At 48.1% G+C, this 141,128-nt stretch overlaps 6 protein-coding genes, 1 long non-coding RNA gene and 2 pseudogenes across 15 annotated transcripts; 4 read left to right on the top strand and 5 right to left on the bottom strand.

Annotated features, from left to right (window-relative positions):
• Window positions 1-28,662: 28,662 nt before the first annotated feature.
• LOC110261553 (myeloid-associated differentiation marker-like) lies at window positions 28,663-30,910 on the top strand. The gene is given in 4 exon segments (XM_084970555.1): window positions 28,663-28,799; window positions 28,880-29,216; window positions 30,061-30,641; window positions 30,643-30,910. Coding segments are annotated over 4 exon segments (1,239 nt in total). The 3' UTR covers window positions 30,827-30,910.
• A 4,153-nt stretch (window positions 30,911-35,063) lies between these two features.
• Window positions 35,064-41,111, bottom strand: LOC146401624 (uncharacterized). The gene is made up of 2 exons (XR_014809219.1): window positions 41,005-41,111; window positions 35,064-39,301 (listed from the first exon to the last, which is right to left on the bottom strand). It is a non-coding gene; the product is annotated as an uncharacterized LOC146401624 (long non-coding RNA).
• On the top strand, window positions 36,371-56,236 carry LOC100156674 (myeloid-associated differentiation marker-like). 2 transcript variants are annotated; one of them, XM_084966973.1, is made up of 3 exons: window positions 36,371-40,170; window positions 45,702-45,924; window positions 55,742-56,236. In XM_084966973.1, exon 1 carries the CDS (start codon window positions 36,576-36,578, stop codon window positions 37,509-37,511), a length of 936 nt encoding a protein of 311 aa, XP_084823099.1. In that variant the 5' UTR covers window positions 36,371-36,575; the 3' UTR covers window positions 37,512-40,170; window positions 45,702-45,924; window positions 55,742-56,236. The 2 variants fall into 2 exon arrangements, with proteins under 2 accessions (XP_084823099.1, XP_003356709.1); XM_003356661.3 differs by lacking the exon at window positions 55,742-56,236 and having other exon boundaries at window positions 45,668-45,906.
• Window positions 56,237-59,730: 3,494 nt separating this feature from the next.
• On the bottom strand, window positions 59,731-119,887 carry LOC100737631 (myeloid-associated differentiation marker-like). Of its 3 annotated transcripts, none has more exons than XM_084966967.1 (2): window positions 119,603-119,887; window positions 59,731-62,135 (listed from the first exon to the last, which is right to left on the bottom strand). In XM_084966967.1, the coding sequence occupies exon 2, from the start codon at window positions 62,131-62,133 to the stop codon at window positions 61,657-61,659; it is 477 nt and encodes a 158-aa protein (XP_084823093.1). In that variant the 5' UTR covers window positions 62,134-62,135; window positions 119,603-119,887; the 3' UTR covers window positions 59,731-61,656. The 3 variants fall into 3 exon arrangements, with proteins under 3 accessions (XP_084823093.1, XP_084823092.1, XP_020954615.2); XM_084966966.1 differs by lacking the exon at window positions 119,603-119,887 and adding an exon at window positions 62,456-62,778; XM_021098956.2 differs by lacking the exon at window positions 119,603-119,887 and having other exon boundaries at window positions 59,731-62,778.
• LOC100736822 (myeloid-associated differentiation marker-like) lies at window positions 63,750-66,864 on the top strand (annotated as a pseudogene).
• On the bottom strand, window positions 90,863-124,553 carry LOC146401622 (uncharacterized). 5 transcript variants are annotated; one of them, XM_084966972.1, is made up of 6 exons: window positions 124,318-124,553; window positions 124,005-124,156; window positions 123,333-123,452; window positions 95,883-97,289; window positions 95,190-95,384; window positions 92,314-94,971 (listed from the first exon to the last, which is right to left on the bottom strand). In XM_084966972.1, the coding sequence occupies exons 4-6, from the start codon at window positions 95,971-95,973 to the stop codon at window positions 94,943-94,945; spliced, it is 315 nt and encodes a 104-aa protein (XP_084823098.1). In that variant the 5' UTR covers window positions 95,974-97,289; window positions 123,333-123,452; window positions 124,005-124,156; window positions 124,318-124,553; the 3' UTR covers window positions 92,314-94,942. The 5 variants fall into 5 exon arrangements, 4 of the variants coding, with proteins under 4 accessions (XP_084823098.1, XP_084823095.1, XP_084823097.1 ...); XR_014809218.1 differs by lacking the exons at window positions 123,333-123,452; window positions 124,005-124,156; window positions 124,318-124,553 and adding exons at window positions 90,863-92,142; window positions 100,644-100,726 and having other exon boundaries at window positions 92,635-95,384; window positions 95,883-96,020; window positions 96,830-97,289; XM_084966969.1 differs by lacking the exon at window positions 124,005-124,156 and having other exon boundaries at window positions 92,314-95,384; window positions 95,883-96,020; window positions 96,830-97,289.
• Window positions 103,149-107,248, bottom strand: LOC100736871 (myeloid-associated differentiation marker-like). The gene has a single exon (XM_021098955.2). It carries the CDS (start codon window positions 107,001-107,003, stop codon window positions 106,026-106,028), a length of 978 nt encoding a protein of 325 aa, XP_020954614.1. The 5' UTR covers window positions 107,004-107,248; the 3' UTR covers window positions 103,149-106,025.
• LOC146401623 (myeloid-associated differentiation marker-like) lies at window positions 118,361-119,952 on the bottom strand (annotated as a pseudogene).
• A 170-nt stretch (window positions 124,554-124,723) lies between the features above and the next one.
• LOC106504436 (myeloid-associated differentiation marker) lies at window positions 124,724-128,159 on the top strand. 2 transcript variants are annotated; one of them, XM_084966968.1, is made up of 2 exons: window positions 124,724-124,948; window positions 125,790-128,159. In XM_084966968.1, the coding sequence occupies exons 1-2, from the start codon at window positions 124,885-124,887 to the stop codon at window positions 126,263-126,265; spliced, it is 540 nt and encodes a 179-aa protein (XP_084823094.1). In that variant the 5' UTR covers window positions 124,724-124,884; the 3' UTR covers window positions 126,266-128,159. The 2 variants fall into 2 exon arrangements, with proteins under 2 accessions (XP_084823094.1, XP_020954613.2); XM_021098954.2 differs by having other exon boundaries at window positions 124,724-128,159.
• Window positions 128,160-141,128: the final 12,969 nt, after the last annotated feature.

The following is a 141,128-nucleotide window of genomic DNA, read 5'->3' as shown; positions in this document are numbered from 1 at the left end:
TTCCCCAGGACCCTTGCTTGACAGTTGATGTATGTCTCTTTCACAACACGTGTTTTCTCAGTCACTTTACAATGGTCCAACTCCCCAGCGATTCTTCTCAAAAACACAAGGTGCTTCCAGTGCCTCCAGAGTCTGAGGTCTCCCAGCCTCCCTTGTTCATGCACATCCTCGACTTTCCACTTCTTCAGAGTCCAGCTCAGCAGCCCCAGGGCTCTGGTCCTGTGTGGGGAGCTCACATTTCCTTTACAGAACCCAAAGTCCTTTCTGCTGAGGGTGCAGAGGGGCTGATCCAAGAGAAGAGGAAATAGAAGCCCAGAGTGTGAGAGAAACAGACCAAGGATTCACCCCTGGGTCCAAGTCACATCTGCTCCTGACTCCAGTTAAGTGGCCCCACAGCCCTGGTTGGGTCCCCCCTCGGGATGCAACGTGAGGAGCATTGTGAGCAGAGCCCAAGAGATCAGGTGTCTCGTTCCAGTTCTGCCATAAAACAACTTATGATCACAGATGGGTCTTGTCCCTGTTCTGAGCCTCATCTTCCCATTTATAAAATGAGCAGATTGGGCTAAAATCATCATTTTTGAGCTGTGTTCTCTGGACCCCTATGGTTCTGGTAAGGTGGTGGGGGTTGTAAGTAGGATGTTGACTTCACCACCACTTTCTCTAACCAGAGAAGCCTGGCAGGAATAAAGTTCCCACTCAAAATCTCATTTGAAAATGAGATGGGAAAGACAGGAAACAACTGAACAACCAACATTTTAATCCTTAGGATGCTGGCAGCCACAAGAGGGAATATTATACAGCTGTAAAAAAATGAGGGTGCTCTCAAAATAATGATAAGGGAGTATCTACAGGATATATAAGTAAAAATAGTAATATGCAGAACCACATATGCATATCATTTTTAATGTAAGAAAAGGGCGAGAAATAAAAATAAATTTATCTATAAATAATTGACTTGCATTGGAGTCAAGCCCATTGTGGCTCAGTGGAAATGAATCTGACTAGTATCCATGAAGATGCAGGTTCCATTCCTGGCCTTGCTCAGTGGGTTAAGGATCCAGCATTGCTGTGAGCTGTGGTGTAGTTTGCAGACTCTGCTTGGATCCTGTGTTGCTGTGGCTGTGGTATAGGCCAGTAGCTACAGCTCCAATTCAACTCCTAGCCTGGGAACCACCATATGCCATGGGTGTGGCTAAAAAACAGGCAAAAAAAAAATAATAATATTTGACATGCATTAAGAAACACTGGAAGTTCTCCCATGAGTCCAGTGGAGTGGTTCCCTGGTGTTGGTGGGGGAGGAAAGCTGAGGGCAGTATGGTTGGAGACTTAGCTTCAAGTGAGGTTTCTCAGTCTCTGGCTTATCAGAGCATGTAGATTTGGAACCGTGTAAGTACATTACCTTTCTGAGGAGACAAAATTTCAGTGTGAAAAATACACCCAGTGGAGAAGCAGGTCAGGAGGAAGCTAGTTGGCTAGATGGTCTCCATAGTCCCTGCCTCCGTGATGGGCAGGCTGGGGGAGGGGATAAGAGATGCCCACACAGGCCTGTCTCCAAAGGCAGGGGAAGGGAGGGGCCTGGGGTCCAGGGCCCTGGGGAGGGGGAGCTGTGGCCCCCAAGCCCACCTGCTGGGTGGCCAGGCCCTCCCCCAGCCCTTTAGCACCACAGTTGATGGAGAAGCCCTGGCTCCAGGCCTCAGGCCCTTCCCTTGCTCCTGCCTGGCCTGGGCTCCCTGTCTCCCAGGGCCGTGGCCAGAGGTTCCCTCATCAGCAGGAAGCCAGAGCTGCCCCACCCACAGTCCAGCGGGTCAGAGCCTCCTCCAGGCAGCAGTGGCTCCAGCTGCCGCCAGCCCCAGACTGTGGCCTGAGCCATGTCCAGGACAGAGCCCCAGGGCACAGATGTTCTTATTCTCTGGCTCTGGACGAGCTTCTTGGAAAAAATCATCGAGCCGGTCTTCCTGAATCCACCTTTGAGTGGAGAGAAGAGGCGCTCTTCTCTGCTGTGGTCTTGGGCACCTGGCTGTCCGCCCTGCTTGGGGGTGGCAGCACTGGCTGCCCATCCATACAGCCCTTGTCTTTGTCTGGCTCCTGTCCAAAGTTACAGAGGTGAGTGGGTGGAAAGAGGGTGGCACGGCTCCAGTCAGCCCCTGCCTGAGCTCCCCACACTCCTTCTGGTATTTTCTGGCTGCCTTGCCCACAGGAAGTGGTCTGGCTGAGATGGGGGTGCTGCTGCAGGCCCCATCAGGACACACAGGAGTCCAGGGATTGACTCCTCCCCCAGAGAAGGGGCAGGGGCTCAGCATTCGCTGAGGGTCTATCATGTGCTGAGCTTTGCAGGAGACAGACTTGTATTCAAATCCAGGCTCTGGCAGGAGGAACTGTATGACCTTGAGCAAAGGACAGAATGTCCTCTCTGAGCCTCAGTTTCTTCACCTATTAAATACATACGAAATAATAATATCCATGGTGATAAAATGAAATAGAGTTAGTTTAGTCACCTAGACAGACAGCTGCTTCTAAAAAATACTGACTTCTCTATCTTTCTCGGGTTTAATATACAAATTCAATGCCAAACAGGGTTTAAGATCCTGAGCCCAAGAGCTTGAATTCAAATCTCAGCTTCTCTACTTACAACCTGTGTGATCTTGGGCCAGTGATGCTCCCTGTGCCTGGGAAGATGGGGACAGTGAGGACATGGCTCATGGGGCTGCTGGGAGGAACAAGGGGGTCTGGAGCAGACCTGCCCTGCAGTGAGCACTGTGTGTGTCACCTCTCAGAGCTGTCGTGTCAACACCACCCCACTGCAGCCCCAGGGCTCAGGGACCCTTTCTGAGCTGACAGAACGTGTGAGCTGAAATCTGAGGCTTCTTCCAGAGCCAGACTGGGCTGGTGGGGGTTGATCCCAGTTGGTCTTCTCTGGGTCTGCTCCTGAGCAGGGGTGGGAGGTGGGGGAAGCTCAGTGCAAGCCCATCCCCCACCCCCACTCCAACAGCATCTGTTTCCACAGATCTGTCCAGTGCTTTGCCTGGAAGGGGAGTGAGCTTCCTCAGGGAGCAAAGTTCTCCTAAATGACCCATCTGGTCCACCAGGCTGCTCATGGGTGGATAGGTCCCCGTGGCCTCCTTCCCTCCCTGCCTTGACCCTGACCAACCATCACCCTCTTAGCACCACTGCCAAGGGAAGTCACTTCTGGATCCCAGCGGCAGCCTGTCTGCCTCTTGGGCTCTCAGCTGCCCACTGTTGCCATCAGCACCATCTCTCGGGACACCTGATCCTCTCAGTGGTCCAAGTCCATGCTGAGCCGGCCAGTTGCCCATTAGCCCAGACCACTGCTCCCCAGTAACACTCTTGTTGCTGGTCTAGGACCACACTTTCTGCAAATCCTTTTTTTTTTTTTTTTTAAAGCATATGGTTCTTCCTGGTGCTTCCGATAGGAGGAGAGATTTCTAGAATATTTTGTTCCTGGACCTTGCAGAGGCTGGCAGGGCCCCAGATCCCGTCATCATCTCTCTCACCCTCTGTCCCCTCCCACAGGGCCTTGGCGCCCCAGCTTCTCTATGCATCTCCTACAAATTTCGTTTAAGTCTTGTTCCTGGTGCCAACCAGAACTTGCTCCAGTATAGGCATATAAAGTCACAGTTTTCTGTATCTTCAAGCAAACAGGGCAGCTGAGCCACCAGCCCATTAGTAGGAAGCCATTACTTTTATATTTAAATAAGCCTAGCAAGTTCTATCTTACAGTAGACTATTTTACAGTCTATGGTAAAATAGAATGCGAACTTTTGCATTCACTTTCAAATAAATATGAGCCTTTGAAGATAAACACTAGAATATCTATCCACTAAGATGGGGTATTGTCTCCTTTATTCATGGATGTATTCCCAGGCTGAGAAGAGGGGCTAGCACAAGGAAGATGTTTGTTGAATGAATATAACACAAGCTTACAGATGCCAGCTGTGGCCTGGACCTCCTGACACATTTATTCTGCCTTTAGGGGAAATATCTGAGAATCGCTTCATCGTGTTTTATCTCATTTAATCCTCCTAACAACCCCATGGCCTTGTCGCCTCCTTGGAGAGGAGCCCCTGAGAACCTGAACTCCCTTGCAGATTTGAGGATGTTTCTATCCTGTGATTCATGGTGGGAGAAGGGGCCTCACCCTCAACAAGAAATGTAAGAGGCCAGATAAATATTTGACCTGCCCCCCACGTGGGACCTAGACACATACCTCAGGAGCAGGTGACACACAAATGCAAGGTCACATCAGAACCCCTTTTTCTGGGGCCTGTGGTAATATCTAGGTATGTGCTTCTAGACCAGCTGCCCTGGGCTGTGCCCTGGCTGTTCAGCATCCCTCTGTCCTGGTCTGAGCTTGTTCTCAGGCTAGTCCCTCACTAATAATTCTCTACGTGACCCAGCATCCTTCTCTGGTTAAACTGCCAAAGGAGTTCCTCTTGACTAGTATCCATGAGGATGCTGGTTCTGTCCCTGGGCTCAGTGGGTTGAGGATCTGGCATTGCCATGAGCTGTGGTGTAGGTTGCAGATGCAGCTTGGATCCCATGTTGCTGAGGCTGTGGTATAGGCCGGCAGCTGCAGCTCTGATTCGACCCCTAGCCTGGGAACCTCCATATGCCATGGGTGCAGCCCTAAAAAGAAAAATAAATTAAAAAAAATTGCTGGAGCTGTTTTTTTGCAGGGTGTATTCAAGAATCTTGAAGTCAAACAGCCAAAGCTATTATATCCATTTTCTGGATGAGGAAATTGAGGCTTAGAGTGACACTGACTGAGCACAGGGTACGTGCGCCAGGCTGAGCTCTGATCTCAGTTCAGGGTTGGGGGCAGGTGAGATGTAAGGGGAAAGGCCCTGAGATGACCAGAAGGAACTGAAGGAGTTCTCAGTGTCTGGAGGGAGGGAGGAGATGGTGGGGAGGGGTCTGAGCTTGTAGGGCTTTGGAGGTGAACTGTGGAGTTTGTACTTCCTCCTAAGGAGGCAAAGAGAAGCCTTCAAAGTATCTCAGTTTGAGCTCAGTCCAAATCAGATATTGAGGTAAAGAGCAGAGATGGATGGATCAGGTAGAAGCTTCTGACAGGTGTCCAGGTGAGGGGATAGATGGATCTGGACCAGGCGGTGGCTCTAGAGACGAAGAAGAGTGGGTGGATTCATGAGGGTTTTGTGAGGAGCATCTGTGAAGGTGGTACCTTGGCTTAGATTGGAAAATGGGGATGGGGCAGTGTATGTTGGGGGTGGGGTTTCAAGAGACAGAACTGGACATGATGAGTGAGAGGTGCCCTGAGCGATGCAGAGGGAGAGATTGGGAGAGAGATGGACATGACCTTTGATGTCAATAGAGATCAGCTCCAGATACATGAATGGGAAGTTGTCACCACAGGGCCCATTCACTTCATTCAGCATTCCTTAAATGTCCCATCAATAGAGCAGGTTCCCCTGTCCCCCTAACCCCTATACACCAATAATCGTCTTTTTACCTGGTTTCCATTTGTCATGGCATTTATCACCCACTGACCTAGCATTACATATTGGTTCACTTATTATCCATCTCCTGAACTAGAGTGTCAGCTCTATGAGGGCAGAAACTATCAGATCTGTTCTCTGCTCTCTGTCCAGTGCCTAGAATAGTGCCTGACACACACTTGGAGCACAATAATATGCACTGACTTTGTACAATCTTAAAGCCACTGGCCTGGAGGAAAAAGAGCAGATGCACAGAGCAGAGGTGGTCTCAGCCCAAGTACTGAGGATGTGAAACACTCAGATGATGGGAGAGAAAGACGGATGAGAGGCTGAGCAGCTGGAGGAACATCCCCCCAAGGAAGGTTTCCTGACTCAGGTGAATTGTGCTGAAAGATCTAGTGATGAGAACATGAATATACCTTGAGTTGCCCAGTGGGGCTCCCTGGTGACCTGGTGAGCAGGGCTTCCTTAGCGAGGAGGGAAGAGAAGGCAGAGAGGGGCTTGGAGCAAATGAGAGGAGGGAGAATGGAGAGGGGGTGTCGGTCATGTTCAAGGTGCTTGTGGAGAAAGGGTGCAAAGCCTATAGCCTGGAGGGTGTAGGATGGAGGGTTTGCTTTTGTTTGGTTTTCAACTGGGAGATGCTGCCTCATGCCTTGTGCTTGATAGGTGCCTGGTGCATAGCAACCCCTTGATAAATGTCACCAGTGTGTCCCTTGGTCCTCCTGCTGTGCTGGGTGTGACGAGCCCTCAGGGAAGGAGAGGAGCTCTGTCAGGTGGGGAAGAACAGGGAGGGAAGGATGTTCAGGTCATGCACAGACCTCTTGTTCCCGGGTCAGGTAAGGATGGACTCATCCCTCCTCTGCCCTTCCTTCCATCACTCGCCTGTCTCCCCGCTCGGTCAGAGCAGCGGGTCTGAGGACAGTTCTGGGAGTAATGAGGTGAGCAGTGGAGCAGCCCTGCCCTCAGGGATGTCACAAGAGAGCATGGGAGGGGGAGGGGAACCCTGGAAGCTCTGGTGTGAGGATTAAGCAAGGAGATCGGCAGGGGCATCCTGGGCAACATCCAGCTCATCCTCCTCCCTGGTCCCCAGGGCCTGGGACAGCCCTCAGCACACAGGAGATGCCAGATGCATATGGACTGAGTGCAGAACAGCTTCATCATCACACTTTGCTATTGTCTTTCAAGCACTTGCTGTGATCCAGGTCCTGGTCATCATTTCATCACTGCAACCACTCTCTGGGTGGCCACTGCGAGTTCCGTGCTGGAGGGATATAAGGCTGGTGTGGTTCTGATATTCTGCTTGGGTGAGACGGGCTCAGAGAGGGGAGCTGACTTGTCTAGCCTCAAAGAACTTTTTATTGGCAGAATCTGACCATAAACTCTGATCCTTTTCGGTTCATGACCTGGCCCTTGGACTTGAAGGAAAAGGGCAAGGCAATCCTGAGTGCAAAAGATTTTCCACCAACATTTAAAACGCACTGGTGTCGTTTTTTTTTTTTTTAACGAATACTGTGGGCAGAATATTTGTTTCACAATTCATAGTTGGAAGCATAAATCCCTAATGTGAGGGTATTTGGAGGAGGGGCTTTTAGGAGGTAACTAGGTCATGAGGTTGGAGCCCTCGTGTATAGGATTAGTGCCCTTATAGACAAGACCAGAGGGATGGTCTGCAAACCAGCAAGAGAGCCTTCCCCAGATGTCCACGCTGCTGGAGCTTCAATCTTTTTTTTTTTTTTTTTGCTTTTTAGGGCTGCACTTGCAGCACATGGAAGTTCCCAGGCTTGGGGTTGAATCAGAGCTACAGCTGCCAGCCTATACCACAGCCACCAGCAACACCAGATGCCGACCCACTGAGCAAGGCCAAGGATCAAAACCATGTCCTCATGGGTACTAGTTGGGTTTGTTGCTTCTGCGCACAGTAGGAAGTCCCAGGTGCTTCAAGCTTGAATGTCCTGCCTTCAGAACTATGAGGAGAGGATGTGGAAAAAAGGGAACTCTCTTTCACTATTGGTGGGCATATGAATTGGTACAACTACTATGGAAAACTGTATGGAAGTTCCTCAGAAAGCTAAATATAGAACTACCATATGATCCAGCAATCCCACTCCTGGGAAACATCTGGAAAAAATTTTTGATTGAAAAAGATACATGCACCCCTATGTTCATTGCAGCACTATTCACAATAGCCAAGACGTGGAAACAACCTAGATGCCCATCATCAAATGAATGGATTAAGAAGATGTGGTATATATACACAATGGAATATTACTCAGCCATAAAGAGGACAAAAAAATGCCATTTTCAGCAACATGGATGGAATTAGAGACTCTCATACTGAGTGAAGTAAGTTAGAAAGAGAAAGACAGACACCATATGATAGCACTTGTATGTGGAGTCTAAAATATGGCACAAATGATCTAGCTATAAAACAGAAAAGATCACGGACATGTAGGACAGACTCCTGTTTGGCCAGGGGGAGGGGGAGGGAGTGGGATGGACTGGGAGTTTGTGGTTAGTGGATGCAAACTATTGTATTTGGAGTGGATAAGCAATGAGATCCTGCTGCATAGCACAGGGAGCTATATCCAGTCACTCGTGATAGAACATAATGGAGGAAATGTGAGCAAAAGGATGCAATATAGATGTATAACTAGGTCAATTTGCTGTACATTGTAAATCAACTATAATAAAAGTAAATTAAAAAATAAAAGTACAAAAAAAAAAAAACTATACACAGCAGATGTCTGTTGTATAAACCGCCCACTCTATGTTATTCTGTTTAGCAGCCCAAACTGCTAAAACACTGGGTCCTGGCAACACACACAAGTTGTGTAGTTGGAATCTTTCAATCACCATCTAAGGGGCAGGCATGACAGAGCTGGGGTGAAAGTGTCGCCTTCCTGGAGGACCCAGAAATAGCTAGTCTACTATTTCCAGACCTGGTGCTATCCCCCATTCTTGAGGCAGCTGGTTCCTGCTCCCTGCTCCAAAGCAAAGCCGTGGTGTATCTGTATTCAAGGCTACCTGTCACTGGATGCCCCTCTGTGTGTGCTTCGTTGTCTCCGACCCCCTGCGGTAACCCTGGGAGGGTTATTATCATCCTCAATAAACAGGTCATGAGCTGGACCTCGAAGGGCACTGCTCAGGCCCTCCCAGCCTGGAAACCACTGAGCAGGGCTGGCCTCTAGCCCCCTGCCTTCAGGGTCCTGCCCTTTCTACAGCTACCCTTTGGGTCAGGCTCCTGGGGCTTTCGAATTGCAGGAAGAGGCTTCAGCTGTGGGTGCTGTTTTCCAGCTGTTTCCCCTCCCCTAGAGGAAAGACGCTAGCTCACAAAGAGAGAGTTTGTATTAAAAGTCCACCCCGCCTTTCTGTAGACAGTGAGGCCCAGGTGCATTTAGATCTGAGCCCACCGGCCCTACCAGCTCCCCCTTAGCCCAAGCTCTTCCTCCAGACGGAGGGTTGTGGGTGGGTGGGTTGCGGTGTCCATCAAGCAGAGCTGCTCCAGCCTCCCCTGGAGGACACAGCCGGGGGCAGAGCTGGGACTGGCTGGCAGAGACAGAGCCTCTCCCTCTGTCCGAGCCCTAAACGCTGGGGATGGAACAGGACCATGAAGACACAAGGACATCCCGTCTTGAACAAGGGACCAGCCCAGCATTCCCTGGGCCTCCCCTAGCACCTGGGAACAGAGGCCAGTGGGCTCCACCAGGAACCACAGCACACGGCTTGAAATCAGGGGGAAGCGGCCAGGCCAACATGTGCCTTTTCCCCTACGTCTCAGCAAAGCTACTCAGACACTGGTGCCCCAGCAGGAAAAGCCTATGTTCTTTCCACACAGAGGAGAAGTTGTTCCACCAGTGAGTAAGCTTCTTGGCCCTGGAGCCTGGCCTGGATTGCAGAGAGTGCACTGGGCAGGAAGCAGGCATGGCTGGCTACCACTCTTGGAACCAGACCAGGCTTTGGGATGGGGCTGGGCCCCTGGGGAGAGGGCCGGGGCGTGTGCCTGAAGACAGTGAGCAGGTCCTAGAGATTCCTTTCCTGAATAGATGCACGTTTCCTCACCCAGGCTGGGGGGAGGGCAGGGGCAGGGGGAGGGCTATGGGGTCTGAGCGGGGTAGGCACCCTTTCTAAACCCCTCAGCAGCAAACAGGTCTGCATTAGAGGTGACTCAGGTGTGCTCAGCGAAGCGGGGCCATTTTTGATTCATTTTATTTTGCTTTATTTTATTATTTATTTATTTTAAGGCCACACCTGAGGCATATGGAAATTCACTGATAGGGGTCAAATCAGAGCTGCACCTATGACCCACAGCAAAGTCACAGCAATGCCAGATCCTTAACCCACTGAGTGAGGCCAGGGATCAGACTCACATCCTCACAGACACTAGTCGGGTTCTTAACTCACTGAGCTGCAATGGGAACTCAGTCAGGGGCATTTTAGAGTGTCCCTCTTCAGACACTCCAGATTCTCCTTGATGCCTTCAGGGTTAGGTGGCAGGAGGTGATCCTGTCCCTGTGTCTTAGTTCATTCTGTCACAGTAGCAAGAAAGTGCAGGTCTTTCCAAAGCCAGCCCTGGCCTGAGGGCTGTGCTGTTTCCCTGGGTTCAGCTGAATCCTGGTTCCCTTCCCACTTTTCTTCACTTGATAAGAATCCACTGAGGGCAGTTCCCATCGTGGCTCAGTGGTTAACATACCCAACTAGTATCCATGAGGACGTGGGTTCAATCCCTGGCCTCGCTCAGTAGGTTAAGGATGCAGTGTTGCCAGGAGCAGTGGTGTAGGTCGCAGATGAGGATTGGATCCCGTGTTGCTGTGGCTGTGGTGTAGGCTGGCAGCTACAGCTCCGATTAGACCCCTAGCCTAGGAACCTCCATATGCCGCAGGTGTGGCCCTAAAAAAACAAAGACAGGAAAAAACAAAAAACAAAAGAAGAACCCACTGAGAATGGGGTTTGGGGGAAGTGGGCAGTGAAGGGACCAGAAGGTCGTTGTTGGGATGTATGGTGAGGCAGAGTGGACGTGGGATTTACATAAAGGGACAACAATGGAGAAGCTGGGGACCTTTAACCTGAAAGTCAAAGACTCAGGGTCGAGATGGGGACATGACTGCGGTGCGAAGATGGGGACAGGTCACCATGTAGCGGTGAGGTGGCCTTTATCCCGGAGGAAGCCTCGATGGGGTAGACCTGGCCGCCTAAACCCGGGTCCCCGGCCCTCTGAGGGGGGGCCTTCCAGACAGGGAGTCCTCTGTCCTTGGACACATCCAGGCCAAGGGCACTTGGCCCCCGGGGGCAGGTGGGAGGTGGACGAGGGCTCAGGCCTCAGACTGGTCCAGACACAGCCCTGAAGATGCTCCCACAGGCCAGCCTTTCTGCCCGGTCACCACCAGCCAGGCTGAGTGGCGCCTGCCCAGGGCAGCCGGGCCAGCACTCCCAGTTCTGACAAACCTCGGGGCTGGGTGGCTCATGTGTTTCCTGGACGGGCCCTTTAGGGAGCCTGGGAGCAGAGGCCCTGACCAAGCTCATCGCTTCTCTTTCTCTAGGTTCACCCGCCGGCACACCTGGGGCAGGACAGGTGGTGGCAGTGGTTTCCCATGGGCCCAGGTGACAGCACACGACATGGTGTCCTGCCATGGCTGGGATGCTAGGTTGACCCCACCCTACTGGACACCCTCCCCCAGGGCACGATCCTCCTCCCCCCCTTACATGGCTGACCTGCCGGGTCTGTCATTGTCCCAGGACAGCGGTCACTCATCGGCCATCACTGCCCTCGACAGAGACAGGCCCCAGGGTGTTGAGGACCTGGGATGGGCACCCAGGGCAGGTGCTCTGTGAGTGGAGACGATGACGACAGCTGTCCAGGAGCACAGCCCAGGGCAGGACGCTGGCAGTGGTGGGTCAGAGGGAAGGTGGGGTGGGTTGGACACTAACCTGAGGAGGCAAAGGGGGGTGGCTAAAGGGCTTGGGAAGCAGAGACCAGCAGGCCAGGTGGTGCTGAGAGGCCCACAGTCCCTTCTTCCTGTTGCCCAGGCTGGACCCTGACCTGCCCTTTTCGGACTTGAGGGCAGAGGCCAGGAGGGAGAAGGAGATGCCAGCTGATGCCCGAACAGGCTGGGGTAGGTTTCCCTGTGGCCCCACCTGTTTCCATGACAGCCCTGGGAGTTGGGACGAGCATCCCTATTTCACAGAGGAGGATGCTGAGGGGGACTTGCCACGAGGGGCCAGCGGGGCTCTGGATGTTTCCCTGGTCTGCTTGCTGAGGAGCTGCTCAGGCCGCGGGGAGCAGGTCAGGGGAGATGAGGGAGCTGGGGCTCAGGAGCCAGGCTTGGTTTCCTAAAGGTAAGAGTAGAAGAAAGCCGCCCAGGCAGGGTCACTGCAGGACCCGGAAAGAGAAAATGTGTGAGGCACAGAGCACAGAGCTACTCACAAGCAGCCACTCAACAAACATCACATTCTCTGCCTCCATCCTTTACACCCTTGGCGAGTAAATCCAGCGATTGCGGAGTTCCCGTTGTGACTCAGCAGAAATGAATCTCACTAGCATCCATGGGACGTCCATCCTAGCATCCATTCAATCCCTGGCCTCGTTCAGTGAGTTAAGGATCTGGCATTGCCGTGAGCTGTGTCACAAACGTGGCTGGAATCCCTCATTGCTGTGGTTGTGGCGCAGGTTGCAGCTGCAGCTCCGATTGGACTTCTAGCCTGGGCACCTCTCTATGTCATGGGCATATCCCTAAAAAGACAAACAAAACAAACCCAACATTTTCAGCATCACCTCCAGGTGTGTCAGGACCAAGGAAGGTTAGGAGTCTAGAGGGACAGCAGGACCAGCTCTTCCTTTTTATTAGGCTCAGGTCTGAAGGGTCTGTTCATGGGTCCGGAGCTTGACACCTGCCTCTGAGCTCCTCTCCCCTTCTCAGCCCTTTGATGGTGGGGACCCTGAGCTCCCAGAGGGGAGACACTCAAGCCAGGTCGGCTGACCTAAGCTGGTGGTGTCTCTACAACATTCCGCCTCTGCGCTTCCCACTGACTCTGCTTTATCCATGGAGAAGCTGGCTGCACAAAAGGCAGGGATCCCAAGAGAGGGGCTGGGGCCACAGCACATGCTGCCCTCTGGGTCCTCACCCTCACCTCAGTGCCAACCTGGGAGATGGGGGCCCCTCCCTTGGTTTTCTCTCTGCTGGGGGCATCCAATTCCCAGATGCAGATGCAGGAAGTGGGGTTAGAGATCCTTTGGGAAAGCTATTTCTCTGGGAATCCTGCTTCCTCTCCTTTCCAGGAATCCTGAAACCCTGGAAAGAACCTTGGGTGGGGAGTCCGGGAGCCTGGGGTCACTTTCCAGGCCAGGCTGCACCACTGCCCAGCCCCCTCTGAGCCTCAGCTCAGTGGCTGAGTGAGGGCAGCTTAGAGGGTCCCTGAAGCAGCCCCCTAACCATGTCAATGGTGCAACCTTCACACTTCTTGCCAAAGTGTCCGTCAGGCTGGCTCCACCTGCAAGGCAGCCTTAGGGAGAGACGGCCCAAGGGCTCCCCCTGGTGGCCGGTCGCAGCCAGACCCACAGCCCCGCCCAGCAGCTTCCACAGTTCAGAAAACCCATCACAGCAGAGGTCAGGACACTTACACTGGAAAAACAGGGCAGAGAGAACCCAAAGAGGTCAGGCGGTAGCTCCCCACCCTCCCAGATCAGGGTCCCAGAAATCAGTGGTGCAAATGGAAGTGGCACCATTGCAAAGCAATCTGAGTGAGAAGCAGGGAAATTGGAGGTGGATTTGAATCTCTTGGGTTCTTCCCCTCCCCTGGGGTCCCTCATCCATGCTGGGTGCTGTTTAAGGCTCTGCATGAACCTGTGCCCTCTCTCTGCATGAACCTGCGGCCAAGACAGATGGCAGGGGCGGGGCTGCACTGGCTACAGGAGTCCACCTGGTGGTGCCCAGCCCTTAGTTCCTGAAACCCACTTGGGCAGAGGGGATACAGGCGGCCCTTCTCTGGTTGCTGACCCTGAGTGCTGGAACTGCTCCACCCTACCCTCCTTGGGGACTTGCCCCAGGGCTCAGCAACCTTTCCCTTCTGACTCTTGAGACACGGAGTTTTTGGGGAGTAGGGCTCTTGAGCCCCTGTCCCGACCTTGAGTAACTGGACTGTTTTCAGGGGACCCTACTCACCCCCCATATACGTGCATCACAGATGATTTCTCAAGGCAGCCCAGGTAACTTCCTCTGTTGCGAGAACAGAACACACACACACACACACACACACACATCCAAGTCCCCTACCTCAGTCTTAGTGGAGTAAAGTGGGGAACTCCTTCTTCTCTGGTTGTACATATAAGACCTGTCACAGTGGACACAGTTTGAACTCAGGGTTCCTCTCTCACTTTTTGGAACACCCCCATTGGACATCTGCCACTTTCCTACTCGGGGAATCCCAGAGGCTTCTCTGTAAGTGAACGTCACCCCCGTGATTACAACATAACCGTGGCTTCCTGCTGAGTCCCAAATGCTTAATGTGGTAGCAGAGCTGTGAATGGCCTGACCTTGCCAGAAGCCACATCTTGAACCCACCTGTCTCCTCTCCCTCAAATAAACAGTCCTCCGTCCTTCCTGCCCTGGCTTCTCCTGGTACTGAAGCAAGTGACAGCCCCCCCGCCGCCCCGGTCCCCTTGCAAGCAGAGCCCTGGTTCAGGAACCCTCATTTCCTCAGTGCACACACCAGACCACCATCAACTCTCAGCAAAGGGTTTTAATCCAAATATTGGAGATCACAACAGCAATCCACCTTCTTCAAAGGTTTCATAGTCACCCTCTCTCTCTAGGGTCATACGATGGGGTTCCCAGAATCCCTGAGTCAGAGAAAGAAAAGGGGACCATGGTGATGAGTGTGGGACATCATTATTAGGGTCCAGACTCCTTGTCATGCCTCCAGAGGGCTCTCTGGTTGATTTGGGGACCTCTGACAATTGGGTTATCTTCTTAATCCAATTGTCTGTTGATGGGCACTTGAGTTGCTCAAGGGCGAGCCCTGAGTATGGGTCCAGGATTCTGACCACCCCGACACCTGAGGGAAAGGTAGTGCAGGAGTCACCTGACTTCCTCCTTCAAGGCCAGCTTCCTGCCCTGAGACCCAGGGATCCATGGAATGTCCGAGGGTGGGTGGATTACAGAAGGCAATATTTGAGTATAGGTGCATGTGTGTTTCTGGGATAGTCACCTTCTCAAAGGGATTTGTGTGCAGAAAAGGTGAAGCGTTTCCATGGGCTCTGTCATAGCTCCTGAAGAAGTAGGGTTTCCTAATACTGCTGATCCACACAGAGTAAGTGAGGGAGCATGGATCTGAGCTTCTGTCTGGCTTGGCCCCTGAGCAGTGACCCCTCCCTCCCTTGACATCAGGGGAAACGTGTTGAGAAAGATGGGGTAGGCTCTCTGAGCATTAGACTGTCTCCTTCCCAAGCCACAGAATCAGAGCATCCTTGGGTGGAGGGACTTGAGAACTTTTGTTCAGCCCTGTCCCTTGTACCCCAACCCTGGGCCCACCCAACATCTCCCAGGGAGAGCTTGGTATGGACGGGGCTCCTCCTCTGTGCTGTGTGGGTTAGTACCAGTCACAAGTTGTTCCTGGTCCACCATGAGATTAGGTACAGAGAGAGAGAGAGGGAGCAGCTAGAAACTTGTATAGCAACTTGACTTTGTCCAAGGATCCAAGAGTATGAGGAGAGTCAGTCAGTGTGGCTTGGACGTTAAGTTTGGTGTTAGGAGTGTGTTCTGACGGCACAGCTGCAGAGGCAGGAAAAATAACTATCCGGATTAAGGAGGCTGGGCAAGTGCATCAATGCACGGCTTCCTTCAGCAAGAATGTCTTGCCAAAAAAAAAAAAAAAAAAAAAAAAAAAACCAAACAAACCCCAAATAGTAAGCAAAACCAAACAGTGGGGTTAGTTAAATGTTTTTTGAAAAAATGAATTAGGGAAAGAGTGACACAATCAATTGAAAATTACTCTCTTCTTATGTGACAATACGGGAGCTAATCATCAATGACCTGTTGCAAAGTAAAATGTTACTGAGGTGGCAGTCCCATAAAATTACAAAAACTACGGAACAAACTCTTTGAGCTTCTGCAAGATAAGTTTGGTCCCAGCATTTCAGTCCAAACATGTCAACTTGCTTGTTTATTCTATATCTTCAGTACTTTTAATAACTTTAATACTTCCATGTGAATGTCATCATGCTTTTTATTAAAATTTTATATCATGTTTTAGCCATTCTATGCACATCAGACTATTTTTCCTGAACCTTTATTATTTTTAAATTGTATCATTACCCTTCCTGGGAATCTCAAACATTTTCTTAAAGGTAAAATTCCAACTTTTCCACACGACAGTTATGATCCTCTCCAACCTGTCACTGACTCGTGTCTCCTGCCTTGGTTCTCACTGGTTTTTATTAAATAAAGATTGCATACAATTGTAGTGCTATCTCATTGGGGTTATAATCTGCATTTCTTGGATTACTAATGATTTTGAGTACCTTTTCATGTGTTTTATCTGCATTCATATATCACAGGTGTCTTTGCAAAATATTTCATCATGTTGTTTTCAATTAAACTATGCTATTAAAGTAAATCATTTATTTCTTCTATTCACTCCGATTTTTCTATATAGCCCAAGTATCGACTGGCACAATTTATACATTTTCCCTAAACAACATAATTACTGAGAAGCCGAATGTAATACACCTAAATGATTTGTCATAGAGCCTAAGTTTCCTCACCTATAAAACGAGGCTGGCAGTATAATCCACAATCCCTTTCCTCAAGTCCTTGAGTCAGATGTGCTCCAGAATTGAGACTCATTCAGCTTCAATCAGGTGACACGGTGCATCTACTCTAGAGGACATAACAGCCCCCTGGACACTGAATGTACCTTGTGATCAAGCACAGAAGTACTTCTGCAGCTGCCCCTTTGGATGTTCACACTAAGGGAAACCAAGACCATTAAGTTGTCTCATGGCTTTTCATTTCAAAGCTTAGAATCAAAGACGTTTTTAGAAAATTACTTTTCTATTTTCATTGCCTTGAAAGTTTGGGGTAACAGATAGGGACCATCCTACCACATGTCTCTGTAGATAAAGGCACACAGCTCATAGAGATCCAAACTGTTCATGGTTGGAGATCAGACCCAACCCGGCTGTGAGGTTTTGGATAAGACCAGTCTCCTGACAAGGCCAAGGGTGATGGCAGGGGAAGCATCATTCTGGAGCAGCCGTGCTGTTAGCCAAGCATATGGGCCATCGGTTCAAACTCCACAGATCCTGAGCCTTTTCCAGACATCTGGTTTAATCCATCTTCAGAGCCAGATTTATTTCTGGCGAGTCCTCAGCAGAGGCCACTGCCATGTTGGTGGCGGGGTCCATTACCCCTGTCATGGTTTTTCTGTGGTCGTCCTCAACCCTTGTGGGCTTCGTCTACCGCCTGCTGCAGCTGTTCCTTATCTGCACTGCCTGTTGCTGGTGCTCAGGGTGCATACTCAGAGGGGGGGCATAGGTGATCGGTCCATATTCAACTGGTGCCTCTGCTTCATCATGAACCCCATCATCCTCATAGCTGAGTGATGGGAGCTCAAGGATCGCTTACCTTTCTCTGGGGAAGCCTTTTGCGTCACCTCCTCCTGCTACGCAGCTGTCTCCTGCCTCTCGGTCTCCATCACCTACCCCAGCACCATCCAGCTCTCGGCTCACGGCCCCTGCCAGGCCCAAATCATCTCCACAACTGTACTCTCCTTCACGGCTTCCGTGGTTTATGCCACTGAAGTGGCCTGTACTGGGACTGGCACTGGCACTTGGTATTAAAAACAGCTTGTCCTGCCTTTGCAGGGAGAAGAAAATGGGCACTGCCAGCCTCAAAGCTGATGTGAGCCTGGAGTTTCTGTTTCTTTTTTTCTGTCTGGAGAGCAAAAATTACTGTGTGGCCCAATTCTTAAAGGAGAAGTTTCTTTTTTTTCAATTTTGTTGGGGTGGGTAGTGTGTTGTTGGGTAAGGATTGTTGCTGCCATAGTCAAGGGAAACACATTGCTTGAGTGTGTGGTGCACCTGTTTCTGCGTGCAAGTTGCTTTCTGTTGTTGCTTCCTGCTTCTCTGGAACCAAAGTGTAATGTGATCTATGTGCATGTGTGTGAATGAAAACATACACATGTATTTAATTTTTACTTAAATGATTTTTATTTTTTCCATTACAGTTGGTTACAGATGTATTTTTTAATTCCATGCAGCTTTTGGTTCCCATCAGTCCCTGTTGTCACTAATAGAGAGGAGTCTTGTCTCCCACATCCATAATATTCTTTATTTAACTTCAAAAGAAAGATAACATAAAACAACCCCCTAATCCACATTCCTAATTGCCCCACATTTGGCTAGAGTGCAGAAGCAGCCCAGCAGGTTGCCCTCCTCACCCAAACCAAGGTCTCTTCTGGACCCTCCCCCCACCCCCCACCCTGACCTCAGCCTGATCCTGGGGAGTGGCCCTGCCTTGGGAAGCAAGAGGTTGGGCTCTTAAAGGGGCCCTGCCTGCCCCTGGATGCCTTTCTTTGAAGGTATGTGCCTGTGAGAGAGAGTATATATGTACCCTTGGACATATGAGCATCGAGACCAGCAGCCCTTTCCAGTAACTGGTGGCTGTGGAGGCACCACAAGCCTCTTCCTATTTCACTCTTGGCACAAAGCCCCAGAGCCCAGCATCCCAGTGTCAGCAGGGCAGAGGGGCCAGGCAGCAAGGCTGTGGTGGAGAGGAGGGGAAGGACCCTCAGGGCTGCCTCTCACTCTTGTCCAGGAGGAAACAGGAGCTCCTCACCCAGGGGCAGGCTGGGTGGATGGGGAGGGCTCACGGAGGTGGTCCCCTTGGCAGGAAAATCTTAAGAAATAATATAATAATTTCCATATTTTAAGTCAAGACAGGGGACATTTAAACAGAAAATTGTTCTTTGCCCATTTGGGCCTTCTCGCTCCCCTCTAGGGTGCATGGTGTCTCTGCATTATCTTTAACCAGACCTCCCCAAGGGCAGAAATACCTACTCACCCAGAAAGGTAAGTTTTTTCTTCTTTTGGCCTCAGTCATGAATGGCCCTAGAAGATGACACTACTTAATTAGGACTTTATTAATGTCACTAGCTGTATTATTTGTATTCCTCCTATTTTACAAGATTATCATTTCTTGCACTAATGAATGTGTGTGGGAGCCTCCAATAAATATAATGACGATTAGGTGATTTGAAACAATTGACCCGATATGTGTTTCCGTAAGACCCATGACTTTAAGAATGTGACCGAAAATAGGAAGAGGCAAAAAGCGGAGACCCTTGCCTCGAGCCTGACAGACTGTTAGGACAGGTGGTCCAGCGGCTTCTGCTCCTGTTCTCAGGACTAGATGAGTAATGGCACCTTGAGTGGCCTGGCAACGAGATTCTAGATGGATCTCGGGATGAGTGTTCACGGAACTCTGGGACATATAGGTCAACAACGCCTCCTAAGTTTTGCTTGAAAATAAAACCAAAGGGAGGGGATTTGGGTATAAAGAGTGTTGCTCACTGCTCAGTTCTCTGAGAAGCAAATCATGAGCCATTGCAGTTGCTGACCTCCCATCCACCCTAAAGGAAGTCAGGGTGAAGATCAGGACGAGACACTTGGTGCTCTGGGAAAACTGGCAGAACCAGCCCTCAGATATATTCAGGAGATATTTTCATGAAGTAAGTTTCTTGCATCTTTCCATACTAAGAAAAGTTCTAAAGCCATCAACTGGGATAGTTGCTCCTTGGGAAGAGTATTACACTCTACTCGATGTGTGCTTGGTTGCAGGTACCCCTTTGCCAACATCACATACATCCTCCCTTACCTTTTGGCGACAGGTCTCAGCCTTTCAGAAGGACTGTTGCCCTGTTATAATCCTCCAATTGGCTCCAATAGATTTTCCATTTCTTTTTTGATTAACTATTGATTAATTTTTTTCATTGAGAAAAAGAAGTATGCATTGACCTCAAGAACTCTGGGTGCAGAATCCCATATTGATATTTTCCTGAATTAAATTGAACCCAACCTAGGACCACCCTTCCCAGGAGGATGGCGATGCCTCTATGCTTTAGTAAAAGACTTGCCCAGGAGTGGGCTCACCTGAGGCTCATTGTCTAAGCCTCATGGCTCAGGAGGGCAGCTGCTCCATTCTTTGTCTTTGGTGGGGGTTGAGGGTCATTTGTCCCAATTCCAAGACAAGGTCCAGTCTCCTCACTTAAGAGCTCAAAAGAAAGCTGTGATTAGTCTCACCTTTCTTTCGGAGAGAAGGTGTAGCTGGACCCCAGGGAGGTGGCAGGACTTTTCCATAGTCCCCCTGTGTGTGGCAAAGTGAGGCAGGACCAGGTACTGTGGTTCCCAGGCTGAGGTCTCCCTCAGCCCCTTAGCACACAATTGATGCCAGGTCTCCCCAGTGCCCAAGCCCAGCAGGCAACGAGCCAGAGCTGCTTAAGCCCCAGTCTAGTGGGTCAGAGCTTCCTCCAGGGGATGACTCCAGTTACCACATGCCCCAGACTGTAGTCTGAGCCATGTCCAGGACAGAGTCCAGGGTACAGGTATTCTTATTCTCTGGCTCTGGACCAGCCTGTTGGAGAAATCATGGAGCCAGCCTTCTCTATCCATCTTTGAATGGAGAAGAGGGCCTTCTTCTGAGAACTTGGGCACCTAGATACCTACCCCACAACAGGCTGGCTCCTGTCTGAAGATCCCTTGTGGGGATGCAGGTGGTCAGAGGGGGTTGGCAAGGCTCCAGTCAGCCCCCACCTTGGGTTTCCACTCTTTCTCTGGCATTGTCTGGTTGGGTTGCCAACAGGAAATAGTCTGGCTGAGATGACAGTGCTGCAGCAAGACCAAAACACGCAGGGGTCCAGGAGACGACTCCCAGATCCAAGAGCACAGGGTCACAGCATTCACTGAAGGTCTATTATGCACTGAGCTTTGCGGGAGACAGACTTGTATTCAAATCCAGGCTCTGTCAGGAGGAACTGTGTGACCTTGAGGAAATGACAGAACGTCCTCTCTGAGCCTCAGTTTCATCACCTATGAAATGGGGATGACAATAATAATATCCCTGAAGATGAATGAAATAGTGGTAACAAGTCACCTAGTCACAGAGCTGAAGCTGAGGAAACATTGGCTTCTTTCCCTCTTGGGTAAAAGGTACAAAGCCAATGCCAGGCAGAGTTTAAGATCCTGAACACAAGAACTTGGGTTCTAATCCCAGCTCCTCCACTTACTAGTTATATGATCTTGGGCCAGTGACACTCCCTGTGCCTGGGAAGATGGGGACAGTGAGGACATGGCTCACGGGGCTGCTGGGAGGAACCAGGGGGTCTGGAGCAGACCTGCCCTGCAGTGAGCACTGTGTGTGTCACCTCTTACAGCTGTCGTGTCAACACCACCCAACTGCAGCCCCAGGGCTCAGGGACCCTTTCTGAGCTGACAGAACGTGTGAGCTGTAATCTGGGGCCTCTTCCAGAGCCAGGCTGGGCTGGTGAGGGTTGATTCCAGTTGGTCTTCTCTGGGTGTGCTCCTGAGCAGGGGTGGGAGGTGGGGGAAGCTCAGTTCAAGCCCATCCCCCACCCTTACTCCAACAGCATCTGTTTCCACAAGTCCCTCCAGTGCTTTGCCTGGAAGGAGAGTGAGCTTCTTCAGGGAACGAAGTTCTCTTAAATGACCCATCTGGTCAAACAGGCTGATCATGGGTGGATGGCTCCCTGTGGCCTCTTTCCATCCCTGCCTCGGCTCTGACCAGCCTTTGGGCCACCATCACCCTCTTAGCACTACTGCCAAGGGAAGTGACTCCCCTTCTCCTGGCTGCAGGCTGCCTGCCCCTGGGGCTCCCGACTGCCCACTGCTGGAGGAAGAAGCCATCCCACAGGACACTTGATGACCACAGTGGTGCAAGTCCATTATGAGCAGAGGCCAGCTGCTCATCAACCCAGACCACTGCCCCCCAGGAACACTCTTGTTCCAAGTCTGGGACAACTCCTTATGAAAATCCATGAAAAGAAAGAAGTCTGGCTATTTCTGGTACTTCAGAAAGAGGAGATGCATTCAGAATATTCTTTCTATTTATTTATTTTTTATTTGTATTTATCTATTTATTTTTTTTGCTTTTTAGGGCTGCATCTGAGGCATATGGAGGTTCCCAGGCTAGGGGTCCAAGTGGAGCCACAGCCATAGCTACTTGGGATCTGAGCCTCATGGCACACCACAGCTCACAGCAAGCCAGATCCTTAACCCTGAGCGAGGCCAGGGATCAAACCTGCATCCTTAGGGACTCTAGTCAGGTTTGTTAACTGCTGAGCCTTGACAGGAACTCCCAGAATATTCTGATCCTAGACCCTGGCAGAGGCTGGCAAGACTCCAGACCCCTCCATTATTTCTCTTACCCTCTGCCCCCTCCCCAAGACTTTGGCACCCCAGCTTTCTCTATTCCTTTCCCACAAATTCGATTTAAGCTTTGTTCTTGGTGTCAACTAGAACTTGTTCTAACATAGGCACATGAAGACACAGATTTCTGTATCTTTTAGCCAATAGGCCAGGACAGACACGAGCCCGTTAGTAGGAAAGCATTCCTCTGGACTGAAACAAGCCTCGTATGTTATGGCTGTATTATTACAACGCTATTATAAAACAGAGTGCAAAACTCTGCATTCACTTCCCAGTAAAACATACAGCTTTAAAGATAAATGCTACAACACAGATCCTTTAAGTAGGAAATTCTTCTCCTTTGTTCACTGATACATTCCCCATGCTGAGAAGTGGGCCCGGCCCATGGAGGTGTTTGCAGAGTGAGTATTACAGGAGTTTTCAGCCCCATGTTCCAGGCTGAAACTCCTGACCAGTGTACATTCCATCCCTTCTGTCTTAAGGGAAATGTTTGAGAATCACTGAATCCTGTTTCATCCCATTTAATCCTCCTAACAACCCATGGATGTCACCATGGAAAGGAACCACTGAGAACCAGAACTCCCACCGTATTTGAGGATGTCCCCATCACAGGAGTCTTGGGGAGTGGCTGTGCCTTACCCTCAATAAGACACTAAAAAGGCCAGATAAATATTTGACCTGGCCAGTAAGTGGGGCCTGGACACACACCTTAAATGCAGGCAATACACAGACACAAGGTCTTATCAGAATTCCCAATCCCGGGGCCTGCAGTAGAATCCAGTGTGTGTCTCCAAGGCCCCCAGTGCCTGGACCAGTGGCCCTTGGCTGTGCCCTGGCTGCCCAGCACCCCTTCTTCCTGGTCTAGGCTAGTTCTGAAGCTGGTCCCTCCCTGATAATTCTCCAAATGACTCAGCATCCTCCTAGTAGAGTTGTTCTCTGCTTAAGTTGCCAGAGAAGTTTTCTGCAGGGTGGAATCAAGATTTTTCATGTCTAAGAGCAGATGCTATTAACTCCATTTTCTGGATGAGGAAACCGAGGCTTAGACTGGCACTGACTGAGCACAGGGTACATGCGCCAGGCTGAGCTCTGGTCCCAGTTTAGGTTGAGGGCAGGTGAGATGTAAGGGGAAAGGCCCTGAGATGACCAGAAGGGACTGAAGGAGTTCTCAGGGTCTGGAGAGAGGGAGGAGATGAGGGTGGAGTGGTGGGGAGGGGTCTGAAGTTGCAGGGCTTTGGAGATGACCTTTGGAATTTGTTTTTCCTCCTAATGAAGGAAAGAGCAGCCTTCAAAGTGTCTCAGTTTGAGTTCCATTCAAATCAGATATTGAGGTAAAGAGCGGAGATGGATGGATCAGGGAGAAGCTTCTGGCAGGTGTCCAGGTGAGGGGATGGATGGATCTGGACTAGGCGGTGGCTCTAGAGACGAAGAAGAGTGGGTGGATTCATGAGTGTTTTGTGAGGAGCATCTGTGAAGGTGGTGCCATGGCTGAGACGGGAAAGATGGGGAAGGGGCAGTGTGAGTTGGGGGTGGGGGTTCAAGAGATGGGACTGGATGCAATGAGTGTGAGGTGCCCTGAGCTATGCAGAGGGAGAGATTGGGAGAGAGATGGACATGACCTTCTCTGTCAATAGAGATGAGCTCTGGAGGCTCAAATTGGGGAGTTGTCATCACAGAGCCTATTCACTACATCCAGTAATTCTTAAATGTCACATTAATAGAGCAGGCCCCCCCCCCATTTCCTCCACACCTAATACAGCAGCCTTGCTCACCTCCTCACACTCCAACAATTCTTGCTCCCTGTTTTCCCTTTGTTGTTACATTTATCACCACGTCATGGTATTACGTATTGATTTGGACATTGTCCATCTCCTGTGCTAGAACTTATGCTCCATGAGGGCAGAAACTATTGGTTCTGTTCTCTGTTCTCCACCCCATTCATCAAATAGTGCCTGGCACACACTTGGTGCACAACAATATTTGCTGACTGTGTGGACTCTACAGCCACGGTCTAGAGGGAGAAAAGCAGATACACAGAGCAGAGGTGGTCTCAGCCCAAGTCCTGAGGACCGGAAATGCTCAGACAATGGGAGAGAAGGACGGAGAGCAAGACGGAGGAGAGGCTGAGCATCAGAAGGAACATCACCCCAGGGAAGGTTTCCTGACTCAGGTGAATTGTAAGAGATACATTTCTGGAAAAGCTTTACCAGCCTCCACCCAGATTCTTGGGTCTCCATTTCATTTTCCTCCTAACAGCCAGATGTCCACTCCAAAGTGGGCATCTGATTGAGCAACCCCTCCTTAGAGGCGGTAAGGGCAGCCTCACTTACAGCTAAAACCCAGCGTACTTCCCTCATCCACGCCCATCCGTGCTGAGCCTTATCTGCTGCTCCTGCACCATCCCTCTTCCTCCTCATCTCACTTGTCGTGTCCAGGTAAGCTTGTGGTGTCCCGCTCAAGCATGCTGCTTCACAGAGGGCAAAGGCTTAGAAGTGTCACTGTGAAACAATGGGAGATAGAGCCAGTGAAATGCAGGAAGACTTCCTGGAAGAGGTGATATCTTAAAGAAAAAAATGGGAGTTCCCGTCGTGGCGCAGTGGTTAACGAATCCGACTAGGAACCATGAGGTTGCGGGTTCGATCCCTGCCCTTGCTCAGTGGGTTAATGATCCAGCATTGCCGTGAGCTGTGGTGTAGGTTGCAGACGCGGCTCGGATCCCGCGTTGCTGTGGCCCTGGCGTAGGCCGGTGGCTACAGCTCCGATTGGACCCTAGCCTGGGAACCTCCATATGCCGTGGGAGCGGCCCCAAAGAAATAGCAAAAAGACAAAAAAAAAAAAAAAAAAAAAAAAAAAAGAAAGAAAGAAAGAAAAAAATGGAGTTAAGAAGGCAAAGAAAAGAGGAAGGAGTTTTCAGATTAAATGATTGCTAAAGGATCTCAAATCTCAAGGGGCAGAGTTGCTGTGACTTCTGCTTGCATGTGGCAGGGAGGAGGGAGAAGGGAGAATTGGGCCTGGCCAATGGAAGGCCAGTCTTTATGCCCACTTGGGTCAGGAAGGAGGCTTTGGGATGACACCAGGTAAGGAGCTGGAGCTGAGACAATTCCTTAAAGCCAGGACCATGTGGCCTGCAGCCTCAGAGCAAAGGAGAGACCAGGAAAACCACGCCCTTCAGCAAGAGCAAAGGGCAAGGCTGATCTCTGCCTCCATGGGAGTTTTGGATTTATTTTTAAAGTCTCCACCAGAGAAATCAAAGTCCCAGGTCTTCTCTTCTTTTGGGTTTGGGGCAAATGTGCATGACCTCTAAGGCCCTTTCCAGATTCTTGGACAACAACACTGTAGAAATGGATATCATTTCCATAAGATGCTTAGGCAAGCAAAGCTTTTTTTTTTTTTTTTTTTTTAGGGCCAGACCTGCAGCATATGGAAGTTCCCATCCCAGGCTAGGCATGGAATTGGAGCTGCAGCCACCGGCCTACACCACAGCCACAGCAATATGGGATCCAAGCCACGTCTGCGACTTGCACCACACATCAAAGCAATACCAGATCCTTAACCCACTGAGCGAGGGCAGGGATCGAACCCTTATCCTCATGGACACTAGCTGGATTTGTTTCTGCTGCGCCACAATGGGAACTCCTAGCAAAGCTTTTTATTAAAAGAAATCTCTTGTGTACAAGGGAGAAGGTGAGGAGGAAATGCCAGTTCCCCAAGTAGAAGTTGCTTTTCTCACAAAAGGGAGGGTTCATCTCATGATCACTCATAATTCCCAGAAATCATCAAACTTCCTTGATCAGCAGCAGGTGGCTCCACAGGTGCTATGAAGCATAGGGAGTGCTGCTGTGGGAGGGAGAAGGAGAATGCTCTGAAGAAACACCGGAGCAGATAGGGTTAATTTTATAGTTGTGGCTTCTTTTTTTTTTTCTTTTTTTTTTTTTTAATAGCTTCCATCCATTTTTTTTTTTCTTTTGTCTTTTTGTCTTTTGTTGTTGTTGTTGTTGTTGTTGCTATTTCTTGGGCTGCTCCCGAGGCATATGGAGGTTCCCAGGCTAGGAGTTGAATCGGAGCTGCAGCCACCAGCCTACACCAGAGCCACAGCAACGCGGGATCCGAGCCGCGTCTGCAACCTACACCACAGCTCACGGCAACGCCGGATCGTTAACCCACTGAGAAAGGGCAGGGACCGAACCCGCAACCTCATGGTTCCTAGTCGGATTCGTTAACCACTGCGCCACGACGGGAACTCCCAGCTTCCATCCATTTTAAAAAAAATTTTATTGCAGTAGGAGTTCCCATTGTGGCACAGCATAAATTAATCTGACTAGTAACCCTGAGGTTGCGGGTTTGATCCCTGGCTTTGCTCAATGGGTTAAGTAAGGATCCAGCGTTGCCATGAGCTGTGGTGTAGGTCACACATGTGGCTCAGATCCTGTGTGCTGTGGCTGTGGTGTAGCCCAGCAGCTGCAGCTCCTATTCCACCCCTAGCCTGGGAACCTCCATATGCCTTGGGTGTGCCCCTAAAAAGCCAAAAAAAAAAAAAAAAGAAAAAAATTTGTTGGAATATAATTGACTTAGAATGTTGTGTTAGTTTCAGGTGTACAGCAAAGTGAATCAGTTATATCCATTCTTTTTTTCCTATACAGGTTATTACAAACTATTGAGTATATTTTCCTGTGCTACACAAATTTCAAAACCCATCTTATGGTCACCACAGCTATAGCTATACCTTCTTATATTGTGGCAATTAGGTATAGCGCTGGTATAACAGAGATAAAGTTAATATTTTACTTCTGCAGGCCAGGCTGTTGCCTCTGGGGCTCAGGCCCTCAGGGACTTCGTTCTTTAGCTTGCAAGGCCTGTTTGGCACAAGGCTGGTCCCCACTCCTTTCCAAAAAATGGCTGTACTATTGTCTACTTGTCTCAAAACAACTCCAGCCTGGGAAGTTAACAAAACTGGTACCCAACAGGGCCTTTGCAGAAATAATTAGTATATTGACATGGAAATCATCATGGATTGAGGGTGACTGGTGTCTTTACAAAAGACAAGACAGAGAGATTTGCACACACAGAGCTGAGAGAGGATGACCAAGTGAAGGTGGAGACAGAGATGGAGTTGAGCAGCCTCCAGAAGATAAAAGAGGAAAGGAAGGACCTTCCCCTGGAGCATCGACTACACGGCCCTGCTGACACCTTAATTTTAGACTTTGGGGGTCCAGAAAAGTGACAGAATAAATTTCTGTTGCTTTAAGCCTACAAGCTTGTGATAATTTGTTGCAGTAGCTATGAAAGCCAAGATGAATTTCCAGATATAGAAAAAATAAGGCCTTGGAGTTCCCGTCGTGGTGCAGTGGAAATGAATCCAACTAGGAACCATGAGGTTGTGGGTTCAATCCCTGGCCTCGCTCAGTGGGTTAAGGATCTGGCATTGCTGTGAGCTGTGGTATAGACTGGCAGCTATAGCTCCAATTCCACCCCTAGCCTGGGAACCTCCATATGCCTTGGGTGTGGCCCTAAAAGGCAAAATGAAATAAAGCTTTTGTTATAATTAAAAAATTTTTAAAAGATTCCAGAAAAGCTTGCACACCTCCTGCTCTAGAGCACGGTGGTCACGTGGATTCTGGTCGTAATCCTGTGTCCCCCACTGTCTGAGACTCACAGGGGAGGAAGCACTGATCTAGAGAAGGGTGTTCTGTCCAAATGCCTACAGGATGGAGAAAGGAAAGAAAGAAGCAACAGGGATGGAGAGGACTCAGACCACTGGAGAGGACCAGCCGCACCTGGGGGCAGGGGTAGAAAAGCAGGATGCAGTGTGCGTGACACGGGCTCATGTTGATAAAACAAGAAAAACATCGGCAGACATCCTTACACACCTGTGTGCACATATGAAATGAGTGTTGGGGTTTCCTTCCCAAATGGGGGAGAGCACACATTAGGCAAACCTGGGGGGAGGGGTGCAAACCGGTTCCCACTTCCCATGTCATCTTGTCCCCACTGCCTTGCTCTCCCCCAGGGCCTCTCCCTGCTCACCTCTGCACCTGCCCTCCTCTTGGTGGGGCTGTGTCCCCTCAGATGGCAGCTCCTTCTAGTGGTGGCTACAGGAAGGACAGGCCAGACTCCTGTCCCTTCAGGATGCTGTGAAGGAGGCTGGGCCCTGAGGGGTGTCCTGGGTTCTTAGAGCCCCGAGCTTTGGTCGTGGGCTCGCACCCACGGGCCCTGCTGCAATGCTGGGCTGGAGAGCACAGGGCTTAAACCCACAGCTTTGGCACTGTTATGTGGGTGCCCACTTCCTAGTCATGGGATCTTAGGGAGGCACTCGATTCCCTGAACCTGAGTTTCTGTTGTAAAATGGGTTAGCAGTACAATGTACACTCCCTGTCCTGAGAACTTTGGGGCCAGGTATGCTCCAGACTGAATTTTTAGCTTCAGACGGGTAACATGGTACATCTACTCTGTAAGGTAACACCCTACGGGAGTCTGAAAGTACCTTGTAATCTAACACAGCAGCATTTCCACAACTGATCTTTTAAACTTTCACCATAAATTGTCTCATGTCCATTCAGGTCAAATGATCTTACCAAACAAAATTTTTTAAAACTCTTCTTCAATGTTCAGAGCTCTGCAGTTTGGGATAAGGACCATCCTACCCCGAGTCTCCATAGATAATGGCAAAAAGATCAAAGAGGTTTTAAAAAATGTTCACGGTCAGACACACCCTGCTGTGAGGTTTGGGATAAGACCAGTCTTCTGATAAGGCCAAGGGGGATGGTGGGGAGCATCATTCTGGAGCAGCCATGCTGTTACCCAAGTATCTGGGCCAATGGTTCAAACTCCGCAGATCCTGAGCCTCAGCCTCCACAGGTGTCTGACTTCATCCACCTCCAGAGGCAGATCTTTCTCTGGTGGGTCGTTAGTGAAGACTGCGGCCATTCTGCTGACAGTGGCTCACCTGAGCATCACGACCGCATGTGATCCCCCTCAGGCCTGGGCTCTGTGACCTCATGGGCTACTTCCTCCACCTCCTGCAGCTGCTCTCCACCTGCGTGGCCTTCTCCCTGGTGGTCATTGTCGGCGCTTGGAATGAGGACTTAAATAACTCGTCCGTGCTCATCTGGTACTTCTGCTTCACAGTGACCCTCATCATCCTCATAGTCGAGTTATTGGAGTTGGACTCTGATTTCTCCTCCTGGGACAGCTTTCTCATCATCTATGCCAGCTACTTCACTCTCTTCTGCCTCTCAGCTTCCATCACCTACCCCATTGCCGAGGTCCAGCCCCAACAGCCAGGGAGTGCCGAAGGAGAGGATGAGCTACAAACGGCGTGGAAAGAATTGGAGCCAACTCCTCAGCTGCATGCTGCAGATGACCCAATTTATTAAATGAAAAGCATCAGTTTTTATACCATATCACAATCAGGTTTCGTGTAAGATTTGACATTAACATTTGATTTAAAGCCCTTTCTGTTCCCTCCACCTGAGATCAAAAAAAAGGTTAGTTAAAACATGTTCCTTTCAACTTTAGATTTTCCTTCAAGATTACAAACTTAAAGTTTCACACTGTATTTTTCTTAAAAGGTCAACAATAGTAGCTATTCTATTTTATATTAAGAACAAAGCTTTAATAAGTCATAAACTATGATACCTAACATTCTTTAACTACAGGCGTATGTAGTTAACAAAAAGGCATGAAAGCCTTGGGCTCATGACATTGTTGAGACTACGATTTATTTGGCGCCAGCAAGCTAAGCATTTAACCTATTGTGCTGATTTACGTAAGTTCCAAACCACCAATTTCAATAGAAAGGAGTATTATACCCAAAAATTAACAAATGCCCCCACAAGGGATGAAAGTTACAGGTGACACTGTTATTTGATAAAAGATATATCTGTTATAGAAAATAGCAATTTATAGGCCAAACAACATTTTTCCCAGCCCCAAACTTCTTTTTAAGTAAAGGAACTGAAATCATAAGTTTCCCCTGTATACTCTCACAAAATAGGTGCCATAAATTGTTACTCCAAAACAAAGGCTTTTTCCATTACATTGTTTAAATAACTTCACTCTGTTTTGGTTCAAGTGTTTTACGTACCCGGGGCAAATCCTTAACTGTAAGAAAGCTGTGAATCAAAGATAGAAAAAGAAGGATAAACACAGAAAAAATAGATTAACATATTTTTTAGGGGATATCATTTTTATTTTCCTGGAGCCGATGTTTTTCAAGGGATTGCTCTGCAATCCTTCTTCTTTCTTCAGCTTGTCTGTAGCTCTGCTAACCAGACAAGTCTCACACAGTTGCCAACTGTGGCTTTGCTTTCTTTACTGGAGCAGCCTTATGGCTCCCGACACCCCATCATCTACCTTCAGTTCATTCCTGATGGCCCTCCCAGGAACTACGCCATTGCCACCACTGCATTTTCCTGCATCGCTTCTGTGGCTTATGCCATAGAAGTGGTCTGGACCTGTGTCCACGCTGAGGCCGCCTCCTGCTCCTTTCCAGGCCTGCTCAAAAGGCTGGAGATTTTTGTGGCTTGTGTCATCTTCGCCTTCATCAGCAACCCCTCCCTGTACCAGCACCATCTGGCCCTGAGGTGGTGTGTGGCCGTGTACTCCATCTGCTCCATCCTGGTGACCGTGGCCATCCTGGAACACAAGTGTGAATGTGACATAAGGCCGCCCTTCACCTGTTTCATGTTGTGTCAGACAGTGGTCTCCACCCTCTTCTACCTCACTGCTGTGGTCCTCTGGCCTCTGTCAGTTCAACGAGGAGTTTGGAGGTCAGCCCCAGTGGTCCAGCGATGCCACCTGCAGCAGTGGGATCTTCATGTGTGTCTGGGACCAACGACTGGCTGTGGCCATCCTGACAGCCATCAACCTGCTGATTTACGTGGTTGACCTCGTGTACTCCATCGACCTGTTTTGTGTTAGTTAACTGAGGATCAGACCAGGGGCTCCCATTTCCCTCTTCTTACCAAGTCTTATGTCCCACATGCCCTGACGCCCTCTTCCTGGCTCCCTCTCTCCCTTCTCACCTCCTTCCCCACTCATCTCATTCTCTTTTCTGTTCCTTCCTTCTGCTCTGTCTCCCTTCCTATTCTTTTTGGTTGCCCACATCCTGTTTGCCTCTTTTTCTGCCTCATATTTTCTGACTTTTGGCCCTTTTCTGGTCATCCTTAGTTTTCTCATCTCGTGTCCTGACTGCCTCTTGCTCCCATTTGCCTTCTCTTTGTCAATAGGGATGCTGAAATCTCTGATCCAGTTGCCATGGTGTGGTGTAGACCAAAGCTGCAGTTCCAATTCAATCCCTAGGCCAGGAAGTCCTATAGGCAATAGTGCAGCTATAAAAAGAAGAAGAAGAAAAAAAAGAATGTCTTGTTAAAGACAAATACCAAAGTTAGCAAAACTAAACAGTGGGCTTAGTAAAGAGGTAAAAATGTGAATTACATAAAAATACATTAAAACATTGTCTTTTAGGAAAATTAAATTTTTAAATTATGTCTATTTATAGATATACAAACATACATACAAACAGATATACAAACACACGCTTTTTTTTTTTTTTTGTCTTTTCTAGGGCCACACCTGCAGCATATGGAGTTTCCCAGGCTAGGGGTCTAATATGAGCTATAGCCACTGGCCTACACCACAGCTCACAGCAATGGCGGATCCTTAACCCACTGAGCGAGGCCAGGGATTGAACCCACAGCCTCATGGTTCCTAGTTGGATTCGTTAACCACTGCGCCAAGACGGGAACTCCCACACATTCTTTTTTAATATTATTTTTCCATTATGGTTTATCCCAGGATATTGAATTTAAGTGACTGTGCTATAGAGTAGGACCTTGTTGATGTTTATATGTAATAGTTTGCATCTATTCACCCCTAATTCCCAGTCCATCCTTTCCCCACACCCCTTCCTCCTTGGCACCCATTATGTTCTCAATGTCTATGAGTTTGTTTCCCTTTTGTAGTAGGCTTGTTTGTGCCATAGTTTAGATTCCACATATAAGTGACATCATATGGTATTTGTCTTTCTATTTCTGACTTAACCTTGCTTAGTATGATAATCTCTAATTGCATCCATATTGCTTACAAATGGCATTATTTCATTCTTTTTTTATGGCTGAGCAGTATTCCACTGCATATATGTATCACTTCTTTATCCGTTCATCTGCAAATGGACATTTCAGTTGTTTCTATGCCTTGCCTGTTGTAATGTTGCTATGAACATAGGGGTACATGAATTGTTTTGAATTATAGTTTCGTCCAAATGTATGCCCAGGAGTAGGATTGCTGGATCATATGGTAATTCTGTTTTTAGTTCTCGGATGAGCTTCTATATTGCTTTCCATAGTGGCTGCACCAGCTCATATTTCCACCAACAGTGTAGGAGGATTCCCTTTCCTCCACACGCTCTTCAGCATTTGTTATCTGTAGACTTTGTAATGATGGCCATTCTGACCACTGTGAGGGTGGTATCTCATTGTAGTTTTGATTTGCCTGTCTCTAATTATTAGAGCATCTTTTCATAAATTGTTGTCTTTTACAGTATGATAATAAGGGAGTTAACTGTTAAGAACTGTTGCAAACAAAGTAAAAATGTTATTAATGAGACGGTCCTATAAAAATATTTAAACTGTGGAACAGACTCCTGATGATTTGGCAAGATAATTTTGGTCCCAAATTTTTAAACACATCATCTGGACAATCAGATTACTTTATCTTATATCTTCCATATTTTTAAGGACTTTAATACTTCCTTTCTAGTAAAGGAAGTACTATGGTTTTTATTTTTTATGTTATATTATTTTTATTAAATTAGCCATTCTGTGAATATATGTCAGATTAATCTTCCTGAAACTTTATTTTAAAAATCATGTTTTATTTTTTTTAATTTTGAGAAATTACCTTTCTTAAAAATTTCAAACATTTTTAAAGAATAAAATTCAAGCTTCTTCAGGTGAAAACTAAGACAACTTGGTACTGACTCATGTTTCTTGTCTTTTTTTTTTTTTTTTTTTTTTTTTTGTCTTTTTGTTGTTGTTGTTGTTGTTGCTATTTCTTGGGCCGCTCCCGAGGCATATGGAGGTTCCCAGGCTAGGGGTTGAATCGGAGCTGTAGCCACCGGCCTACGCCAGAGCCACAGCAACGCGGGATCCGAGCCGCGTCTGCAACCTACACCACAGCTCACGGCAACGCCGGATCGTTAACCCACCGAGCAAGGGCAGGGACCGAACCCGCAACCTCATGGTTCCTAGTCGGATTCGTTAACCACTGCGCCACAACGGGAACTCCATGTTTCTTGTCTTTTGTTCTCTGTTTTTAGAAACAATAATTGTATATGTTTAAGGGGTGAACTAATATCTTACTGGGGTTATACTTTGCATTTTTCTCACTATTAATGCTTTTGAGCACTTTTTTTGTGTTTACCTACCATTCACATATCTGTATTTGCAAAATATTTCAGCCTATATTTTCAAACTATGCACAACTGATAAATTTTTCCAAAGTACCACAATGACTGATTAGGTGAATTTAGTGCATCTAAATCACTTCTTTCTTGCATTAATTTTCATTTTTGGAATACTGTAACCATTCCCATAGGCCAGAACCCTGGAGCAAGACTTAAATTTGTACAGAGGGTAAAATAAGAAATTAAAAATTTTAAATTACAATTCTATGATATCTAAAGAAGTATAAAAATATTGCATCCTTTATTTTTATATATGATTTTTATTTTTCCATTATAGTTGTTATATTGCATCATTTAAATCAGTAAGCTATATTAAAATATTTAGGAAGATTGGCTTTGTCTTTGTCTTTAAAGAGTTGTGGAATTTCTTTCTGTATTCTAGATACCAAAAATGAAAAACACACTCTTTGTCTTATTTTTTAAAAGTTTACCGAAAAGCTTGTACAGCTGCACTAGGGCCTGGTGGTGACATGGCTCCAAGGCCCCCGGGTCATAATCCTGGGTCCCTCAGTGTCTGAGACTCACAAGGGTAGGGGGAGCACTGACCTAGAGAAGGGCATTTGGTCCAAATGCTCTCCTCCTTTTCTGCCCTTTGTCACCTCCTCCTCTCTCTTCCTTTGCCCAGGTCATTATCTTCCCAGCCATTTGTGCTACTAAAGACAAGTGGGAGTTGTGTCCCCTTGCCAACCTCCTGACACCAGGTGGTGGTGAAGGAAAGTACAGAGTTTAACGGGAGGCGCCAGATAAGGGATCTAGGGCAGTTTTTGCTCTAAAAAAACAAACTCCTAGATGGGTTTCAGGAAAGCCTTTTTTTTTTTTTTTTTTTTTGTCTTTTTTGCCTTTTCTAGAACTGGCATATGGAGGTTCCCAGGCTAGGGGTGGAATCAGAGCTGTAGCCACCGGTCTACGCCAGAGCTGCAGCAACATGGGATCCAAGCCGCGTCTCTAACCTACACCACAGCTCACAGCAACGGCGGATCCTTAACCCACTGAGCGAGGCCAGGGACCGAACCCGAAATCTCATGGTTCCTAGTCGGATTCATTAACCACTGAGCCATGACGGGAACTCCAGGAAAGCTTTTTTAAAGGCAAATTGAAAGAGGATTTGTATGATCAGCTTGATCACAGTTCTCTGACTGGTTGACCTTGAAGTCACAGGGTGGGGAAACAGGGGTTAACAGCATTAACCTTCAGGCACCAGTCAGTCTGAGGACTTCATGGTCACCATGTAGTTAACTTCTGTTTCATGGGGACTTTAGTATCTGTAACAGAACTCTGGAATATGCATCACATACTGTTACCTGTGTACTTCAGGGAGGAACCAAGGATTCTGTGACTGCCAAATGACAGATTTCCTGTTTAAATTGTTGCCAGTCCTCCTGGCCCAACTGATATTTTTTGTCATTACATGTTCACCTCCTATCAATAATTAGTTCTTGAACCAGGCTTTTGTGACTTAAGGGAGAGCTGGGAGACTAAATACTTTCTGCAAACAAGAGGCATGCAGTGGACGTGGTGGGAGAGGTCTGTCCCAGGAAGACCCCATAGGGTCCTGCTTAGTCACACTGCCACCCCAACTCACTATATTTCAAGTCTAACACGGGGGGGCTACTTAGCAGGCAGGTCTCGGCCAAGTCTAGAATATGCTTCGATGGGGACACCATCCATTGTTGATGAAAGTAATCAATGAGCAATGTCTAATAAGAATAGAAAAGAGTTTTAATTGAGCCAAACTGAGTATTACAGCCCAGAAGACAGCCTCTCCTAAGGCTGGGAAAAGGCTCCAGAGAAGCGTGGTTTTCATCACAGTCAGAACAGAGAACATCAACAAGTCAGGGATCCCCTGCTTGCAGGTTTCAGGAAACCAGATCAGCACTTAAAAGGTGAGTCAGTATGGCCTTGGCTCCTGTTGAAGGAGTCTTGTCCCTGAAGGAGAACCAGCACTGGTGTCCCAGGAAGGAGGGCATTTGGTCTCTATTTGTAGTGTCCAGAGTCTTTATTTCTGGTCAACGAGTCCTTTGCTTTAATGATTAAAGCAGGTGTACAATGTGCATTTGATAGGTCACAAACAGGCTGGTAGCCTAAAGTTTGAGTTCCATTATGTGCAAGCCAGAAATGGAAACATTTCTTTTCTCACCATGTTCACAGATTAGAATGGAAAAGGGATGGTGGGGAAACTCAGGCAAACCTCTGGCTTTAGATAAACATGACCTCTCCATGTTCACCTCTGAACCTGCCCTCCTCTGGGTGGGGCTGTGTCACCTGAGATGGCAGCTCCTTCTCGTGGTGGCTGCAGGGAGGAGAGGCCAGACTCCTGTCCCTTCAGGTTTCTGCGAAGGAGGCTGTGGCCCTGAGGGGGGTCTTGGGTTCCCAGAGCCCCAAGCTTTGGTCATGGGCTCCCACCCACAGGCCCTGGTGCAACGCTGGGCTGGAGAGCACAGGGCTCAAATACACAGCTTTGGCATTGTTATCTGGGTGCCCACTCCTCACCTTTGGAGCTTAAGAAAGCACCTGATTCCCTGAACCTTAGATTTCTCATCAAAAAATGGAGTTATCCCTAGAACCCACTACTCCAGATATGCTCCCGAACTGAGAATTCTTCAGCTTCAGTCAGGTGACATCGTGCCTCTACTCTGTAGGACATAACACCTCACTGGGGTCTGAAAGTGCCTTGTAGTAAAACACATTGGTATTTCCACAACGGCACTTTTGCAAATGCCCACTAAGTCAATTAAACAAAGACCATTAATTTTCTCACATCTGTTTAGATCAAAATTTGTTACAAAACAATTTTTTTAAAAAAAAAATTCATTTTCAGTTTTGAGAGACTTGAAGTTCTGAGATTGTAGATAAGGACCCTCCTATGCTGTTTCTCCATAGATAATGGCAAAAAGCTCAAAAAGGTAAAAAATGTTTATGGTTTGAGGCCAGACCCAACCCAGCTGTGAGGTTTGAGATCAGACCAGCCCCCTGATAAGGCCAAGGGGGATGAGTGGGACCATCATTCTGGAGCAGCTGTGCCATTAGCCAAGCATCTGGGCCAGTGGTTCAAACTCTGCAGATCCTGAGCCTCAGCCACCACAGGCCCCTGAGCCTCTTCCAAGCGTCTGACTGAATCCATCTCCAGGGTGGGTCTTTCCCTGACAGGTCCTGAGCAAAAACCACTGGCATTCCTGTGACCTCAACCTGCCTGAACATCACAACTACCATGTCCACCTTGTCGATAGGTGGAGCTGACTGTTTATCGGACTGCTGCCTCCAAGTGTGTCAGCTCTTCTCCACTTGTGTGGCTTTCTCCCTGGTGGCTGACATGGGCATTGGGCGGGGGGCTCTAGGTAACTGGACCCTGTCCATCTGGTGCTTCTGTTTTGCTGTGACTCTCATCATCCTCATGCTCCAGATTTGGAAACTCATGTCTGATTTTCCTTCCATCAGGTACAAATATTCTGTCACCTATGCCTGTTATGCTGCTCTCCTCTGTCTCTCTGTCTCCGTCATCTACTCCACCACCTACGTCCAATTCCTGCCTTATGGGCCTTACCGGGACCGGGCCATCGCTGCCATTGTATTCTCTTGCATCGCATTTCTGCTTTATGCCGTGGAAGTGGGAGTGATCTGGAGAGTTTTTTGGTTCAGTGATGTCACCTGCTATGTGCTCACTGTGCCAGGCCTGCTGAAGGTGCTGGAGACCTTCACGGCCTGTGTCATCTTCGCCTTCATCAGCAACACCTCCCTGTACCACGACCAGCCGGCCCTGAGGTGGTGCGTGGCCGTGTACACCATCTGTTTCCTCCAGGCCGCCGTGGTCCTTGTACTGAACCTGGGGGACTGTGAATACAGGCTGCCCATCCCCTTCCCCATTTTCCAGCTGGGGCTCACCCTGCTCTCCGTCCTCCTCTATGCCAGTGCGGTGGTCCTCTGGCCTCTCTACCAGTTTGATGAGAAGGTGGGGGGCCAGCCCCAGCGGTCCAGTGATGTGAACTGCTCAATTATGGGTGACCCCAACTACTACGTGTGCCCCTGGGACCAGCGACTGGCTGTGACTGTCCTGACTGCCATCAACTTGCTCCTTTACGTGGCTGACCTGGTGTTCTGGTCCTGTCGGGTTTCTGTGGGGACTGAAGATCCTCCCAGGGGCTCCTGAGTCACTCTTCTCACCAGAGGTATCTTTCTGGAGTCTGATGCCCCCTGAGATCCTCTTCCTGGCTCTCCTCGCTGCCTTCTCGCATCCTTCCCCACTCGTCTCACTCCCTTTTCTGTCCCCTTCCCTCCTCTGCTCTGTCTCCCTTCCTCTTTTCTTTGGTGGCCCACATCCTGTTCTCCCTCGTCCTCTTGCTGCTCTTACCTTTTCTACATGTTCTGCTCTGGCTCCTTCTGGTCGTCTGTTCTTTTCTAATCTCCTGTGCGCTGACACTTCTTTCTTCTTCGCATCAATAGGGGCCCTGAGACATCTTCCTTCTCTGCCCCCCTCATCCCCTAAGGTGCTGAACTCACATCACACAGGCCTCTGTGCAGCTCTTCCTACCCTGGGCCTTGGGAGGGGCCTCATGGCCAAAGCCGCCTGTCCCCTGCTGTGCATTAGTTGGTGTGTGTGTTTGGTGGGGGTGGGTCGCTAGGAATTCAGCCCCCTTTCTCCCAGTGGAGGCTGGTGTGCAGTGTACCTCCCCTTTAAACATTAACAAAAACAACTGTGGGGGTCAATAATTTCCAGTGAGCAAGAGGCTTAAAGCAGAAACCCTGGGGCGGAGGCCCTGCCCGCCTGGTAGCACACCAGTCCCACCTGAAACTGGCTCCAGAGTCGTTGCAGGCTTATTCAAAATGCTCTGACTAGAGCCCATTTACAAGGTAGCAAGGAGCAGGTGCCTTCCATTCCCGCTGCTCTCTGGGGAGTCAAAAACAGAACTGGCCAAGGACTGAGTGCGTTGTCTTCAAGACAACTGTGTGAAGTGTTTGTGAGGGACAAGCCTGTGACCCACCAGCCTCAGTGCCAAGACAGCTGGCCCTGCCTCTGCAAGGAGAAAATGGCCACTGCCAGGCTTAAGGTGGCACAGCCTGGGTAGCTTTTCCGTTCTTTTTTCTCATCACAAGGGCCAAAAGTACTGTGTGCTCAAACTAGCATACTCTTAAAGGGGAAGTATGTTTCAGATCTCTTGGGGGGAGCGGGAGGATGGGAAGAGTCAAAGTACTTGTACTGCTTGACAGTGCTATGCCCACATGCGTTTCTTGTTGGCCAGTTGTTTTCTGCTGCTGCTTCCTGCTTCTCTGGGACTCCCAAATAATGCAATAATATGAATGTGTATCATTGTTAAAAGGTTTCCTGGAGCTTCTGGCTCCCATCAGCCTCTGCTGTCCATCAGAGAGAGAATTGTCCCTTCTCCCACACTCATGATGTCCTTTTTAAACCTCAATCCGAAAATAAAAGACAAAGCCACAAAATCAACCTTCCCTCATTGACCCACATTTGCCTGGAGTTCAGAAGAAACTGAGTAGATTTCCATTCTCATACAAACCAGCATCTCTGCAAGCCTGCCCCACTGCCTCCCAATTCCCATCTTAGGCAGAGTCTTAGGGGCTTGGCCCAGCCCTGGGACACTGGCAGTTTGGCCTCACCCCAGTGCCCAACATCCTGCCCCCTAGGTCTGAAAGGGGCTCTGCCAGCACCTGGAGGCCTCTGTGCAAATGTTTGTGCATGCTCAGGGTGTGGAAAGCAGCTCCTTACAGGAACTGGTGGCTGCGAGGCACCACAATCCTTCTTCCTTGCCTGCTCTCGGTGCAAAGCCTCAGAGTCCAGCATCCCAGTGTCAGCAGGGCAGAGGGGCCAGGCCAGCGGAGCTGTGGGGGAGTGGAGGAGAAGGCCCCTCACAGCTGCCTCTCACTCCTGTCCTGGGAGGAAGCAGGGGTTCCTCACCCAGGGGCCTCACATGGCAGGAACATCTTAAGAAGGAAAGAAATAAAATGCACATTTTAAGGCACGAAAAGTTTAAAGCTAAAAATGTTTCTTTGCTCTTTGGTCCTCCTGCCTCCTAAGGAGGGTGTATTGTGCACCTGCCTTGTGTGTTAACCAGAACCCCAAGGGCAGAAGTGTCTGCTCTAGGACATCCTCCAATGGTGGAGTTCCCATCATGGTGCTGAAATGCAGTTTTAACTAAAGAACAACCCCCCCCCCCCCCGCCGCCCTTGGCTAAGAAGGAAGCTGCAAGCCTTTCCAGCTATGCTCGTCACTATACCACCCTTCTTGTAATAATGCAGCAACTGTGTGCCCTCTGTCCAAGCCAGCAGCCCTGCTAATCACGTACCTATCATTGCTTATCAGTTCCACTTCTGTAACCTTGCTTGCTCAGTTTCTTAGTGAGGATCACTGTCTGCTTGGGGATGCGGGGAGGTCCTAATGCTTACATGGGAAAATCAAGACCTTGTAGTGTATAAAATTTACTGAGAACAAAGACCTGGTGCTCAGACTCTGGAGGTGACTCCTCTGAGCTCGCACCAGTGCTGAATAAGCCTTGCTTTTCCATATCTCCAAGTGCTGTTTGTCTCCTTCCATTGCCACGGTTTTTGCGGTTTCTGCAACCTTTTTGGTGCGTTGGCCGGGAAGCCGACAACCGAGCTGGCCTCTTGTGCCACTGTTGTCGGGGAACTGGGGGAGGCCACAGTCGCCAGCCCGTTGACAGGTGGATAGCACACACTGGCCATTTTGCCGGATCCAGACCCTCACTCGGGCCGTGCTGGCCTTGGCTCACACCGCTTCCCGAATGGACTCAGAAGGAGAGTGGAAGCAGGTTCCAGGACAGGACATCAAACTGGTGAGTGCCCTGGGGACATCTGCCTGAGTCAGGACCCATCATGTGGCAGAAGGAGAGACTGATCACCTCTCAGTGACCAAAAGGGTCATTCAGGTCAGGGTTTGCTCCCTTGGGATCAGAAGGCTTGTCAATTCTGGTGTGTGTGTGTGTGTGAGTGACTGGAGAGAGCGAGAGCCCGTGCTCCACCGTCTTTGGACTACGGAGCCAGAGTGAGTCCTAACCTGCAGTTCCGCGGCGACCCTCACATGGCTTATGGTGGCCCTCTTCGGGGGGATCCTGACGTTGGGGTTTATACAGTCCCACCTATGCTAAGAGGTGCCTGAAATATCTCCTCTGGGGGAGCAGTCAGGAGGACGAAGTGATTGTTACCTGAGGCTTGTCCTCGCTGTTTGTCCTGCGTCCTCGGCACAGGGTGGGACTTCACACAATGGGTAAATCAGCTTCCAAGCCCACTGTCTTAGAGTGTATGGTTAAGAATTTTAAGAAAGGATTTTCTAGAGATTATGGTGTTAAACTGAGTCCTGGAAAACTGTGTACCCTCTGTACTCTGGAGTGGCCCCCCTTTGGTGCTGGCTGGCCTCCGGAAGGGACCTTAGATGTGTTCACAGTTGCAGCAGTATTTAATGTTATAACAGGAGACCCTGGACACCCAGACCAATTTCCGTATGTTGATCAATGGCTGGAAATTGCCTATTTGAGGCCCCCATGGGTTCGGTTCTGCACCACAGACCAGGGACAGTGTAGGGTGCTAGTAGCCCAGTCCAAGAAGAAAAGCTTGTCTCAAAAAAAAAAAAAAGGTGCCACCTATTTTTCAAGGGGAACCTGAGGACTCACCCCCTATGCCACCACGTTATGCGCTGCCAGCCCCACCTCTGGGAGCCGAAGGTCCCCAGATGCCAGATAGCCCACGGCCTTCTGTTTCTCCTCCTCCTTCTGCTTCTGAAGTTCCTGAGGCAATATCACCCCTGCCACCAGATTCTCCAGAACCAATGAGCAGGCGTCTCCAGTCAGCTCAGGGAGCAGCCACTCCAGCGTTGCAAATGCCCTTACGGGAGACACGGGGACCACAGCAAGTCACCCCCGATGGGACCATACAAGAGGGGGGACATTTTTATTATTACCAGCCCTTTTCCACTGCCGATCTCCTCAGCTGGAAACACCATACTCCCTCATATTCTGAAAAGCCTCAGGCACTAATTGATCTCTTAGAATTCATTTTCCAGACACACTGTCCCACCTGGATAGACTGCCGGCAACTCCTTTTTACTCTGTTTGACACTAAAGAGCGCTGGCGAATTGTAACAGAAGCCCAAAAATGGATTCAGGCCAATGTGGGGGGTCGAGCAGACTTGGCAAACTGGGTGAGGGAAGCCTTCCCAGAAGAAAACCCCCACTGGGACTGTGACACCGAAGAAGGGAAACGTAACCTAGAGAGGTACCGGCAGGTCTTCCTACAGGGGGCAAAAGCTGGGGCTAAAAGGCCTGCTAATATAGCTAAGATCAGTGAGATACTACAAGAGCCAAATGAAAGCCCAGCCAAATTCTATGAGAGACTATGTGAGGCTTTCCAAATCTCCACCCCTTTTGATCCCGAGGCCCCTGAAAACCAATGGATAATAAATGCTGCCTTTGTGGGACAAGCCCAATCAGATATCTGTAAAAAGCTAAAGAAATTAGAAGGCTTTGCAGGAGAGAATGCCACTAAACTGTTGGAAATAGCCAACAAGTTTTTTATTAACCGAGACCAGGTGGCTCGCCGTGATGCAGAAAAGAGAATGAAACAAAAAGTGACTCTTCTGGCGGCCGCCCTGTCAAAACCGGTGCCCCCAGTGGGACCACCCCATAGGGGACAAGGCCCAAAGCCAGGAGAAAGGAGTCCCCTGGAACATGACCAATGCGCTTACTGCAAAGAAAAGGGACATTGGAGAAATGAATGCCCCAACCATCCTGAGGAAAAGACCAAGGCCCCACCTAGCCGGTACCGATCTGAGCCATTCAGCCCCAATCTGATTGGCCTAGCTGAGTCTGATTAGGGGGGACCAGGCTCTCTCCAACTGGGCCCCTGAGAGCCTATGGTCAGAATTCAAGTAGGGGGCCACCCCATAGACTTTATGGTTGACACAAGTGCCGAACTTTCTATGGTTACACAACCTGTGGCTCCCCTCTCGGGGAAAGAAACCACCATTGTTGGGGCCACAGGTAACCAAACCCACAGGCCCTTCTGTGGTCCTCGATGATGTCGATTAGGAGGCCATGAAGTAATACATGAATTTCTTTACCTGCCTGACTGCCCAGTCCCCCTGATGGGAAGAGACCTGCTGGCTAAAATGGGGGCACAAATTTCCTTTTCTACTGATGGATCAGCCCAACTTAAATTGACAGAACCCCCCTCTCCTTTAATCATGGCTCTTGCTATAAAAAGGAAAGAGGAATGGCATTTGTACTCTTCCCCTTCAGAAATGGGGACCATTCCCCCAGAACTGGAGACTAAATACCCATTGGTTTGGGCTGAAGAAAATCCACCAGGACTGGCAAAACGCCATACTCCTGTCTTGATTGATCTAAAACCCGGATCTCAACTGGTAAAGCTACGACAATACTCAATTCCCAGAGAAGCTCGACTGGGAATCCAGGTTCACCTGGATAGGCTGCTTCAGCACCGACTGTTAATAAAATGTCAGTCCCCTTGGAACACCCCTTTACTGCCCATGAAAAAACCGGGAACACAGGACTACTGCCCAGTTCAGGACTTGAGAGCCATAAATGAAGCAACAGTCACTTTACACCCATCCGTCCCTAACCCATATCCCCTGCTAGGGCTGATCCCCTGCACTGCTGAGTGGTTTACTTGCCTGGACTTAAAAGATGCCTTTTTCTGCCTCCGGGTGGCACCTGCCAGTCAGCCCTTGTTTGCTTTTGAATGGGAAAATCCACATACAGGGACAAAGGAACAGCTCACCTGGACTAGACTCCCACAAGGATTCAAAAACACTCCCACTCTTTTTAGCGGCGCCTTAGCTGCTGTCCTGGCTGAATTTCCTGGGCAAAAACTGGGCTGTGTTTTGCTACAGTACATTGATGACCTCTTACTAGCTGGCACCATGGAGGCTCAGTGCCTAGAGGGAACAAGAGCTCTCCTTTCCCTACTGACGGAGGCAGGGTATCAGGTATCAAAGAAAAAGGCACAAATCTGTAAAAAAACAAGTCAAGTATCTGGGCTTTAACATCATGCAGGGCCCACAAATGCTGGGGACTGAAAGAAAGCAGGCAGTTCGTGCCATTCCTGTCCCTACGACCCGCTGGAAGGGTCGTGAGTTCCTAGGGGCAGCAGGATTCTGCTGGATATGGATCCCTGGGTTTTCAGACTTGGCCAGGCCTCTGTAGGAGGCTCTAAAAGGGGGAAAAAGTCTCCCCTTAAATGGGGACCAAGCCAGGAGGCAACATTTCAGACAATCAAAACCAAACTCACTGAGGCTCCAGCCTTGGGACTTCCTGATGTAATCAGAGGATTTAACCTTTTTGTTCATGAGGAAAGTGGGATGGCTTTGGGAGTCTTAACTCAAGAATTTGGGCTTTGGCAGAGGCCGGTGGCCTATATGTCCAAACAAATTGACTCAGTTGCAGCCAGATGGCCTCCCTGTCTCAGGGCTGGCAGCTACCACCTTGTTGGTGAGAGAGACTGACAAGTTGACTCTGGGACAAAACCTCAGTGTTAAAATCCCACACTTGGTTGTAACCCTAATGGATACCAGGGGCCACCATTGGCTCACACATGCACAAATGACTCAATATCAAGGGTTACTATGCAAAAATCCACGGGTAAAACTGGAGGTTGTACAAACTTTGAACCCAGCCACTTTTCTGCCAGATGAAGCAGGGCCCCCAGACCATAACTGCTTGGAGGTACTAGATGAGGTGTTTTCCAGCAGGCCTGACTTGACTGATAAACCACTCCAAAATCCTGACCTGGTTTTATATACTGATGGCAGCAGCTCTGTGGAGGATGGAAAAAGGATGGCAGGATATGCTGTGGTATCTGACTTAAAAGTGATGGAAGCAGAGATGCTTCCTCAAAGATGGTCAGCACAGAGAGCAGAATTATGGGCCTTAGTCAGAACACTGGAGCTCAGCTGAGACCAGCAAGTTAATATTTATACCGTCTCACAGTATGCCTTTACAACTTTGCATGTTCATAGAGCCTTATATAAAGAAAGAGGACTCCTCACTGCTAAAAAAAAAAAAAAAAAAAAAAAAAGGGATTAAAAACTAGGCTGAAATCGTAAAGCTTCTAGAGGCAGTATGGGAACCTAAAGAAGTTGCAGTTATCCACTGTAAAGGCCACCAAAAGGGAGACGACCCAGTGACAAAAGGAAACTGTAGTGCTGATGCAGCTGCCAGACAGGCAGCCCGGGGACAACAGCCAGACAAACCTAAGGTCTTTCTGGCTCCAGAAGTGCCAGCTGTCCCCAGATATTCTCCAGAGGAAGACAAATGGATAAGGGAGGAAGGAGGAACTAAAACTAGAATGGGATGGTGAGTCACATGGGACCACCGGGTTGGTGTTCCAGAACAGCTGGCCTACAAACTAGTCCACCAACAACACGAGATAACCCACATGGGCAAAACTGCCTTAGAGACCCTACTGGGCCAGTAATATCTCATTGCTCATCTTCCTGCACTCTGCTCCTCTGTCTCCCAAAGATGCATAACCTGTTTGCAGAATAATGCCCACCAGGGGCCCAACAGACCAGCTGGGGCACAGCACTGCGGACTGTCCCCATTTGAGGATATGGAAGTGGATTTCACTGAGGTCACCCCTAGTAAGGGGTACAAATGTTTACTAGTTTTTATCTGTACTTTTTCAGGATGGGTAGAAGCCTTCCCTACCTGAACTGAAAAGGCAAGGGAAGTAACCGAGGCACTCCTGAGAGACATTATTCCCAGATATGGAATGCCTCTGACCATTGGGTCAGATAATGGACTGGCATTTGTGGCCAAAACAGTAAAACAGGTGGCAAAATCTTTACAGATCCGATGGAAACTACACTCTGCTTATCACCCTCAAAGTTCAGGGAAAGTAGAACGCATGAACCGGACCCTTAAACAGACATTGGCAAAGTTATGTCAGGAAACCGGCTTGCCCTGGGTAGACATGTTGCCGGTGGCCCTCCTAAAAGTGAGATGCTCCCCCTGAGCGGGAATAGGATTCTCGCCGTTTGAAATTTTATATGGGAGGCCACCTCCACTAATCAATCTAAACGGAAACACCAGGGAGTTGGGAGACTTGGAATTAAACAAACAATTACAAGGACTGGGGCTCACATTTCTCGGATGCATCAATGGGTCACAGACAGAATACCTGTGTCCCTAGGTATAACAGTACACCCTCACAAGCCAGGGGACCAGGTGTGGATAAAGGACTGGAAAAAGGAGTCTTTGAGGCCAGTATGGAAGGGCCTCTATACTGTAATTCTAACCACCCCCACTGCTCTTAAAGTAACAGGAATAGATGCTTGGATCCATCATTCCAGAGTTAAACTGGCTGGCCCAGCTGACGACCATGGAGAATGGGAGACTGCCCTCGATCCGGAGAGACCTCTTTGCCTGATAATACGGAGGAGGAGACGACGATCTCAAAGCCCTGCTCTGACCACACCGGAAGCTGGTCAGTCAACGCACGACTGAAGCTTGAGGAATCAGCTGCCTGATAAAATAAACTGCCTTACCTACCTTCCACAAGAGACTTTCTTACTGGTATGTACTGTTGTCTTATTACCAACATGAATGTTTGCTGCCTGTTGCTGTTAATCTGGTCCCCTTTGGTTCTGCCAGGATCTATTTCCTCATGTGACCCATGCACTCAAGTAACCCGATCAGATTAAGAGGTTACATGGACTTTGCTTTACTTCACTCATTTCTCCTGTTCCGGAGAAATTCATGGAAGTTGTACTCACAACAGGACCACTTATTCTATCTGTCAACAGAGGGACCAATATACTTGCTTTGATCCACGATACTCACCAACTGAGGAATGGTTAGAAGTCCAGCGCCCTCATAAATCAGGGCAGCTAATTAATCGGACCCAAATTACCAACCCCAAGTTGCCAGCATCAATACTTTTTGATGCCTGTGAAGCTATAAATGGGTCATGGACTTCTACTAGACCATGTGGAAGCCCGTCATGGAAAAGAGAATATAGGCTCTGGCATAAATATATGTGCTGGGGCACCACCTGGAGCAGTTGCCAGAAATGCACTTATTGGAGGTGCGTGGCCTGGGCAACCTAAAATAAGGGAAACAAAACAGCTGCCCTTCAAAAGGGTACAGCCCCTCCAGACTGTCAGACTAAAGCTTGTAACCCAGTTAATTTCACTATTTTCAATTCCAGTGAGCCCAAATAAAGGGAGGGATTTGTGGAAAATTTAACTCAAGTAATTCCTGTCTACAAATAGATGACACCAGAAAGGTGATAGAAGAAATTGCTGACCGCATGACTAAACTTGCCCATGTGCCTGTACAAACTTGGAAAGGATGGGATGCAGACAGTCTCTTTGGTAAATGGTTCTCTTGGTTGGGAGGAATTAAGACAACAGAATAATCATAGTTATACTTGCAGGGTGCCTACTTGTTCCCTGCCTTGTACCTCTCCTGATAAATATTATAAAAGGTTTTATAAAAAACATGGTTGAAAGAAAAACAACCTCCCACCTGCTACTTATCAGAGGCTACCAAAGGGTTATGACTGATGATGATCTCTAAAGGGTGCAGATGCACGCTGAACATCAAGAGGGGGGAATGAAATGGAGTTTTAACTAAAGAACAACCCCCCTTGGCTAAGAAGGCAGCTGCAGGCCTCTCCAGCTATGCTCGTCACTATACCACCCTTCTTGTAATAATGCAACAACTGTGTGCTCTCTGTCCAAGCCAGCAGCCCTGCTAATCAGGTACCCAGCATTGCTTATCAGTTCCACTTCTGTAACCTTGCTTGCTCAGTTTCTTAGGGAGGAACACTGTCTGCTTGGGGATGGGGGGAGGTCCCGATGCTTACCTGGGAAAATCAAGACCTTGTAGTGTATAAAATTTACTGAGAACAAAGACCTGGTGCTCAGACTCTGGCAGTGACTCCTCTGATCCCGCACCAGTGCTGAATAAGCCTTGCTTTTCCATATCTCCAAGTGCTGTTTGTCTCCTTCCATTGCCACGGTTTTTGTGGTTTCCACAACAGTGCAGCGGAAACAAATCCCACTAGGAATCATGATGTTGCGGGTTGATCTCTGGCCTTGCTCAGTGGGTTAATAATCCAGTGTTGCCATGAACTGTGGTGTAGGTCTCAGATGCAGCTCAGATCTGGTGTTGTTGCGGCTGTGGTGTAGGCTGGCATCTGTAGCTCTGATTAGACCCCTAGCCTGGGAGTTTCCCTATGCCTACACACAGGCACAAGGTTAGATCAGAATTCTTTCTGCTGGGGCCTTCAAGAGCATCCAGTATGCACCACCAAGCCACACGGGGCCTGGACCAGTTGCCCTGGGCTGTGCCCTGGATGCCCAGCACCCCTCCATCCTGGTTCCACCTCGCAAACCCCATAGACTTATCTCCTGTCACTGTCCCAACCCAGGCCGGAACCCAGACTATCCCTTCAGCATGGCCACCTCAGAGGGTGATTGCAGTGATGAAATGATGTACCAGGACCTGGATCACAGCAAGTGCTTGAAAGACAATAGCAAAGTGTGATGATGAAACTATTCTGCACTCAGTCCATATGGATCTGGCATCTCCTGTGTGCCGAGAGCTGTCCAGGCCCTGGGGACCAGGGAGGAGGATGAGCTGGCTGCTGCCCAGGATGCCCCCGACCATCTCCCTCCTTCATCCTCACACCTGTGCTGTCGGGGTTCCCCTCCCCCAACCCTGCTGTCTCCTGTGACATCCCTGAGGGCAGGGCTCCTCCACTGCTCACCTCATTACTCCCAGAACTGTCCTCAGACCCGCTGCTCTGCCAGTGACTGAGGAGATGGGCGAGTGATGGAAGGAAGGAGGAGGAATGATGAGTCCATCCTTACCTGACCCGGGAACCAGAGGTCTGTGTGTGACCTGAACATCCTTCCCTCCCTGTTCTTCCCCACCTGACAGAGCTCCTCTCCTTCCCTGCGGGCACGTCACACCCAGCACAGCAGGAGGACCAAGGGACACACTGGTGACATTTATCGAGGGGTTGCTATGCACCAGGCACCTATCAAGCACAAGGCATGAGGCAGCATCTCCCAGTTGAAAACCAAACAAAAGCAAACCCTCCATCCTACACCCTCCAGGCTATAGGCTTTGCACCCTTTCTCCACAAGCACCTTGAACATGACCGACACCCCTCTCCGTTCTCCCTCCTCTCATTTGTTCCAAGCCCCTCTCTGCCTTCTCTTCCTGCCTCTCCAAGGAAGCCCTGCTCACCAGGTCACCAGGGAGCCCCACTGGGCAACTCAAGGTATATTCATGTTCTCATCACTAGATCTCTCAGTACAATTCAGAAAACCATTCCCTGGGGGGATGTTCCTCCAGTCCCTCAGCCTCTCCTCCATCTTTCTCTCCCTCCTTCTCTCCCACTGTCTGAGTGTTTCAGGTCTTTAGGACTTGGACCGAGACCACCTCTGTTCTGTGCACCTGCTCTTCTCCCCAGCAGCTTTAATTCCACTCACTCAGTACATGTTGTTGTGTGCTGAGTGTGTGCCAGGCACTGTTCTAGGCACTGGACAAAGAGCAGAAAACAGAACTGAGAGTTTCTGCCCTCATAGAGCTGACACTTTATTATTATTTTTTAATTTTTTATTGCTCAGTGAATTCATTACATTCATAGTTGTACAATGATCATCACAATCCAATTTTATACGATTTCCATCTCACAACCCGAGAGCATCCCCCCACCCCCTGAACTGTCTCTTTTGGATTCCATAAGTTTTTCAAAGTCTGTGAGTCAGCATCTGTTCTGCAAAGAAGTTCATTGTGTCCTTTTTTCAGATTCCACATGTCAGTGAAAGCATGTGATGTTGGTGTCTCATTGTATGGCTGACTTCACTTAGCATGATAATTTCTAGGTCCATCCATGCTGCTAAAAATGCCTGTATATTTTATTCCTTTTAATGGCCGAGTAATAGTCCATTGTGTATATGTACCACCTCTTCTTGATCCACTCCTCTGTCGATGGACATTTAGGTTGTCTCTATGTCTTGGCTATTGAAAAGAGTGCATTAGTGAACATCGGAGTACATGTGTCTTTGCAAGCTGTGGTTTTCTCTGGAGAGATGCCCAGGGGTGGGATTGCTGGATTAAATGGTAGTTCTATGTTTAGTTTTCTGAGGCATCTCTATACTGCTTTCCACAGTGGTTGCACCAATTGACAATCCCACCAGCAGTGTACTACGGTTCCCTTTTCTCCTCATTCTCTCTAGCACTTATTGTTTGTAGACTTTTTGATGACAACTATTCTGGCTGGTGGAAGGTGGTACCTCATAGTGACTTTGATTTGCATTTCTCTAATAATGAGTGATGTTGAACATCTTTTCAAGTGTTTCTTGGCCATGTGTATGTCTTCTTTGGAGAACTGTCTGTTTAGATCTTCTGCCCATTTTTGGATGGGGTTGTTTGTTTTTTTGGTATGGAGCTGCAGATGGTGAGTATAAATCTTGGAGATTAATCCCTTGTCAGTTGATTCATTTACAAAGTTTCTCTCCCATTCTGTGGGTTGTCTTTTTTGTTTTGTTCAGGGTTTCCTTTGCTGTGCAGAAACTTCAAAGTTTGATTAGGTCCCATTTGTTTATTTTTGTTTTTATTGTCAATACTCTAAGAGGTGGATCTGAGAAGATGTTGCTGTCATTTATGTCAGAGAGTATTTGGCCTATGTTTTCCTCTAAGAGTTTTATAGTGTCTGGTCTTATATCTAGGTCTTTAATGCATTTGGAGTTTGTTTTTGTGTATGGTGTTAGGGAGTGTTCTAATTTCATTCTTTTCCATGTGGCTGTCCAGTTTTCTCAGCACCACTTATTGAACAAGCTGTCCTTTCTCCATTGTATATCCTTGGATCCTTTGTCATAGATGAGATGGCTGTAGGTGCATGGGTTGAATTCTGGGCTTTCTATTCTGTTCCACGATGCCTATTTCTGTCTTTGTGCCAGTACCATACGGTTTTGATGACTGTATAGTCTGAAGCCAGGGAGTCTGATTCCTCCAGCTCCATTTTTCTTTTTCAAGATGGCTTTGGCTATTCTGGGTCTTTTGTGCTTCCAAACAAACTTGAAAATGTTTTGTTTGAGTTCTGTGAAAAATGTCCTTGGTGCTTTGATAGGGATTGCATTGAATCTGTAGATTGCCTTGGGTAGTATGGTCATTTTGATAATACTGATTCTTCCAATCCAAGAGCATGGTATGTCTTTCCACCTATTTGTGTCCTCTTTGATTTCTTTCATCAGTGTCTTCTAGTTTTCAGAGTACAGGTCTTTTGTTTCTTTAGGTAGGTTTACTCCTAGGTATTTTATTCTTTTGGATGTGATGGTAAACGGGATTGCTTCCCTAATTTATCTTTCTGCTCTTTCATTGTTAGTATATAGCAATGCCATTGATTTCTGTGCATTGATTTTGTATCCTGCGACTTTGCCACATTCATGCATGAGCTCTAACAATTTTCTGGTAGCGTCTTTAGGATTCTCTAGGTATAGTATCATGTCACCTGAAAACAGTGATACTATTACTTCTTCCTTTCCAATTTGGATTCCTTTTATCTTTTTTTCTTTTCTGATGGCTGTGGCTAGGACTTCGAAAACTATGTTGAATAGTGGTGGTGAGAGTGGTCATCCTTGTTTTGTTCCTGATCTCAGCGGGAATTCTTTCAGCTTTTTACCATTGAGAATGATGTTTGCTGTGGGTTTTTCATATATGGCCTTCATGATGTTGAGGTAGGTTCCCTTTCTGAAGGGTTTTTATCAGAAATGGGTGTTGGATTTTGTCAAAGGCTTTTTCCGTGTCTATTGAGAGGATCATATGGCTTTTAATCTTCAGTTTGTTAATGTGGCGTATCACACTGATGGATTTGTGAATGTTGAAGAATCCTTGCATCCTGGGGATAAATCCCACTTGATCATGCATGATGTACAATCCTTTTAATGTATAGTTGGATGTGGTTTGCTAGTATTGTGTTGAGGATTTTTGTCTCTGTGTTTATAAGTGAAATTGGCCTGTAGTTTTCTCTTTATTGTGTGGTATCCTTGTCTGGTTTTGGTATCAGGGTGATGGTGGCCTCATAGAATGCATTTGGGAGTGTCCCTTCCTCTGTGATTTTTTTTTGGAATTGTTTCAGAAGGAGAGGTATTAGCTCTTTTCTAATTGTTTGATAGAATTCACCTGTGAAGCCATCTGGTCCTGGACTTTTGTTTGTTGGAAGTTTTGTAATCACAGTTTCAATTTCAGTTCTTGTGATGGGCCCATTCATCTTTTCTATTTCATCTTGGTTTAGTCTTGGAAGATTGTACTTTCCTAAGATTTTGTCCATTTCTCCTAGGTTTTCCATTTTATTAGCATAGAGTTGCATATAGTAGTCTCTTGTGATCCTTTGTGTTTCCGTGATGTCCACTGTTACTTCCCCTTTTTCATTTCTAATTTTATTGCTCTAAGTCCTTTCTCTTTTTTTCTGGATAAGTCTGTGTAAGGGTTTATCAATTTTGTTGATCTTTTTAAAGAACCAGCTTTTCATTTCATTGATCTTTTCTATGGTTTTCTTCATTTCTATTTCATTGATTTCTGTTCTGACCTTTAAGATTTCTTTCCTTCTACTAACTTTAGGTCTTGTCTGTTTTCTCTCGAGCTGCTTGAGATGTAAAGTTAACTTGTTTATTTGAGCTTTTTCTTGTTTCCTGAGGTGGGCTTGTATTGCTATAAACTTTCTTCTTATAAAGGCTTTTGCTGCATCCCTAGGTTTTGGAGTGTTGTATCTTTGTTGTCATTTGCTGCTAGGTATTTTTAAATTTTGTCTTTGATTTCTTCAGTGATCCATTGGTTGTTTAGTAGCATGTTGTTGAGTCTCCACGTGTTTGTGTTTTTTGCAGTTTTTTTCTTGTTGTTGATTTCCAGCTGTTTAGTGTTGTGGTTAGAAAAGATGCTTGATATGATTTCAATTTTCTTCAAGTTAGTGAGTCTTGATTTGTAGCCCAGGATGTGATCAATGTTAGAGAATGTTCCATGTGCACTTGAGAAGAATGTGTATTCTGTTACTTTTGGATGGAATGTCCTATAAATATCTATTAAGTCCATCTGGTCTAATGCTTCATTCAGGGCCTGTGTTTCCTTATTGATTTTCTGTCTGGATGATCTGTCCATTCCTGTAAGTGGGGTGTTAATATCCCCCACTATTATTGTGTTATCATTGATTTGTCATTTTAAGGTTGTTAGCAGTTGCCTTCTATATTGTGGTGATGCTATGTCGGGTGTGTAGATATTTTAAATTGTTATATCTTCTTGGATTGATCCTTTGATCATTATGCAGTGCCCTTGCTTGCCTCTTAAAATATTCTTCATTTTAAAGTCTATTTTGTCTGATATGAGTATTGCTACTCCAGCTTTCTTTTGATTCCCGTTCACATGAAATATTTTCTTCCATCCTCTCACTTTCAAATTGTATGCATCCCTAGAAGTGAAGTGGGTCTCTTGAAGACAGCATATATATGGATCTTGTTTTTGTATCCATTCAGTCAGCCTATGTCTTTTGGTTGGGGCGTTTAGTCCATTAACATTTAAGGTAATTATTGATATGCATGTCCTTATTGCCATTTTATTAATTGCTTTGGATTTGTTTTGTTGCTCTTTTTTCTTCCCTTCTTCTCTTGTTCTCTCATCTTCTGGTTTGATGACTATCTTTAGTGTTGTGTTTTAGTTGATTTTTCTACTTTGTGTGTGTATCTATTGTTGATTTTTGGCTCGCAATTACTCTGATATTTTGACATAAATATCTACATATACATGAGATTGTTTTAAGTTGTTGGTCTCTTAATTGCAAGTTCATCTCCAGTGTCCTGCCTTTGTACCCACCTCTTCTCATGATTTCTGATTTTGGTGGCATAATTGTGCATGGATGATTTTGTGTCTTTACTGTATATATACCTTTACTAATCTGGGTTGGTGTTTTTTTCCTTTCTTCTTTTTTCCTTTCCTTAAGTATATAATGCCACTCCCTTCTGGCCTGCAGAGCTTCTGCTGAAAAATCTGCTGATAACCTTATCGGGATTCCCTTGTATGTTATTTGTTTCTTTTCCCTAGCTGCTTTCAAAATTTTCTCCTTGCCTTTAATTTTGGTCACTTTGATTAATACGTGTCTTGGGGTGTTCCTCCTTGGGTTTATTTCATATGGTTCTTGTTGTGCTTCCTGGATTTGAGTGAGTGGTTCCTTTCCCATGTTAGGGAAGTTTTTGGCTATTATCTCCTTGAATCTTTCCTCTGTCCCCTTCTCTCTCTCTTCTCCTTCTGGCACCTCTATAGTAGAGATGTTGGTGCGTTTAATGTTCTCCCAGAGTTCTTGAGACTCTCTTCATTTGTTTTCAATCTTTTTTCTCTCTTCTGGCCAAATCACTGATTTCCAGTAATCTGTCCTCCACCTTGCTTATTTGTTTTTCTGCCTCTGGTATTCTGCTGTTAGCTGCTTCTAGTGAATTTTTTAGTTCAGTTATTGTATTTTGCCTCTCTTCTTGTTTAAGCTTTATATATTGTATTTCTTTGCTCAGTGTTTTCTGAAAATTATCCATCTTTGCCTCTGGTTTATTTCTAATGTCTTGCATCATTTTCAGCATCAACATTTTTTCCAGGAGGCTGAGCATCTCCTGATTGCTTAGCTATTTTTCTGTTTTTTTTTTTCTTTCTCCCTTATCTGAGTTATAGTTCTCTGTCTTTTTATTTTTATGGTTTTTTTGGTGTGGTGACGTTTTTGCAGACAATAGAGTGGTAGCCCTTCTTCCTGCTTGTTCTGTCCCCCTTGTGGCTGAAGTTGGTACAGGGGCTTGCTGTAGGCTTCCTGATGGGAGGGACTGGTGTTTCCCACTGGTAGGTGGAGCTGATTCCTATCCCTCTGGTGGGTGGGGCTTTGTCTCTGGATGGGATTAGAGGTGGCTGTGTGCCTGGGGGGTAGCCTGTATAGGCAGTCTGTTTGCTGAGGGGCTGGGCTCTGATCCCACCTGGATTTTTTTTTTGCCCTGGGGCTTCTCAGTGCTGAAGGGTGGGGCCAGATTTTCCTAAAATGGCCACCTCCAGAGAAAGGAAGGGCTGCTGAATATTCCTGAGAGCTTTGCTTTCAGTGTCCTTCCCCCATAACAAGCCACAGTCACCCCCTGTTTTCCCAGGATGTCCTCCAAGAACTGCAGTCAGGTCCAACCCAGATTCCTATGGAGTCTTTGCTTTGCCCTGGGACCCATTGCACGTGAAAGTCTGTGTGCACCTTTTAAGAATGGGGTCTCTGTTTCCCCCAGTCCCGTGGAGCTCCTGTGCACAAGCCCCATTGGCCTTCAAAGCCAGATGCTCCAGGGGCTCTTTCTACTAGTGCCAGATCCCCACACATAGGAGTTTGAACTCTCACTCCTGTAGGTGAGTCTCTGTGAACTAGTTACTTTCCAGTCTGTGGGGTTTCCCAACAGGGAGGTATGGGGTTGCTTATATCACATAACCGCCCCTCCTACCTCTTGATGTGGCCTCCTCTTTGTCTTCTGGAGTAGGATATCTTTTTGAAGGTTTCTGGTCCATTTGGTTCAAGATTGCTCAGCATTTGCTTGTAAATGTTGTTGTTTTTAGGCTAGAAGTTGAGCTCTGCCATCTTTTTTTCTTTTTTCTTTTTTTTTTTTTTCTTTTTTTGCCGTTTCTTGGGCCACTCCAGTGGCATGTGGAGGTTCTTAGGCTGGGGGTTGAATGGGAGCTGTAGTCACTGGTCTTCGCCAGAGCCACAGCAACATGGGATCTGAGCCGCATCTCTGACCTACATCACAGCTCACGGCAACGCCAGATCCTTAACCCACAGAAAAAGGCCAGGGATCGAACCCGAAACCTCATGGTTCCTCATTAACCACTGAGCCAGGATGGGAACTCCTGAGCTCCGCCATCTTAATCCCATCTCCAAGCTGACGCTTTAGTGCAGGAGATGGATAATAAGTGAACCAACATGTAATGTCAGGTCAGTGGGTGATAAATGTCATGGCAAGGGAAAACAGGTGGAAGGAGCATTATTGTTGTGTGGGGGTTAGGGGGACAGTGGAGACTTCTCTATTGATGAGACATTTAAGATGCTGAATTCAGTGAATGGGCCCTCTGGTGACAACTTCCCATGTGTGCCTCTGGAACTGATCTCTACTGACATCCGAAGTCACGTCCACCACTCTCCCTATCTCTCCGTCTGCATGGCTTAAGGCACCTAACGCCCATCATGTCCAGTGCAATCTCTTGCACCCCTACCACCAACTCGCACTGCCCCATCCCCATCTTTTCATGTCTCAGCCAAGGCACCACCTTCAGAGATGCTTCTCACAAAACACTCATGAATCCACCCACTCTTCTTTGTCTCTAGAGACACCACCTGGTCCAGATCCATCTCCTCACCTGGACGCCTGCCAGAAGCTTCTCCCTGATCCCTTCATCTCTGCTCTTTACCTCAATATCAGCTTTGGACTGAGCTCAAACTGAGGTACTTCGAAGGCTTCTCTTTGCTTTCTTAGGAGGAAAAACAAACTCCACAGGTCAGCTCCAAAGCCCTGCAAGCTCAGACCCCTCCCCACCACTCCAGCCTCATCTCCTCCCTCTCTCCAGACACTGAGAACTCCTTCAGTTCCTCCTGGTCATCTCGGGGCCTTTCCCCTTACATCTCACCTGCCCCCAACCCTGAACTGAGATCAAAGCTCAGCCTGGATCACGCTTCCTGTGCTCAGTCAGTGCCAGTCTAAGCCTCGGTTTCCTCATCCAGAAATGGACATAATAGCTTTGGCTTTTCACCTTGAGGGTTCTTAACTACACACTGTAGAAAACATTTTGGCAATAAAAGCAGAGAAATACTGTATTAAAACAATGCTGGGTAGATTGGCAAATTATTAGGAAGGGATCAGGCCCACAAGAGGCTCAGACGCGGAAGGAGGGTGTCTGGGTAGCCAGGGCACAACCAGGGGCAGCTGGTCCAGGAGCCATGGCCATTGGAAATGCACACCGGATGCTAGCAGGCCGAGCACAAGGAATTCTGATCTGAGCTTGTACCTGTGTGTCACTCACTCCTTAAATGTGTGTCCAGACTTCACTCTGGGGGAAGGTCAATTTTTCCTACCTTCAAGTTTTTTATCTTGGGAGATGCCCAGTCTCTCATAAAAATTCAAATTATGGGCACGTCCTCAAATATGGCAGGGAACCCAGGTTCTTCGTGGTTCCCTGCATGCAGATGTTCATCACCCAGGACCAGGGGTTGTGAGGAGGATTCCGGGAGATAACATGTGAATCACTGATTCTCAGACATTTTCCCTAAAGGGCAGGAGGGATGGAATACAGACCAATCAGGAGGTCCAGGCTGTCAGCTCATGTCATATTCCTTCAACTAACCTCATGGTGCTCATCTGTCTCGTCAGCCCTGGGAATATATCAGTGACCAAAAAGTTGATATCCTTTCCTTGTGTGTCTGCATTGTAAGGTTTATCCCTGAAGGCTCCTATTTTACTTTTGAATACGAAGGAAGAGTTTTTCATTCTATTTTACAATAGAAGCATAATACTATATCCATCACATATCAGGCTTTTTTTCAATACAATAGCAATAGCTTCCTACTAAGGGGCAGGTGGCTGAGCTTCCCTGTTTGCTTGAAGATCAGACAACTGTGTCTTTATGTGCTGTATTTGGGCCAGTTCTCCCTGACTCTAAGAACAAAGCTGAAACTGAATTTGTGGGAGGGGATAAGATTAATCTGGGCTGCTAAGGCCCTGGGGGAGGAGGGCAGAGGGTGAGATGGGGGACAACTGTGGACAGGCCCAAGGTCCCAAAACAAAACACTCAGGAAGTCCCTCCTTCTTCCTGAAGCACCAGAAATAACCACAAGCTCTCCTTAAGGAATTTGTATAAGGAGAGGTCCCAAAGGAAGGAGGCCTCTCTTCTCTCTCAAAGATGGCTTGAGGAAGGTTGGTTCCATGATTTCCCAAGAATTTTGTCCACAGTCAAAGAATAAGAACATCTGTGCCCTGGGCTCTGTCCTGGACGCGGCTCGGGCCACAGTCTGGGGCTGGCGGCAGCTGGAGCCACTGCTGCATGGAGGAGGCTCTGATCTGCTGGACTGTGGGTGGGGCAGCTCTGGCTGCCTGCTGAAGAGGGAGCCTCTGGCCACGACCCTGGGAGACAGGGAGCCCAGGCCAGGCAGGAGCAAGGGAAGGGCCTGAGGCCTGGAGCCAGGGCTTCTCCATCAACTGTGGTGCTAAAGGGCTGGGGGAGGGCCTGGCCACCCAGCAGGTGGGCTTGGGGGCCACAGCTCCCCCTCCCCAGAGCCCTGGACCCCAGGCCCCTCCCTTCCCCTGCCTTTGGAGACAGGCCTGTGTGGGCATCTCTTATCCTCTCCCCCAGCCTGCCCATCCCGGAGGCAGGGACTATGGAGACTGTCTGTCCAATGAGCCTCCCCCTGATCTGTTTCTCCACTGGGTGTTTTTCATACTGAAATTTTGTTTTCTTAAAAGGTAATGTATTAATGATCTCACTGTGTCTCAATGGGTTAAGAAACCAACAGAGTGTCCTTGTGGATGTGGGTTCGATCCCTGGCCTCCCTCAGTGTGTTAAGGATCCTGCTGTCTCCACACTTAGAACAGGCAGCGTGGAAAGACCGCTGTCTGGGAACCAGGATGCCTGGGTCCCGTCTTTACTCTGCCACACAGAGGGGCACTGTGGACAAGTCCTGCCACCTCCCTGGGGCCCAGTGACACCTTCTCTATGGCAAGAAGATGGGACAAAAAAAGGGCTTAGCAGTCTGTTTTGAGCTCCAGGGTGAGGGGATTGGACCTTGCCTTGGAATCGTGACAAAGGAACCCCCAAACAGGAGGGATGGGGCAGCCGCCATCTTGAACCATGAGGCTTGGACAGTGAGCCTCAGGTCAGCCCATTCCTGCATGATTTGTTTTTTGTATTTTTGGTGGGTTTTTTTTTGTCTTTTTAGGGCTGTACCCATGGCATATGGAAGTTCCCAGGCTAGGGAGGAATTGGAGCTGTAGCCAGTGGCCTACCCCACAGCTCAAGGCACTGTGGAATCCTTAAGCCACTGTGTGAGGCCAGGGATCAGACATTCATCCTCATGGATCCTAGTCAGGTTCCTAAGCTGCTGAGCCACAGTGGGAACTCCCAGGGCAATTCTTCTACTAAAGCACAGAGGCATCACCATCCTCCTGGAAAGTGAGGTTCCAGGTTCTGTTCAGTTTGCTTCAGGAAAATGTAGGAATTTGAGGTTTCTGCCCACAAACTTGGGGAGGTCAGTGCACACTTGCTTGTGTTGATGAAATCCCTAATCAATCATCAATCATCAAAGAAGTGGGAAGTTTTATTTGAGCTGAGCTGAGGATTATAACTGGGGAGACAGTCCTTCAGAAAGCTCTGAGATCTGCTCTGAAGAGCAAAGGGGGGAGGCCAGTGTGTATGTGATTTTGGGGAAGGGGTACATAAACCAGGCACACATCCTGGCAACGTCACGGCTCTTCAAAGGAACAGACATCTTAGTTAAGAGTTCTAGTGCTTTTCTAAGTATGGGAAGATGCATGACACTGGGTTCCTACAAATTTCTCCTGAAAATATCTAAGGATCTGAGGGCCCGTTCTACCAGTTTTGCCAGAGCACAAAGTGTCTCATCCTGATTTTAGCCCTGAATTCCTTGCAGGGTGGATTGTAGTCAGTGACTGCAGAGGCTAATGGCTTGATTCTTGTAGGTCTGGGTGGTGGGCAACGTTCCTGTTTCACCATCCCCTACCTTTCAGGCTCTATTTCAACCAGGGTGTGGGAAGCATTTTATTAGCCTCTTGTCCCAGGGCGCTAGGGAGGCTCATCCCGGATCAGGTGAGGATTCCATCCATAGGCTCTCAGGTGTATTACTCACCTGGTCCTGTGACCTGCCGCCAAAAGCCTCTGGAGCACCTGTCTCACGGGTCCGTCAGGCTCTAGGACATGGTTCCCTTTTGTTGTTCCTTCCCACACCTAGAGTCCCACTGTTACCACCATGGACCTTACAGAACCACAGACATCAGGTCAACCCTGTCACGTCACCTGGTCATGATTGTTTTGATCAGAGGCTCAGTGACACACTTATTAAGACAAGAACAAGGATCTTGTAAAAGAGCCCAAATACAAGTCCTCTAGCTAGTGACATGAACAAGGTCAGGAGTAAACAGGGCTGTAAAGAGATATGGGACTGATGCCAGAAGAAGAAACATGTGTCTTTCTGGGTGAGTAGGTGTTTCTGCCCTTGGGGAGGTCTGGTTCAGGAGAATGCAGAGGCACCATGCACACTGGAGGGGAGGGGGGAGGCCCAAAGCACAGAGACCCATTTTACACTCCATATTTTCTTGCCTTGCCTTCACACATGCATTTTATTTCATTTCATCTTCAGATTTTCCTGCCATGGGACCACCTGCTTGGGCCCTCCCCATCCACCCAACCTGCCCCTGGGTGAGGAGCTCCTGCTTCCTCCCAGCAAAGGAGTGAGAGGCAGCCATGAGGGTCCCTCCCCTCCCCTCCCCCACAGCTCTGCTGCCCTGGGCCCTCTGCCGTGCTGACACTGGGATGCTGGGCTCTAGGGCTTTGTGGCTGAGAGTAAAAGAGGAAGAAGGCCTGGGGTGACTTCCAGGCCCCCAGTTACTAAAAAGTGCTGCTGATCTCAATGCATGCACGTGTACACACACACACACACACACACACACACACACACACACACACACACACACACACTGATAAGCACATAAGCCCACACGTTAAAGAGAGAGGCATCTAGGAGCTGCAGGGCCCCTTCAAGAGCTAGAGGACAGGATGTAGAGCATTGGGGTGGGGCCTAACTCTAGTTTCCCAGGGCTGGGCCACTCCCTAGGCTGTGGCTGGGCAGGGGGAGGGGAGGCTGGTGGGGGGGGCTCTCAGAGAGGGACTCTGGGGGGGAGACTGGGAATTTTCTAGGCCTCTTCTGAGCTCTAGGCACATTGGAGGCAATTAGGGTTTGGTGATGTGTGGGGTTTGTGGTTTTTCTTTCTTTCACCTTTAAAAGGTTAAAGCATAAGGAATTGGACGGATTTGGGATCAGGAAAAAGGCTTTTCTCTATGTCTAGTAGAGGGGCTGATGTGAAGCAGACGTTCCAGGGAATAAGAAGAATAACTATGTACATTTTAGAGATCGGATTATGCCTGAGTTTCAGAGAAGCAGGAGGCCACAGCAGAAGGCTAGAGGCACACGAAAAACACTCTCAAGCCCAGCGGTTTCTTTGACTGTGGCAGCAACAGTCCCCACCCAGCCCAGCCACCACCCCAAGAGAATTTGCAAAGAAACTTCTCCTTGAAGAACAGGGGCACCCAGCATTTTTGCCCTCCTGACCAGAAACAAGAAAAGAAAAATAAAACACCCAGGCTCACATCAGCTTTCAAGCTGGCAGGGGCCATTTGCTTCTCCCTGCAGAGGCAGGACATGCTGCCTTTAGCACTGAGGCAGGAGGGTCACGTCCCTGACCTTCAAAAGTGCTCCAGACAGTTGTCCTAAAGACCCTGGGCTCCTTTGCCAGCTCCACTTTTGATTCCCCAGAGAGTAGGTGGGATGGAAGGAGCTCACCCCTGGCTTCTTCGGAGCCCGCTGTGGATTTTGGTAAGACTGCACAAACTCTGGAGCCAGTCTCAGGTGGGGCTGAGCACCAGGTGGGCCTCAGAGGGTCTCTGTGTGAAGCTTCCTGCCACTAGATATTACTGAGCTTTGCAGACCTTAACTCAAAGGAGAGGTGCACTGTACTCCTCCTCTACTGGGAAAAAGGGGGCCCAATCCCTAGCTATCCACCCCACCCCCCCAAATCCACACACACCCCACACCTAGGGCACAGCCAGGGGCACAGGCAGCTTTGGCAACAAGAGCCCTCCCGAGGCCCAGTGTATGAGGAGCTACACAGAGGGCTGTGTGATGTGCCTTGAGCACCTTAGGAGGAGGGAGGGGCAGAGAAGGAGGATGTCTCAGGGTCCCCAGTGATCAGGAGAAGAAACATGGGAGAAAGTGGTCAGCTCACAGGAGATGAGAAGACAAAAGACCAGAAAAGCACCAAAGAGCAGAAAATGTAGAAAAGATGAGAGCAGACAGAGAGAGAGGCAAAGCAGAGTGTGGGCAGCCAGAGAAAAGAGGGAGGGAGACAGAGCAGAAGAAGGGAAGGGAACAGAGAAGAGGCTGGGATGAGGGGGAGGGACGTGAGAAGGGACAGAGGGACCTTCAGAGGACACCAGTAAAGAAACTTCCAGTGAAAAAAGTTATTGGGAGCCCCTGGGCTGAGCCTGAGTTCCTACAAGAGCCTCTCGGGCCAAGTACGCGGTGTCAACCACGTAAAGCAGCAGGTTGATGGCTGTCAAGATGGTCACAGCCAGTCGCTGGTCCCAGATGCAGATGAAGGAGGTGAGGTGATCGCTGCAGCTGTCATCGCTGGACCGCTGGGGCTGGCCGCCCAACTTCTCACTGAACTGGTAGAGAGGCCAGAGGACCAGAGCGCTGGCGTAGAGGAGGAGTGAGAGCACGGTCTGTCCCTGCAGGAAGCAGGGGTAACGGACAGGCAGCTTTTTGTCGTTGTCACAGTCAGACCCATTCACCAGGAAGTTCACGGCGCCCAGGATGAAGCAGATGGCATACACGGCCACGCACCACTCCAGGGCCGGCTGGTGCTGGTACAGGGAGCGGCTGCTGTTGATGGTGAGGATTAAACAGGCCACAATGCTTTCCAGCCTCCGGAGCATGCCTGGCAAGGTGGGCACAAAGCAGGATATATCACCAGGACGGACATAGACCCAGGCCACTTCAATGGCGTAAAGCACAGCGACGATGCAGGAGAAAGCGGTGGCAGTGGTGGCGCGGTCCCGGGTGGGGCCTGGAGACAAGAACTGAATGTGGGCGGTGCCGAAGATGATGGAGGTTGTGAGGCAGACGATGGCGAAGTTAAAGGCATAGGCATAGAGAAATCCATCCCAGGAGAAGGGGAGGCGGGACTGGAGCCCGCAAAGCTCCACTAGGAAGATGAGGAGGCTCACAATGAAGCAGAAGCACCAGAGGAACATGTACCAGTTAATGATGTCCCCCTTCAGAATGTCATCGCTGGCCACCAGGGAGAAGGGCACGCAGGTGGAGAGCAGCTGCAGGAGGCGGAAGAGGAAGTTCCTGATGGGCATGGAGCCCAGCCTTAAGGAAGCACACATGGTGATGCGGGCGGGCAGGCACTGCTGTAGGAACCTTGCCGTTTCAGCACTAGAAGCACAGCCCACCCCGGCTTGTGGCCTGCAGCAATTGCCTGCTTCCCTTCTTGTAGGATCCTGGCTGAAACTTGAGGAGTTGGTTCTTCCGCATATTAACGCAGCTTCTCCCCAGGTTGCTGGGTTCCTTAAGATAAAGCTGCTTTTCTTTGATCCAGTACTTATCTCTCAGCATTGGCTTCTTGAGTGACAAGCCTGAATTGGGCGACACACGCTAGCCTTCCAGGCAGGAGTCAGATCTCTGAAGCTCCTGGCCCCTCTACCTCCTTTGGGGTGAGGCCAAGATTCCCCTGGGATGGTTGGGCCCCACTGGTTCTGGGTGTCGAGGATCTGCTGAACTTATTTTCTGAAACTTTTCCTGTACCCCACCACTAGTTGCTGGCAACCTGCTTTGACCTTCTGTTGAGAAAAAAAAAAAAATGGCCTCTGAAGGAGCTGCAGTGCCTTTTTTTTTTTTTTTTTTGCTTTTTACAGCAGCACTCCAGGCGTATGGAGGTTGCCAGGCTAGGGGTCGAAACAGAGCTATAGCTGCTGGCCTTTACCACAGCCGCAATAACGCCAGAACCGAGCCACGTCTACAACCTACATGGCAGTGCTGGATCCTTAACCCACTGAGTGAGGCCAGGGATTGAAACTGCGTCCTCATGGAGGTTAGTCAGATTCATTTCTGCTGAGCCACGACGGGAACTCCAAGAGCAGCCATGCTCTTGACTGAGTGCGTCCAGGTATATGCACCCTGGAGCCCCCCATCCCACCCATTCAGGCACTTTCGTTGCCCTTTGTCCTTTAGGGGTCAGTTCAGATACTGCAGGACTGGGCAATGGCAGTCTGGCCCTCTGGACCCGGCTCTGTCTGAGGGAGAATTTGTTTGTTTGAAATCTGTTCAGAAGAAGAAAGCGAGGTGAAGTGGGGGTGGACCTCCATCCCTTCCAGAGGTCCCCTGGGACACGTCTGAGCAGATTGGCACGATCCTAGCTATAAGCCCATGACCAAGACAAAAGGAGTGAACGAGTATTTACTGTAATATAGCCTGGCCAAGGTATGTTTTGCCTTCAGAAGAATGCTGGCCCCTGAAAGGGTCTCGCAGTTCCTATTTTGCAGTTAGAATGGGTAAGTGGGAGGAGATTCCATAGGTGCAGGCTTTCCTGCTGCTCCATAATAAGGATTCTTCCAACAAGGACAGGAAATTACTTATGCAAATGTGAGAAGCCTGCTCCCTTTCCAAAGGCCTCTTTGCTGTCAAGCGAGGATGAGTGTGGGTCTGAACTTCCAGGGGACTGAACCTGCTGTGTTTTCTCTCCCAGGGCCTGATGGGGCTGCCTGGGGCTCTGGCCTCCCATGGCCCGTCTCTGGGAGGAGGAGGACTCCTGGGGAACCTGGCAGAGACTGACCACTCCCCCTGTGTGTGGGGAAGCAAGGTGTGAGATGGTCTCTGACACCTGACAGGCCACTCGGTTTGGCCAGTGTGTGTGCCCTACAGGGGCGGTGGGTGGATTTCCTTTAGGACAGGTCCCTGCGGGAGGCTCTAATGCCCAAGGGCAGCCAGTGGGCTAATAGTGGACTTCTACTCTGCTTTCCATCTCAGACCTACCCAGCTGGAAAAAGCCAGGCTTCTGTACTGAGATGATCCACAAAAAATGGTGGAAATGGTCCTTCGTGTTGTTTTTCACACCACTGCCCAAGCTGGACCCGTGTGCAGGCATTGGTGAATACAGGCTGACAGCCCAGGAACAGCCCTGGGTTCTAGACAAAGCCTGGGAGGTAGCGGGTTGCCTCCACCAGGAGGATGCGGCCAACACCCGCTCCCCTGGGATGCCCTGAACGGCTCCACATCACACGTCATCCAGACGCAACACCCTCGTTCATCTCCAATCCCTGCTTCCCAGCTTGGAAGCTGCTAACCAGTCTCCCAGGCCAGACACATCCCCCCTCAGCTGGTACTACTCCCAGATCTTTCCAGACCCCCACCTGGGTGGCAGCTTTGGGGCTCAGCAGCCAGACTTCATGTCCACGGAGTCTGCGTTTCCTTCATGAGGCTCCACCTTGGAGTAATGGGCTTGGGGTCTCCTTCCCAAATGGGGGAGAGCACAAGTTCAGGCAAACCTGGGGGGAGGGGTGCAAATTGGTTCCCCCTGCCATGTCATCTTGTCCCCACTGCCTTGCTCTCCCCCCAGGGCCTCTCCCTGCTCACCTCTGCACCTGTCCTCCTCTGTGTGGGGCTGTGTCCCCTCAGATGGCAGCTCCTTCCAGGGGTGGCTGCAGGGAGGAGAGGCCAGACCCCTGTCCCTTCAGGTTTCTGTGAAGGAGGCCGTGGCCCTGAGGTGGGTCCTGGATTCCCAGAGCCGCCATCTTTGGTCCTGGGCTCCCACCCAGGGGCCCTGCTGCAATGCTGGGCTGGAGAGCACAGGGCTCAAATCCACAGCTTTGGCACAGTTGTCTGGGGTCCCACTCCTCGCCTTTGGAGTTTAAGGAAGGCACTGGATTTCCTAAACTTTAGATTTCTCATCAATAAATGGAGTTATCCCTAGAACCCTCTACTCCAGATATGCTCCCGAACTGAGAATTCTTCAGCTTCAGTCAGGTGACATGGTGCCTCTACTCTGTAGGACATAACACCTCACTGGGGTCTGAAAGTGCCTTGTAGTAAAACACATTGGTATTTCCACAAATGCCCTTTTGCAAATGCCCACTAAGTCAATTAAACAAAGACCATTAATTTTCTCATGTCTGTTTAGATCAAAATTTGTTACAAAGCAATTTAAAAAAAATTCATTTTCAGTTTTGAGAGACTTGAAGTTCTGGGATTGTAGATAAGGACCCTCCTATGCTGTTTCTCCATAGATAATGGCAAAAAGCTCAAAAAGGTAAAAAATGTTCATGGTTTGAGGCCAGACCCAACCCAGCTGTGAGGTTTGAGATCAGACAAGCCCCCTGACAAGGCCAAGGGGGATGAGGGGCATTCTGGAGCAGCTGTGATATTACCCACAGTTCAAACCCCGCAGATCCTGAGCCTCAGCCACCACAGGCCCCTGAGCCTCTTCCAAGTGTCTGACTGAATCCATCTCCAGGGTGGGTCTTTCCCTGACAGGTCCTGAGCAAAAACCACTGGCATACCTGTGACCTCAACCTGCCTGAATATCACAACTACCATGTTCACCTGGTTGATAGATGAACGTGATTGTTTATCGGACTGCTGCCTCCAAGTGTGTCAGCTCTTCTCCACTTGTGTGGCTTTCTCCCTGGTGGCTGACATGGGCATTGGGCGGGGGGCTCTAGGTAACTGGACCCTGTCCATCTGGTGCTTCTGTTTTGCTGTGACTCTCATCATCCTCATGCTCCAGATTTGGAAACTCATGTCTGATTTTCCTTCCGTCAGGTACAAATATTCTATCATCTATGCCTGTTAGGACTGGCATGGTGAGCCCATAGTAGGTGACATCATTGAACGAAAAAAAATCTGTCTGGTAGAAACATTCCGGCACCTTCGCCTGTTATGCTGCTCTCCTCTGTCTTTCTGCCTCCATCATCTATTCCATCGCCTACGTCCAATTCCTGCCTTATGAGCCTTACCGGGACCGGGCCATTGCTGCCACTGCATTCTCTTGCATCGCATTTCTGCTTTATGCCGTGGAAGTGGGAGTGATCTGGAGAGTTTTTTGGTTCAATGATGTCACCTGCTATGTGCTCACCATGCCAGGCCTGCTGAAGGTGCTGGAGACCTTCACGGCCTGTGTCATCTTCGCCTTCATCAGCAACACCTCCCTGTACCACGACCAGCCGGCCCTGCGGTGGTGCGTGGCCGTGTACACCATCTGTTTCCTCCAGGCCGCCGTGGTCCTTGTACTGAACCTGGGGGACTGTGAATACAGGCTGCCCATCCCCTTCCCCATTTTCCAGCTGGGGCTCACCCTGCTCTCCGTCCTCCTCTACGCCAGTGCACTGGTCCTCTGCCTCTCTACCAGTTTGATGAGAAGGTGGGGGGCCAGCCCCAGCGGTCCAGCGATGTGAACTGCTCAATTATGGGTGACCCCAACTACTACGTGTGCCCCTGGGACCAGCGACTGGCTGTGACCGTCCTGACTGCCATCAACTTGCTCCTTTACGTGGCTGACCTGGTGTTCTGGTCCTGTCGGGTTTCTGTGGGGACTGAAGATCCTCCCAGGGGCTCCTGAGTCACTCTTCTCACCAGAGGTATCTTTCTGGAGTCTGATGCCCCCTGAGGTCCTCTTCCTGGCTCTCCTCGCTCCCTTCTCCCATCCTTCCCTACTCGTCTCGCTCCCTTTTCTGTCTCCTTCCCTCCTCTGCTCTGTCTCCCTTCCTCTTTTCTTTGGTGGCCCACGTCCTGTTCTCCCTCTTCCTCTTGCTGCTCTGACCTTTTCTACATGTTCTGCTCTGGCTCCTTCTGGTCGTCTGTTCTTTTCTAATCTCCTGTGCGCTGACACTTCTTTCTTCTTCGCATCAATAGGGGCCCTGAGACGTCTTCCTTCTCTGCCCCCCTCATCCCCTAAGGTGCTGGACTCATATCACACAGGCCTCTGTGCAGCTCTTCCTACCCTGGGCCTCATGGCCAAAGCCGCCTGGGCCTCATGGCCAAAGCCGCCTGTCCCCTGCTGTGCATTAGTTGGTGTGTGTGTTTGGTGGGGGTGGGTGGCTAGGAATTCAGCCCCCTTTCCCCAGTGGAGGCTGGTGTGCAGTGTACCTCCCCTTTAAACATTAAAAAGAAAAAAAACAAACCTGTGGAGGTCAACAATTTCCAGTGAGCAGGAGGCTTAAAGCAGAAACCCTGGGGCCCGAGGCCCTGCCCGCCTGGTAGCACACCAGTCCCACCTGAAACTGGCTCCAGAGTTGTTGCAGGCTTATTCAAAATGCTCTGACTAGAGCCCATTTACAAGGTAGCAAGGAGCAGGTGCCTTCCATTCCCGCTGCTCTCTGGGGAGTCAAAAACAGAACTGGCCAAGGACTGAGTGCGTTGTCTTCAAGACAACTGTGTGAAGTGTTTGTGAGGGACAAGCCTGTGACCCACCAGCCTCAGTGCCAAGACAGCTGGCCCTGCCTCTGCAAGGAGAAAATGGCCACTGCCAGGCTTAAGGTGGCACAGCCTGGGTAGCTTTTCTGTTCTTTTTTCTCATCACAAGGGCCAAAAGTACTGTGTGCTCAAACTAGCATACTCTTAAAGGGGAAGTATGTTTCAGATCTCTTGGGGGGAGCGGGAGGATGGGAAGCGTCAAAGTACTTGTACTGCTTGACGGTGCTCTGCGCACATGCGTTTCTTGTTGGCCAGTTGTTTTCTGCTGCTGCTTCCTGCTTCTCTGGGACTCCCAAATAATGCAATAATATAAATGTGTATCATTGTTAAAAGGTTTCCTGGAGCTTCTGGCTCCCATCAGCCTCTGCTGTCCATCAGAGAGAGAATTGTCCCTTCTCCCACACTCATGATGTCCTTTTTAAACCTCAATCCGAAAATAAAAGACAAAGCCACAAAATCAACCTTCCCTCATTGACCCACATTTGCCTGGAGTTCAGAAGAAACTGAGTAGATTTCCATTCTCATACAAACCAGCATCTCTGCAAGCCTGCCCCACTGCCTCCCAATTCCCATCTTAGGCAGAGTCTTAGGGGCTTGGCCCAGCCCTGGGACACTGGCAGTTTGGCCTCACCCCAGTGCCCAACATCCTGCCCCCTAGGTCTGAAAGGGGCTCTGCCTGCACCTGGAGGCCTCTGTGCAAATGTTTGTGCATGCTCAGGGTGTGGAAAGCAGCTCCTTACAGGAACTGGTGGCTGCGAGGCACCACAATCCTTCTTCCTTGCCTGCTCTCGGTGCAAAGCCTCAGAGTCCAGCATCCCAGTGTCAGCAGGGCAGAGGGGCCAGGCCAGCGGAGCTGTGGGGGAGTGGAGGAGAAGGCCCCTCACAGCTGCCTCTCACTCCTGTCCTGGGAGGAAGCAGGGGTTCCTCACCCAGGGGCCTCATGTGGCAGAAACATCATAAGGAATGAAATAAAATGCACATTTTAAGGCACAAAAAATTTAAACCTAAAATGTTTTTTTTTGCTCTTTGGTCCTCCTGCCTCCTAAGGAGTGTGTATTGTGCATGTGCCTTGTGTGTTAACCAGAACCCCAAGGGCAGAAGTGTCTGCTCTAGGATATCCTCTCATGGCGGAGTTCCCATTGCAGCACAGCTTAAACAAATCCCACTAGGAATCATGATGCTGTGGGTTTATCCCTGGTCTTGCTCAGTGGGTTATTAATCCAGTGTTGCCATGTGCTGTGGTGTAGGTCTCAGATGCAGTGTGGATCTGGTGTTGTATGCCTGTGGTGTAGGCAAGCAGCTGTAGCTCTGATTATACCCCTAGCCTGGGAACCTCCTTATGCTGCCAGTGTGGCCCTAAAAAGACAAAAGTCAAAAAAAAAAAAAAAAGAAGAAATGTCTGGTCTACCATAAAGATCAGTGTTTCTTCTTCTAGCACCTGGCATGTCACTCCTTAACAGATGAGAGCAGTTACTGACACCTTTACTAACATCACTAGTTCTATTATTTGTATTCTTCCTATTTTATAAGACTATTGTTTCTTGGATAAATAGTTGCGTAATTAGGTTCCAATAAAAAATGATGATGACTGGTCTACTAGAAATAAATGACCTGATGTATACCTCTATAAAACTATTGATTGTAATAGTAAGAGTGTGACCTTAGACAGGGCTAGAAGCAACAATAGGAATCAACTTCCTAGAGGCTGATGAGCCAGAGAGAGGTGGTCCAGTGCCTTTTGGCTGCTGTTCCCAGAACTAGGTGAGTCATGGCACCTTGAGTGGCTTATCAGTGAAATCCTTTCCTGACCTGGGAATAAGCATTCCTAGAACAAACTGATCCCAAAATGCCTCATGTTGGCTGAAATTCAGACCAAAAGGGAGGGGGTTGTGATGAAAAGAATGTTGCTCACCACCCGGTTCTACAAAAGTCCAGCCACGAGGCACGGCAGCACCGACCTATAATCCAGCCTGAAAGGGATTCAGGGCAAAGACCAGGATGAGGACCTACAAAGGTCTCTGGGAAAAGTGGCAGAACCAGCCCTCAGACAGTTAGATATTTTCAGGAGAAATTTTTCTGAACCCAGTTGCATGCATCTTCCCAACTTCGAAAAGCACTAAAACCATTGACTTATTTCTCCCAAAAGAGCAATAGACTTCTACCAAGATGTGTGTTTGGCTGTTTTCGCTCAGACCCCAGGCATACTGGCCTACCCTTTAGCTCTTCAGCAAGGTTCTCAGAGCCTTCTGAAAGACTATTTAAAATCCCTATTTAAAATCCGCAGGTTGGCTTGAAAGAAAAGTTCCATTTCTTTCTTGGTTAGATTTGATATTGTCATGCACAAAGCAAGTATGCACTGACTCCCAGAAATGTGGGTGCAAAGAGTCTTATATCCATGTTTTCCTGAATCAAACTGAATGCAACCTTCCTTCCCAGGAGGATGGCGATGCCTCTGTGCTTTAGTCAAAGAACTGCCCAGAGTGGGCTCACCTGAGGCTCATGGTCCAAGCAAGTCTCATGGTTCAGGAGGGCAGCTGCTCCATCCCTCCAGTTTGGTGGGGGTTGAGGTTCATTTGCCACAAAGGCAAGGTCCAGTCTGCTTACTCTGGAGCTCAAAAGAAAGTTTAAATGTCCTGTGCCTAGTCCCACCCTCTTGTCATAACGAAGGTACAGCTGGACCCCAGGGAGGTGGCAGGTCTTGTCCCAGTCTCCCTGTGTCTGGCAGAGTAAAGGCAGGACGAGGTGCCCTGGTTCCCAGGCAGCTGTCTTTCTCTCTCTTACCTGAAAGATGTGACGAGAATCCAGGTTCTTGTTCACAGAGCTGAAGAATGGACTTGACAAACACACAGGCAGCAAGCAAGCAAAAGTCTTTATTACAGGAAAGCAAAAAGCTCCCAGCACAGACACTGAGAGGAGGAGAAAGAGTCCCCCCTTTCTATGGTTCTATGGGGGTTTTTGTCTCTTAAAGACACGAGTACCAACGTGGGGCCCAGGTATCAGTTCTTCTTCCCCTTGGCCTTGCCCAGTTCACCTATATTGGGTCTGGTCCAATCGGGACTTTAGACTTAGGGGATGCTCCATAAGTTTTATGGTCCTTTTAGTCTTTTTTTCTCTAGACTTAGAGTCACCAGTCTTTACAATTCTTTTGCCAACAGTCAAGCATATAGGTCAGGGGTTAGTTCCCACCTTGACATAAAACAAAGGTACTTTCAGTAGTTAATCCTTCAAAAGCAGGGCCTGTGTGTCTGGATTAGTTTTTACAAATCTTAAAACACGAACATTAATCAGGGACTATATCGAAGTCCATGTTCCTCCACTAACTACCTGAGTTAGTTCTCCGCCTCATTTCCACTGCCCAAGCTGCCTGTTCCAAGGGTGGCAGCAGCATCCTCCAGGCTGGCACCAGCCCCATCCTCCCAGTTCTGCGCCAACCTGCCACCTTACCCTGAAGGGTCACTCACTGCTGGGGGGTCTGTTTCCTCCTAATCAGGATTGGGGAGAGGGTGCCAGAGACTCCGTGTCCCCTCCCAACCCCACCTCTTCCCGGTGCCCAAGGAAGGGGCAGGTCTTGAAGACACAGGCGTGGAGATGGGAGTTGCCTCCCTCCCCTGCGTCCACCCTCTCTGCTTGTTTCCTTTGGCTGCTGGGCTCCTGTTTCTGAGTTACATCCTTCCTGATTAGACAGACCCTCCTTCCCCAGGACAATTGCTTGGTGGTTGACATAGTTCTCTTTCATGACACGTGTTTCCTCAGTCACTTCCCAGTGGTCCGACTCTCCAGCGATTCTTCTCAAAAACAGAGAGTGCCTCCAGCGTCTCCAGAGGCTGAAGTCTCCCAGACTCCCTTGTTCCTGCACATCCTCGACTTTCCACTTCTTCAGAGTCCAGATCAGCAGCCCCAGGGCTCTGGTCCTGTGTGGGGACCTCACATTTCCTTTATGGACCCCAAAGTCCTTTCTGCTGAGGGTGCAGAGGGGCTGATCCCAAGAGGAGAAGGGGGAAACAGGAGCCCAGAGTGTGAGAGAAGCAGACCAAGGATTCATCCCTGGGTCCAAGTCACATCTGCTCCTGACTCCAGTCAAGTGTCCCCGCAGCCCTGTTCGGGTCCCCCTGGGGATGCAACGTGAAGAGCATTGTGAGCAGAGCCCAGGAGATCTTGTGTCTTGTTCCAGTTCTGCCATAGATGGTTCATGGCCACAGATGAGTCTTATCCTTGTTCTGAGCCTCAGTTTCCCATTTATGAAATGATCACATAGGACTAAAATCATGGCTTTAAAGCTGTGGTTTTTGGAGCACTAGTGTTCTGCTGAGGTAGTGGAGGTTGCATGTAGGGTGTTGGGCTCGCCCAGCACTTTCTCTCACCAGAGCAGCACGAATCAAGCTCCCACTCAAGATCTCATCTGGAGGTAAGAGTGGAAAGACTGGAAGCTATCAATGTGCTCATCGTCAGGATTCAGGGGAAGGAATCATGGTGGACACACAAGAGGGAGCATTGTACAGCTGCCAGACATGCAGATGCCCTCAGATGATAAGGAAATATCTCTGGGATATATTACGTAAGAGCAGTGTGATACAGAGTGATGTATGCTAATCAATTTCTATGTAATAAAAGGGGGAGAAGTAGAAACAAACACATCTGAGTATACTTGACTTGTATCAGGGGCACAGGACGTTCTCCCCTGAGTCCAGTGGGGCAGCTACCTGGTGCGGGTGGGTGGGGGGTGTGGGAGCTGGGACAGAGTGGATGGAGCCACAGACAGAAGGGAGGTTTCCTGGCTTTTTTAAGGATTTTAGGTTTTTTTTGTTTTTGTTTATTTTTCTTTTTGCCATTTCTTGTGCCGCTCCCGCGGCATATGGAGATTCCCAGGCTAGGGGTCTAATTGGAGCTATAGCTGCCGGCCTACACCAGAGCCACAGCATCCCAAGATCTGAGCCACGTCTGTGACCTACACCACAGCTTATGGCAACGCCGGGTCCTTAAACCACTGAGTGAAGCCGGGGATCGAACCTGCAACCTCATGGTTCCTAGTTGGATTCGTTAACCACTGAGCCACTACGGGAACTCTAAGGATTTTAGTTTTGAAACATGTAACTACATTAACTTAAAAAAAATTTTTTTTTGAAGTTCCCGTTATGACCTAGAAGTAACAGCCCAACTAGTATCCATGAGGATGCAGGTTCGATCCCTGGCTTTGCTCAGTGTGTTCGTTGCTGTGAGATGTGGTGTAGGATGAAGAGGTGGCTCACAAACCAGCATTGCTGTGGCTGAGGCATATGTCGGAAGCTGCAGCTCCTATTTGACCTCTAGCCTGGGATGTTCCCTATGCCTACACACAGGCACAAGGTTAGATCAGGATTCTTTCTGCCGGGGCCTGCTGGAGCATCCAGTATACACTGCCAAACCACACGGGGCCTGGACCAGCTGCCCTGGGCTGTGCCCTGGATGCCCAGCACCCCTCCATCCTGGTTCCACCTCACAAACCCCATAGACTTATCTCCTGTCACTGTCCCCAACCCAGGCCAGAATCCAGACTACCCCTTCAGCATGGCCACCTCAGAGGGTGATTGCAGTGATGAAATGATGTACCAGGACCTGGATCACAGTAAGTGCTTGAAAGACAATAGCAAAGTGTGATGATGAAGCTGTTCTTCACTCAGTCCGTATGCATCTGGCATCTCCTGTGTGCCGAGGGCTGTCCTAGGCCCTGGGGACCAGGGAGGAGGATGAGCTGGCTGCTGCCCAGGATGCCCCCGACCATCTCCCTCCTTCGTCCTCACACCCGAGCTGCCTGGGTTCCCCTCTCCCAACCCTGCTCTCTCCCTTGACATCCCTGAGGGCAGGGCTCCTCCACTGCTCACCTCATTACTCCCAGAACTGTCCTCAGACTCGCTGCTCTGCCAGTGAGTGAGGAGACAGGCGAGTGATGGAAGGAGGGAGGAGGAGCGATGAGTCCATCCTTACCTGACCGGGAACCAGAGGTCTGTGCATGACCTGAACATCCTTCCCTCCCTGTTCTTCCCCTCTCCTTCCCTGAGGGCACGTCACACCCAGCACAGCAGGAGGACCAAGGGACACACTGGTGACATTTATCGAGGGGTTGCTATGCACCAGGCACCTATCAAGCACAAGGCACGCGGCAGCATCTCCCAGTTGAAAACCAAACAAAAGCAAACCCTCCATCCTATACCCTCCAGGCTATAGGCTTTGCACCCTTTCTCCACAAGCACCTTGAACATGACCGACACCCCCCCCTCCATTTTCCCTCCTCTCATTTGCTCCAAGCCCCTCTCTGCCTTCTCTTCCCTCCTCTCCAAGGAAACCCTGCTCACCAGGTCACCAGGGAGCCCCACTGGGCAACTCAAGGTATTTTCATGTTCTCATCACTAGATCTCTCAGCACAATTCAGAAAACCATTCCCTGGGAGGATGTTCCTCCAGCTGCTCAGCCTCTCCTCCGTCTTCCTCTCCCTCCTCCTCTCCCACGTCTGAGTGTTTCAGGTCCTCAGGACCTGCGCCAAGACCACCTCTGTTCTGTGTACCTGCTCTTCTCCCTCCAGGCCAGTGGCTTTAAGATTCCACAAAGTCAGCAAATATTGTTGTGCACCAAGTATGTGCCAGGCACTGTTCTAAGTACTGGACAGAGAGCAGAGAACAGAACGGATAGTTTCTGCCCTCATAGTGCTGACATTCTAGTGCAGGCGATGGATAATAAGTGAACCAGTATGTAGTGTCGGGTCAGTGAGTGATAAACGCCATGACAAATGGAAAACAAGGGGAAAGAGCATTACTGGGGTGTGGGGGTAGAGGGAAAGGGGAAGGTGCTCTAATGATGAGACTTTTACGAAGGTGCTACAGGAAGTGAATAGGCTTTATGGTGACACATCTCCAATATCTGTCTCTGGATCTGATATCTGCTGAGACTCAAAGTCGTAAAGACATGTCCATCTCTCTCCTGATCTCTCCCTCTGCATGGATCAGGGTACCTTTCTCTCATCATGTCCAGTCCCGTCTCTTGAACCCCCACCCCCAACACACACTGCCCCATCCCCATTTTCCAATCTAAGCCAAGGCACCACCTTCACAGATGCTTCTCACAAAACACTCACGAATACACCCACTCTTCTTCATCTCCAAAGCCACTGCCTGGTCCAGATCCATCCATCCGCTCACCTGGATGCCTGCCAGAAGCTTCTCCCTGATCCCTCCATCTTTGCTCTTTACCTTAATATCTGATTTGGACTGAGCTCAAACTGAGATACCTTGAAGGCTTCTCTTTGCCTTCTTAGGAGGAAAAACAAACTCCACAGGTCACCTCCAAAGCCCTGCAAGCTCAGACCCCTCCCCACCACTCCAGCCTCATCTCCTCCCTCTCTCCAGACACTGAGAACTCCTTTAGTTCCCCCTGGTCATCTCAGGGCCTTTCCCCTTACATCTCAACTGCCTCCAACCCTGAACTGAGATCAGAGCTCAGCCTGGATCATGCTTCCTGTGCTCAGTCAGTGCCAGTCTAAGCCTTGGTTTTCTCATCCAAAAATGGACATAATAGCTTTGGCTTTTCACCTTGAAAGTTCTTAACTACACACTGTAGAAAACATCTTTGGTAATATAAGCAGAGAATAATTGTATTAAAACGATGCTGGGTAGATTGGCAAATTATTAGGAAGGGATCAGGCCCACAAGAGGCTCAGACCCGGAAGGAGGGGGACTGGGTAGCCAGGGCACCACCAGGGGCAGCTGGTCCAGGAGCCATGGCCATTGGAAATGCACACCGGATGCTAGCAGGCCGAGCACAAGGAATTCTGATCTGAGCTTGTGCCTGTGTGTCACTGGCTCCTTAAATGTGTGTCCAGGCTCCACTTTGGGGGAAGGTCAATTTTTCCTACCTTCAAGTTTTTTATCTCGGGAGATGCCCAGTCTCTCATAAAAATTCAAATTATGGGCACGTCCTTGAATATGGCAGGGAACCCAGGTTCTTCGTGGTTCCCTGCATGCAGATGTTCATCACCCAGGACCAGGGGTTGTGAGGAGGATTCCGGGAGATAACATGTGAATCACTGATTCTCAGACATTTTCCCTAAAGGGCAGGAGGGATGGAATACAGACCAGTCAGGAGGTTCAGCCTGAGCCTGATGCTGTCTGCTCACGTTATATTCGTTTGACTAACCTCACTGTGCCAGTCTTCCTTTTCAGCCCTGGGAACACATCAGTGACCAAGAGAGTTGATATCCTTTCCTTGTGTATCTGCGTTGTAGGGTTTATCCTTGAAGGCTCCTATTTTACGTGAATGTGAATGAGGTGTTTTTTATTCTATTTTATAATAGAACCATAATAATATATCCATCACATATCAGGCTTTTTTTTCAATACAATAGTAATGGCTTCCTACTAAGGGGTAGGTGGCTGAGCTTCCCTGTTTGCTTGAAGATCAGACAACTGTGTCTTTATGTGCTGTATTTGGGCCAGTTCTCCCTGACACTAAGAACAAAGCTGAAACTGAGTTTGTGGGAGGGGATAAGATTAATCTGGGCTGCCACGGCCCTGGGGGAGGAGGGCAGAGGGTGAGATGGGGGACAAGTGGGGACAGGCCAGCCTCTCCCAAGGTCCCAAAGCAAAATACTCAAGAAATCCCTCCTTCTTCCTGAAGCACCAGAAATAACCACAAGCTCTCTCTAAGGGATTCATGTAAGGAGTGGTCCCAGACTAGTGATAAGAGATTGACTTAAAGGGGGCAGAGGTTTGTCTGATGGGCAGCTGGCCGAGGCTGAACGTAGACTTGGACCTTAGGTGGCCTGAGGGATGGTGGTGCTGGCAGTAGAGGGCAGCCAGGAGCCCAAGGGATAGGCAGGGTCCTGATTTGACAAGGGGAGTGATTTCTTGGCAGTAGTGCTAAGAGGGTAGGCGTGACCCTAAGGGTGATCAGGGCCAGTATTGGGAAGGAAGGAGGCCCACAGAGTCCTGCCCAGCCCATGAGCAGCCTGGTGGACCAGATGGGTCATTTAGGAGAACTTTGTTTCCTGAGGAAGCTCACTCCCCTTCCAGGCAAAGCACTGGACAGATCTGTGGAAACAGATGCTGTTGGAGTAGGGGTGGGGGATGGGCTTGAACTGAGCTTCCCCCACCACCCACCCCTGCTCAGGAGCAGACCCAGAAAAGACCAACTGGGATCAACCCTCCTCAGCCCAGCCTGGCTCTGGAAGAGGCCCTAGCTTGCAGCTCACACATTCTGTCAGCTCAGAAAGGGTCCCTGAGCCCTGGGGCTGCAGCGGGGTGGTGTTGACACGACAGCTGTGAGAGGTGACACACACAGTGCTCACTGCAGGGCAGGTCTGCTCCAGATGCCCTGGTTCCTCCCAGCAGCCCTGTGAGCCATGTCCTCACTGTCCCCATCTTCCCAGGCACAGGGAGCATCACTGGCCCAAGATCACACAGCCTGTTAAGTGGCAGAGCTGAGATTTCAACCCCAGAACTTGTGTTCAGGATCTTAACCACTGCCTGGCACTGACTTTATACCTTATTCCCAAAAGGAGGGAGTTAACCTATTTTTTGCCTGTATGACTAGGTGACTTACTACCTCAGTTTCATTTCATCTTCAGGGATATTATTATTGTCATCCTTGTTTTATAGGTGATGGAACTGAGCCTAGAAAGTACATTCTGTTGTTTACTCAAGGTCACACAATTACTCACTGATATGAATACAAGTGTGTCTCCTACAAAGCTCAGCACATGATAGACAGATAGATAGACAGACAGACAGACAGATAGATAGATATACACACACATTCTTTTTCTCATATTATCCTCCATGTTCCATCACAAGTCTCTGGATATAGTTCCCTGTGCTATACAGCAGGATCTCAGTGTTTATCCACTCCAAATGCAATGTTTGCCTTTATTAACCTTGACTCCCAGTCCAATCCATTCACTCCCCCTCCTCTTCCCCCTTGGCAACCACAATCTCTTCTCCAAGTCCGTATATATTTTTTTCTGGTGGAAAGGTTCTTTTGTACCGTATATTAGATTCCAGATATGTGATATCATGTGGTATTTGCCTTTCTCCTTCTGACTTACTTCACTCAGTATGAGATTCTTTGTTCAATCCATGTTGCTGCAAATGGCATTATTTTGTTCTTTTTTATAACTGAGTGATATATATAGATATATAGATACATATAGCTATATATCTCACATCATCTTAATCCTTTCATCTATTGATGGACATTTAAGTTGTCTTGGCTATTGCGAATAGTTCTGCTATGAACATATGGGTGCATGTGTCTTTTTCAAGGAAAGACTTTTCTGGATATATTCCCAAGAGTGAGATTGCTGGGTCATATGGTAGTTCTATATTTGGTTTTCTGAGCTACCTCCATACTGTTTTCCATAGTGGTTGTACCAATTGACATTCCCACCAACAGTGCAGGAGGAGTCCCTTTTCTCCATACCCTCTACAGCATTTGTTATTTGTGGACGTATTAATGATGGACATTCTGACTGGTGACATGGTAGTTTTGATTTACATTTCTCTAATAATTAGGGATGTTGAGCATTTTTTCATATGCTTGTTTTCCATCTGTATATCTTCTTCGGAGAAATGTCTATTCAGGTCTTTTGCCCATTTTTCAACTGCGTTGTTGGCTTTTTTGCTGTTGAGTTGTACAAGTTGTTTGTATATCTTAGAGATTAAGCCCTTGTCAGTTGCATCATTTGAAACTATTTTGTCCCATTCTGTAAGTTGTCTTTATGTTTGTTTTTATGGTTTCCTTTTCTGTGCAAAAGCTTGTCAGTTCGATTGGGTCCCATTGGTTTATTTTTGCTTTTATTTCTGTTGCCGTGGGAGACTGGTCTGAGAAAACATTTGTAAGGCTGATGTCATAGAATGTTTTGCCTATAGTCTCTTCTAGGAGTTTGATGATGTCTTGTCTTATGCTTAGGTCTTTCGGCAATTTTGAGTTTATTTTTGTGCCTAGTGGAGGGTGTGTTCCAGTTTCATTGTTTTACATGTGGCTGTCCAATTTTCCAGCACCACGTGATGAAAAGACTGTCTTTTTCCCGTTTTTATATTCTTGCCTCCTTTGTTGAAGATTAATTGGCCATTCATGTCTGGGTTTATTTCTGGGTTCTCTATATTGTTCCACTGGTCTCTGTGTCTGTTTTGATACCAGTACCACAATGTCTTGCTTACTGCTGCTTTGCAATATTGCCTGAAGTCTGGGAGAGTTACATCTTCTGCTTTGTTTTTGTTCCTCAGGATCGCTTTGGTAATCTGGGTCTTTTGTGGTTCCATATAAATTTTTGGATTGTTTTTTGTAGTTCTGTGAAAAATTCCATGGGTAATTTGATAGGGATTGCATTGAATGTGTATTGCTTTGAGTAGTATGCCCATTTTTATGATATTAATTCTTCCAGCCCGGGAGCATGGAATATCTTTCCATTTCTTTGAATCCTCTTTAATTTCCTTGATTAAAGTTTTACAGTTCTCAGCATATAAGTATTTCACCTCCTTGGTCAGGTATTTAATTTTTGGGGGTGTGATTTTAAAGGTATTTTTGTATTCTTTTTCTAATATTTCTTGTTTACAGAAATGCGACCAATTTCTGAATGTTAATCTTGTATCCTGCTATTTTGCTGAATTCGCTGATCAGCTCAAAAGTTTTTGTGTGGAGTCCTTAGGATTTTCTGTGTATAGTATCATGTCATCTGCATACAGTGACAGTTTTACCTCTTCTCTTCCAATTTGGATACCTTTTATTTCATTTGCTGTTCTCATCGCTGTGGCTAGGATTCCAATACTATGTTGAATAAAAGTGGTGAGAGTGGGCATCCTTGTCTTATTCCAGAATTTAGCAGGAAGACTTTCAGCTTTTCTCCATTGAGTAATATATTGGCTGTGGGTTTATTCTTAATTGTCTTTTGTTACATTAAGGTGTGTTCATTCCCTCTATACCTACTTTGGTAAGAGTTTTTATCATGAATGGATATTGGACTTGTCAAATGCTTTTTCTGAATCTATTGAGATAATCATGTGGTTTTTGACTTTTCTTTTGTTAAAGTGGTATATGATGTTGATTGATTTGTGTACATTGAACCATCCTTGTGAACCTGGGATGAATCCCACTTGGTTGTGGTGTTTCATCTGTTTTATAAGTTCTTGGATTCGGTTGGCTAAAATTTTAAGAATTTTTGTGTCTATATCATCAAAGATATTGGTCTATATTTTTCTTTTTTGGTAGTATCTTTGTCTGGTTTTGGTATTAGGGTGATGGTAGCATCACAGAATGTCTTTGGGAGTGTTCCTTCTGCAACATTTTGGAGAAGTTTAAGGAGGATGGGTATAATTTCCTCTTTGTATGTTTGGTAGAATTTGCCTGTGAAGCCATCTGGTCCTGGACTTTTGTTTGTTGGGAGTGTTTTTTTTTATTACACATTCAATTTTATTTCTAGTGATTGGTCTGTTCAATTGATTTATTTATTCTTGATTCAGTTTGGATGGGCTGTAAGCCTCTAGAAAGCTGTCCATTTCTTCTAGGTTGTCAAATTTGTTGGCGTACAATTGTTCATAGTATTCTCTTTTTTTTTTTTTTGTATGTCTGCAGTGTCCATTGAGATTTCTCCTTTTTCATTTCTTATTTTGTTTATTTGGGTTTTTTCTCTCCTCTTCTTAGTGAGTCTGGACAGAGGTTTGTCAATTTTGCTTACCTTTTCAAAGAACCAGCTCTTGGTTTTATTGATTTTTTTAATTGTTTTTTGAATCTCTATTTTATTGATTTCATTTATAATCCTTATGATTTCCTTCTTTCTGTTGACTTTAGGTTTTATTTGCTCTTTTTTTCTAATACATTTAGGTGATGGATTAAGTTTTTGATTTGAGATTTTTCTTCTTTTTTGAGGAAGACCTGTATTGCTATGAATTTCCCTTTGAGCACTGCTTTTGCAGCATCCCATAGATTTTGAAAGGTTGTGTTTTCATTATCATTTGTCTCAAGGTATTTTTTAATTTCCTTTTTGATTTCCTCATTGACCCATTGGTTTTTTAGTAGCATGTTGTTTAGTCTCCATGTAGTCAGTTATTTCTCATTTCGTTTCCTGTGGTTGATTTCTAGTTTCATAACATTGTGGTCACAGAAGATACTTGAAATAATTTCTATAGTCTTAAATTTGTTGAGGTTAGTTGTTTTCCCCCCATTATGTGATAAATCCTTCAGGCTGTTCCATGTTCACTTGAGAAGAATGTATATGCTCATTTTTTTTTGCATGTAATGTCCTGAAAATATCAATGAAGTCTAACTTTTCTATTGTGTCATTTAGGATCTCTGTTGTCACATTGATTTTCTGTCTAGAGGATCAGACCATTGATGTGAGTGGGTGTTAAAGTCTCCTACTGTGATTGTATTCCCATCAATCTCTCCTTTTATGTCTGTTAGTGTTTGTTGTATATATCTGGGTGCTCCTATATTAGGGGCATATATATTGACAATTGTAATGTCCTCTTCTTGTATGGATCCTTTTACCATTAAATAGTGTCCTTCCTTGTCTTTCTTTATGGCCTCCATTTTAAAGTCTCTTTTGTCTGATATGAATATTGCAACTCCCCTGCTTTCCTGTCTTGTCCATTGGTATGAACTATCTTTCCCCATCCCCTAACTTTCAAAGTATATGTGTCCTTTGCCCTTAGATGAGTCTCTTGTAGACAGCATATTGTAGGTTCTTGCTTTTTATCCAATCTGCCACTCTGTATCTTTTGATTGGAGCATTCAGTCCACTGGCATTTAAGGTAATTATTATTATCATTATTTTCTATTTTTAGGGCTGCACCTGTGGCATATGGAGGTTCACCGGCTAGGGGTCTGACTGGAGCTACAGCTGCTGGCCTATGCCAGAGCCACAGCAATGCCAGATCCGAGCCGCATCTGCAAACTACACCACAGCTCGTGGCAATGCCAGATCCTTTAACCCACTGAGCGAGACCAGGGATCAAACCCACAACATCATGGTTCCTAGTCAGATTCACTTCTACTGCACCATGATGGGAACTCTGACATTTAAGGTAATTATTGACAAATTTGTATTTATTGCCATTTTAAACCTTGTTTTTCAGTTGATTCTATGTTTCTCCTTTGTTCCTTTCCTTTTTTGGTTGGATGATTTCCTTTTATTTTATGCTTGTGTCCTTTTCTTTTTTGTTTTTTGTGAATGTAATGTTTGGTTTTGATTTGTGGTTGCCCTCTTTTTCAAGTATGTTAACCCCTTCCTATATCTGTTTGCTTTAGCCTGATAGTCATATACACTCAGATACATTCTAGAAAAAAAGAGTCTAGATTTTATTTTCTTTTCGCACATTCTGTGATTTTGAAGTCCTTTTTTAACATCTTCATGTTCATTCTTTTGCCGTTCCTTGTGTTTATCATCATTTTTACAGTAAGTTTTTTTTTCTTTCCCTTTTTAGATCTGTATTCTGGCTTATTTAAGTGTTTGCTTTTCCATTGTGATTTCCTCCAACCTCTTTCTTCTTACTTGTTTGTTATTTAGAGAAGCCCTTTCAGTATTTCTTTTAGAATGGCTTTAGTATTGTAGTATTGTTATACTCTTTTAGCTTTTGTTCATTGGAGAAATTCTTTATTTCTCCTTCTATTTAAAATGATATTCTTGCCAGGTAGAGTATTCTAGGCTACAGATTTTTCCCTTTTAGGACTTTGAATATATCTTGCCAGTCTTTTCTGTCCTGTAGTGTTTATGTAGAGAAAAACAGCTGGTAGCCTTTTGGGGGTTCCAAAGGATTCCTGCCTTTGGAATCCTCTCTTTAACTTTTGCCATTTTTATTATAATATGCCTTGGTGTGGGTCTGTTTGGGTTCATCTTGTTTGGGGCCCTCTGTGCTTCCTGTATCTTCATGTCTGTTTTCTTTAGATTTGGAAAGTTTTCAGATATAATTTCCTCAAATTTGATTTATAATAGTATATTATTTTCAGGTGTACAGCATATTGATTCAGTGTTTTTGCAGATTATAATCCAGTATAAATTATGACAGTATTACTGGCTATAATTCCCTGTGCTGTACACTATATCCTTGTTGTTTATCTTGGATGTAACTTTTCATTTCTCTTTGATATACAGAATTCTGGGTCACAGGACACCTCTAGGTTTAACCTTTGGAAGAAATGACAGACTGTTTTCCAGATAGGTTGCATTATTTTTCAATCCTACCAGCAGCATATGAGTGTTTCAATTTCTCCACATCATCAACATTGGTTCACTTTTAGAACTTATATTTCTTTCTGAGAATTTTGTTGTTGTTGTTTTTTAAAAATAATTTGTAATTTACTATGGCAGTGTTTTTATGATGGCTGTTTAAAAATCCTCGTCAGGTAATTTCAACATCGAATTCTTGGTATTTGCAACAGCTGATTATCCTTTGTCATCAAAGTGTGGTTTCCCTGGTTCTTCACCACTACGTGTCTGTGAATAGGCTCCACCTGTGGCCCCAGTCACTGCAGAGGTTGGTAAATAAGAGGGCACTGTAACCAAGCACCACCCATTGATGCTCTCACTCCCCTGGGAACACACCCGCCCTGCTGCTGCCACTGCCAAATGTTTCTTGGCAGTGGCCACACATGCTGGATCACTGTCACTTCCCAGGGCCCCGCAACTAGGATCAGTCTGTGCAGCACCTCCTGCATGGGCTAAGCAGGACGGGTTGCTGCTTGCATGGTCTACAGGTGGTGGGGGCAAACCACTGCAGTTATCTCTGACTCCAGAGGTGGGCATGGCATGCCTCCAGTAGGGGTCCATGAACAGGCACTGTTGCAGATCCAGTCACCCCAGAGGGAACCACAGAGGAGGACATTGTGACCAAACATCATGTGTTGTTGCTCTGAATCCCCTGGGAACTCACACACTATATCACTGACACTGCCAAATGCTCTTGGCACTGCCTAAATCTGCCTGAGGCTCATTACCACTTCCCAGGGCCCTGCAATTAGGAGTAGCCTGCACCACCTTCCTTCAGGTCCTTGCTTCTGTTAAGAGCTCTGAAACCAGGCACTGACTGCTAGCCTTGCCCATTGCCTCCTTCTTCCTGGAAACACACTCAGAACCTTATCAATGGGGTATACTTCTCACACTGAAGAAAGAGACAGCAAATATCCAAAGTCCCGTGCCAAAAATAAACAATAACCTCCCACAAAATACAAAGGGGTGCTCTCACATAGAAATATCCCTCTAAGACTACAGTTTGGTTTCCCTAAACTCACAGAGAAAGAAAAACATAAGCAAAATGAAGAAGCTCAGGACCATTCCCAGTTAAAAGAACAGGAGAATTCACCTGAAGCAGCAAACAATGAAACAGACCTCTGCAGTCTAAAAGACACTGAGTTCAAAAGGGAGATGGCAAAAATACTGAAGGAATTAAGGGTGAATATGAAGGAATTAAGAGCAGATATAATCAGTAGCACAGATTACTTTAGACAGGAACTAGAAAATATAAGGAGGAACATAGAAAAATTAGAAAATTCATTTGCAGAGATGCAAACAGAGGTAAAAGTCACAAAGGAGCAGAATGAATAATGCAGAGGAACAGATTAGTGACCTGGAAGATAGAATAATGGAAATCACCCAATCAGGACAGCAGACAGAAAACCAAATTAAAAACATGAAAGCAATATAAGAGATTTATGGGATAATATAAAGCGGGGCAATCTATGCATAATAGGAATGCCAAAAGGAGAAGAAAGCAAAGAGGATTGAAAATATATTTGAAGAAATTATGTCTGAAAACTTTCCAAATCTAAAGAAAACAGACATCAAGATATAGGAGCCACAGAGGGCCCCAAACAAAATGAACCCAAACAGGCCCACACCAAGACATATTATAATAAAAATGGCAAAAGTTAAGATATAGAGAGGCTTCTAAAGGCAGCAAGAGAAAAACAAAGTGCTTATTGTGAGGGAACCCCCTTAAGGCTATTAGCTGATTTCTCTACAGAAACACTACAGGCCAGAAGGGAGTGGCAAGATAAGTTTAAAGTGCTGAAAGGAAAAAATTTGCAACCTAGAATACTCCCCCCAGCAAGAATATCATTTAAAATAGAAGGGGAAATAAAGAATTTCTCCAATGAACAAAAGCTAAAAGAGTATAACAATACTAAAGACATTCTAAAAGAAATACTAAAAGGGCTTATCTAAATTAAAAAAAAAAAGGAGTAAGAAGAAATAGGATGGAGGAAATTACAATTGGAAAGCAATCACTTAAATAAGCCAGTATACAGATCTAAAAAGGAAAAAAAAAAAAACCACGTAAAATTGATGATAAATGCAAAGAACAGCAAAAGGACAAACATGAAGATGTTTTTAAAAAAGTACTCCAAAAATCAGAATGTTGGGAAGGAAAGTAAAATCTAGACTCTTTTTTTTTTTAGAATGTTTGAGCCTCTCTGATTATCAGGCTAAAGCAAGCAGATATAGGAAGGGATTAACATTCTTGAAAAAGAGGGCAACCACAAATCAAAACCAAACATTACATTCACAAAAACAAAAAAGAAAAGGACACAAGCATAAAATAAAAGGAAATCATCCAACCAAAAAAGGAAAGGAACAAAGGAGAAACATAGAATTAACTGGAAAACAAGGTTTAAATGGCAATAAATACAAATTTGTCAATAATTACCTTAAATGTCAGAGTTTCCATCGTGGTGCAGCAGAAATGAATCCAACTAGGAACCATGAGGTTGTGTGTTTGATCCCTGGCCTTGCTCAGTGGATTAAAGGATCCAGCATTGCTGTGAGCTGTGGCATAGCTTGTGGACATGCCTCAGATCTGGCATTGCTGTGGCTCTGGCATAGGCCGGCAGCTATAGCTCCAATCAGACCTCTAGCCTGGGAACCTCCATATGCCATGGGTATGGCCCTAAAAAGACAAAAGACAAAAAAATAAAAAAATAAACCCGAAGCAAAAGCCTCTCTATTTCAACCATGTCTCTGTCTGGGATTCTTAATTAACGTAGTGCTTCTATTCTGTCACTTTCTGTGTTCTTGTCATCACTCCCCAAGAGGCCAAAGTTCACACTCCTTTTTGCCCAGGACCTGTGCTAAGCCTTCATTCATGTAAAAGTGCTTCAGCAAATCAACTTACATTTAGCCTTTTACATTTATAATTATAAATTACATTTAGGCTATTGGTACAGATCTTTTCTTACATGTGTTTATGTAACTTGATGCTCTATACCTCGACAAATCATTTGAATTTTTTTCAAAGTGTTAAAAAACAAAATTCAACTCCAGAGTAAATTTTCAAGCCCTCATTGGCTTGATTCAGTGATTCCTGAATCTGGCACCATCCTGTCCAGCAGGTAGACAGGAGCTTACAGAGCTGAGCAAGGCAAGAGGTTTTACAGGGGAAGGGAGCAGGAACAAGGAGATGCACTAGCAGCAGGTGGGCTGGTGACTGCGGGTACCTTCTTTTGGGGATGGGAGGCTCTCTCAGGCAGATGGTGTACCTAGTGCTGCTCAGGAGAGTCCTGACTGAGTGGTTCAAGACTATTTCTGAGCTCCAGGTAAGCTACCTCCCAGTTTGGGTCCATGGGGCTTAAAATAGCAACTCTATTTGGGCCCTCTTGTCTTGTTTTTAATAGAAGGCAGTTCCTAGGAGATATATTTTCAAATTAAGGGAATAACATTCAGAATTGAAACATTTAAACTTGGTGACTCCATGTCAGAACAAATAATCCAACCGAAGTTTGTTACTTTATCATTTTCTCCTGGGAGGTTTCAAATCCTCCTGGGAGATCACAAATCCTGGTGATCTTTAAATTGCTTCTCAGATGCTTTTCCACTGCAGCAAAGCAGCAGGGCTCACCTCATTGACCTCCCTGAGATCTGTGATTTCCACCCATTCAACAGAGTGAGCAAGGTGGTTAGATGAATTCTGCTCTTCAGGCAGCAGCTAGAGGTTTGGAAGGAAGAATCTCATTCTCACAGTTGAGCCCAGAGGAAAAGGTTCATCCACGTACTGAGGGTGAAAATTTGTCTCAATCAAAGCCAATTCTTGGCTGTACCTGTTTACTGTTTTTGATCTTGCACATTAAGGCTTCCTGGTTCAAAGTATGTTTCTGCCCATTTCTTCCATTTGTTGGTATACAGTTGTATACAATAGTCTCTTATGGGTGTTCCCGCTGTGGCCCAGTGGGTCAAGAATCCAACCACAGCAGCTTGGATCACCGCAGAGGCCAGAGTTTGATCCACAGCCTGGCACAGTGGGCTAAAGGATCCAGTGTTACTGTAGCTGCAGTGTAGTTCATAGTGCAGCTTGGATTCAACACCTGGAGGAACCTCCACGCACTGAGCATATATGGCCATTAAAAAAAAAAAAGTTTCTTAACGATCCTCCGTATTGCTGCAGTGTCAGTTGTAATGTCTCCTCTTTATTTTTTATTGGCATCTTCTCTTTATCTTTCTTTGTTAGTCTAAAGTTTATCAATTTTATTTATTCTTAGTTTCACTGATCTTTTCTATCATTTTTCTAGTCTCATTTCATTTCTTTCTGTTCTGATCTTTATTATTTCCTTACTTCTGTTAACTTTAGTTTGTTCTTCTTTTTCTAGTTCAACAATGTGTAAAGTTGGTTTGAAATCTTTTTTTTTTCCTTAATGCAGGAACTTATTGTTATAAATATCTCTCTTAGAACTTCTTTTGCTACATCTTGTGAGTTTTGATATATTTTGTTTCCAATTTCATTTGTTTTAGACTTTTTTTTCCCTCTTTTGGCCACACCCTCAGTGCATGGAAGTTCCCAGGCCAGGGATCAAATCCAAGGCACATCTGTGACCTATGCCTCGGGTGCTGCAACACTAGATCCTCAACCTAGTGATCTGGTCCAGGATTGAATCCACATAGACAAGTTGGATCATTAACTCACTGTGCCACAGCGGGAACTCCCAAGATACTTTTTATTTCCTTTTTGTTTCTTTTTTGAACCATTGGTTGTTCAGACATGTGTGTCAGGGTTTTTTTTGTTGTTGTTGTTTTAATTCAATGAATTTTATTATAGTCATAGATGTACAACTTTCATCACAACATAATTTTAGAATATTTCCATTCCCAAACCCCCATCCTTCCCTATCCCACCAACCTGTCTCCTTGGTAACCATAAGTCATTCAAAATCTATGAGACTGTTTCTGTTCTGCAAATAAGTTCATCGTAACTTTTTAATTAAATTCCACATACAAGTGATAGCACATGATGTTTGTGTCTGTCTGACTCATTTCACTGAGCATGATAATTTCTAGGTCCATCCATGTTGCTGCAAATGCCATTAATTCATTACTTTTATGGCTGAGTAATATTCCATGGTGTATCTAGTATTATTCCATTCCACATCATCTTTATCCACTCTTCTGTCCATGGACATTTAGGTTGCTTCCATGTCTTGGCTATTGTGTGTAGTGCTGCAATGAACATTCGGGTACAGTATATTTTGATTCATGGCTTTCTTTGGATAGATGCCCAGGGGTGGGATTTCTGGATCATATGGTAATCCTATTTAGTTTTCTGAGGCTCCATACTGTTTTCCATAGCGGTTGCACCAATTTGGATTTCCAAAACAGTATAGGAGGGTTCCCTTTTCTCTACACCCAATTCGGCCAGCATGTAGTGTTTGTAGACTTTTTGATGATGGTCATGCTGGCTGGTGTAAGGTGGAACCTCATAGTAGTTTTGATTTGGATTTCTCTAATAATTAGTGATGTTGAACATATTTTCATGTATTTTTTGGCCATCAGCATGTCTCTGGAGAATTGTCTGTTTACATCTTCTGCCCGTTTTTTTTAGGGGTTGTTTTGTGTCTCTGGTATTGAGCTGCAGGAGGTGTTTATTATTTTGGAGATTAATCCCTTGTCAATTGCTTCATTTGAAAATATTTTCCTCTGTTGTGTGGGTTGTCTTTAAGTTTTATTTAGGGTTTTCTTGTCATGCAAAAGCTTTTAAGCTTGGGAGTTCCCGTCACGGCTCAGTGGTTAACAAATCTGACTAGGAACCATGAAATAGCAGGTTCAGTCCCTGGCCTCGATCAGTGGGTTAAGGATCCGGCATTGCTGTGAGCTGTGGTGTAAGTCGAAGATGCAGCTAGGATCCTGTGTAGCTGTGGCTGCAGCTCCGATTGGACCCCTAGCCTGGGAACCTCCATATGCAGCAGGTATGGTCCTTAAAAAAAAAAGAAAAAAGAAAAAGGTTTAAAGTGCACATCTTCCCTAGTGATAGCACATGATGTTTGTGTCTGTCTGACCCTAGAAAAGACAAAAAGACAAAAAGAAAAAACACATTGTTTATCTCCTGTAATATTATATAGCATACAGAAACATAAACATACATACTGGAGGAGCTTTAAAAAAAACTTTTAGGGAGTTCCCGTAGTGGTGCAGTGGTTAACGAATCCGACTAGGAACCATGAGGTTGCGGGTTCGGTCCCTGCCCTTGCTCAGTGGGTTAACGATCTGGCGTTGCCGTGAGCTGTGGTGTAGGTTGCAGATGCGGCTTGGATCCCCCGTTGCTGTGGCTCTGGCGTAGGCTGGTGGCTACAGCTCTGATTCGACCCCTAGCCTGGGAACCTCCATATGCCGCGGGAGCAGCCCAAGAAATAGCAAAAAGACAAAAAAAAAAAAAAAAAAAAAAAAAAACCACAAAAAAACAAAAAACTTTTAATCAGGTCCAATTTGTTTATTCTGTTTTGATTGTCACTACTCTAGGAGGTGGATCTGAGAAGATATTGCTCTGATTTATCTCAGACTCTGTTCAGCCTGTTTTCCTCAAAGACTTTTAAGTATCCGGTCTTCAATTTTGGTTTTTAATCCATTTTGAGTTTATGTTTGTGTATGGTGTTAGAGAATGTTCTAATTTTATTCTTTTGCATGTAGCTGTCAAGGTTTCCCAGCACCACTTATTGAAGAGAGCTGTATTTTCTCCATTAGGTATAATGGAGAATATTCTTGTACATTCTTGCCTCCTTTTTCATAGAATAATTTAGCATAGGTGCTTGGGTTTATATCCGAGCTTTCCATCCTGCTCCATTGATCTATATTTCTGTTTGTATGGCAGTACCATACTGTTCTGATGACTCTTTTTGTAGTATAGTCTGAGGTCAGGGAGCCTGATTCCTCCAGCTCCATTTTTCTTTCTCAGGATTGCTGTGGCTATTCTGGGTCACCTGTGCTTCCAAACAAACTTTAAAATATTTAGTTCTAGTTCTGTAAACAATGCCATTGCTAATTTGATAGGGATTGCATCGAATCTGTAGATTGCCTAGGTAATGTGTTCATTTTGATAATATTGATGCTTCCAATCCAAGAGCATGGTATGTCTTTCCATCTGCTTGTGTCATCTTTGATTTCTTTCATCAGTGCCTTCTAGTTTTCAGAGTATAGGTCTTTTGTCCCTTTCTGCAGAGTCATATCCCTAGGTGCTCACTCTCAGCATGTTGCTTCCTTTCCTCCATCACTGAGAAGAGTTATCCAATAAACACATTCATTGTACAGGGTTAGGAAATAAGAATAAGTAACCTTCCCAGGAGGCATTCATGCTGTAACCACTCTAATAGGAAGCTCCACGAAGACAGTGCTTGGTCTCTCTGAGTAAATGCCTAATAAAAGAATCTAGGTTGAGAAGAGAAATTCCTAAAATGAAACCATATGAGCACTTTCCATTACTTCGGCAAGTCCCATGACAACAGGAATGCCACGCACAGGTGCTTCACTGCTGTTGTCCAAGATGATTTTCACAAAAACCTCCCAAAGTAGAAAGACCCTAATCCTATGAATACAGACATATTAAGGAGCCAAGCGCTCATGAACACAGACATATTAAGGAGCTGAATAAGGATTGGAGCACAGGTCTATCCAACTCCAAGACCCATGCTCTCTAGTAACCTATGTCCCATCTCGCATAAGAATAGTTTACACTATTGCATTTAAGCTCAAGCCTAACATGAGAAGATATCAGCAAACATTTCATAACATGATAAAAAAGAAAAGGAAGGGCAAGGGATTCTTCCAATCTCCGTGCAAACTTAAAATTAGCCTTGAAGACATGAAAATGTCAGCTTGGAACAAATTTCTTAAGATCAATGGGAGAGTATATTAGAACCACCTCAATATGGACTTTGTCTCTGAACCTTAAAAAAAAAAAAAAAGCAAATAAAAGCAGAAGCTCCTTTTTCTAGTGAAAAAATACATTCCATTCAACAATGGTACACATTTTTTCCCCATCAACACGTGGGACATTCATGAAGAGAAACTATATTACACGCCATGAAATAACTCTCAAATTCAAAATAAATGCAAACCAAGTAGTTTTTTCTGATTACAAAAGAGTTAAACTAGAAATCAACAACAGAAATACATTTGCAAAATCCACCCCCAAGAAAAATTATTGGAAATTAGACAATACACGTCTAAGTAAATACTTATAAAATAGAAGAACTAAATAAAAACAAAAATGCAACATCAGAAGTTGCAGTGTGCAGTAAAAACGCATATAAGAAAATTTATAACATGAAATGCTTCTATTAGAAAAGAAGGCACAATCATTTAAGTTTCCACCCTAAGAAATTAGAAAAAGAATAAATTGAAACCTAGACCAAGCAGAAAGGAGGCAATAATAAAAAACAGAAATCAATGGCGTAGAGAACAGAAAAGCAATTGAGTAAATCAATGAAATCTGAATCTGATTCTTTGAAAAGATTAATACAATTGATAAATCTCTATCTAGATCGATCAAAGAATAAAAGAGGGGAAGACAAATTACCAAGAATGAGATGGCAGCCATTCTTCTTCTTGCAAATTCTACAGAGCAAAAGGATCAAAAGGAAGTATTATGACATTTATGCCAAAGACCTTGACAACTTTGAGGAATATGACACAGCCTAAACACAGTAAAGAATAAATACGCAACCTAATTAGTCCAATAACAAAAATAAATAAGTAAATACATTTCTAGATAAAAATCTTCCCACGAAGACAACTCTGGGCCCAGATGTCTTGACTAGCAAATTCTACCAAAAATTTAAGGAAGTTATTATACAAATACTGCAGAAATTCATCCAGAAAATTAAAGAGGAGCACACACTTCCTGCCTTAGTCTGTGAAGACAGTGCCAAGCCGATAGGTAAACCAGCCAGTGTCATTATGAGAAACAAAAACTACACACCAGCAGCCCTCTGAATACAGAGGCAAAACTCCTTAACAAAATACTAGGAAATCATTTCAAACAGTTTCTCAAAAGGAAAGTATATTATGACCAAGTGGAATTTATCCCAAGATTGTTTTCACATTCAAAAACCAACTTACGTCATTTTTATGCATTTGAGACAGAGCAAAATCATATGATCATCTTAGTAGATGAAGAAGTATCTGACAAAAGTATACACCAAGTCATATGGGTTCTCAGCAATCTAGGAAGAGAAGTGAATTTCCTCTCCCTCATAAAGGGCACCTACCACAAACAAACAAAAACAATTCACGGTTAATATAATAACTGTGAAAAATTAAATGATTTTCTCCTAAAATTATGAACAAGGCAAGAAAGTCTGCTGCACAATTTTATTGAGAATTGTACTGCCGGACCCACGAGGCGTGGTATGAGAAGAAAAAGAAATGAAAAGCATTTTGGGGGGAAGGAGAAGTAAAACTCTTTATTTGCAGACAACTTGGTTGTCTATGTAGAAAACAAGGAATTTTAGAAAAAAGCAACTGAGAACAGGTTACAGGATGCAAGGTCATTATGCAAAAATCTATTTAATTCTAAACAGTAGTGATCAAATGGAAATTTAAATTTTCTTAAATGTATGAAATATTTAGGGATAATTTAACAAAACCTGGGCACTGAAAACTACAAAACATTGCTGAGAGAAATTTAAAATTGAGAGAAATTAAAAATGCTGACAGAGGTGTGGGTGGCTTGGAGGCCGGTGAACGCGGGACACACCTGCCCTAGGGAACTCTCCACCTGCTGGACTTGGCCCACTCCTGGAGCTGGACGGCGGTGGCGGCAGCGCAGCTTGTCTGGAGGTGCCAGGCCGCTCTGGCTGTGGCGGGAGGATCGATCGGCTCAATCCGGAAGGTGGCGGCTGCTGCTGCTGCTGCGTCTGGGTGGCAGTAGGGAGCAGCACTGCTGGGAACATGACGGCAGGCTCTGGTTTGTTCCTTGTGCCAAGTTCCCGTAAGTTTCAGCCTCTGTCCTGGCGGCTCGGAAGCCCAGGCAGCGCGGGGTCGCCCCTGCAGCCGGGGGGCGGGTACCAGCTCGGTGGGGCTCTCCTGGGCTTCCCCGGCCTGCGCGGTCGCACCCTCCGTGTGCACTGCAGCTTGCAGCGGGCTGGCACGCTCCTAGAAGCTGCCTGGGGTCAGCAGGAGCCAGGAGCGCAGAGCCGCCTAAGCAGAGGGGAGCGACAGTTTGAGGGGCGGCGGGGGGGGGGGGGGTTGCAGGGAGCGCTCTCTGCCGGAGGCGGGACCTATGGAGCATCCCTCAGCTCCCCCCAGGTCTGTGGCCATAGCCTGGAGCTCAGCTCGACCGCGCTGGGCAGCCTGCCTGCTGGCGATTCAGGCAGCCTACCTGCTGGAGAAAATTCATTGGCTCCCCGCATGTGCCTCCGGAGTTGAGAAGCTCAACACAGGCGAGCTGCGGAGGAGGGGAGCTGGTGGCAGCGAGCCAGACATCAGGGTGCTGGGGACACCCGGTTTGGCTGCCCCTACTGGGCACTAGGTGCTGGAACAACGCCGCCGCATCCGTCCTCCTCTGAGTGCTGGGGCGGGGACGCGGATGCAGGTAGACAGTGGATGTGGACCAAGGGACTCCCTTGCCGCTGACAACCCCCGTCTCAGGCTGCAGCCAGTGTCTGGAGGGACCCTCACCGTTGGGAGCAGAGCCTGGAGCTAAGCCCCAGGTAAGAGCAGGGTGAGAGGCAGCCGGGAGCATGGTCTAAGCGCTGGCCTTCTTCCTGTGGAGCCCTTCAAGCTGTCCCCAGCCCTGCTCCGCACCTGCTGGGTGCAGGGCTGGGGGCTGCCTGAAGCGCGAAGGGGGGAGGGGTGGGGGAGGCTGTCTGTCCCCCAAGGCTCTGCGAGGAGCTGCTCCAGCACCTGACAACTTGTCCTCACTCCACTTCGCCCCCCCCCCGCCCCCGCCGAAGCCCTATCCAGCCTCTCTGCACACCTCCCTCCCCGACTCCTGCATCAGGGCTTCCAGTCCAAGAGAAGCCAGCACCCCATTCACCTTCTCCAGCATCCTGGTGATTGAGACCACAAGCAGCAGCATCTCTTTTACAGTCTAGGGGGCTGGGGCACAGGGGAAGGGCTGAGGGGTGGGAGGCTGTGTTCAGAGAGAATCCAAGGGCCCAGCACCAGTGATGGCCACAGCAGGCTGGCCAGACCCTGAGGGTAAACACAGAGGGTAGGTGGACAGACCCTACAGAGGAGGGAATCACAACCTAATGAAACCGACTCTTTCCCAGGATGCCGAATTGGCAGAGTTGGAGTGTAGAAAGATCTGGATATGGTGGGTCTGGCCATTTGCAAACCCATACTGGATCCACACAGGAGAGAAGATGCAGGGAAACATTTCCCAGAGAGGATGTGGGGGTGGAGGGCGTGGTCAAGGAGGTGTGGTCAGGATGATGTGGTCACAAAGGGCTGGGTGGGGGCATCAGAGAGGGCCAGCTGTGAATGCTGCAGCTCCTGGCACAACACCTGAGCTGGTCCAGCACTTTCTGCACATGAAAGGAGAGGTGACCAGGAGCTGGTTCATCAGAGACCCCCCACCCCACTCCACATCCCCCAGGAGAACCGTGCGGGCAAGAGGCTGAGAATGAGGACAACTGAAAACAGTCGGCGCCCGCCTCAGACCCGGGTGCAGCAGAGAGGGGGCCAAAAACAGAACCTGGGCCATGGTGGGCACCTGAGTGATGTTTCTGAGATGAATTATGATGACTGATACAATAAATCTCTTGAAGAATTGAGGAAAATGAAAGCCCCACCCTCTGGTCTTGCGGAGGTCCCTGTGGTTGGCTCATGGTCAGCATGTCCTGGGGCAGAGGCTGCCCTGTTCGTCCTTCCCAGCCTGAGCTGTGAGGAGCCCCACCTCTGTTTAAGGACAGAGACACACATTGGGGACCCTCAGCAATTCCTCAGGAATTCTGGGCCCTGGCTTCTTGCCGCACGGTGAGGCTGGAGGCTTGGTCAAGGACTGGATGGAGCGAGCCGACAGTGTGCTGCTGCGTGCACATCTCTGCCCACCTGTCTGCTCAGGCCCCTGCAGCCGCTGGACATGGCACTGGAGGGACAAGCGCAACCACAGAAAGAAACCCACATAAAAATCTAGGACCTCCCTAAACTCTGAACACCAAGCCTATGATGGAAGTGAGAGTCACAAACACACAGAGAGGCACTTTGAGGATCTTTAGATGTAGGGGCTGGCCAGAGAAAAGCCTTGGGCGTAGGAGCAGTACAGCAGGAAAAGCACCAGGGATGCCAAGGCGCAGAGGTGCACACCTGCGTTGGTCAGGGGGGCCCCCTCCTCCGCTTCCCTCTCCTCAGGGCTGAGCAGGGGCTCCTCTGCGTCATCATACTCCTCCTCCAGCTCCAGGACCCTGGACACTCTGAGCCCATCGTCCTTTACCCCCATGGGGACAGCTCCAAAGACCTCATAAACGCCTTCCGAGGGCAGACTCCCCAACGTTCCGGAACCTGCAAAGGCCACACCAGAACCTTTTAGCAGAGAGACTCCCCACAGTTGAAGCCCATCGGCGGGGTGTCTCATGCACACCAGGACCCTCTGGTCCCACCAAGAGCACTGTCCCCCCACCAGGGGCCACACATTCTCCCAAGAACACTAGGTCCTGGGTGGGAAAGCTTCCCAGATACACATTCACCAGAGGGGTCAGGACACCCTTGGAGCCCTGTTCTTCCACCCAGGCAGCCCCAGGACTGCAGCTCTTGTCACCCAGCCTCTCTCAGAAGCAGAGAAGGGCCCTGGTGCCCTGTTACCAACAACCCGTGGGTCCGCTTTCAGGAAGCCACAAAGGGCCGTGCGGGGGCAGGGGTGATTCTGAGTTGGATCCAGCACACAGGACAGCGCCCAGGACAGAGGACCTGTGGTGGGCTGGGGTCTCAGAGATCCTGCCCTCCCCCCAGTCTCTCCACGCCCAGGGCCTGGTGCTAATCTCCACCACCATGCCCACCTACCCCTGCAGGCTCCTCTGCCCTGGAACCACTGTGCTCCCAGGACCAGTGAGATGACAACCAGGAGGGTGCCGAGGACCACACTGAGAGTCATGGGCAGAGTCTCGGCCTGGTGGGCAGGTCAAAGGGCCACAGAAGGACCTGTAAAGACAGCAAGAGGTGGGGTCCTCCCTATATGCCTGCTCTGCCTGTGTATTGTGACCTTGGACCTGAGTCTCTAAGGAGGGGGAGGGGCACCCTTGTGCTGCCCTGAGGTCACAGGGCTGAAGTCAGGAGAGTGTCCAGGAAGGAAGGGCCAGAAGAGCAGCTCTTAGGGTCCTGCCTGCGTTGGACTCAGAGTCAGTATCTCAGAGGCCACAGCGGACCAGAGCCAAACCCCCCCAGTCAGCAAGGGACAGGTGCAGAGAAGTGGCCAGCAGGGCCTGGGCTTGCTGTCTCTCCCTAGACTGTCCACCCAGCCTGGCACAGGGGGACCCTCAGGGAAGGGCATCTCCCACACCATGGTCCTGGTCTTCCTGACCTCTGCCCATCAGCCTGGGCGAGGGCTGACTGGGGCATGGGATTCACAGGGAACTCCAGAGCACCTCTGGGTGGGGCGGGCAGCAAGCCATGAGCTGAGACCTGAGGAGGACCACAGTCCTGCCTGCCTGATGTGGAAGCAGGACTGTGGTCCCTCAGTCACCTGCTGGAGAAACGGGCGGGATCTGAAGGCAGCCTAGACCTTCACCCAGACTCTCAGCTTGAGCTGGAGATCATGGAGGCAGCCTGTGCCCCAGCGTCCAGAGGGATGGGCACTGGGCAATCTCAGGGCTGTGTTCTGGGGCATCCAGGATGGAGGGATACTCCAAAAGATCCCTCCTGGCTTCCCTTCCCCAGCCCCCAGCAACCTCCCACCTACCCCCCTCCCCCCAAGGAGGGGACAGAGGGAGCTGCAGGCCCCTCCCACTCACCTGAGCAGTGCCCTCCATGTGCTTGTGCCGGCAGTCTCCGTGACCAAATGGCTCCGCGGGGCAGCTCCAAAGGGTGACTCGCTGCCCCGCCACCCCACCTCCTCCAGCCACATGGGTCCAGAGCCTGGCCCAAAGGTGGCCCCCACCAGGGTGCCCACAGCCTGGCTATTGCCCAGGTGGCAGCATACAACCTTGGCGTCCTCCAGGTCTCAGGAGTCCTTGCACTCTAGGAGCTGGCGTGCCAGAACGCCACGCAGCAGGAGGGAGCGGCGGTCCTTGCCACCGTACATGCGCTTACATGCGCAGCTCGCCCTCCTCTGCAAAGGTGGCTGTGGTCACCCCGCTGCAGGATCTGGATGGGGCGTGGACAGGGAAGTGGCGGGAGGGATACCTGGGCACCTGTCAGTGGATGAGCAGTTGAAGGTCTGCCTGGAATCCTGTGTTGTTTTCTTTGACAATCCTGTTGGATTAAACAGTGACCCACTCAGGGTAAATGCCATGAAAATCTTCAGAATGAAGCTTGTGGAGCCCAAGTGACCCCACAGCCCCAAGCCATGGGTCAGGGGCAGCCCCTGCAAAAGACTTGTCAGGATAGTTCAGCTGCCTCTGGGACCCCCAGAGACCTCCAGGGCTCACCTGAGCAGGTGATCCAGATGGCCTCTCCATGGGCACAGGAGCGAGGGTGCCATGGAGCTGAGTGGCACTGCCACAGCGTGGAGTTTCAAAGCCTGAGACACCGGGTATTGTCCACCCAGGAGGTGCCCAAGCTAGTGTGGACCGGCCTGTTCTGCAACCAGCCTTGCCCCCCACAGCTCAGCTGCTTGCAGATGATGGACAGGGAAGTGTCCTTCACATGGACTGTGCCTGAGGGCCAGGCGCAGGTCTCTGGGTCCACACGCAGACAGACAGGCAGGTGGGGCATTGGCTAGAGCAACAAGTGCGTGGTGAGGATGCTTATGGTTCCCTGGGGCCACCTCCGAGGACTCGGCGCAAAGCCAAGTCCCCCCACCCCTAGCAGAATGGTCCAGAAGGGTGGTGGGCAGCAGTCCCCATGGGCCCTGAGCAGCCCCATGTCCTCATCCCCACAGTCCAGTGGTTCCTCCTCTACCTTCCTCTGCTGCTGGAGACCCCATATTATGGATGAACTCACTCCCTGGCAGGGGATCCCCCTTGTCCATCTCTGCCTGGAGCTGGCGGCCCCTCCCACCACCCTATTCTGGATTCCAAACAAAGGTCATTTCTCAGTGTCCACCAGAGCCCTGTGGCCCACCCCTCTCCCCAAGGCCCCCTCATCTTCCTCACTAACCTCTCCCCACCTGACTGGCCACCCACCACCTACCCAGCTCCCTCTCCTTGGGGCCACCTCCTGAGTCCCCAAGGGTCTGAGCTGCCCCCAACCTTCCCAGCCCACCAGGACCAAGGATGCCTCCCCCCAACCACATCCCTTCTAGGCTTCTGCATCCTGGTCTTTCCCACAGAGCCCTGGGCATCCCCACCTCATCACAGCCCCTGGACCCTACATCCTCAAGACCCCCTTCTGGGTTTGTGCAGAGGAAATAAAACAGCCTCCGTGGGGACCTAGCCAGGGGCCACCCCAGACCACCTTCAGGGCCTGTTCTGACCTCGTGGGGAGGAGAAAGAAGACCCCTTCCCAGTACTGAGGAAGGCACATTCCTCTCACCTGCCCAGGGCCTTCATTAATCACTGCCACCCCTACTCTAAGGCCCCCTCACCCCCTACCCTTCCTTTCGACATAAACAAGCACAATGTCTGCCATTTTAACTCAAAGAAGCCACCCCCCATCTAGCCCACATCACCGTTCTCTTCAGAACCAGTCCCTCTGCCCTTCACACCCTCTGGCATCACTGCCCAGATTCCCACCCCTACCTGATACACCCCTTCTGCCCAGCTCATAGTCACTTCCATGCTGGACCCTGGATTAGCCTGCCCAGTGATATGTTCTTCCATCAGCTTCTAGGCCTACTCTTGCATTCCACTCCCCGCTCCAGCCCTGACACACACTCACATGTGTGCACACAGTTGCTCACACTTTCTCACCCACATACCTGTCCACACTCAATATTCACACACTCCACCCTCAAAACAACTCCCACACCACTGCAGCCTCCTGAGATTCACTCACCTCTAGCTTCTCTATTCCATCCCCTCTGGAAGAACCTCCTCTCTACAGCTTTGGGCCCATGACTTACCCTCTTGGCTTCTGGACCCAGCATCCCCCTGTTCCCAGCCTGGGTGATATCTCTGGGACTGTGCCTCTTTTCCATGGCCCATGAACAAGCTCCATGCTTGCTCTGTGGCCAGGCACTGCCAGCTTTCTCAATGCCCCACCCACCCCCCTGCCCTGCCGTGGAGCAGGAGAGGGGGCAGCCCCTTTGCAAGATCCATCAGCACCCCTGTCAATCTGGGTCACTGGGACCAGACAGTAGCTGTGCCCCTCAATCCCTCTCTGCCCTGAACCAGCCCTGCACCCTGAACTCCAAGCAGTGGGACTGAGGGATCTGAGCTCCCCCTGGAATTGAGCCTGTTCACTTAGTGTATGGACAAGCATCTCCAGGGTTTGGACTTTGGAGTCCATGTGCCCACCAGCCCTAGGCTGTCCCATCCCCCTTTTTGCTGAGCAAGACCCAGGCAAACAGCTGGTCACAATAGGGGATCCTCACACTTCAGCATCTATGGAGCCACTGCCTCCAGAGGCTCCAAGGACAAAAGAAGGAGGACCCTACCATTGGGAGTGCCGACAGCAAGGAGAAGGACACCAAGTCCCAAGGTCCAGAGAGCTGCGCTCATGGCCCCACAGCTCCAGGGCCTCAGCCAGCTCTAGCCACTCAGCTGGGGCAAAGGCACAGATCATGGTCCAGAGCCAAATACACAGAAGTGGAACCACCAATGGCTTCCTAGAACCAATGGGACAGCGAGGGCATTTTTAGAGTATATCTGTGGCTTTGTCTCGCTGTCTGTTAGCAGAGCAGCCAATGGTCTTAGTGGCCCTGAGCATTGCCAGACACAAGCAAGGGGTCCAGGCCCTGGGTTTCCTCCCACACTGGTAACTGCTGATAAGTTAGCTTCACTCAGACCCCACAGTCAGGCAGGTGGTCTGATCTGCCCACAGCCATATCAACATCCAAGCCCTGCCCTCCACTCAGGTCAGTGGCTTCAGCTCCGCATCATAGATAGTTACAGTGTGACACCAGACATCCTTGGAAACAGCAGGGATGAAGTGGGGGCCCCACAGCAGAGAAGAATGAGACAGGCCAGGACAGCTTGATTAGGGCTCTGAGATCTAAACTATCATTGGGGAGTTCCTGTCGTGGCGCAGTGGTTAACAAATCCAACTAGGAACCATGAGGTTGCGGGTTCGGTCCCTGCCCTTGCTCAGTGGGTTAACGATCCTGTGTTGCCGTGAGCTGTGGTATAGGTCACAGACATGGCTCAGATCCTGCGTTGCTGTGGCTCTGGTGTAGGCCGGCAGCTACAGCTCCAATGAGACCCCTAGCCTGGGAACCTCCATATGCTGCAAAGCGGCCCAAGAAATAGCAAAAAGACAAAAAAATAAAAATAAAAAAATAAAAAAATAAACTATCATTGGAACTAAAGTCACAAAAGAAAACTAGAACCTACACCCTGAACCTAAACAAGTGATCACCTGCTGAAATGGAAGATTTAAAAAGAATCAAGAGTCTCCTGACAGCACAACCAGTATGCCCACACTACAACTGAAAATCACTCACCATGTGAAGAACCGGGGAAACCACACTTTGATGACAAAGGATAATCAGCAACATTAATATATTACCTTTTAAGAAAATAAAAATTGATAGAAGGATCAAGATAGCAGAGGAGTAAGAGGTCTTGCTCACTTTCTCCCACAAACACATCAAAAAAAAAAAAAAAAAGCACATCTACATGTAGAACGATTCACACAGAACATCTACTGAACACCGGAAGACCTTAAACCTCCAAAAAAGGCAAGAAACCCTCCACATAACTGGGTAGAACAAAAGGGAGAAAAAAGAGTGAGAGATAAAAGGAATCAGGATGGAACTAGCACTCCTGAGCGGGAGCTGAGAAAGAGGAAAGCAACCCATAACCTGGGAAGCCACCTAAACACCAGGGATATTGGCTGAGATGGAAGGACCTCTAAGGGCTAATAAAAGCACAGCAGCTGTACTGAGGAGGGTAAAGGAGGTGAGAGCCACACAGACCATTTGCACCAATGCCCCAGACACCACAGCATGAGACACTTGGGCAGGTGCTGTGCACTGAGACTCAGGCTCTGGATGTCCATTCCAGGGGTAGGACTAAGGGTTGGCCATGTGGAACCAGCCTGAGGGGCTAGGGTGCAGTGTTCATGGGCTGGGGAGCAGAGTGCCACAGCCAAGAGAACCAGAAGGAGGTTTGGGCCCATAGGAGAAGCAAGAGGCCATTGTTGGGGAGGGTGAGAGGAGGAGTGGTGGACTGCCATAGATGTGCCTCTCACAGAGGCCAGGGTGTCTCTAGCACAGGCTATGGGTGGCAAGCGGCCACTTTCTCTGGCTACAGGAGACCGGTGCCTCTTGTGCGGGCTACAGTTGGCCAGGCACATCTTGCGTGGGCTAAGGGCTAAGTGTGGAGGGCTAAGTGTGACACAGCTCCTCTTGCATAGTCTACAGGCAATGGGGGCAAAAATCAGCTGTCATCTCAGAAACCAGATGGGACTAAACAAAGGGCTTAACACTCTTTTGAGCTCCAGGGTGAGGGGAATGGACCTTGCCTTGGAATTGTGACAAATGACCCTCAACCCCCACCAGATAGGAGGGATGGAGCAGCTGCCCTCCTGAACCATGAGACTTGGACAGTGAGGCTCAGGTCAGCCCATTCCTGGGGAATTTTTTTTTCTTTTCTTATTTATTTATTTATTTTGTCTTTTTTAGGTCTGCCCTTGTGGCGTATGGAGGTTCCCAGGCTTGGGGTTGATTTGGAACTGTAGCTGCTGGCCTAATCCTCAGCCACAGGAACACCAGGTATGAGCCATGTCTGTGACTTACACCATAGCTTATACCAATGCCAGATCCTTAACCCATTGAGTGAGGCCATGGATCAAAACTGCTTGCCTATGGATGCTAGATGGGTTCTTAACCAGCTGAGCCACAGTGGGAACTCCCAGGGCAATTCTTCTACTAAAGCACAGAGGCATCGCCATCCTCCTGGAAAGTGAGATTCCAGGTTCTGTTCATTTTGCTTCAGGAAAATGTAGGAATTTGAGGTTTCTGCTCACAAACTTGTGGAGGTCAATGCACACTTGCTTGTGTTGATGAAAACCTAATCAATTATCGAAGAAGTGGGAAGTTTTATTTGAGCCAAGCTGAGGATTATAACTGGGGAGACAGTTTTTCTGAAAGATTGTCTCCCCAGTTATAAAGCTCTGAGATTTGCTCTGAAGAGGAAAGGGGGGAGGCCAGTGTGTATGTGATTTTGGGGAAGGGATACATAAACCAGGCACACATCCTGGCAATGTCACGGCTCTTCAAAGGAACAGACATCTTAGTTAAGAGTTCTAGTGCTTTTCTAAGTATGGGAAGATGCATGACACTGGGTTCCTACAAATTTCTCCTGAAAATATCTAAGGATCTGAGGGCCCGTTCTACCAGTTTTGCCAGAGCACAAAGTGTCTCATCCTGATTTTAGCCTTGAATTCCATCCAGGGTGGATTGTAGTCAGTGACTGCAGAGGCTAATGGCTTGATTCTTGTAGGTCTGGGTGGTGGGCAACGTTCCTGTTTCACCATCCCCTACCTTTCAGGCTCTATTTCAACCAGGGTGTGGGAAGCATTTTATTAGCCTCTTGTCCAGGGCACTAGGGAGGCTCATGCCGGATCAGGTGAGGATTCCATCCATAGGCTCTCAGGTGTATTACTCACCTGGTCCTGTGACCCGCCGCCAAAAGCCTCTGGAGCACCTGTCTCACGGGTCCGTCAGGCTCCAGGACGTGGTTCCCTTTTGTTGTTCCTTCCCACACCTAGAGTCCCACTGTTACCACCATGGACCTTACAGAACCATACATCAGGTCAACCATTTCAAGTCACCTGGTCATCATTATTTTAAGGCAAGAAACAAGAATCTTGTAAAATATGCAGAATACATTAATCAGATCACAGGTAAGTAGTATTATCTTTTAAGGAACTACATGAGTGGCACTAGAAGAAAAATTCATCTTGGAGTGCCCTCGTGGCCTATCCGTTAAAGGATCCAGTATTTTCACTGCTGTGGCACAGATTCAGCTCTGGCCTGGAACTTCAGCACAGCTAAAAAAATTAATCATCTTTTTTAAATTTTAGTTATTTTTATTTTTTAATAGTGATTTTTATTTTGTTCATTATAGCTGGTTTACAGTGTTCTGTCAATTTTCTACTGTACAGCAAGTTGACCCATCACACATAGATGTATACACTCTTTTTTCTCACATTATCATGCTCCATCATAAGTGACTAGATATAGTTCCCAGTGCCATACTCATTGCTTATCCATTCTAGAGGGAAGAGTTTGCATCTATTAACCCCAGATTCCCAGTCCATCCCACTCCCTCTCCCTCCCCCTTGGCAACCACAAGTCTGTTCTCCATGTCCATGATTTTCTTTTCTGTGAATGTTCATTTATGCCGTAAATTAGATTCCAGATATGAGTGGATATCATATGGTATTTGTCCTTCTCCTTCTGACTTACTTCACTTAGTATGAGAGTCTCTAGTTCCATCCATTTTGCTACAAATGGCACTATTTTGTTCTTTTATGGCTGAGTAGTATTCCATTGTGTATATATACCACATCTTAATCCATTCATCTGCTGATGGATATTTAGTTTGTTTCCATGTCTCAGCTATTGTGAATAGTTCTGCAATGAACACACGGGTGCATGTGTCTTTTTCAAGGAAAGTTTTGCCTGGATGTATACCCAAGAGTAGGATTTCTGGGTCATGTGGTAGTTCTATATTTAGTTTTCTGAGGCACCTCCCTACTGTTCTCCATAGTGGTTGTACCAGCCTACATTTCCACCAACAGTGCAAGAGGGTTCCCTTTTCTCCACAATCTCTCCAGCATTTGTTATTTGTGGACTTATTAGTGGTGGCCATTCTGACTGGTGTGAGGTCGTACCTCATAAAAAAAATCCATCCTTATTGCGGATCAGACATTTTTGCCCTTGGGGAGGTCTGGTTAACATGTAACGCAGATGCACCACTCACACTAGAGGGGAGGGAGGAGGTGCACAGTGCAGAGAAAATTTTTATGTTTAAGTTTTTTTGTCTTGCCTTCAAATACGAATTTTATTTCACTGATTCTTAAGATTTTCTTGCCAGGGGGACAATCCCTGTGAGCCGTCCCCATCCATAGCGCCTGCCCCTGGGTAAGAGACTCAGGCTTCCTCCCAGGACAAGATTGAGAGGCAACCATGAGGGTCCTTCCCCTTCCCTCCCCCACAGCCTACTGGTCTGGCCCCTCTGCCCTGCCCTGCTGACACTAGGATACTGGGTTCTGGGGTTTTGTGTTGTGAATAGGAAAGGAAGAAGGCTTGTGGTGCCTCCACAGCCACTAGTTATTGCAAAGGGATACTGGTCTCAAAGCAGTGGAGCACAGGGTCTCTCTCTCTCTCTCTCTCTCTCTCTCTCACACACACACCCACACACTGAGCATTCACTCGGGTATACATCTTTAAAGAGACACATCCAGGAGAATTCAGGGTATTTGAAGAGCTAGGGGACTGGATGTGGGGCACTGGGGGAGGCAACATCTTGTTTCATAGGCTGGGCCTCACCTCTAGGCTCAAGCTAAGGTGGGGTTGGGGAGCCAGTGGGAGGGGCTCCTAGAAACTGTTTTGGGTGAGGAAAGAAATTGGCCAGGACTCATCTGAGCTCTGGACAATTTGGGGGCAGTTAGAATATTTAGATTTTGGTTTGGTGGGGGTCCTTTGTTTTTTCTCATCTTTGTATTGAGACGAAAAGGCACATTATGAATGTGGGAGAAGGGACAAGGCTTTTCTCTATGACCGACACCAGGGGTTGATGGTAACCCAAGCTCTGGGGAATCTTAAAAAATGACATATATTGACCTAGATCCCACCATGCCTACATCCCCAAGAATCAGGAAGCAGCAGCAGAAAGCAACTGGCACACAGAAACACACCTGTGTGTGCACCACACAGTCAGGCCATGAAATTCCATTCACTGTGGCAGCAGCAATTCCCACACACCCAACCCACCTGACCAAGAAATTTGAAAAGAAGCTTCCTCTTTAAGAATAGAGTCAACTTCCTGGCCAGGAAAAAAAAAAAACAAAAAAACAAAAAACCAAGCAGGCTAACAGCTTTAAGGCTGGCAATGGGCATTTTCTTCTCCCTGAAAAGGCAGGACATGATGTATTTCACAATGAGGCAGGAAGACCACATCACTGCCCCTGAAAACTAGACAGTAGTCTTCAAAATCTTGGGGTTCATTGTCAGCTCCTTTTTTTGACTCCCTAGAGAGTAGTTAAGATGGACATCACCCCAACTTCCCTCAAGATGGCCCTAATTGGTGGTGTTTAGTAAACCTAGAATAATTCTGGAGCCAGGATCAGGTGGGGCTGAGCACCAGGTGGGGCCCATGTTTCCAATGACCCTGCTTCAAGATTCCCATTTGGAAATTGTTGACCTCCTGAATTTTTTTTTTAACTTAAAGGTAATCCACACTGTATACCCCCCTCTTATGAGAGAAAGGGGGCCCAATGTCTAGCTACCACCCCCAACACACCCCAAGACATACACCAACTAAGGCACAGCCAGGGCAACAAGCAGACTTTGGCAACAAGCCCCCTCCCGAAGCCCAGGGTAGGAAGAGCTGCACAGAGGGCTGTGTGATGTGAGTTCAGCACCTTGTGGGGTGGGGGTGGGCGAGGAGGAAGAAGTGTCAGGGTCCACATTGATCAGAGGAGGAAAACTGGGAAGAGGGACTCAGGATACAAGAGAGTCTCAGAATGAGCAGAAAAGGACCAAAAGGAAGAAAAATGTAGAAAATATGAGAATGGAAAGAGAAAGAGGCAAAGCAGAGTTCGGGTAAGCAAAGAAAAGAGGAAGGGAGTCGGAGCCAAAGAAGGGAAGGAGATATAAAAGAGAGTGAGATGAGTGAGGAAGGATGTGAGAAGGGAGTGAGGAGAGCCAGGAAGAAGACGTCAAGGGACGTCAGAACTCTGTAGAGATACCTCTGGTGAGAAGAGTGACTCAGGAGCCCATTGATGATCCTCAGTCCCTACAGAAAACAGACAGGACCAGTACACCAGGTCACCCACATAAATCAGCAGGTTGATGGCTGTCAGGACTGTCACAGCCAGTCGTTGGTCCCAGGCGCACACGGAGTAGGTGAGCTCATCTTTGCAGCTAACATCGCTGGACCGCTGGGGCTGGCCACCCACCTTCTCATCAAACTGGTAGAGAGGCCAGAGGACCAGTGCGCTGGCGTAGAGGAGGACGGAGAGCAGGGTGAGCCCCAGCTGGAAAATGGGGAAGGGGATGGGCAGCCTGTATTCACAGTCCCCCAGGTTCAGCACAAGGACCACGGTGGCATGGAGGAAACAGATGGTGTACACGGCCACGCACCACCTCAGGGCCGGCTGGTCCTGGTACAGGGAGGTGTTGCTGATGAAGGCGAAGATGACACAGGCCGTGAAGGTCTCCAGCATCTTCAGCAGGCCTGGCACAGTGAGCACATAGCAGGTGACACTATTGAGCTTATACAAGTCCCAGATTTCTGCTACTTCCATGGCATAAAGCACATACGCGATGCAGGAGAATGCAGTGGCAGTGATGGCCCGGTCTCGGTAAGGCCCATAAGGCAGGAACTGGACATAGGTGATGGAATAGGTGATGGAGGCAGAGAGACAGAGGAGAGCAGCATAACAGGCATAGGTGACGGAAAATTTGTACCAGAAGAAAGGGAAACGGGACGGGAACTCACAAAACTGGAGTATAAGGATGATGAGAGTCACAGCAAAACAGAAGCACCAGATGGACAGGGTCCAGTTACCTACCGCCCCCCGCCCAATGCCCATGTCAGCCACCAGGGAGAAGGCCACACAAGTGGAGAACAGCTGCATCCGCTGGAGGCAGCAGTCCACAAACTCATGGTCCGAGTATATCAACCAGGTGGACATGGTAGTTGTGATGTTCAGGCAGGTTGAGGTCACAGGAATGCCAGTGGTCTTTGCTGAGGAATCATCAGAGAAAAATCGACTCTGGAGATGGATTCAGTCAGATGCTTGGAAGAGGCTCAGGGACCTGTGGTAGCTCAGGCTCAGGATCAGCAGAGTTTGAAGCATTGGCTCAGACGCTTGGGTAACGACACAGCTGCTCCAGAATGATGCTCCCCACCCGTCACCCTTGGCCTTGTCAGGAGACTGGTATTATCTCAAACCTCGCACCATGAACATTTGTTGCCTCTTCTAGGTTTTGCCATTATCTATGGAGAAACAGGGTAGGAGGGTCCTTATCTACAATCCCAGAACTTCAAGTCTCTCAAAACTGAAAATGAATTTTTTAAAAAAAATTGTTTTGTGACAAATTTTGACCTAAACAAATATGAGAAAATTAATGGTCTTTGTTTAATTGACTTAGTGGGAATGTTCAAAACTACACTTGCAGAAATACCAATATGTTTTATTACAAGGTACTTTCAGACCCCAGTGAGGTGTTATGTCCTACAGAGTAGAGGCACCATGTCACCTGACTGAAGCTGAAGAATTCTCAGTTCGGGAGCATATCTGGAGTAGTGGGTCCTAGAGATAACTCCATTTTTTGATGAGAAATTTAAGGTTCAGGAAATCCAGTGCCTTCTCTAAACTCCAAAGGCGAGGAGTGGGCACCCAGATAACAATGCCAAAGCTGTGTATTTGAGCCCTGTGCTCTCCAGCCCAGCATTGCACCAGGGCCTGTGGGTGGGAGCCCAGGACCAAAGCTCGGAGCTCTGGGAACCCAGGACCCCCTCAGGGCCACGGAGTCCTTCACAGCAACCTGAAGGGACAGGAGTCTGGCCTCTCCTCCCTGCAGCCACCACTAGAGGGAGCTGCCATCTGAGGGGACACAGCCCCACCCAGAGGAGGGCAGGTGCAGAGGTGAGCAGGGAGAGGTCAGGTTTATCTAAAGTAAGAGGTTTGCCTGAGTTTCCCCACCATCCCTTTTCCATTCTAATCTGTGAACTTGGTGAGAAAAGAAATGCTCCCATTTTGAGGTGTGGGCAGGTCCTTCTGGCTTACACATAAAGGAACTCAAACTTTAGGCTACCAGCCTGTTTGTGACCTATCAAATGTATATTGTACACCTGCTTTAATCATTAAAGCAAAGGACTCATTGACCAGAAATAAAGACTCTGGACACTACAAATAGAGACAAAATGCCCCCCTTCCTGGGACACCAATGCTGGTTCTCCTTCAGGGACAAGACTCCTTCAGCAGGAGCCAAGGCCATACTGTCTCACCATGTTACGTGCTGATCTGGTTTCTTAAAACCTGCATTCAGGGGATCCCTGACTTATTAGATGTTCTCTGTTCTGACTGTGATGAAAACCACAGCCTTAGGAGAGTCTGTCTTCTGGGCTGTTGTACTCAGTTTGGCTCAATTACAACTCTTTTCTATTCTTATTAGACTTTGTTTGTTGATAACTTTCAGCAATGGATGGTATCCCCATCGAAGCATATTCTAGACATGGTCGAGACCTGCCTGACAAGCAGCCCCACGTGTTAGACTTGGAATACAGTGAGCTGGGGTGGCAGAGAGACTGAGCAGGATGCTATCAGGTGTTTCTGGGACAGACCTCTTCCACCACGTCCACTGCCTGCCTCTTGTTTGCAGAAAATAGTCTCCTAGCTCTCTCTCAAGTCACAAAAGCCTGGCTCAAGAATTAATTATTGCAAGGATGCGAACATGTAGTGACAAAAATATCAGTTGGGCCAGGAGGATTGGCAACAATTTAAAGAGGAAATCTGTCATATGGCAGTCACAGAATCTTTGGTTCCTTCCTGAAGTACATAGGTAACAGTATGTGATGCATATTTCAGAGTTCTGTTACAGATATTAAAGTTCCCATGAAACAGAAGTTAACTACATAGTGACCGTGAGCCCATAGTCCTCAGACTGACTGGTTAATGCTGTTAACCCCTGTTTCCCCACCTGTGACTTCACCATCAACCAGTCAGAGAACTGTGCTCAAGCTGATCACGCAAGTCCTCCTTCAGTTTGCCTTTAAAAAAGCTTTCCTGAAACCCATCAAGGAGTTTGGTCTTTTAGAGCATAAGCTGCCCTGGACCCCTTATCTGGCACCTCCCGTTAAACTCTGCACTTTCCTTCACCACCACCTGGTGTCAGGAGGTTGGCTTTACTGCTGCAGGCAAAGGGACCCAAGTGTTGTTCAGTAGCACAAATGGCTGGGAAGATAATGACCTGAGCAAAAGAAGAGAGAGGAGGAGGTAACAGAGGTCAGAGAAGCAGGAGGTGAGCATTTGGACTGAACACCCTTCTCTAGACCAGTGGTTTCCCCCCCCCACCCCCACTTGTGAGTCTCAGACACTGAGGGACACAGGATTATGACCAGGGGGCCTTGGAGCCATGTGACCACCAGTCCCTAGAGTAGGAGGTGTACAAGCTTTTCTGTAAACTTTTAAAAAATAGGACAAGGAATGTATTTTTCGTTTTCGGTATCTAAAATATAGAAAGAAATTCTACAAGTCTGTAATAGAAAAACAACACAATTTAAAATTGCCAAACTGGAGTTCCTGTCATGGCGCAGTGGTTAACGAATCCGACTAGGAACCATGAGGTTGCGGGTTCGGTCCCTGCCCTTGCTCAGTGGGTTAACGATCCAGCGTTGCCGTGAGCTGTGGTGTAGGTTAGAGACGCGGCTCGGATCCCATGTTGCTGTGGCTCTGGTGTAGGCTGGTGGCTACAGCTCCAATTCGACCCCTAGCCTGGGAACCTCCATATGCCGTGGGAGCGGCCCAAGAAATAGCAAAAAATAAATAAATAAAAAACAAAATTGCCAAACTTCCTGACGTTTCAGTGTATCTTACTGATTTAAACACTGCAATATTTTTCATACTTCTTTAGATATCATAGAATTGTAATTTTTAAGTTTTAATTTTTTTTACCCTGTATGCAAATTCAACTCTTGCTCCAGGGGTTCTGGTCTATGAGAATGGCTACTATATACAAAAATAAGAATTAATGTAAAAGATAAATGATTTAGATGCATTAACTTTGCCTAATCAGTCATTGTGCTACTTTGGAAAAATGTATCGATTGTGCATAGCTTGACAAAATAGGCTGGAATATTTTGCAAAGACAAATATATGAATGGGAGGTAAACACAAAAAAGTGCTCAAAATCATTAATAGTGAGGAAAATGCAAAGTGTATCCCCAGTAAGATATCACCATATACCTTAAACAAACACTATTATTATTTTTTCAAAAGAGTGAGCAGAAGACAGGAAACAGTGCCAAGCTGTAGAGGGCCTTAATTTTCACCTGGAGAAGCTTGAACTTTTTTCTTTAAAAATATTTGAGACTTTCGAGAAGGGCAATGACATGATTTTTAAAATAAAGTTTCAGGAAGATTAATCAGACATATATTCATAGAATGGCTAATTTAAATTGAAAAAAACAGTAAAAACATAGTACCTTCTTTACCAGAATGGAAGTATTAAAGTCATTAAAAATACTGAAGATATAAATAAGATAATCGGCTTGTCCAATGGACATGTTTAAAAGTCTAGGAACAAACTTTCTTGCCAAAGCACCAGGAGTCTGTTCCATAGTTTAAACATTTTATAGGACCTTCCCATTAATGGCATTTTTACTGTGTATGCAACAACAGGTGTTGACAGTTAGCTCCCACACTATCATGTAGTAAAAGACAAGGATTTATAAAAAGATGTTGAGGATCGCTAATTATTAGAGACAGGCAAATCAAACCTGCAATGAGGGACCACCCTCACACAGGTCCAAATGGCCATCATTAAAAAGTCTACAGATACCTAATGCTGAAGAGGGTGTGGAGAAAAGGGAACCTTCCTACATTGTTGGTGGGAATATAAGCTGCAGTTGCTGTGGAAAACAATATGGAAGTTCATCAGAAAACTGAAAATAGAATTAGCCTATGATTCAGCAATCCCACTCCTGGGCATATACCCACACAAAACAATTCAAAACAATATACGCACCCCTAGGCTCACAGAAGCGCTATTTACAATAGCGAGGACATAGAAACAACCTAAATGTCCACTGACAGATGAACAGAAGATGTGGTACATATGTATATGCAATGCAATACTACTCAGCCATAAAAACGAATGAAATAATGCCATTTGCAAGCAATATGGTTGCGACTAGATATATCATACGAAGTGAAGAAAGTCAGAAAGAGAAAGACAAATACTATATCATATCATTGACATGTGGAACCTAAACTATGGCACAAATGAACCTATCTACAAAACGGAAGCATACTCACAGACATTGAGAACATACTTGTGGTTGCCAAGGGGGTGAGGGGGTGGGGCAGGGGTGGACTGGGAATTCGGGCTGAGTAGAGGCAAACTTATTACATACAGAATGGATACACAAGGAATTTCTGTTGAGGCGCTGAAGAAACAAATCCAACCAGTATCCATGAGGATGTGGGTTCCATCCCTGGCCTCACTCAGTGGGTTAAGGATCAGGTGTTGCCTTGAGCTGTGATGTAGGACACAGATGCGGCTTGGATCCCGAGTGGCTGTGGCTGTGGTTAGGACCCCCTAGCCTGGAAACTTCCATATGCCCTGGGTTCAGTCCTAAAAAAGGAAAAAAAAAAAAAAAGAAGAACGGAAGAACAGATAAACAACAAGGTCCTGCTTTATAACACAGGGAAGTATATTCAATATCCTGAGATAAACCGTGATGGAAAATAATATTAAAAATGAATATGTATCTATATGTGTGTGTGTGTGTATGTATGAACCCATTTTCTGTAAAGCAGAAATTAACACAAGGGTAAATCAAATCTACTTCAGTTTTAAAAAATAATTTTTGAAAAGACAATGATTCAATGTACTTTTTATGTGAATCACCCTTTTTCTTCTTCACTAAGCCCAATGTTTAGCTTTGCTAACTTTGTTATTTGTCTTTAACAAGACATTCTCTCATTTTCTTTTTTTTTTTCTTTTTATAGCTGCACCTGTAGCCTGTGGAAGTTCCTGGGCTAGGGGTTGAATCAGAGCTGCAGATGCAGTCTACAGCTCACCACAGCAACACTGGATCCAAGCCAGCTCTGCAGCTTGCAATAACGCTGAATCCTTAACCCATTGAGCAAGGCCAGGGATCAAACCTACACCTCATGGACAATATGCTGGGTTCTCAGCCTGCAGAGCCACACCTGGAGCTCTGTTCTCAATGAAGGAAGCAGGTGGTTGATTCACTTGCCAAACATCCTTCTGAGTCATTATTTTATACTGCCACTGCAGCTGTGCCATCAGAACACATTCCTACACTAATCTCTGAGCCACGCTTGTTGACTCTCATTATACTCTTGGATCTTTGGACAATGTCAAGTTGCTCCCTCTCTCTTTCTGTACCTGATCTCATGGTGGACCAATAACAGCTTGTGACCAGTACTAACCCACACAGCACAGAGGAGGAGCCCTATCCATACCAAGCTCTCCCTGGGAGATGATGGGTGGGCCCAGGGTTGGGGTACAAGGGACAGGGCTGAACAAAAGTTCTCAGGTCCCTCCACCCAGGGATGCTCTGATTCTGTGGCTTGGGAAGGAGACAGTCTAATGCTCAGAGAGCCTACCCCATCTTTCTGAACATGCTTCCCCTGATGTCAAGGGAGGGAGGGGTCACTGCTCAGGGGCCAAGCCAGACAGAAGCTCAGATCCATGCTCCCTCACTTACTCTGTGTGGATCAGCAATATTAGGAAACCCTACTTCTTCAGGAGCTATGACAGAGCCCGTGGAAATGCTTCACTTTTTCTGAACACAAATCCCTTTGAGAGGGTGACTATCCCAGAAGCACACATGCCCATGTACTCAAATATTGCCTTCACTTCCGGGGCTTCCACACACATCCTGTAATTCACCCACCCCAGGACCTTCAGTGGGCTCCTGGGTCTCAGGGCAGGAAGCTGGCCTTGGAGGAAGTCACGTGACTCCTGCACTAGTTTTCCCTCAGGTGTGGGGGGATCAGAATCCTGGGCTCATACTTGGGGGTCCCCCTTATGGTGCCCCTCAAATGCCAGAGGTCCCCAAATAGGCCAGAGAGTCCTCTGGAGGCATGACAAGGAGTCTGGACCCTAATCATGATGCCCCACACTCATTGCCATGGTCCCCTTTTCCTTCTCTGACTCAGGGATTCTGGGAACCCCATCGTATGACCCTAGGGAAGGTGACTATGAAACCTTGGAGAAGGTGGATTGCTGCTGTATTTTCCAATATTTGGAAGAAAACTGGTATCAGAGAGATGATTGTGGTCTGGAGTGTGCATCCTGAGGAAATGAGGGCTCTTGAACCAGGCCTCTTTGGTGGAGGAGTAATTTTACACAGTGAGCAGGAGAAGCCAGGGGCATGGAGGACTGAGCAAAATTTATGAGGGAAGGAGGGGGGAGGTGAGAGGGAGGGAGTTTCAAGGTGCAGAATCCAGCAGAGCCAGGTAATTCACAGCCTTGGGTACCACATTAAGCCTTTAGGACTATGTGGTAAGCCATTGTTGGGTTGTCATCAGGGGAATAACATTCATTGACTGAGAAGACTCTGGGGATTTACCCCCAGAATAGGAAAGGGGCAGATGTCCACTGAGGAGTGTTCCAACGAGGGTCCATGAACACTTGGGCTGCAGTGAGGCGTTGTTGACATGACAGGTAAGTGGTGACACTCACAGTGCTCACTGCAGGGCAGGTCTGCTCCAGATCCCCTTGTTCCTCCCAGCAGCCCCGTGAGCCATGTCCTCACTGTCCCCATCTTCCCAGGCACAGGGAGTGTCACTGGCCTGAGATCACACAGCCTGTAAGTAGAGGAGCTGAGATTTGAACCCAGACTGGTGGGCTCAGGATTTTAAAGCCTGCTTGGCATTGACCTTGCACCTTTTTATCAAGAAAGCAGATTCTTGGCTTTGATTCTGTCATACTCGGGGTGACTGTGGACAAGTCCTGCCACCTCTCTGTGGTCCAGCTAAACATCCTCTATGACAAGAGGGTCAGACTAAACACAGGATATTTAAGCTTTCTTTTGAGTTCAAGAGTGAGAGGACTGGACCTTGCCCCGGAATTGTGACAAATGAGCCTCAGCCCCAACAAAATAGGAGGAATGGAGCCACTGCCTTCCTGAACCACAAGGTTTGGACAATGAACCTCAGGGGAAACCACACAGGCATTGGCATCCTCCTGGGAAGCGAGGTCCCAGGGTTGTATTCAATTTGATTTAGAAAATGTAAGAATATGAGATTTCCGTATATGGGCTTGTGGAGGTAAATGCATACTTGCTTTCATTGACAAAAAAGTAATCAATAGTCAATCTAAGAAAGAAATAGAATATTTTCTTGGAGCCAACCTAAGGATCATAAAGTAGGAAAGATTCTTTCAGAAGCCTCCGAGAACTATTCCAAGCAGGTAAGTGATCGGGGGCCAGGACGTAAATGATTTTGGCAAAGATGTACCTGCCATCAAGCACACATTTGGGTAGAAAACCACCAGTCCTCATGAAGAACAGATATCTCAGTTACCATTGTTAGTGTTTTTCTAAGTAGTTTCTAAGTAGGGGAAGATGCAAGAAACTAGATTCATAAACATGTCTCCTGAGTCTAACTCTTTGAGGGCAGGGCCGGTTCCACAGTTTTCCCAAAGCACAAAGTGCCCATCCTGATTGTTGCGCTGAAGTCCTTCCAGGCTGGATTGTGACTGCAGTGCCTAATAACTTGATTTTTGGACAAGGGAGGGGCGAGGAACATTCTTTATATCACAATCCCCTCCCTTTCCGTCTTAATTTCAACCAAAGTTTGGGAGGCTTTTTTTTTTTTTTTTTTCCTCTCTATGGCTTCACACACAGCCTATGAAGTTCCCAGGGCAGGGACTGAATCCAAGCCATACCTGTGACCTGAACCACTACGATCGAATTTCATAACGCACTGTACCACGGTGGAAACTCCTGGGAGGCATTTCTTATCTTGTCCCAGGGTGCTAAGAAAGCTCATTCCAAGCTCAGGCAAGAATTTCCTGGATTGGCCATTCCAAGGGCTACTAGTCCTTTAGTCCTGTTAACAGCAGCCAAATGCCTCTGAACCACCTGTCTTACTTGCCTGTCACGGGCTGGGACATGGTGGCCTCTTGTTGCTTCTTCCCACATCTAGAGTCACACTCTTACCATCATGGAGCTTATACAACTCTCTCTTAGGTCACTCACTTCCAGCTGACCAGATATCATTATTGTTACCAGAGTCTCAATCACAGGTTACATTTGTTAATGTAATCTTGTAAAATAGGCAGAACACAAGGAATAGAGCTAGAGACATCAAAAGTCACGAGTAAGGCATATTCTTCTAAGGAGTGATATTGATGCTGGAAAGCTGTTACCGGAATCTGGGTTCTTGTTCATAGAGCCAAAAAATGAACTTTGCAAACACACAGGCAGCAAGCAAGCAAAGTCATTATGACAGGAAGGCAAATATCTCCCAACACAGGCTGAGAAGGGGAAGAAGAGGCCACCTCTCTTGTGTCCTAGAGGGGTTTTTATCCCTAAAAGATGGGGGTACCAATGTGGGGTCCAGAAAGATGTGGTTTTTTCCCATTGGCCTTGCCCAGTTACCCACATCAGTCCTTGCCCAATAGGGGTCTTTGGGGTGGAAATATCCCTTAGGTTTCATGGTTTCTTTGCCCCTCGATTCCCAAAGACTGAGTCACAATCACTCTCATTCCTTTTCTGTCAGTTGAGGAGTGGGTTAGAGGTTAATGTCCATCTGGGCATAGGTACACTCCCTCTAGTAAACAAGGCCTGTGGGGATGTTACCCCCTGGAGCCCTTAAGCCACAAATGTTTATCAATAGCCAAATCAAAGACTGCATCAAAGCCCATGCTCCTACAGTGACTACCTGAGTTATTATTCTGCCTCAGTATGACAGGGCCAGAGAAAGAAAAACTGATAAATATGGTTGAACAGGTTTCTGCCCTTGGGGAGGTGCAGTTAATGCACAGAGCAGAGACACCACGCACACCAGAGGTGAGGGGGGAGGCCCAAAGTACAGAGACAAATTTGATCCTCCATTTTTTTCTTGTCTTCCCTTAACACATGAATTTCATTTCATTGCTTCTTAAGATTTTCCTACGAGGGAGACCACCTCCGTGAGCCCTCCCCTTCCATCCATCCTGCCCCTGGGTGGGGAACTCCTGCTTCCTCCCAGGATGGGAGTGAGAGGCAGCCCTGAGGGGGCTTCCCCTCCCCTCCCCCACAGCTCTGCTGGCCTGGCCCCTCTGCTCTGCTGTCACTAGGATGCTGGGCTCTGGGGCTTTGTGGCTGAGATTAAATGAGGAAGAAGGCTTGGGGTGACTTCCAGGCAACCAGTTATTATAAGTGCTGCTGATCTCAATGCATGCATGCACTCAGACACATGCATGCACTCAGATACACACACACAGTGAGTATATACAGACATGCACTTTTAGAGAGAGGCATCCAGGTGCTGGCAGTGCCCCACTTAAGAGCTAGGAGACAGGCTAGGTCACTGAGATGGGACCCAGCTGCTAATTTCCCAGAGCCAGGCCACTCCCTAGGTTCTTGCTGAGGTGGGGGTGGGAGGCTGTGGGAGGGGGGGAGGGGGAAGTGGGGGGGTGGAGAGTCAGTTCCCAAACTGAAGAAGGAAATCTGCTAGGCCTATTTTTTTTTTTTTTTTGTCTTTTTGCCATTTCTTTGGGCCGCTCCCGTGGCACATGGAGGTTCCCAGGCTAGGGGTCGAATCGGAGCTGTAGCCACTGGCCTACGCCAGAGCCACAGCAACGCAGGATCTGAGCCGCGTCTGCAACCTACACCACAGCTCACGGCAATGCCGGATCCTTAACCCACTGAGCAGGGGCAGGGACCGAACCCACAACCTCATGGTTCCTAGTCGGATTCGTTAACCACTGCGCCATGACGGGAACTCCTGCTAGGCCTATTTTGAACTCTAGGAAAATTTGGGGCTATTGGGATTTGATGATTTGATGATTTCGGGGTTTGTTCTTTGATTTCCTTAGTCTTTTAGTTAGATTTAACAAAAAAAAGGACTATGGATGGGGGAGAAGGAACCAGGCTTCTCTGTATGATTGACAGCAGCCAGTGATGGGAACCAGAAACTCCAGGGTACTTTAAAGAATCTATATATCCATCCATTTCTAGAGAGCACATGATGTGTGCTCCCAGAGAAGCAGGAAGCAGCAGCAGAAGACAACTGGCACACAACAACACACAGGGTGCCTCACACACACAGTAATGTAATTCCTTTGCCCTGGCAGCAGCAGCCCCCAGCCACCCAAATCACCCTCCAAAGACAAGTTGAAAAAAAACTTATTTTTTAAGTATTGGGCCACCAAGTAATTTTGGTTTTCGTGACCAGGTGAAAGACAAGGGAGAAAAGAAACAAGCCCAGGCTCACATCAGCTTTAAGGCTGACAGTGGCCATGTTCTTCTCCCTGCAAAGACAGGACACGCTGTTGTAAACACTGAGGCGGGAAGACCACCTCACTGCCCCTGCCAATTACTTCAGACAATTGTCTTCAAGCCTCTGCGGTTCTTTGCCAGCTCCTTGTTTGATTCCCCCAAGAGAAGGTTGGATGGAAGGCATCCACCTAGATGGACTCTAGGCCATGGGTGTTTAGTAAGCCTGCAAAGATGCTGGAACCAATCTCAGTGGGGCCGAGCACCAGGCTCAAGACTCCTGCCCACTGGACATTACTGACCTCCAGAGGTTGTGTTTAACTTAAAGGGGAGGTGGGCTGTATAGGCCCTCTCTATAGGAAGACAGGAGCCCCAATCCATAGCTACCCACTCCCATCTCCCAAAACCAGACACACACACACGCACATGCACATGCACACACACACACCATCTAGGGCACAGCCAGGGAGACCGGCAGGCTTTGGCAATGAAATTCTTCTGGAGGCCCAGAGGATGAGGAGCTGCACAGAGGGCTGTCTGATGTGCCTTGAGCACCTTAGGAGGAGGGAGGGGCAGAGACGGAGGACGTCTCTGGGTCCCCAGTGATCAGGAGAAGAAACATGGGAAGACGTGGTCAGCTCACAGGAGATGAGAAGACAAAAGACCAGAAAAGCACCAAAGAGCAGAAAATGTAGAAAAGATGAGAGCAGACAGAGAAAGAGGCAAAGCAGAGTGTGGGCAGCCAGAGAAAAGAGGGAGGGAGACAGAGCAGAAGAAGGGAAGGAAACAGAGAAGAGGCTGGGATGAGGGGGAGGGACGTGAGAAGGGACAGAGGGCACCAGGAAGAGGTCATCAGAGGACACCAGTAAAGAAACTTCCAGTGGAAAAAGTTATTGGGAGCCCCTGGGCTGAGCCTGAGTTCCTACAAGAGCCTCTCGGGCCAAGTACGCGGTGTCAGCCACGTAAAGCAGCAGGTTGATGGCTGTCAAGATGGTCACAGTCAGTCGTAGGTCCCAGATGCAGACGAAGGAGGTAAGGTGATCGCTGCAGCTGTCATCACTGGACCGCTGGGGCTGGCCGCCCAACTTCTCACTGAACTGGTAGAGAGGCCAGAGGACCAGAGCGCTGGTGTAGAGGAGGCAGAGAGCTCAATTTCCTCTACAGGAAAGTAGGGTGGTTGGGCATCCGTGGTCTGTTGTCATGATTGTTCCACGGGGTGGACACAACACCAGGTGGAAAGGGATGGAGTGCAGGACCATGAACCTCACCAGGGCGGACGGGGGCCCGAAACGAATGGGCAGCTGATAAGGCTGCTGTAAATGAAGGCGAAAATGACACAGACCATGAAGATCACCAGCCTCCTAAGCACACCTGGAACAGTAGGCACAATGCAGGATACATCGCCTGTCAAGGCTCAGATCCAGGCCACTTCGGTGGCATAAAGCACAGAAGCCATGCAGGAGGATGTGGTGGCAGTGATGGCATGGCTCTGGGTGGGTCCCTGAGGCAAGAACTGAACATACTTGGTGGCAAAAATAATGGAGGCTGAGAGGCAGAATAGGGTGGAGTACAGGGCATAGCCAGAAAGGAGTCGTCCCAGGAGAAGGGGAGGTGGGATTGGAGCCCGCAAAACTCCACTAGAAAGACGGCGAGGGTCCCACTGAAGCAGAAGCACCAGATGAACACACACCCCTATCCATGCCCCCACTCCACATGTCCTCGCTGGCCACCAGGGAGAAGGGCACGCAGATGAAGAGCAGCTGCAGGAGGCGGAAGAAGAAACTCACGATGGGCATGGAGCCCAGCCTTGAGGAAGCACACATGGTGATGCGGGCAGGCAGGATGCTCACGGCACCACTGTAAGAACCCTGTAGTTTGAGCACCAAAGGCTTCTTAATACACACAGTGCCCGGGTTGGCTGGTTCCTAGTTCCCTCTGCCTGGTCAGCCCTGATTTGTCTTTGTTCTTGTTTTTCCGGAAATATAGGACCACCGACCCCTAGAACAGATGTGCTGATCTGGACCATGTCATGATCACACCCACTTTTAAAAGCCAGCCAGGACCCTCCTGGTTAATGCAAACATCTCCAAAAGCAGAAGCACAGCCTACCCTCAGGTCATGGCCTGCAGCGGTTCCCTGCGTCCCTTCCTGGAGGAATCCTCGCTGAAAGCTGGGGAGTTGGTTCTTTCCCACAATGACGCACTTTCTACCTGGGTTGCTGGCTTCCTTAAGATAAAGCTGCTTTTCTTTGATTCAGTGCTTATCTCTTGGCATTGGCTTCTTGAGCGACTCACAAGTTTGAATTAGGTGACAAACATTGGCCATCCAGGCAGGAGTCAGATCCCCAGGCTCGTGGCCCCTCCACCTCCTTTGGGCTGAGGCCCAGATGCCACTGGGTAGGTTGGGCTCACCTGCTGGGTGGTGAGGATCTGTAGATATGTTCCAGCAGCTGTGGACATTGTTACTTTCTGGAACTTGTCCTGTCCCTCCCACTCATCCACTGTAGCCTGCTTTCACTGTCTGTTGAGAGAAGGAAACTGGCACCTGCAGGAGCTGCCATGCTCTTGACTGAGTGAGCTCAGGTGTGCTCCCTGGAGCCCCCCTTCCCACCCCTCGAAGGGAGGGCTGAACCTACACCTGTGACACACTAGTAGTGCCAATGGCAGGACTTTACTGGGATCCCAAGAAGGAGGATAATGCCATCTGGAATGTGACCAGGATGTATTTTGGCAGGACTGTGGAAGGGGCTCCCCAAGATGTGTAGTTTGAATAAATTCCAAGAGAAGCAACAGGAGGCAAGCAAATCAAACAAACAAACACAACTAAGTAGGCTGCTAGGTTAGAAAGTATTTGGATATAGAAGCTGAGCCCCTCAAAATACTAGAAGGTGGACATGACCTTGACAGGACAATGTGCTCCTGAAACCTGAAGGGAGCCCCAGCGCTGGGAGGCGCTGTCAGGCTGGATCCCTCCCAGATGGTGGACATCACTTAGAAGGGGTTCCACTCTCAGAAGTTGAGGGAGTTACAGCAAGCCTCTGTGTTTGCTGAAAGTGTACAGAGAGATAAGAAGTGCCCTCCAACCCAGGAAGGCCCCTCGGAGAACCTGGGCCCTTCTTGGGAAAATCAGTGCATCTCTGGGAAAGAAAATGCCACTGGATGCAACACTGCCAGAAGCTCAAAGGGAACAAGAAAGTAAGAGGGAAACAGAAAGTCAGGAGCAGATTAGGAGACAGAGGAGAGAACAGGACTATGACTCAGATGATGAGTGAAGGGGCCCAGGGACTCCCCTGGACCCATCCGATGCAACACCCAGTGGAAGCTGGGCCCCCTTCAAGTGTTGTCATTTGGCTGCCTGGAAACCCCCAGGGGGCTGCTGCAGTGGTGGGGTTCCTGTGGCAATGCTCTTCCTCCAGCCTTTGGGATGCCCGCTAGCATCTTGTCTCTAAGCCCCAGTGCTCACTACAGGCCCCACTGCCCAATTCCGCTACTGGGTCGGGATTGCTATGTCAACTAAATTCTCAGGTCACTTCTCCTAAGAAGCAAGGACTTTTAAGGCCAAGTTCCCCTGAGCAGCCCTCGTGCCTGCAGATGCTCTATCCCAACCTGAGGAGGAGAAGGAGGGGGTTCACCCCTCCCTCTGCCCAGATGAGGACCAGAATCTGTGTGGACAGACTACTGGGCAGGGGAAGGAATCCAACTCCCGTTTGGACCAGGCTGAGAGGGGATGCCAACCCCAAGGGGAAATCCATACCCACTAAAGAAGGAAGCTTTAGGAGGAATGCAGGCCACCCTTCACAAACGTTTGAAATAGGGTCCTGCGGGGGCAGCCAACCTCCATCTAGTAAAATGAGGACATCAGTGCTGCTACCTGAGGCTGTGGCCATTGCTTATTGCCCAGGGCAACAGCTCACCAGGTCTCCTGGGGTCAAAGTGACTGGCAGGGCTGCTGGGAATCAGCTAATGGCAGCCTCAACGTCCGACCTAGCCTGGTCGGGCTTCAAGGCTGTTTACCATGAGGACGAGAAAGAAGGGCTCAGGAGCGGGACTCACCATCACTGCCTCTCACCCTTGCTGGGAGATGAACACCTGGGCGTCGTATTGTTTCCCGAGGCCTTGTAGACCCAGGGCTCAGCATTTCCACAAAGGTCTCAGTATGGCTCAGATGCCTTATTCACCTTGACTTGGCCTTTCCTCAAAGGGACCCATAGACAGAAAACTACCCAACGCATGACCAGGGTTTGCCTGGTCTGTGCTGAGAACACTCCCCAGGCTGGAAAAGCCTCTCCAAGGCCCAAAGTGCAAAATAAAGGAATGTGACTGTTAGCAGGCTGGCAGATAGGTCTGTGGAGTGTGGGCCAACGGCCCAGATGCTTGGGTAACAGCACAGCTGCTCTGCAGTGATTCTCCCCACCCCACCCCCCCGTCACCCTTGGCCATGTGAGGAGACTGGTCTAATCCCACACCTCACAGCTGGGTTGGGTCTGGCCTCCAACCACGAAGGTATTTATCTCTTTGTCCTGTGCCATCATCTGTGGAAATAGAGCTTAGGATGGTTCCTAACTCCAAGTCCAAAGCTTCAAAGCTCTGAAACTTGTCAAAGGATGTTTAAAATTCATTGGGTAACAAAACATGACATGAGAAGATATGAAACACTTCATGGTCTTTATTTCTTTCACTTGGTATGAATGTTCAGAAGTACAGCTGCAACTTATGATGGAGCGTGATAAGGTGAGAAAAAAGAATGCCTATATGTATGTGTAATTGGGTCACCTTGCTGTGCAGTAGAAAACTGACAGAACACTGTCAACCAGCTATCAGGGAACAAAATAAAAATAACTTAATAAACAACAACAACAACAAAAGTGCAGTTGCAGAAAGATTACTGTGCTTCACTACAAGGTATTTTCAGACACCAGTGGGTGTCGTGTTAAATTGAGGAGATGTACCATGTCACCTGGTGAGGCTGAAAATTTCTGAATTCTGGAGTATGAACCAATGGTTTTAGAAAGGGACTGTGGCTTGTGCTACTAACGCCATTTCACAGATGAGGACACCAAGGCTCAGGGATTTAGTGTTTCCCTAAAACCCATGACTAGGAGTGGGAACCCAGACAACTGTGCCAAAGCTGTGGGTTTGAGCCCTGTGCTCTCCAGCCCAGCATTGCAGCAGGGCCCGTGGGTGGGAGCCCAGGACCAAAGATGGCGGCTCTGGGAATCCAGGACCCACCTCAGGGCCACGGCCTCCTTCACAGAAACCCTGAAGGGGTCTGGCCTCTCCTCCCTGCAGCCACCCCTAGAAGGAGATGCCACCTGAGGGGACACAGCCCCACCCAGAGGAGGGCAGGTGCAGAGGTGAGCAGGGAGAGGCCCTAGGGGAGAGCAAGGCAGTGGGGACAAGATGACATGGCAGGGGGAACCGGTTTGCTCCCTTCCCCCCAGGTTTGCCTGGACATGTGCCTCTCCCCAGTTTGGGAAGGAGACTCCAAGCCCATTACTCCAAGGTGGAGCCTCATGGAGGAAATGCAGACTCCGTGGACATGAAGTCTGGCTGCTGAGCCCCAAAGCTGCCATCCAGGTGGGGGTCTGGAAAGATCTGGGAGTAGTACCAGCTGAGGGGGGATGTGTCTGGCCTGGGAGACTGGTTAGCAGCTTCCAAGCTGGGAAGCAGGGATTGGAGATGAACGAGGGTGTTGCGTCTGGATGACGTGTGATGTGGAGCCGTTCAGGGCATCCCAGGGGAGCAGGTGTTGGCCGCATCCTCCTGGTGGAGGCAACCCGCTACCTCCCAGGCTTTGTCTAGAACCCAGGGCTGTTCCTGGGCTGTCAGCCTGTACTCACCAATGCCTGCACACGGGTCCAGCTTGGGCAGTGGTGTGAAAAACAACGCGAAGGACCATTTCCACCATTTTTTGTGGATCATCTCAGTACAGAAGCCTGGCTTTTTCCAGCTGGGTAGGTCTGAGATGGAAAGCAGAGTAGAAGTCCACTATTAGCCCACTGGCTGCCCTTGGGCATTAGAGCCTCCCACAGGGACCTGTCCTAAAGGAAATCCACCCACCGCCCCTGTAGGGCACACACACTGGCCAAACCCAGTGGCCTGTCAGGTGCCAAAGGCAGAGACCATCTCACACCTTGCTTCCCCACACACAGGGGGAGTGGTCAGTCTCTGCCAGGTTCCCCAGGAGTCCTCCTCCTCCCAGAGACGGGCCATGGGAGGCCAGAGCCCCAGGCAGCCCCATCAGGCCCTGGGAGAGAAAACACAGCAGGTTCAGTCCCCTGGAAGTTCAGACCCACTCTCATCCTCGCTTGACAGCAAAGAGGCCTTTGGAAGGGGAGCAGGCTTCTCACATTTGCATAAGTAATTTCCTGTCCTTGTTGGAAGAATCCTTTTTATGGAGCAGCAGGAAAGCCTGCACCTATGGAATCTCCTCCCACTTACCCATTCTAACTGCAAAATAGGAACTGCGAGACCCTTTCAGGGACCAGCATTCTTCCGAAGGCAAAACATACCTTGGCCAGGCTATATTACAGTAAATACTCGTTCACTCCTTTTGTCTTGGTCATGGGCTTATAGCTAGGATCGTGCCAATCTGCTCAGACGTGTCCCAGGGGACTTCTGGAAGGGATGGAGGTCCACCCCCACTTCACCTCGCTTTCTTCTCCTGAACAGATTTCAAACAAACAGATTCTCCCTCAGACAGAGCCGGGTCCAGAGGGCCAGACTGCCATTGCCCAGTCCTGCAGTATCTGAACTGACCCCCAAAGGACAAAGGGCAACGAAAGTGCCTGAATGGGTGGGACGGGGGCTCCAGGGTGCATATACCTGGACGCACTCAGTCAAGAGCATGGCTGCTCTTGGAGTTCCCGTCGTGGCTCAGCAGAAATGAATCTGACTAACCTCCATGAGGACGCAGTTTCAATCCCTGGCCTTGCTCAGTGGGTTAGGGATCCGCTGTTGCCTTGAGCTGTGGTATAGGTTGCAGATATGGCTCAGATCTGAACTACCTTAAGCCCTGAGTATGGCTCTAAAAAGAAAGAAAAAAAAAAAAAAAAAAAAAAGAAAGAGAAAGAGAGTAAGAAATTAGAAGAAAAAGACAAAGCACTGCTGGTGCTCTGCTCCTGCAGAGGCCAGTTTCCTCCTCTCAACAGAAAGTGAAACAAGCTGTGGCCAGGGAGTGGGAGGGACAGGAAAAGTTCCGGAAAATAACAACATCCGCGGCTGCTGGAACATACCTACAGATCCTCACCACCCAGCAGGTGAGCCCAACCTACCCAGTGGCATCTGGGCCTCAGCCCAAAGGAGGTGGAGGGACCACGAGCCTGGGGATCTGACTCCTGCCTGGATGGCCAACGTGAGTCACCCAATTCAGGCTGATCACTCAAGAGGCCAATGCTGAGAGAGAAGCACTGCATCAAAGAAAAGCAGCTTTATCTTAAGGAAGCCAGCAACCCAGGTAGAAAGTGCGTTACTGTGGAAAAGAACCAACACCCCAGCTTTCAGCCAGGATTCCTCTAGGAAGGGAAGCAGGGAACCGCTGCAGGCCATGACCTGAGGGTAGGCTGTGCTGCTGCTTTTGGAGATGTTTGCATTAACCAGGAGGGTCCTGGCTGGCTTTTAAAAGTGGGTGTGATCATGACATGGTCCAGATCAGCACATCTGTTCTAGGGGTCGGTGGTCCTATATTTCCGGAAAAACAAGAACAAAGACAAATCAGGGCTGACCAGGCAGAGGGAACTAGGAACCAGCCAACCCGGGCACTGTGTGTATTAAGAAGCCTTTGGTGCTCAAACTACAGGGTTCCTACAGCGGTGCCGTGAGCATCCTGCCTGCCCGCATCACCATGTGTGCTTCCTCAAGGCTGGGCTCCATGCCCATCGTGAGCTTCTTCTTCCGCCTCCTGCAGCTGCTCTTCATCTGCGTGCCCTTCTCCCTGGTGGCCAGTGAGGACGTTCTGAAGGGGGACATCATTAACTGGTGCATGTCCATCTGGTGTTTCTGCTTCACCGTGAGCTTTTTCATCTTCCTAGTGGAGTTTTGCGGGCTCCAGTCCCACCTCCCCTTCTCCTGGGATGGATTTCTCTATGCCTATGCCTTTAACTTCGCCATCGTCTGCCTCACAACCTCCATCATCTTCGGCACCGCCCACATTCAGTTCTTGTCTCCAGGCCCCACCCGGGACCGCGCCACCACTGCCACAGCTTTCTCCTGCATCGTTGCTGTGCTTTATGCCATTGAAGTGGCCTGGGTCTATGTCCGTCCTGGTGATATATCCTGCTTTGTGCCCACCTTGCCAGGCATGCTCCGGAGGCTGGAAAACATTGTGGCCTGTTTAATCCTCACCATCAACAGCAGCCGCTCCCTGTACCAGCACCAGACAGCCCTGGAGTGGTGCGTGGCCGTGTATGCCATCTGCTTCATCCTGGGTGCCGTGAACTTCCTGGTGAATGGGTCTGACTGTGACAACGACAAAAAGCTGCCTGTCCGTTACCCCTGCTTCCTGCAGGGACAGACCGTGCTCTCACTCCTCCTCTACGCCAGCGCTCTGGTCCTCTGGCCTCTCTACCAGTTCAGTGAGAAGTTGGGCGGCCAGCCCCAGCGGTCCAGCGATGACAGCTGCAGCGATCACCACACCTCTTTCGTCTGCATCTGGGACCTACGACTGACTGTGACCATCTTGACAGCCATCAACCTGCTGCTTTACGTGGCTGACACAGCGTACTTGGCCCGAGAGGCTCTTGTAGGAACTCAGGCTTGGCAAAAGGGCTTATGATAACCTTTCTCACTGGAAGCTTCTTTACTGGTGTCCTCTGAAGGTCCCTCTGTCCCTTCTCACGTCCCTCCCCCTCATCCCAGCCTCTTCTCTGTTCCCTTCCCTTCTTCTGCTCTGTCTCCCTCCCTCTTTTCTCTGGCTGCCCACACTCTGCTTTGCCTCTTTCTCTGTCTGCTCTCATCTTTTCTACATTTTCTGCTCTTTGGTGCTTTTCTGGTCTTTTGTCTTCTCATCTCCTGTGAGCTGACCACGTCTTCCCATGTTTCTTCTCCTGATCACTGGGGACCCGGAGACGTCCTCCTTCTCTGCCCCTCCCTCCTCCTAAGGTGCTCAAGGCACATCACACAGCCCTCTGTGTAGCTCCTCATACCCCGGGCCTTGGGAGGGCTCTTGTTGCCAAAGCTGCCTGTGCCCCTGGCTGTGCCCTAGGTGTGGGGTGTGTGTGGATTTGGGGGGTGGGGTGGATAGCTAGGGATTGGGCCCCCTTTTTCCCAGTGGAGGAGGTGTACAGTGCACCTCTCCTTTGAGTTAAGGTCTGCAAAGCTCAGTAATATCTAGTGGCAGGAAGCTTCACACAGAGACCCTCTGAGGCCCACCTGAGACTGGCTCCAGAGTTTGTGCAGTCTTACCAAAATCCACAGTGGGCTCCGAAGAAGCCAGGGGTGAGCTCCTTCCATCCCACCTACTCTCTGGGGAATCAAAAGTGGAGCTGGCAATGGAGCCCAGGGTCTTTAGGACAACTGTCTGGAGCACTTTTGAAGGTCAGGGACGTGACCCTCCTGCCTCAGTGCTAAAGGCAGCATGTCCTGCCTCTGCAGGGAGAAGCAAATGGCCACTGCCAGCTTGAAAGCTGATGTGAGCCTGGATATTCTTTTCTTGTTTCTGGCTAGGAGGGCAAAAATGCTGGGTGCCCCTGTTCTTCAAGGAGAAATTTCTTTGCAAATTCTCTTGGGGTGGTGGCTGGGCTGGGTGGGGACTGTTGCTGCCACAGTCAAAGAAACCGCTGGGCTTGAGAATGTTTTTCGTGTGCCTCTAGCCTTCTGCTGTGGCCTCCTGCTTCTCTGAAACTCAGGCATAATCCAATCTCTAAAATGTACATAGTTATTCTTCTTATTCCCTGGAACTTCTGCTTCAAATCAGCCCTTCTGCTAGACATAGAGAAAAGCCTTTTTCCTGATCCCAAATCCATCCAGTTCCTTATGTTTTAACCTTTTAAAGGTGAAAGAAAAACCACAAACCCCACACATCACCAAACCCTAATTGCCTCCAATGTGCCTAGAGCTCAGAAGAGGCCTAGAAAATTCCCAGCCTCCCCCCAAGAGTCCCTCTCTGAGAGCCCCTCCCCCAGCCTCCCCTCCCCCTGCCCAGCCACAGCCTAGGGAGTGGCCCAGCCCTGGGAAACTAGAGTTAGGCCCCACCCCAATGCTCTACATCCTGTCCTCTAGCTCTTGAAGGGGCCCTGCAGCTCCTAGATGCCTCTCTCTTTAACGTGTGGGCTTATGTGCTTATCAGTGTGTGTGTGTGTGTGTGTGTGTGTGTGTGTGTGTGTGTGTGTGTGTGTACACGTGCATGCATTGAGATCAGCAGCACTTTTTAGTAACTGGGGGCCTGGAAGTCACCCTAGGCCTTCTTCCTCTTTTACTCTCAGCCACAAAGCCCTAGAGCCCAGCATCCCAGTGTCAGCAGGGCAGAGGGCCCAGGGCAGCAGAGCTGTGGGGGAGGGGAGGGGAGGGACCCTCATGGCTGCCTCTCACTCCTTTGCTGGGAGGAAGCAGGAGCTCCTCACCCAGGGGCAGGTTGGGTGGATGGGGAGGGCCCAAGGAGGTGGTCCCATGGCAGGAAAATCTGAAGATGAAATGAAATAAAATGCATGTGTGAAGGCAAGGCAAGAAAATATGGAGTGTAAAATGGGTCTCTGTGCTTTGGCCCTCCCCCCTCCCCTCCAGTGTGCATGGTGCCTCTGCATTCTCTTGAATCAGACCTCCCCAAAGGCAGAAACACCTGCTCACCCAGAAAGACACATGTTTCTTCTTCTGGCATCAGTCCCATATCTCTTTACAGCCCTGTTTACTCCTGACCTTGTTCATGTCACTAGCTAGAGGACTTGTATTTGGGCTCTTTTACAAGATCCTTGTTCTTGTCTTAATAAGTGTGTCACTGAGCCTCTGATCAAAACAATCATGACCAGGTGACGTGACAGGGTTGACCTGATGTCTGTGGTTCTGTAAGGTCCATGGTGGTAACAGTGGGACTCTAGGTGTGGGAAGGAACAACAAAAGGGAACCATGTCCTAGAGCCTGACGGACCCGTGAGACAGGTGCTCCAGAGGCTTTTGGCGGCAGGTCACAGGACCAGGTGAGTAATACACCTGAGAGCCTATGGATGGAATCCTCACCTGATCCGGGATGAGCCTCCCTAGTGCCCTGGACAAGAGGCTAATAAAATGCTTCCCACACCCTGGTTGAAATAGAGCCTGAAAGGTAGGGGATGGTGAAACAGGAACGTTGCCCACCACCCAGACCTACAAGAATCAAGCCATTAGCCTCTGCAGTCACTGACTACAATCCACCCTGGATGGAATTCAAGGCTAAAATCAGGATGAGACACTTTGTGCTCTGGCAAAACTGGTAGAACGGGCCCTCAGATCCTTAGATATTTTCAGGAGAAATTTGTAGGAACCCAGTGTCATGCATCTTCCCACACTTAAAAAAGCACTACAAGTCTTAACTTGTAGTGTTCCTTACTTGTAGATGTCTGTTCCTTTGAAGAGCTGTGACGTTGCCAGGATGTGTGCCTGGTGCATGTACCCCTTCCCCAAAATCACATACACACTGGCCTCCCCCCTTTGCTCTTCAGAGCAGATCTCAGAGCTTTCTGAAGGACTGTCTCCCCAGTTATAATCCTCAGTTTGGCTCAAATAAAACTTCCCACTTCTTTGATGATTGATAATTGATTAGGGTTTCATCAACACAAGCAAGTGTGCACAAACAAGTGTGCACTCCCCAAGTTTGTGGGCAGAAACCTCAAATTCCTACATTTTCCTGAAGCAAACTGAATAGAACCTGGAACCTCACTTTCCAGGAGGATGGCGATGCCTCTGTGCTTCAGTAGAAGAATTGCCCTGGAAGTTCCCACTGTGGCTCAGCCGGTTAAGAACCTGACTAGGATCCATGAGGATGAATGTCTGATCCCTGGCCTCACACAGTGCCTTAAGGATTCCACAGTGCCTTGAGCTGTGGGGTAGGCCACTGGCTACAGCTCCAATTCCTCCCTAGCCTGGGAACTTCCATATGCCATGGGTGCAGCCCTAAAAAGACAAAAAAACCCACCAAATGAAAAAACAAACAAAAATTACCCCGGAATGGGCTGACCTGAGGCTCACTGTCTAAATCTCATGGTTCATGAGAGGGACTGCTCCATCCCTCCTATTTGTTGGGGGTCAAGGGTCCTTTGTCACGATTCCAAGGCAAGGGCCAGTCCCCTCACCCTGGAGCTCAAAACAGACTGCTAAGCCCTTAGTTTTGCCCCATCTTCTTGTCATAGAGAAGGTGTCGCTGAACCCCAGGGAGGTGGCAGGACTTGTCCACAGTGCCCCTCTGTGTGGCAGAGTAAAGATGGGACCTAGGCGTTCTGGTTCCCAGGCAGCTGTCTTTCCACGCTGCCTGTTCTAAGTGTGGCAACAGCAGGATCCTCAACACACTGAGGGAGGCCAGGGATCGAACCCACATCCACAAGGACTCTCTCTTGGGTTCTTAACCCATTGAGACACAGTGAGATCATTAATACATTACCTTTTAAGAAAATCCAATTTCAGTGTGAAAAACACATCCAGTGGAGAAGCAGGTCCGGGGGAGGCTCGTTGGCCAGACAGTCTCCATAGTCCCTGCCTCTGGGATGGGCAGGCTGGGGGAGGGGCTAAGAGATGCCCACACAGGCCTGTCTCCAAAGGCAGGGGAAGGGAGGGGCCTGGGGTCCAGGGCTCTGGGGAGGGGGAGCTGTGGCCCCCAAGCCCACCTGCTGGGTGCCCAGGCCCTCCCCCAGCCCTTTGGCATCACAGTTGATGGAGGAGCCCTGTCTGAAGGCCTCAGATGCTTCCCTTGCTCCTGCCTGGCCTGGGCTTCCTGTCTCCCAGGGCAATGGCCAGAAGCTTCCTCATCAGCAGGCAGCCAGAGCTGCCCTACACACAGCCCAGCAGGTCAGAGCCTCCTCTAGGCAGCAGTGGCTCCAGCTGCCGCCAGCCCCAGACTGTGGCCTGAGCCGCATCCAGGACAGAGCCCAGGGCACAGATGCTCCTATTCTCTGGCTCTGGACAAAATTCTTGGGAAATCATGGAACCAACCTTCCGCAATCCATCTTTGAGAGGAGAGAAGAGGGGCCCTCCTTCCTTTGGGACCTCTCCTTATACAAATTCCTTAAGGAGAGCTTGTGGTTATTTCTGGTGCCTCGGGGAGAAGGAGGGACTTCCAGATTGTTTTGTTTTGGAAACTTGGGAGAGGCTGGCCTGTCCCCAGTTGTCCCCCATCTCACCCTCTGCCCTCCTCCCCCAGGGCCTTGGCAGCCCAGCTTAATCTTCTCCTCTCCCACAAACTCAGTTTCAGCTTTGTTCTTAGTGTCAGGGAGAACGTGCCCAAAAACAGCACAGGAAGACATAGTTGTCTGACATTTCATGTTGGTTCGCTTATTATCCACCTCCTGCACTAAAGTTTCAGCTTGGAGATGGGATTAAGATGGCGGAGCTCAGGAGTTCCCATCCTGGCTCAGTGGTTAATGAGGAACCATGAGGTTGCAGGTTCCATCCCTGGCCTTCTTCAGTGGGTTAAGGAACTGGCGTTTCCGTGAGCTGTGGTGTAGGTCAGAGATGCGGCTCAGATCCCATGTTGCTGTGGCTCTGGCGAAGACCAGTGACTACAGCTCCCATTCAACCCCCAGCCTAAGAACCTCCACATGCCACTGGAGTGGCCCAAGAAACGGCAAAAAAAGAAAAAAAAAAAAAAAGAAAAAAGAAAAAAAGATGGCAGAGCTCAACTTCTAGCCTAAAAACAACAACATTTACAAGCAAATGCTGAGCAATCTTGAACCAAATGGACCAGAAACCTTCAAAAAGATATCCTACTCCAGAAGACAAAGAGGAGGCCACATCAAGAGGTAGGAGGGGTGGTTATATGATATAAGCAACCCCATACCTCCCTGTTGGGAAACCCCACAGACTGGAAAGTAACTAGTTCACAGAGACTCACCTACAGGAGTGAGAGTTCGAACTCCCACATGTGGGGATCTTGCACCTGGAGAAAGAGCCCCTGGAGCATCTGGCTTTGAAGGCCAATGGGGCTTGTGCACAGGAGCTCCACGGGACTGGGGGAAACAGAGACCCCATTCTTAAAAGGTGCACACAGATTTTCACGTGCACTGGGTCCCAGGGCAAAGCAAAGACTGCAATCTGGGTCAAACCTGACTGCAGTTCTTGGAGGACATCCTGGGAAAACATCTTGTTGTGAGGGAAGGACATTGAAAGCAAAGCTCTAGGGAATATTCAGCAGCATGCATTTCTCTGGAGGTGGCCATTTTGGGAAAATCTGGCCCCACCCTTCAGCACTGAGAAGCCCCAGGGCAAAAAAAAATCCAGGTGGGATCAGAGCCCAGCCCCTCAGCAAACAGGCTGCCTATACAGGCTACCCCCCAGGCACTCAGCCACCTCTAATCCCATCCAGAGACAAAGCCCCACCCACCAGAGGGATAGGAATCAGCTCCACCTACCAGTGGGAAAGCACCAGTCCCTCCCATCAGGAAGCCTACAGCAAGCCCCTGTATCAACTTCAGCCACAAGGGGGACAGAACAAGCAGGAAGAAGGGCTACCACTCTATTGTCTGCAAAAAGGTCACCACACCAAAAAACCATAAAAATAAAAAGACAGAGAACTATAACTCAGATAAGGGAGAAAGAAAAAAAAAAAACAGAAAAATAGCTAAGCAATCAGGAGATGCTCAACCTCCTGGAAAAAATGTTGATGCTGAAAATGATGCAAGACATTAGAAATAAACCAGAGGCAAAGATGGATAATTTTCAGAAAACACTGAGCAAAGAAATATAAGATATAAAGCTTAAACAAGAAGAGATGCAAAATACAATAACTGAACTAAAAAATTCACTAGAAGCAGCTAGCAGCAGAATACCAGAGACAGAAAAACGAATAAGCAAGGTGGAGGACAGATTACTGGAAATCAGTGATTTGGCCAGAAGAGAGAAAAGAGATTGAAAACAAATGAAGAGAGTCTCAGAGAACTCTGGGACAATGTTAAATGCACCAACATCTGTACTATAGAGGTGCCAGAAGGAGAAGAGAGAGAGAAGGGGACAGAAGAAAGACTCAAGGAGATAATGTCCAAAAAATTCCCTAACATGGGGAAGGAACCACTCACTCAAATCCAGGAAGCACAACAAGAACCATATGAAATAAACCCAAGGAGGAACACCCCAAGACACGTATTAATCACAGTGACCAAAATTAAAGGCAAGGAGAAAATTTTGAAAGCAGCTAGGGAAAAGAAACAAATAACATACAAGGGAATCCTGATAAGGTAATCAGCAGATTTTTCAGCAGAAGCTCTGCAGGCCAGAAGGGAGTGGCATTATATACTTAAGGAAAGGAAAAAAGAAGAAAGGAAGAAAACACCAACCAAGATTAGTAAAGGTATATATACAGTAAAGACACAAAATCATCCATGCACAATTATGCCACCAAAATCAGAAATCATGAGAAGAGGTGGGTACAAATGCAGGACACTGGAGATGAACTTGCAGTTAAGAGACCAACAACTTAAAACAATCTCATATATATGTAGATTCTTATGTCAAAATTTCAGAGTAATTGTAAGCCAAAAATCAACAATAGATACACACACAAAGTAGAAAAATCAACTCAAATACAACACTAAAGATAGTCATCAAACCAGAAGATGAGAGAACAAGAGAAGAAGGGAAGAAAAAAGAGCAACAAAAACAAATTCAAAGCAATTAATAAAATGGCATACATATCAATAATTACCTTAAATGTTAATGGACTAAACGCCCCAACCAAAAGACATAGGCTGACTGAATGGATACAAAAACAAAACCCATATATATGCTGTCTTCAAGAGACCCACTTCACTTCTAGGGATGCATACAGTTTGAAAGTGAGAGGATGGAAGAAAATATTCCATGCGTTGGGAATCAAAAGAAAGCTGGAGTAGCAATACTCATATCAGACAAAATAGACTTTAAAATGAAGAATATTTTAAGAGGCAAGCAAGGGCACTACATAATGATCAAAGGATCAATCCAAGAAGATATAACAATTTAAAATATCTACACACCCAACATAGCATCACCACAATATAGAAGGCAAGTGCTAACAATCTTAAAAGGACAAATCAACAATAACACAATAATAGTGGGGGACTTTAACACTCCACTTACAGCAATGGACAGATCATCCAGACAGAAAATCAACAGGGAAACACAGGCCCTGAATGAAGCATTAGACCAGATGGACTTAATAGATATTTATAGGACATTTCAGCCAAAAGCAACAGAATACACATTCTTCTCAAGTGCACATGGAACATTCTCTAAGATTGATCACATCTTGGGCTACAAATCAAGCCTCACTAACTTTAAGAAAATTGAAATCATATCAAGCATCTTTTCTGACCACAGCGCTGTACGGCTGGAAATCAACAAGAAAAAAACTGCAAAAAACACAAACATGTGGAGACTAAACAACATGCTACTAAACAACCAATGGATCACTGAAGAAATCAAAGACAAAATTTAAAAATACCTAGCAGCAAATGACAACAAAGATGCAACACTCCAAAACCTATGGGATGCAGCAAAAGCCGTTCTAAGAGGAAAGTTTATAGCAATACAAGCCCACCTCAGGAAACAAGAAAAAGCTCAAATAAAAAAGCTAACTTTATATCTCAAGCAGCTGGAAAGGGAAGAACAGACAAGACCTAAAGTTAGTAGAAGGAAAGAAATCATAAAGATCAGAGCAGAAATCAATGAACTAGAAACAAAGAAAACCATAGAAAAGATCAATGAAACGAAAAGCTGGTTCTTTAAAAACATCAACAAAATTGATAAACCCTTACACAGACTTATCCAGAAAAAAAGAGAGAGGACATAAAGCAATAAAATTAGAAATGAAAAAGGAGAAGTATCAATGGACATCATGGAAACACAAAGGATCACAAGAGACTACTATAAACAACTCTATGCCAATAAAATGGAAAACCTAGGAGAAATGGAAATTTCTTATAAAGGTACAATCTTCCAAGACTAAACCAAGATGAAATAGAAAAGGTGAATGGACCATTCACAAGAACTGAAATTGAAACTGTGATTAAAAAACTCCCAACAAACAAAAGTCCAAGACCAGATGGTTTCACAGGTGAATTCTATCAAACAATTAGAAAAGAGCTAATACCTCTCCTTCTGAAACTATTCCCAAAAAATTGCAGAGGTAGGGACACTCCCAAATGCATTCTATGAGACCACCAGCCCCCGATACCAAAACCAGTCAAGGATAACCCAAAAAAAGAGAAAACTACAGGCCAATTTCACTTATGAATACAGAGGCAAAAATCCTCAATGCAATACTAGCAAACCACATCCAACTATACATTAATAGGATTGTACATCATGCATGATCAAGTGGGATTTATCCCCAGGATGCAAGGATTCTTCAACATTCACAAATTCATCAGTGTGATACACCACATTAACAAACTGAAGATTAAACCATATGATCCTCTCAAGAGACATGGAAAAAGCTTTTGACAAAATCCAACACCCATTTCTGATAAAAAAAAAAAACCTTCAGAAAGTGGGCATAGAGGGAACCTACCTTAACATCATAAAGGCCGTATATGACAAACCCACAGCGAACATCATTCTCAATGGTGAAAAGCTGAAAGAATTCCCGCTGAGATCAGGAACAAGACAAGGATGACCACTCTCACCACCACTATTCAACATAGTTTTCAAAGTCCTAGCCACAGCCATCAGAGAAGTAAAAGAAACAAAAGGAATCCAAATTGGAAAGGAAGAAGTAATAGTGTCACTATTTGCAGATGACATGATACTACACCTAGAGAATCCTAAAGATGCTACCAGAAAACTGTTAGAGCTCATGCATGAATGTGGCAAATTCGCAGGATACAAAATTAATACACAGAAATCAATGGAATTTCTATATACTAACAATGAAAGAGCAGAAAGATAAATTAGGGAAGCAATCCCATTTACCATCACATCCAAAAGAATAAAATACCTAGGAGTAAACCTACCTAAAGAGACAAAAGACCTGTACTCTGAAAACTAGAAGACACTGATGAAAGAAATCAAAGATGACACAAATAGATGGAAAGACATACCATGCTCTTGGATTAGAAGAATCAGTATTATCAAAATGACCATACTACCCAAGGCAATCTACAGATTCAATGCAATCCCTATCAAAGTACCAAGGACATTTTTCATGGAACTCAAACAAAATATTTTAAAGTTTGTTTGGAAGCACAAAAGACCCAGAATAGCCAAAGCCATCCTGAGAAAGAAAAATGGAGCTGGAGGAATCAGGCTCCCTGGCTTCAGACTATACTACAAAGCAAGAATCATCAAAACCATATGGTACTGGCACAAAGATAGAAATAGAGATCAGTGGAACAGAATAGAAAGCCCAGAATTCAACCCACGCACCTACAGCCAACTCATCTATGACAAAGGAACCAAGGATATACAATGGAGAAAGGACAGCTTGTTCAATAAGTGGTGATGAGAAAACTGGACAGCCACATGGAAAAGAATGAAATTAGAACACTCCCTAACACCATACACAAATCAAACTCAGAATGGCTTAAAGACCTAGATATAAGACTATAAAACTCTTAGAGGAAAACATAGGCCAAATACTCTCTGACGTAAATGACAGCAACATCTTCTCAGATCCACCTCTTAGAGTATTGACAATAAAAACAAAAATAAACAAATGGGACCTAATCAAACTTCGAAGTTTCTGCACAGAAACCCTAAACAAAATACAATAGGAAACCCTAAACAAAACAAAACAAAACAAAAAAGACAACCCACTGAATGGGAGAGAATCGTTGCAAGTGAATCAACTGACAAGGGATTAATCTTCAAAATTTATAAACACCTTCTGTAGCTCCATACCAAAAAACAAACAACCCCATCCAAAAATGGGCAGAAGATCTAAACAGACAGTTCTCCAAAGAAGACATACACATGGCCAAGAAACACTTGAAAAGATGTTCAACATCACTCATTATTAGAGAAATGCAAATCCAAACCTCTATGAGGTACTACCTTCCACCAGCCAGAATGGCCATCATCAAAAGGTCTACAAATAATAAGTGCTGCAGAGGATGAGGAGAAAAAGGAAGCCTAGTACACTGTTGGTGGGATTGTAAATTGGTGCAACCACTGTGGAAAGCAGTATAGAGATGCCTCAGAAAACTAAACATAGAACTACCATTTAATCCAGCAATCCCAGTCCTGGGCATCTCTCCAGAGAAAACCACAGCTTGCAAAGATACATGCACTCCGATGTTCACTAATGCACTCTTTTCAATAGCCAAGACATGGAGACAACCTAAATGTCCATCGACAGAGGAGTGGATCAAGAAGAGGTGGTACATATACACAATGGAATATTACTCGGCCATTAAAAGGAATAAAATATACAGGCATTTTTAGCAACATGGATGGACCTAGAAACTATCATGCTAAGTGAAGTCAGCCATACAATGAGATGCCAACATCACATGCTTTCACTGACATGTGGAATCTGAAAAAAGGACACAATGAACTTCTTTGCAGAACAGATGCTGACTCACAGACTTTGAAAAACTTATGGAATCCAAAAGAGACAGTTCAGGGGGTGGGGGGATGCTCTCGGGTTGTGAGATGGAAATCGTATAAAATTGGATTGTGATGATCATTGTACAACTATAAATGTAATGAATTCATTGAGCAATAAAAAATTAAAAAATAATAATAAAGTGTCAGCTCTATGAGGGCAGAAACTCTCAGTTCTATTTTCTGCTCTTTGTCCAGTGCCTAGAACAGTGCCTGGCACACACTCAGCACACAACAACATGTACTGAGTGAGTGGAATTAAAGCTGCTGGGGAGAAGAGCAGGTGCACAGAGCAGAGGTGGTCTGGGCCCAAGTCCTAAAGACCTGAAACACTCAGACGGTGGGAGAGAAGGAGGGAGAGAAAGATGGAGGAGAGGCTGAGGGAGTGGAGGAACATCCCCCCAGGGAAGGTTTGCTGAATTGTACTGAGAGATCTGGTGATGAGAACATGAATATACCTTAAGTTGCCCAGTGGGGCTCCCTGGTGACCTGGTGAGCAGGGTTTCCTTGGAGAGGCAGGAACAGAAGGCAGAGAGGGGCTTGGAGCAAATGAGAGGAGGGAAAATGGAGAGGTGGTGTCAGTAATGTTCAAGGTGCTTGTGGAGAAAGGGTGCAAAGCCTATAGCCTGGAGGGTGTAGGATGGAGAGTTTGCTTTTGTTTGGTTTTCAACTGGGAGATGCTGCCATGTGCTTTGTCCTTGATAGGTGCCTGGTGCATAGCAACCCCTTGATAAATGTCACCAGTGTGTCTCTTGGTCCTCCTGCTGTGCTGGAGGGAAGTAGAGGTGTTCTGTCAGGTGGGGAAGAACCCGAGGGAAGGATGTTCAGGTCATGTACAGACCTCTTGTTCCTGTGTTGGGTAAGGATGGACTTATCCCTCATCTGCCCTTCCTTCCATCACTCGCCCATCTCCTCACTCACCATCAGAGCAGTGGGTCTGAGACCAGTTCTGGGAGTAATGAGGTGAGCAGTGGAGGAGCCCTGCCCTCAGGGATGTCACAGGAGACAGCAGGGTTGGGGGAGGGGAACCCAGACAGCACAGGTGTGAGGACGAAGGAGGGAGATGGTCGGGGGCATCCTGGGCAGCAGCCAGCTCATCCTCCTCCCTGGTCCCCAGGGCCTGGGACAGCCCTTGGCACACAGGAGATGCCAGATCCATATGGACTGAGTGAAGAACAGCTTCATCATCACACTTGCTATTGTCTTTCAAGCACTTGCTGTGATCCAGGTCCTGGTACATCATTTCATCACTGCAATCACCCTCTGAGGTGGCCATGCTGAAGGGATAGTCTGGGTTCCAGCCTGGGTTGGGAAGAGTGACAGGAGAGGAGTCTATGGGGTTTGCAAGGTGGAACCAGGATGGAGGGGTTCTGGGCATCCAGGGCACAGCCCAGAGCAGCTGATCCAGGTCCTGTGTGGTTTGGTAGTGCATACTGGATGCTCTTGAAGGCCCCAGCAGAAAGAATCCTGATCTAACCCTGTGCCTGTGTGTAGGCATAGGGAAACTCCCAGGCTAGAGGTCCAATGGGAGCTGCAGCTTCCGGCCTACGCCACAACCACAGGAATGCTGGATCTCAGCCGCATCTGTGACCTACACCATATCTCACACCATATCTCATATCCTTAACCCACTGAGGGAGGCCAAGGATCGAACCTGCATCCTCATGGATAATAACTGGGCTCGTTACCACTAGGCCACACCGGGGATTTTCAAATAAATGTTTTTTTAAGTTAATGTTGTTACATGTTTCAAAATTAAAATCCTTGGAAGAGCCAGGAAACCTCCCTTCTGTCTGTGGCTCCATCCACTCTGTCCCAGCTCCCACACCCCCCACCCACCCGCACCAGGTAGCTGCCCCACTGGACTCAGGGGAGAACATCCTGTGCCCCTGATACAAGTCAAGTATACTCAGACGATTTGTTTCTACTTCTCCCCCTTTTATTACATAGAAATTGATTAGCATACATCACTCTGTATCACACTGCTCTTACGTAATGTATCCCAGAGATATTTCCTTATCATCTGAGGGCATCTGCATGTCTGGCAGCTGTACAATGCTCCCTCTTGTGTGTCCACCATGATTCCTTCCCCTGAATCCTGACGATGAGCACATTGATAGCTTCCAGTCTTTCCACTCTTACCTCCAGATGAGATCTTGAGTGGGAGCTTGATTCGTGCTGCTCTGGTGAGAGAAAGTGCTGGGCGAGTCCAACACCCTATATGCAACCTCCACTACCTCAGCAGAACACTAGTGCTCCAAAAACCACAGCTTTAAAGCCATGATTTTAGTCCTATGTGATCATTTCATAAATGGGAAACTGAGGCTCAGAACAAGGATAAGACTCATCTGTGGTCATGAACCATCTATGGCAGAACTGGAACAAGACACAAGATCTCCTGGGCTCTGCTCACAATTCTCTTCACGTTGCATCCCCAGGGGGACCCGAACAGGGCTGCGGGGACACTTGACTGGAGTCAGGAGCAGATGTGACTTGGACCCAGGGATGAATCCTTGGTCTGCTTCTCTCACACTCTGGGCTCCTGTTTCCCCCTTCTCCTCTTGGGATCAGCCCCTCTGCAGAAAGGACTTTGGGGTCCATAAAGGAAATGTGAGGTCCCCACACAGGACCAGAGCCCTGGGGCTGCTGATCTGGACTCTGAAGAAGTGGAAAGTCGAGGATGTGCAGGAACAAGGGAGGCTGGGAGACTTCAGCCTCTGGAGACGCTGGAGGCACTCTCTGTTTTTGAGAAGAATCGCTGGAGAGTCGGACCACTGGGAAGTGACTGAGGAAACACGTGTCATAAAAGAGAAATACGTCACCACCAAGCAATTGTCCTGGGGAAGGAGGGTCTGTCTAATCAGGAAGGATGTAACTCAGAAACAGGAGCCCAGCAGCCAAAGGAAACAAGCAGAGAGGGTGGACGCAGGGGAGGGAGGCAACTCCCATCTCCACGCCTGTGTCTTCAAGACCTGCCCCTTCCTTGGGCACCGGGAAGAGGTGGGATTGGGAGGGGACCAGGGGTCTCGAGCACCCCCTCCCCCATCCCGATGATGAGGAAACTGACCCCCCAGCAGTGAGTGACCCTTCAGGGTAAGGTGGCAGGTTGGCGCAGAACTGGGAGGATGGGGCTGGTGCCAGCCTGGAGGATGCTGCTGCCACCCTTGGAACAGGCAGCGTGGGCAGTGGAAATGAGGCGGAGAACTAACTCAGGTAGTTAGTGGAGGAACATGGGCTTCGATATAGTCCCTGATTAATGTTCATGTTTTAAGATTTGTAAAAACTAATCCAGACACACAGGCCCTGCTTATTGCAAGATTAATTACTGAAAGTACCTTTGTTTTAAGTCAAGGTGGGAACTAACCCCTGACCTATACACTTGACTGTTGGCAAAAGAATTGTAAAGACTGGTGACTCTAAGTCTAGAGAAAAAAGACTAAAAGGACCATAAAACTTATGGAGCATCCCCTAAGTCTAAAGTCCCGATTGGACCAGACCCAATATAGGTGAACTGGGCAAGGCCAAGGGGAAGAAGAACTGATACCTGGGCCCCACGTTGGTACTCGTGTCTTTAAGAGACAAAAACCCCCATAGAACCATAGAAAGGGGGGGACTCTTTCTCCTCCTCCCAGTGTCTGTGCTGGGAGCTTTTTGCTTTCCTGTAATAAAGACTTTTGCTTGCTTGCTGCCTGTGTGTTTGTCAAGTCCATTCTTCAGCTCTGTGAACAAGAACCTGGATTCTCGTCACATCTTTCAGGTAAGAGAGAGAAAGACAGCTGCCTGGGAACCAGGGCACCTCGTCCTGCCTTTACTCTGCCAGACACAGGGAGACTGGGACAAGACCTGCCACCTCCCTGGGGTCCAGCTGTACCTTTGTTATGACAAGAAGGTGGGACTAGGCACAGGACATTTAAACTTTCTTTTGAGCTCCAGAGTAAGCAG

This window comes from Sus scrofa, chromosome 7 (assembly GCF_054392235.1).
Source record: "Sus scrofa isolate SSC_HxYL_T2T_F1_AM1 chromosome 7, Sscrofa_HxYL_maternal_Yorkshire_Landrace_v2.0, whole genome shotgun sequence".
In the NCBI taxonomy this organism is placed as follows: Eukaryota; Metazoa; Chordata; class Mammalia; order Artiodactyla; family Suidae; genus Sus; species Sus scrofa.
The sequence above is the reverse complement of the archived record's forward strand: the minus strand, read 5'-3'. Positions and strand labels throughout refer to the sequence as shown.

Coding starts and splice junctions, on each gene's coding strand:
- LOC106504436 (XM_021098954.2), top strand. CDS start 125,336: ATGTGTGCTTCCTCAAGGCTGGGCTCCATGCCCATCGTGAGCTTCTTC.
- LOC100156674 (XM_084966973.1), top strand. CDS start 36,576: ATGTCCACCTTGTCGATAGGTGGAGCTGACTGTTTATCGGACTGCTGC.
- LOC100736871 (XM_021098955.2), bottom strand. CDS start 107,003: ATGTCCACCTGGTTGATATACTCGGACCATGAGTTTGTGGACTGCTGC.
- LOC100737631 (XM_021098956.2), bottom strand. CDS start 62,589: ATGTGTGCTTCCTTAAGGCTGGGCTCCATGCCCATCAGGAACTTCCTC.
- LOC146401622 (XM_084966969.1), bottom strand. CDS start 95,973: ATGACTCTCAGTGTGGTCCTCGGCACCCTCCTGGTTGTCATCTCACTG. Junction 95,385..95,882: donor GGGCAGAGGAGCCTGCAGGG/GTAGGTGGGCAT, acceptor TGGCCTTTGCAG/GTTCCGGAACGTTGGGGAGT.